Source organism: Manis pentadactyla, chromosome 9, assembly GCF_030020395.1.
Source record: "Manis pentadactyla isolate mManPen7 chromosome 9, mManPen7.hap1, whole genome shotgun sequence".
Classification (NCBI taxonomy): domain Eukaryota; kingdom Metazoa; phylum Chordata; class Mammalia; order Pholidota; family Manidae; genus Manis; species Manis pentadactyla.
The window spans coordinates 22,710,301-22,850,191 of NC_080027.1; the positions used below are offsets into that span (position 1 = coordinate 22,710,301).

General features: G+C 39.0%; 4 protein-coding genes across 11 annotated transcripts; 2 read left to right on the plus strand and 2 right to left on the minus strand.

Annotated features, from left to right (window-relative positions):
• Positions 1-3,621: 3,621 nt before the first annotated feature.
• On the minus strand, positions 3,622-16,190 carry C9H11orf97 (chromosome 9 C11orf97 homolog). The gene is made up of 4 exons (XM_036923318.2): positions 15,743-16,190; positions 11,791-11,895; positions 6,228-6,353; positions 3,622-4,157 (listed from the first exon to the last, which is right to left on the minus strand). Exons 1-4 carry the CDS (start codon positions 16,077-16,079, stop codon positions 4,153-4,155), a joined length of 573 nt encoding a protein of 190 aa, XP_036779213.2. The 5' UTR covers positions 16,080-16,190; the 3' UTR covers positions 3,622-4,152.
• A 12,865-nt stretch (positions 16,191-29,055) lies between these two features.
• On the minus strand, positions 29,056-34,568 carry ANKRD49 (ankyrin repeat domain 49). Of its 2 annotated transcripts, none has more exons than XM_036923314.2 (3): positions 34,428-34,568; positions 31,573-31,930; positions 29,056-30,366 (listed from the first exon to the last, which is right to left on the minus strand). In XM_036923314.2, exons 2-3 carry the CDS (start codon positions 31,828-31,830, stop codon positions 29,905-29,907), a joined length of 720 nt encoding a protein of 239 aa, XP_036779209.2. In that variant the 5' UTR covers positions 31,831-31,930; positions 34,428-34,568; the 3' UTR covers positions 29,056-29,904. The 2 variants fall into 2 exon arrangements, with proteins under 2 accessions (XP_036779209.2, XP_036779210.2); XM_036923315.2 differs by lacking the exon at positions 34,428-34,568 and adding an exon at positions 34,158-34,420.
• Positions 34,569-34,608: 40 nt separating this feature from the next.
• On the plus strand, positions 34,609-96,798 carry MRE11 (MRE11 homolog, double strand break repair nuclease). Of its 7 annotated transcripts, none has more exons than XM_057507104.1 (20): positions 34,609-34,629; positions 35,468-35,584; positions 37,357-37,489; positions 42,002-42,162; positions 42,582-42,669; positions 43,636-43,777; positions 47,563-47,677; positions 51,136-51,321; positions 52,587-52,758; positions 54,133-54,213; positions 57,587-57,713; positions 64,858-64,958; positions 66,430-66,603; positions 69,338-69,400; positions 74,621-74,840; positions 75,783-75,866; positions 83,906-83,964; positions 85,925-85,992; positions 90,739-90,820; positions 93,155-96,798. In XM_057507104.1, exons 2-20 carry the CDS (start codon positions 35,565-35,567, stop codon positions 93,209-93,211), a joined length of 2,133 nt encoding a protein of 710 aa, XP_057363087.1. In that variant the 5' UTR covers positions 34,609-34,629; positions 35,468-35,564; the 3' UTR covers positions 93,212-96,798. The 7 variants fall into 7 exon arrangements, with proteins under 7 accessions (XP_057363087.1, XP_036779203.2, XP_036779205.2 ...); XM_036923308.2 differs by having other exon boundaries at positions 34,611-34,715; XM_036923310.2 differs by lacking the exon at positions 34,609-34,629 and adding an exon at positions 35,926-36,074 and having other exon boundaries at positions 34,639-35,584.
• Positions 96,799-107,324: 10,526 nt separating this feature from the next.
• GPR83 (G protein-coupled receptor 83) lies at positions 107,325-119,789 on the plus strand. The gene is made up of 4 exons (XM_036923306.2): positions 107,325-107,874; positions 112,206-112,331; positions 114,437-114,570; positions 117,033-119,789. Exons 1-4 carry the CDS (start codon positions 107,491-107,493, stop codon positions 117,655-117,657), a joined length of 1,269 nt encoding a protein of 422 aa, XP_036779201.2. The 5' UTR covers positions 107,325-107,490; the 3' UTR covers positions 117,658-119,789.
• Positions 119,790-139,891: the final 20,102 nt, after the last annotated feature.

The following is a 139,891-nucleotide window of genomic DNA, read 5'->3' on the forward strand; positions in this document are numbered from 1 at the left end:
AGAAGTGGGTCTCATAGAGACCAAGAGGAGGACTGGGAGGGACGGACCAAAACAGAGCAGAAATCCCTGTCAGACATCAGAATTCTCTTTCATTTTCCTCTTCTCTGCCAATCCTCAGACCCCCTAGATAAGCTTTCTGTGTTTCTCCGGTTCAGTTGGCAGCATATAGTTCTCCCTAGAGCCAAAGTTCTCCAACAGCACAGTCTGACCAGCAGATTTTAAATCACAGTTTTAAATATTTGGTAGCAAGACTCCAACTGGGCTATCTTGAGCCTGGTGTCTATCCTAGTAAAATTAGTTATGGCCTTGAACAGTGCCCAGACCGGTGGTGGTCAGTGGATTGGTGGGGGTAGTTCTCCGAGGAATGAATATGTCTGTGAGCTGAACAGTTCTGGGGAGGTGTCTACCTCCTGTGTTTTTTTTCCAGCAGATGACCAAGCAAGGAATTTCCTCAGTCATTCTGTTATTTCTGTAAACAAACATTTCCTTCTATCAAAACTAAAAACTTGACAATAATTTATTATGAAAAACTTTAAACATATACAAAAATAGAAAGAGTGGAGTGATAAACCCCCAATTCTCTTCACCAAGATTCAACAATTATTAAGATTGCCCACCTATGTTTCACCTAACACTTTTTATTTCCGCTGTATTTTAAAGTAAACCCCATATTTTATGCCATTTTTACTCCTATGTCATTCAGTGTGCATTTTACAAATATATTTTCTCACATACCCACAATGTTATTATCAGGCTGCAAATTGACAAAATTGTCCTGAAATTTTCTAAAACACAGTCCAATTTTTTAAATTACATTTTAGAAATTTAATTTTTCTCAATTGTCTCCAAATTACCTTTTCATCAGGGGTTATTTGAATCAGTATGTCAATAGGTCTATACATTTTGTTGTTATATCTTTATGTCTCTTTCTCTCAAGTAGTCCCCCACATTTAAATTTGTGCAATTGACTTATACAGAAACTGGATCAATTGTTCTGTACAAAGTTCCACATTCTGGACTTGTCCTTTGGTTCCTGGTGGTGTCATTTAACTTACTCCTCTTGTCTCTGTACCTTCTTTAAACAGAAATTTCCTGTGGCTTGATTAGGTTAAACTCTTTTAATTATATTCATAGGTGGCTGCGAGCATGTTGTGTCATAGCAGGGGCACCACTGGCTGATTGTTGCCCTGATGTGATATTAAGATTGTCAAAAAATAGAAATGAAGGCCCCAAATTAGGTTACTTGTGATGAGCCCCCTGTCAACAAACTAAGTCCTAACAATGAATCCAGCTGCAGTTTCAGCCTCTCCCAGAAATATGGCATTTAATCAATCTAGAATTACCTGGGCAGTACTAGGGAGAAATTCTGCCTCATAGACCCCTGCTCTTCCCCTAAAGAAAGGTGACCTTGCCTGAAACATCCACTCTTTATTAGAACTTCCTTTTTCCAACCCCTTCTGCATATAAAAGCCTTCCATTTTGCACAGCTCCTTGGGTCTCCTTTTCTGTTCGCCAGATGTGATGTTGCCCCATTCATGAATTATTACATAAAGCCAATTTGACCCTTAAATTTACAAAGTTGAATTTTGTTTCTTAACAAGATTAATAAATAGACTCTGGTGGTGCTGGCCCAGGCTTCTCCACCAACGCATCATCTCCCATCAAACATTTGTCTCACGGTTTTATCCATGGATGGTAAGAGTCAGTTAATGTTTTGGGGATTGTAAAATGGTGATTTTTACTAATCTATCATTCTTCCCACATTTATTAAGTAAAGCCCTTTTGTAATGAAGACTTCCTTAATCTACTAAGGCTATTTTGGTACATTTTAAATCACAAGTTGTTCAGAAAAGGTAGAATAGTAATTATTTCTTTTCAGCTGCCACCTTTCTAAGTAAAAATTGATGCGTTTGTTATTTCAATGAGGGTTCAGTGAGGCTGGATTTTGTTTTTGCTGTTGCTGTTCGCCTTCATTTTCTCTCATTTTAAAAAATATCCTTGTGAACTTGTGGATTTTATATTCAATGTATATCAATTATTTTATGCTCGAATTTCCCCATCTTGGCCAGAGGATCACCTTCATGTCCTGTGTTCTTTCTTTGGACTATTAGTCTTTGGAAACTTTCTAGTTTTCTGGGTACAACAAGACATCCCAAGCTCATCTTGGAAATTTTCTGCTTCAGATGTGGAATCGGACACACTTCATCCCTTTTGTAGTTAAATTCTGTTCTTCACTGCCCCATTACACAGCTTCCCAACTAGATTCATGTCCTGGGTTTTTCATGCCAGCATTATTTATAATAGTGAATAACTGAAACCATCTAAATGCCAAATGAGGGCTCCAGCATGGAATAAGGACAGAAACCTCAGCCAAGAAATGGTGCCATGAGATCAGTCTTTGGTGGCATTAGCGGCTGGTCAGGAAGGGAGAGGCTGATGCAGAGGATCCCGCCTGGGCAGCAGGGCTGAGAATAAACAGGGAGGAGCTTGTTTACCCGGTAGGAGTAGAGTGGAAGTGGGGAAGGAAATCCTGAGTGTTTGTAAAGTCACAGTGGCAGCTCAAGTGCAAACAGGACATCATTTCCAATGAGTGAGTAAAAGTCAATACTCCCCACTACTCCCCACCTACTGCATCCTAACACACGTGTGGCATCCTAACATATGTGCAAAAATGGTAAGACGTTTCAGAAAGTTAAGATTCTAGATTTGTAAGAATAGTAAATGCTTTCTCCAACTCCAGGTAGTTTCTGGTGTTCTGTCTCTTGACTAATTCAAGGAATAATCTCTCCATCCACAGGACCACAACACTGGTCCTGAAGTAGCCTGTGATGAGGGAGTTCCATAAACTTGGTGGTGGCTGGAAATGACTTACATGTAGGATGTGTTCTAGCATGCAGTAATGAAATGGAAATTTTTATATTAAATCTGGAAAAGTTTGGGTCTTGACTTAAGAGATTATTAACTGTTTCACAGTATAGTTATTTTTAAGTAGGGAAGGGACATAACCAATCAACAAATCTTTTGGCTTGACTTATTACATTAAGAGTGAGAAATGAATTTGAGAACTGAAGTGGAGGAAGTTTTAAGATGAGTTTAGCCTAAAGGAAGGAGAATGAAAGATGTATAACCAGAATACTAGGAAAAAGAACTTTTTAAGGAGGGGCAGGGTAAGTAAGTCATAACAGTTGTGTATAAAATGAAAACTGGAAAAATCCAAATGCCCAAAAAATAAAGAAGTACAAAAATTTAGTACAAGCATATAAAGATGTTTAAAAATAATTATTTAAAGACATACTTAAATGAATGGGAAATTATATGATATGTTAAAATAAGTAATATAATATACAGTGCAGTTTCAGACATTTAAAATAAAATGTACATAGGAAAAAAAGAAAGAAAATATCCAACATGTTGTTAGTGGTTGTTTCTTGCAATTGAATCACAGATGCGTTTTTTTCCTTCTTATTTCTTTATTTTCTAATTTTTCTATACTGCATTCATTACTTTTAACAATTGGTGGGGAAGGGAGGAAAAAAGTTTTGTTTTCTTTCTTTTTTTCTTTCTTCTTTTTAACCTCTTTTTAAGCCAGCAGCATTAGTGAAATCCTTTTTTAGATGTCTATAGATTTCTTTGCTCCTTACTATTTAGTGGACAAATTCTAGAGAAATGATGAGTGCTATCAAGGCAAACATTAAAATGATTGTCTCCCAGTCAGAGGCTTTTCACCTATGTCATTCATTCACTAACAGAAACAAATACCTGTATTTATATCCGTTGTTGTTTTTTAATGGCTGAACATAATTACACTATAGTGATGGATTAAGATTTATAATGTTTACCTTGAAGTAAAGACTCAATAAAATGCCTTGGTTTCATTATGCTTCACATATTTTAATAAAATAGGCTGATTTATAAGCCCAATGTATTCCAACTGGAGCAACTAAAAAATAAGTATAATATTTTCCCTCATTCTTTTCAGATCTTTAATTACCTTGAATTAATTTAGAGATAGGAATTAATACCAATAATAGGAATTACAGACTAATATACATTTCTTTAAAAATAGAAACTGTGAAACAAACTTGGGTTTCTTCTCTGTTTTTCAGACACCAGGAGTAAGAGGTTTCTTCTCCACGGAAATATTTATTCATCTTATCCTGGAATAAAGAAATATGTGAACAAAATATGTAAGTTTTTACTTAGGGGAAATGCTCTTTAATTCCAACCCCGTTTTAATCTAAAAATTTGATTTAATGTTCGCAATAGTTCTTCATTTGGTAAAGCAAAAGCTATACTTTCACATGTGATCCAAGTAACTGCAGAAATCACTGCTCAGTCAGCCAGACCCTCACTGCTCCCAGTACTGTGACTGGACAAGCAGCACGGGCTTCACTTGGGAGCTGCTTAGAAATGCAGAATCTCAGACCCCACCCCAGAGCTACTGTACCAGAATCTGAATTTCAATAAGACACCCAGGTGATCTGTAGGCACCTTAGAGCTTGAGCAGCACCGGGCTAGATAACTTTTGGTTGCTGTTGTTACATGGCACAGAACAGGAAAACTGCAAAGAATAAGATGATGCAAAGCCAATGGATACAATTTGTTAGTATGATGAAAGCAGTAGAGGCTTTGCAGTCCCTTACAGAAACAAGTTTTAGAATTACAATTGGCTGCTCTTCGTTCTAAATTTAAATGTTAAATGTATGTTTTATCAGTGTTTTGGAGGAATCACAACTATAATGAGAAAGAGAAAAAAAAAGTGAATAGCAAGAAGATAACAGTGAGGATTCACTCAATTATCTAATTGAAGTATGCTTTATAGGAGAAGTCCCTGAAAATACTGATCCATGGAAAACCTCCCTTTGAAAGCCTTAGTTCCAAGGTGTATATACTATATATGAACTCTTCATGATTCACATAGTAAAGTCAGTAAGGTCCAATGCTTTTCCCTCTATTGTTTGCATCCTGTTTAATATCGCAGTCTCAAGCAGGGAAAACTATATACTTTTGTGGAAGGGGAGAAATTTGTGGATTAGCAGCAGGAAGATTCTGAACATATAATAGGCATTCAACATATACTCCCTGGTTCCTCATTCTTTGGTCATTTTCGTGACAAAAAGTGATTGAGCTCCTCCTGGACTCGGCACTGTGCTACACGGTGGGTGGAAGGGACATGGTTCCTGACTTCACAGAGCTTCTCATAGTGTATGAATTAGTACTGATCAATTTTTGAAAATTATCCATGGATTTTGTTCATTTCTGACATTTCTGTGGCTTGCATTTTTTTCATTGATAATGAGAAATGTCTCATTCTTAGTTTTCAGTCTGATTTGTACAGATTGATCAGTTATGCTTTGTGTAACATAGTTGCAGACATAGGACAAAATGCAGCTGGTAACTTACAGAGATGAAACTGAGATATATAACTAACAGATACATATTGTAATGTGATCACTGTCAGGGATTGAATGGGCTATAGATAGAGGGCTGGGAGCTGCTAGGAAGGTAGTGGGGATGGGTAAACATGAACAGGAGTCATGAAAATGTCTCTCATAAATTGTTATTTATTCCTGATGTACTTAATGGCTGAAAGTAATACAAATATGGTCAAAATCAAACTTGTTTTTATCATATGTCCCTAGTTGGTGAAGTGGTAAATTTTGGGGCCTTTAGGTCTTCAAATGAAGATAATTTGTTTTTCAAACCAGTCTTATAACATGGCATTTAGAAAATCATTCATCTTTGAAATAAATTTGCTTTGTGAATTTTCTGGGAATGATGGATTTACTCACTATAATTGGGACCTGACAAATTGGGTGGAAAGTTGAAATAAACAGCCCCCAGTGGGCAAGTGGCCCAGACTTGAGTTGAATCAACCATTATTTCAGGACATTGGTATCTTTGTGGATCTTGAGTGTAGTTGCCTTCTGGGTTCCTAACCCTGCATTTCTATAGCCCTGGCATTTGGGCCTGTTTAACCAGGACATGAGTATAACTCAGAGTATGAACTCCTGTTGTATACATGGAGTAATTTGCTTAATGGAACTGCTACTGTTTTAAGTTCCACAACCTGGTAATGTGGCAAAACTAAAAGTAACCTCAGAGAAACAAGTGAAAAGAAGATTCAGTTTTGACTGAGAACTTCAAATAAAGCATACACCACTGGTTTATAAATTGTTCAGGACGCTTGGGGCCTTCAGTGGACGTCAAGGGTATTGGGGTCTTACTTCTCAGCCCTCCATGCCTCGAATAGTACTTGGCTTGTGGCAGTAAACTGTTTCTGCTTGGCAGTCCGGGCTTCAAGCCTCCCACAGGGAGATTCCTTTTAATGCTCCAGATCCCTTCCAGGGCAACTGTCAATATTTTCAAAAGCAAGATGATTATTAGCTTATTCTCTCCATAGCACAAAATGTTTCTAAAGTATTTACTTGGTGATTATTTTTTCAGTCATTTGGGTAGGAGGTTTATTTAGTTGGATTAATCAAACCACCCAAGGTCTTTATCATTTGTTTAAGCTTTCATTCTGGTTCATTCATTCAATTATTTCTGAGGCAATTAAGCCTCTAGGGCTATTAGATCATTTAACTTTGACTACAGAAATACATGAAATGTCAATATAGAAATATACATAACAAAACATAGAAGGATCAGGAATAAATAATAGTTCATACACAGATTTCATTCAGTCAACCTTATCTAATTCTGATTTTATTCCTACAAGTCCAATTATTTCCAAAGATTATATAACCCAAAATTACCACATTAATTCATCCCAAACATCCAACAGTCATCTAAAAGCCATTGAACTAGGTGCTATTTCATCTCCCCTTGAAAGAAACAACAAACTCACTAGAAAACACTGCAGCAAAATATTTGGAAAATGAAATCTATACATTGGCACAAAGCATAGTCTTAAATCCTGGCACCATTCAATAAGTATTGATCTAGTGATAAATTGCACTGGGCTGTCCTCCATATCCTAAAATCACTTATTTAGGTTTTCAGAATCAATTAACAAGTATTTGGTGAAAATTTATTGTGCAGAAAACTGTGACCCACATCAAACAAAGTTATTTAGTTTCATGCCATAAGTTGTTTTTCCCATTTCTGAAGCTGTAAATTTCAGTGCCAATATTGTCCACAGAGCCAAGGCTGCCCACTGGAATCAGCACTGACATTTGACCCCTCCCTACAGGATTCTGTATGATGCCACGATCGGGACACAGCCATGGGGTCAGAGGACACCTGGGTTTCAGTCCCTGCTCCACCACCTACCAGCTCTATGACTTCAGGTAAGTTATTCAAGTTACTGTGTCTCAGTTTCCTTATCTTAAAATAAGGCTAATAACATTTATCTTGAAGGATTATTACAAAATTTGGATGAAATGGATATAAAGTGCTTTGTGTTCAATAAATGGTAGCTATTAATTTGTACAGAACAACAATTTTCCTATCTAAGCATGGACTCTGATTCCCTCTGGAGAGGCACAGTCAACGAGCTGACTCACCAAGTTCAATGTCAATATGTGCCTCTCCCTCCCCACTCCTGAACAAAGTAGCTGAAGCTATTTGTCAAGATTAGTTTCTTCCCTTTTCTTCAAAGACTTTCAAGGAAGACTCCACAGTGTCCTTCTGTTAATACCTTACAAAGTTGCATCTGTTCCTTATATCTAACCTGAATCCTCCCCCTACCCAGTTCCAGCTACTTTCCTCTTTTTCTATCTTGTCCAGAGATAGAAAAAAACTGCTCCCCAACCTCTCATTATACACTTTTAGATTTATGAGGCCACAAACATTTATTAAATACCCCCTGTGCATGACACCTGGTAAGAGACCAAGAAAACAGATTCAGATTTGTTCCACGTTGTGGGAAATTCTGGCAAATGGAAAGCACTTTCAAATTGGGAGGCCGAACTATGTAGAAAACCCACATTCAATTAGAAGAATCATATGTGTCTAATGTCAGATGCAATCAAAGGAATAGCTGGAAGTTTACAACGTAATACAGACAATACCTGCAATGTAAAATCAGATGTTCAGAAATGCATGAAAAATAACTCAAATCTTTATGCATAAGTGTTTACTGTACTCAGGGATAGAGGCTGCTGAAAAAAATAGAACTGCTTTGATTTGATATGAAGTTGGGATGAGGAAGTTACAGAAGCTGGTATGTTCAACTGGAGAGAAAGAGGTCTGGAAAGCAGCACAGATGCCCTTTGAAGCAGCTGCTTCTTTGAAGAGAAATCCATTTCCCCCAGCTCTGGGCATGTGCATTCCAGGAGGAGGAAGGGGGACAAAAGGGAAGCAGGGCCAGAGAGACCTCTGTGTTGGCATGCTTACCCTGGAAAGGCAAAGGGCAGCTAAGAGGAGTTAAATCCTTTCCTGAAGCTCATAATCTCCTACAGATTCTTCTCTCTTCCCTTCTCATGCCCTCAGTCCCCTTATACTCAGAGACCTTTTGAGGTGTATTTTTATCCTGAATTTAAAAGTAACTTAAGGCCATGCCCTTATGCTGGAAATTTCAGCCAGTGTGACCTCGCCTGCTTTTTCAGGGAAGGTAAGCTCACTCTTTACAAATATTTTTGTTCCCTTCAGCTGTCTCTGGACTGTGAAAAAGAACATTAGAGCTTGAGAAGCCAGTATAGAGCCATATCGTTGATGCTTCTTTTGTGTAAATATGGGTAGAGATTTGACCAGAAGAAAAAAAATTTAAGTAATTTCAGTGCATGTTTGGGGACTTCTAAGTGCTGTCATTATCTTGACATGCATTTGGTGCATAGATACATTCCTTGTATTTTATAGGTACACAAAACATTTTTGTTGAATGAATTAATGAATAACAAACATACCCACACTTGCTGAGCAACATTTTACATTTTCTAAATTGGTACTAAACATAATAAATAAGCCGTAATTAATTTTCTGTACAGTAAGGCACAAGTAGACACAAATTAATGGATTTGGCAGGACATTTTTCAAATTCGCTGAGAAAGGAGAATACGTGTAAGCTTCAGAAGTGCAATTTTTCATGATGACTATAATGGTTGAAGGTTTTAGCCAGAAAAACACAAAAGCTCTTGCAATTTTAAAACATTAAATTAAGAAGCATTTCAAATGTAGATTCAGCAGGATTGGCTGATGGACTAGATATGAAGTTTGAGGATTTGACTTCTAGGTGTTTGGCCTAATCAACAGAGTGAATTTAGCAGTACTGCTTCTTGAGATGGGGAAGACCTGTTGAAGAGGAGGATTTTAAAAGCTGGGGTATAGGATGAGTGTTCTGTTCTGGACATATTAAGTTTAAGGGGCACATTAGACATCCAAGTGCAAAGTGAAGCAGGCTTTGGGATTTGAGGGGGCAGACAGAGGCCAGAAGGAGGTAGACTTTGGATTCATTAGCACACAGGTCTAGATGTGATCATCCAAGGAGTGAGCGCAGACAGAGAAGAGGGCTTGTGGCTGAGTTTTCCAAAGTTTAGAGACTAGGAAGAAGGAAAATCAGCAGAGAAAACAGCGAAACCAGGAGACTGACACATGGTGACCTGGAGGCTAAATTGAGAATATGTTATAAAAGGAAGGAGTAAACAATTACATCAGATGCTACAGAGAAATTGAGTTTGATGAGTCTGTGGATTATATTTGACCTTCAAGGTCATTGGCTTTGACCTTGAAGAGGAAGGTCCTTTGCGATCTGAAAAAGAACAGTTTCCCTGGATTCATGGAAGCAAAAGCCGAACTGGAATGGGTGAAGAAGCAAATGACAAAAGAAAGTGGAGACAGTGGGTTAAATGCACTTACTCTTAATATCTGTAAGTGGCTGCTACAGAAGCTAAACAAGTTCTTAAAAGTTGTCTGTAGAATTCTGGGTGTATGTGACAAGCAGAAGTTCCAGGAAGGGAAGTCATGGCTTTCATTATATATTGAACGGAGTTTGTCACTGAAAACCCTGCACTACAAGATCCAGTGGCTGGCCCAGGGCTGCCAACATTCTGAGATGAAGCTGGCAGAGTGGTACCCTCTCTAGGTGCTCGTTCCCTGTTGTGGCCAGACACTGGGCTTGCAGCCATTAAAAAAAGAAGAGGAAGAAAACAAAAGAAAAATAAGATAGTATCTCTGTTTTCCTAAGTAGAGCCCCTTTAAAACGTAAACCGACAAAATCTATTTTCAGCTTTGAAAGATTTTTCTAGGCTAAAACAGCACCTCTGTGCGACCTCTGGTGGACATTATAAATGTCCAGGCATTCTCCATTTTATATCAGGGACATTAGAAAAAACTGCTTGGAAAAATGAATTTTTATAAACCGAATAATATTTCCTAATCACCTAGAGTTTCTTAGATTGTATTCAGGATACTATTTTTTTAGATACCCATAAATCTATATAAATTATAGGGATTCCAAGACATATATCCAAGCATATGCATTGATTGGGTTAGTTTGAGTTTTTACTCAAATTTTGCAAAGTTTTTGCTGTCCCAAGTTACGCTTTAAGTAAGTGCATAATCAGACTATCCTATAATCAGAATACCTAATATTACTGTATTCTTAGAATAATACAACATCCAACTAGTATATAAATTGTGAATTTATAAGTATAAATGAAAGTAAACCCCAAATATAATAGTATAGACTTAACATTTTTTTCCCCAAACACTAGGGAAATAGTACACGTAGGCTGGGTTTTGGAGAAACAGTTCAGTAGGTCATTCTGCATCCATTCACACAGTTCAAACTAGACTTTGAACTTTCCTTCAAGAAACCATATGAACAAAATTGGTCATTTTGCTGGTCTCTCCTTTTGTAAGAATGGACAATACAAGAAGGCTTGAAAGGTGTTTCTATGGCTGGTTTTGAACTATAAAGTGGGAAAATATGTCCTGGAATCTGAAATGATGCACCCTGGGCCTGTAGCATCTGCTTTAGGAATCTTAGAGAATTTGTGTCTTAGCTGCTGGGTGTTCAATGACCCTCCTCAGAAGATGTCCAGTTCCCTGAGTTTAGGAGCCATATCTTACAGTTATTTCTTTTAGCAATGCTGATACCACAGAGGGTTGCAATCAAAAGCTGCTGATTTGAAGAGCATGATTTATGCAGGTGGTCATCATTGAGAAGGAACCATGAAAACGAGGGCTCCACCAGTTTCAAAATAACATCTGTAAGGGATTCAGGGGCTTCTAGAGCACATATCTTTTATCAGATGAACCATCAGTGAGAGCTATCGATGCCCAGACCGTACAACTCATACACTGTGTATGTGCAATAAAATCCTTGGATAATGACCTATTTAATGACCCAGATTCTTATGGGTCAGTGATTTGCAAAGTGGGGTCCCTGGACCATCAGCATAAACATGATCTATGAACCTGATAGACATGTAAATTCTTGGGGACCACCCATACCTACTGAGCCAGTTACTCTAGTGATGGAACCCAGCAATCTGCTTTTAACAGGCTCCCAGGCAATTCTGATGAAATCTATGGGAAACATTACTGACCACACCTATATTGATAAAGATTAAAGAAGAGCTTCTCAAGCACTTGGACAAAAAATTCTGCTTGTCATTAAACAGAAATAACTTGACCAAAAATGTGTGAATAGCTCATTTTTAACCCTAAATATAACAGTTTACTTGGATATGGGTAAAATAATTATAAAATTAGCTCAAGAATTTCCCCAGGACCCATTTTTAACTTTGATAGTTATGGTTTTGTAATAAATAAAACAATCACTATGCCATCAAATAGCAATTTCATATCATTTTCCAAATACCCCTCCTCTGTCACTGAGATTACCTGTAGGTGGATTTTTAATGTGGCATTCATCTCTCTTAATATAAAGCTCTTCTTCCAGTACTTCCTTAATTCTCTTATGTGGCTCACAGTATAAAAACTTCTTCCCTAGAAAGACATTAACAAAATTGGTTACATTATCAGAAATTCTGCCCAATCTTCTAGTCATTATACCTACATGAATAACAATTTAAAAAAGACACAGTATTCCTTACAAATAGCAGGTGACTCGTCCTGCAGACCCTATTTTGGAACAATCTCTTCTGCTGTAACTTTTGGTTCTTTGGGGACTTCACATTTTCATATAATTCTTGACTTCTTAGAGTGTTTCAGATACTTCTTTTAGGTATGAAGAAATAAATGGAGTTTTTCTTCAAGAAAACTTTCATTGATTCCACAAATTCTTATTGTTAAAGACTTAACCCTGGGCCAGGCATTTGGCTAGGGGCAGAGGACACAGCAATAAGACAGATCTGTGCATGGAGCTTAAAATCCAGATGCATACCATAGAATAGCCTCAGCATTATTTAATCTTATTTTTTAGAGATTAAACCTGAATTGTCGTGATCCACGTAAGGACATATGACCTTTTCCTGCCCCCTAAACTTGGCCCTATAGACATCACTGCTATAGTGGAGGACTGGATTATTTGTTTTAAGTACCTTAGCTACATTTCTTCTGCTCAGTGCTATCTGATCCCATCTGTCTCTCCAGTCTCTCCTGTTAGCCCCTCTCTCTTGCTCTCTGAACCTATCATGGCCCTGCTGCCCAATCCTACATCTAAGTGTTTGTACATTATGTTTTCTCTGCCTCCACTGCCTTTCTCCTAGTATTTTTGACAGGGTAACTTCTGCTCAAATTTCAAGTCTAGGCTTCAATGTCAGTTCTTTAGGGAAACTTTACCTGACTCCACAATCTTGAAATGTCCCTGATCCCTTTTTCTCATAGTAGTCTCCTCTTTTCTTTCATTTATTGCAATTTATATATGGCTTAATTTACTTTATATACAATATTTATGTAACTAGTAGTTTAATATATATCTTCCTTACCAGACTGTAAATAATATGAGGGCAGTTCAGTTCATCAGTTCTAGAACAGAACTTGGTGTAATAGATGCTCAACAAGTGTGTGTTCAAAGAGAACCAAGCATTATTAAATTAAACAGAGATCAAAGGCTATTCTGTGTACATGTCTGACAATGTAGCTTTGTGAGTGGCAGGAACCAGCAGTTCAAGTCTTAGTATTCAAAAGCTCAATTCAAGGAACTGTGGAAACCTAAACAACCAAATATTTTAGCTATTTAAGATTTGACTTCAAACTCACAAAGATGTGGCAGGTGCCTCATCTTTTCCAGACTAACCAATAAGGAAAGCAAGTGAATAAATTTGACTTTTGTGCAGACTGGTCCCAAATGGACAAAGGACCTGCTGCTTCTGGCTCTAGCCCTGGGTCATTCCTGGTCACAAAGAACCAAACACACCCTCAGACACAGACAAGGTAGAGTTAGATACTTTCTGGGTCTCATTCTTGTTTCCCAAAAGTGACAAGTCATGTGAATGAGAGATGGGATCAGCATTTCTCAAGCTTAATTTCGGTTTAAACTTTTTTTGGTTAAATCATGATCTTCAGGAAGAACAAGGTTTAAGAAATGTGGCAAAGAAGGAAGAAAATCCTATAACAGGTCAGTAGAGAGGAACAGATCACTGGTTCTAAGTTCAAGTCCCTTGACAGATTTCAGCTCTGCTGCTATGAGAATTTACAGAGGAAATCACTGCAAGTTTTGAGGAACTGTGAAAAATGAGAGTGTAGTAAAGAGGTAGTGTAGGCAAATATTTTCTGCTCCAGAAAATAAAGAAGTGGTGGGGGTGGGGGTGGGGAGGAAGTAAGGAAGGGAGAGAAAAATGAAAATTTCTACAAACTCACATAGCAACTTAATGTTGCTCTTCAAAATTTTGAGTGGATTGGCCAACAGTTGGCTGGTGAGTACAGACAATGAGGAGAAGTGATCGCTAAGTGTTAAAGACTGCTAAAAGCAATCATTCTAGACTAAATTGCTTTCCTTTATTAAGAGCTAATAACAAATGCAACAATTTATTGAGGGCTACCATGCCCCTAGGCATCTTACGTATATTATCTCTCTTTCCCCATAACCCTATGGGCAGGTATATTATTCTTATTTACAATGTTCGGATCAAGGAAGGTTATAATCTCACCACACTATACTCAGCTGATTGTACTTAGAATACTGGATTCAGTGCTTAATAGGCTGGAGAATGTTGGAAGAGGTTCAGCCAGCATAGCGAAAAAGTGCTGCAAAATATTTTAAAGTAACACTGAAGTCTATGAAAGATATAATGGGTGCTCAGATAGCTACCTTTATACAATTCAAGGATGTTTTAGTGGGAAAGGACCATACTCTATATTTGAGAGCAAATATGTGATTAGGGAATACAAGGTGTAGAGAGACTGAAGACCTTACCACAAAACATTTGAAAATTGAATGGATACTTAGTGTTGGTGGGAACAGTCTGTCTCTATTCAGGCTGAGGCCCTAATAGGATGCTCTCAGGGAGGCTGAGACAGGAACTCTACATCAGGAACCCCAACCTGACTTTGTGAGTTCCTGAAAGTTTGCAAAGCTGCCTTAATTCATTTCTCATGTCCCTGAAACTTGCCCAATGCCTGGCATAGAGTAAGGATGCAATATTTGTTGAAATGATGAATGATAAATTCCACCTTTAGTCCTTTAGCCACAAGAATAAAAAACCTTTAATGCTTAGCATCTTTAATGGGGAAATTTTCAGATAGAATTTTAAGTCGGAGTAAGGAAATTACTTAAATATACTGAATAGTTAGACTGAATTTAGTTGCTCTAAGACCTCTGCATGTTGTTGATAATAAGAAAAAGAATGAGAAATGATAATCAATCATTGGGGTTGATGCTCAGGGAAGAGGCTCTTTCGCCAGGAGGCAGCCGTTCTGCCACTCCTTGATGAGGTCTGGAGGGAGCAGGGGCGGGAGCTGAGCTCTTCACCGCAACCCTACCTCCGGGGAGCCTGGAGAAGCCGAGGCTGCTCTCCAGAGAGGCAATCAACGAGGCGCTCTGCAGAAGGGCTGCAAAACCGCTCTAGGTCCTCTTTGGCCTATTATTTTCAGCAGCATCATTCCTTAGCACCTCCTGCAGACCTGTGGGGAGCAGGGACTGTGAAATACTTACACTGTAAATTCGTGGAACAATATGGATGAACGCTGCAACCTGGCGCAGACTCAAATTTCAACTGAGTCGGTTGTGACTGCGAACCCGAACTGTATTTACTTACTGTAATATTGTTTGTGCGTTTGGCAGGACAGGGCAGAAACAGTAGTGTGTTAAAATGTAGCCCATAGTGTTAAATTCTAAAAGGATCAGGTAATAATTTATGGATTGAGGGACCATAATGGAAATGGGAGTTGAAGTGTTTTAGGAATTTCTCCAGCACTGAGTGGCCACAGACAAGTCACTTCCTTTACTCTAGTTAAGACGTCAGTTTCCTGGTCTGTGAAATGAAGGAATTGGCAAAAATGATCTACATATTTTCGTATGTGTGTGTGTATAAAATATATTTATATATCTTATCAATTTATGTTATTATATAAATTTTAAATTTCTATATTACATGTAACATATTTTGTAATTATATATTTTTATAAATTTATATATACACACATACAAATTTTTTTCAGTACCTTCCCGGGCAATGCAGTTAGAGGCTCCCTGGGCCCAGGTACCTGTTTGAAGGACGGCTTGTCTGCTATTTTGCCACAGTGCGGTCGCCGTCGCCGCCAAGCACAGCAGCTCCACCCGCTCCCTCCGGCCCGCGCGGCAACAGCCGGTCCCTCCGCCCCGACCCGGCTTCCCCGTTCCCGCATCACCCGCTCTCCACGGCGCGCGGTCGGCGGCCGGAGGGGAACTCACGCTGTTGGCGGGAATCCTGCGGGCCGCCGCCGCCGGGCTCCCCTCGCGCCCCGCACCCCTGCCCCGCGGGCGGCCGAGGCTGCTCCCCGCCGCAGCCCGTCTCAGGCGCCGGGCCCGCGGTCGCCACCACCGAGTCTTCCAGCCTCATGCAGCCTCCTCCGCTCTGCCGCAAGCGGCCCGGATCGCGAGGCGTCCCCGGTTGCCACGGTGACTGCGGACGCTCCCGCCCGCGGACGCGCTCCGCGCGCAGCTCCCAGGCCAATGCAAAGGCCTTCCGCTTCATCCCTCGTTTGTGTCTCCTGCCAGCTTCGCTGGAGAGCCTTTGCTGCGCCCACATAGGGAACCTGAGATCCAGAAAAGGCTCCGGAAATTGTCTGAGGTCGTACGGCTAGGAAGTGCACAGCTGGAGTCTGAAATCAGAAAAGCTGGGTCCCAAAGCCCAAAGAGTTGTTCACACCTGCAATAGGGCGGGAGCAGGCACTGCACAGGTGAGTCCAAGATCAGGTCGCTGCCTCACGCAAGCTTGTCGTGTCCCGCCCCCTCCTTCCACACACACAACTCAATCTAGAAACGAAGGTCCTTCATCCTAGAGAATTTTACTGGAATTATTTTATTGCAGCTTCTTTTCTCTGTTCTTTCTGGCACACCTGTTATTTGTTTGAGCTCATTTGTCCCCTAATTTTCTGAACTATTTTATAGCTCTATATTATTTCCTGGGAAATTTCCTCAACATTATTTTCTAAACATTCCATTTTTCACTTCTGCCATCATGCTTTTAATTTTCCAGAGCTCTCTGGTTACTTTTTGTTTAACATCTTGGCCTTATATCATGGACTCAATATATTCTCGCTGGGGATATTAAGGATATAGTTCATTTCCAGTGTTATTTTCTTGTTGTGTAATTGCTGCCTCCTCCTACTGACCCATTCCTGCTTCCTTTGGTCTCTTTCCTCAGTCTTCAGGTGATCCTTCACTGTCTTGCCCTATTGAGTAGTGGAGAATATGAGTATCACATACTGTGGGGCTCATAGGCGATTTGTCTGCACTGTTTAGTTGCGGAACCCCTGACATCAGTATTTTGAGTTCTTATTTCTTGAATGACTCTTCGTGGGGTGACTCCCCCAGTCTCCCTGTGGGAGAGGATCAGTCTATACCCTAGGAAGCCAGAGGTAGGAGAGACCTGAGGGCTCAATGTGAGGTATGTAAATATTCATGAAATCCACCTACTGAGGATGGTGGCCCTGCCCTCAGTTGTGCTTTATACCTTCCAGTCCAGAGGGGCTTTGTTTGGCTTCCTCCAGAGAATTACCTCCAGTCTTCTACTGGGGTGGGAGTCATCCATCTAGCTGCTCAGAATGGAGGAAGAGGGGATTTAATTGCTTTATTGTTGTTGTGGTAAGATATATATAACATAAAATATGCCCTTTTAACCATTTTTAATATACAGTTCAAGGGCATTAAATTCATTCACAACATCTTATAACTAACACCACTCTCCATTTCCAGAACTTTTTTACTATCCCACATAGAAGCTCTGTACCCATTAAACAGTAACTTCCAATTCTCTTCCTCCTGCCCCACGCTTCTAGCCCCTGGTAACCTGTATTCTACTTTCTGTCTCTATGAATGTGGCTACTTTAGGCATCTCATATAAGTAGAATCAATGCAGTATCTTTCCTTTTGTGTTAGGCTGATTTCACTTAGTATAATGTTCTTAAAGTTCATCCATGTTGTAGCACATATCAGAATTGCCTTCTCTTTTAAAGTTGAGTATTATTCCATTGTATGTAAATACCACCTTTTCTGTGTCTGTTCTTCTGTTGATGGGCACTGAGTTTTTTCTACCTTTTGCCAGTTGCCAATAATGTTGCAGTGAAGGTTGGTGTACAAATTATCTATTTGAGTTCCTCATCCCAACTTTTGAAAATATTCCTAGAAATGGAATCACTGGATCACATGGTAATTCTATGTTTAACTCTTTCCATCACATTTTTTTCAAGTGGTTGCACCATTTTATGTTCCCACCAGCAACGCATATGGGTTCCAGATTTCTCTACATCCTTACCAACACTATTTTCCTTTAGCTGCCTAATTAGTGTACATTTTTCTAATGATTTGCATTTTTCTAATGATTAATGATGCTGAGCATCTTTGGATGTGCTTATAAGCTACTTGTGTATCTCCTATGGAGAAATGTCTTAAGTATTTTGTCTTTTTTAATTGGGTTCTTTGTTGTTGTTAAGTTGTAGGGGTTCTTTATATATTTTGGATATTGATCTCTTTTCAGATATATGACTTGTATGTTCTCCCATTCCATGGGTTGCCTTTTTACTTAGTTGATAGTGTCGAGTTTAAAAGTTTTAATTTTGATGTAGTACCATTTATTTTGTTTTATGCCTATGATTTTGGTGTCATATCCAAGAAATCATTGCTAAATCCAAATCATTAAGATTTTCCCCTCTATGATTTCTTCTAAGAGTTTTATAGTTTAAACTTTTACATTTAGGTCCTTAACCATTTTTAGTTAATTTTTGTCCTAACATTATAGCATGACATAGAAGTCCAACTTCATTCTTTGTAATGTGGAGATCCAGTTTTCCCAGCACCATTTGGTAAAAATACTATTTTTCCTCCATTGAATTATCTTGACACCCTTGTCAAAAGTCAGTGGTTAATAAATGTCAGGGTTTATTTCTGGACTCTCAATTCTATTCTATTCATCTATGTGTCTATCCTCATATCAGTACCACAATGTCTTGATTAACATAGTTTTCTAGTAATTTTTGAAGTCAGAAAGTGTAAGGTCTCCAACTTTGTTCTTTTCTCAAAATTGTTTTTGGTTCTTGTGTGTTCCTTGCATTTCTATATGAATTTTAGGATCAGTTTGTCAGTTTTTATAAAGAAGTTACAGGAATTTTGATCATGATTGCATTGAATTTATAGATCAATGTGGCGAGTATGGCCATCTTAACAATAATAAGTGTTTTGATCCATGAGCATGAGACATCTTTTCATTTATTTAGTACTTCCAACAATGTTTTGTAGTTCTAAGAGTAAGTTTTGTACTTCCTGTTAAATTTATTCTAAAATATTTTATTCTTTTTGATGGTATTATAAGTGAAATTGTTTTCTTAGTTTTCAGTTAAATCTCTATTAAAAATATACTATATTCTTCCCTTTGTCATGCTAACTATCCCAAGCTTATATTATTCTCTTTTCCTTTGTGACCTGTTTTCTTGACAAAATATTTCACATTTGTTCTACATCCAGTTCACTTTTTAAGTTCCTATAGTCTGTTTCCACTCTCACCACTTTATTGAATTTAACTCTTGAAGGTCACCAAGTACCTCTTACTCTCCAAGCTATGCTTTCTCATGTCTCTTAGCCTCTCTAATAGCATTTATAATGTTTTATACCCCACTTTTCTTGAAAGTTTCCTCTTGGTTTCCAAACTGTGCATTTTCCTGGTTTCCAGCTGGCTCTCCAGTGGTCATGTCCCCATTGCTGTTGCCATGCTTCTCCGAATTTCAAACTCATCAATATAGACAGTCCTTTAAGTTCTCTTCCTGCTCCTTTCTCTCCTTTTGCTGTTTCTTTCAATTCTAGTACTTTAATTATCATCCTAAGGTGCTATGCCTTTTACATTCTCCAGATTCAGTATTTATCCTGATTCAAATCCTATTTCTAACTGCTGGTTGAACATCATGACAATAAAACGTTGCGGCAGCGAGAAGCCAAGAAGAGATCATCTAGTTCAATAGATTTCAGGCTATTCCCCAGTACCCAAGGGATTTCCTGAAGATGAAGCAGGTGCTTCTTTATCTTGAACAGCTCCACTTTTTTTCTCCATTGTTTATTCAGTTAATACATACTTATTCAATGACTCCTTAATGTCTTATAGATATAAAAAAGATAATATTATGAATAATTTGATGGTAGTAAAATTGACAATTTAGATGAAGTGGACAAATTACTGAGAAAAACAGAACTTTCCAAAATGGACATAAGAAGAAATAGGACCTTAATAGAAGTGGTTATAGAAATATAAATATTAAAGATATTTAATTCAAAATTAAAACTTAGCCCACAAAGTAAAGCTAAATCCTTTCTGTTGAATTCTTCCAAACTTTTAAGAATGATATAATACCAGTCTTATCCAAACTTTCAGCAGTTGAAAAAAATGTTAACTCATTTTTATACTAAAATATGAAAGAAAATTACAGTAAAGGGAAAGAATAGGTCAATCTCCTTCATGAATATATTCAATATTAAATATTAGAAATATAACCCAACATGTTAAAAAAAGGATGACATATAATAAAGTGATTGTTCTAGGACTGCAAGGTTGGTTTAACACTTGAAAATCAAGTAATGTAATTTACTGCATTAAGAAAACAAAAAAGGAAGAAATTAAACTATTATCTGTCAACATGGTTATGCACATAGAAAATGCAAATGGATGTACAGATAAACTATTATTGCTAATAAATTTATTAAGGTCACTGGGTACATAGTCAATAAAGAAAGATATTTTTTTTCTTCTACATACAGCAACAAAGAAATAGAAAATGAAATGTAAAAAGAATATCATTTACAATTACAGTGCCTCAGAAGCTACCACATATATGAAAATAAGTCTAAAAGAAAGAACACCAGAATACATTTTCAATAAAAATTTGTGAATACCTAAATAAATGGAGGAATATGTTATACTCAAGAATTGTAACACAAAATTGTAACAGTGTTAATTCCCCTCAAACTGATCTATAAGGTTAACTCCAATCTAAATCTCAGCAGGCTTGTTTTAAAATAGAAATTGATGAAGGACTCTAAAATTGAAGTATAAATGAAAAGGGTCAAGAATGGCAGAAACAACCTTGAAGCTTAAAAACGAAGTTGGAAGCAAGACCCAAGTAGCAAGACTTACTATCAAGCTCCAATATTAAAACTGTGGTACTGAAAGAAAGATAGATCAATGGAACAAAACAGCTAGAAACACACCTGACCATATATGGTCACCAGATATACGACAAAGGTGTTAATGCAATGCAGTGGGTGTGTGTTTGTATGTGTGTGGTGTGGGGTGGGAAGGAATCTTTTTAATAAGCGGTACTGGATAAATTGGATATTCATATGGGAAAAAATGAGCCTTGACTCCTACCACACATCAAATACAAATATCAACTCAAAATGGACTATAGCACTAAAGTTAAAACACTAAATCTTCTAGTGGATAATAGTGAAAAACAGTATGTTTGTAATTTTGGGGTGGGCAAGTATTTCTTAAAACAGGAAACAAAAAGCACTAACCATGAAAATAAACAATTGATAAATTAGAGGTCATTAAAATTAAGTTATTCTCTTAATTAAAATCAACATTATGAGAGTGAAAAGGCAAACCACAGAATTTGTAATCTATATAGCCAACAAATGACTAGTATCCAGAATGTGTAAAGATATAAAATACTCATACAAATGAACAAGAAAAGGGCATATAACCCAATAAGAAAATGTAGAGATGAGCAAGCACTTCATGAAAGAGGAGATCCAGATGGCCTATCAGCATATAAAAAATTGCTCCACTTTATTAGTCACCAGGATAAGGCAAATTAGAAGTACAGTGAGAGTATTACATACCCACTAGAATGGCTATTTCAAGAAAACAGCAAACAAGGTGACAGTAACAAGGACTGGGAAGATATGGAGCAATTGGAACTTACTGCTTGTTGCTAAGAGTATAAATTGGTATGACATTGGAGACCTGTTTTGGCAACTTCTACTAAAGCTGAATGTAAGTATACCTAAGGCCTAGGAGTCCTAACACTAGATAAATACAAAAAATGTGTAATACACCAAAACCAAATGCTAGAATGGTCATGCTAGCACTATTCATAAAAGCTGAAAACTGGAAATAATTCACAGGCCTTTCAAAAACCAATAAAATGTATATATAAATTATTGCACGTTCATACAATACTGTGCAATGAAAATATGGATGAATCTCACTGATATAATGTTGAAAGGAGCAAACATAAAAAATATACACAATAAATAATTCCACTTATGTTGGCAAAATGAAATGATAGAATAGCAGTTTGAAGGAGCATTGAGAGGAAGCACTTTGGGGTGCTGGTTATGTTTTTTATCTTAATCTGCATGGTAGTTATACATGGGTGTGTTCACTTTGTAGAATTCATCAAGATTTCTGAACTTTAATGTGTTTTCTATACCTCTACAAAATTATTAAAAAATTAAGGGTATTTTGGTTAGAAAAGTTAGTCTGGAAATGTTTTTATTCATACAAAAATAATTTGGGTTATTTTGATCAAATAATAAGGACTTATGCATTTAATTGTTTTTCTTTTTGTCTCATATATTAAAAAGATTGATGATAATTTGTCAATTACAGTAACTATATTAATTTAGGTGGTTCACTTCTTTCTCCTTCCAAATGGCTTTTGATTTTCTATTTCCAATTATTGTATGTATGTTTTCAATTATATGCAACCTCAGATCTTCTTGGGGATAAATTATTGACAAAAATAAGTATAACATACCTGTTTCATCTAAGAATTGTGATTATCATCTTTATTTTATTCCAAAAATTCCCAAAATGAACAAAAACAGGATGGTTTATCTTTTTCATTTTAATTATAGAGAAGACCAGTATGTCCACTAGATGGAGGCAAAACCCAAGATTAAATATGTATTGGAAAAAGTTAAAAATTATATTTGACGTAAATACATGAAGTCATTATCAAGGAAACAAAAACCTAATTATCAGAATTAATATATTACTTTGTATTACTTAACAGTCTATTTCTTCAAACTAGGCAGATTAAGTTTTACATTCTATGTTTAATTCAACAGATTTTGAGTGTTATCTCCAGAAGTCATCTCAGTCTTTCTTCTTTTTATAATACAGGGCTGTTGAATTAGCAATGGATGTTGAATGCTATTGTTTTTTCTTCAGGGAAGTACATGTTACAATCACTTTAGTTTCCTAGCTTCTAGTAGCCCTGTTCTAAATTACTTAAAAAGCCAACAAAATCCTTCTTAGAGTAACTAAGCCATCTTTTCAAATTTGCTGAACGCTGTCAAATGGACTAATTAATTATTTAATGGCAATTATCTTGTTTCCTACTTTATCATTTAATGGGGAAACTGCTCCTTCCAATTACAAAGGGCTTTTTGCCTGTGATTTTAGCATTATAATGAATTGGTGAAATCTATTATATTATTTTTGATAACTCATAGGACTCTGTGGTCCACAGGAAGAGATATTCCCTAGAATTTGGTAAAGAGGTCCTCATATGTTCCTGCTTGCCATGGTAGATAATAAGAGGATGAAATTAGTCATCTCTAGATTCCTACTTTTAAAAATTGAATTTACTGAAGTATAAATTATGTACAAAAAACTGTATTCCATTTAAACTATAGAATTTAAGGACTTAGACAGTTGTATATTCCTGCCAAACTACCAGTCAAGATACAGAACATTTCCACCACCTCCAAAAGTTTATTTCTGCCCTTTTGCAGTCCAGCTTCTGTCCCTATCACCAGGCAATCACTATACTCTGCTGTCTGTGAGTCCATTTTTTCCCCTAGTGGATTTTTTCCAGCGCTTTCTTTGAAAGAAATTTCCATTGAAATCTTTGGCACTTTCGTCAAAAATCAACTGAGTATATCTGGATGTAGTTCTAGACTCCATTCCATTCTACTGATTTACATGCCTATCAACCCATACTGTTGCTGGGCAGCTGCATCTGGGGTGGTCTCTCCCTGAGCAGTAGGTGAAGTACTAGAAGAAACCGCAACCTGGATGGGGGAGGGTTATTGACTGAACAAGAAAGAAGTCTTGAGCAGGTCAGAACAGTGTAGGTAAGGAAGGAATTCATTAAAGCAAGAGTAGCAGTGAATAGCAGCTGCTGTGCAGGCAGCAGAGAGCAAGGAAGAACGGGGGGCGGGGGGGGGAGGAAGTTCATTGAACTCCTGCTCGGCACAGGCCAAATCCCTTGCCAACTCCTAAAGCCAGGGTCACCTGGTGTCTGCTTGAATCTGCGTGGTGTGGGAACTAAGCCCCTACCACCCCAGGATTTGGGGGAGCTGCAGAGTACTGGATGGAGTGAGATTATTGAAGAGTCCTGACTAAAGAGTCTTGACATAAGCTACTCCATTTTATAAGTGACTTCATTTTGTAAAAGACAGGTCACATCAAGAAGTTAGAAGAGTTAACAAAAATTTAACCAACACAGATGCTCCCGGCCAGTGAAAGGTGGACGGCTCACCCACCCTGTGGTCAGGAGTGTCACTCCACCTAGAAGGAACCGGTCCAAATGGTTGGTGAACAAGTTGGTTGCAGTGAAGGTCAGGTCATATCTAGGCCCTTTCTGCACACGGCCCGCTCTGCGCATGGCCCGGTCTGCGCATGGCCCGCTCTGCACACGACCCCATTCCTGTGTATAAAAGAAGAATGAACTTGTACTTTGGGGTCTCCACTTGTGAGTGTGAGACCCCAGCATGCTGGCTACCCAATAAATGCTCTTACTTTTGCATCCACGCGCTCCTGGTTATTTGGAGGTCGATTGCATGGACCCAACAGTTATATTCTGAGAACTTCCTAAAAGCAAAGAAAGGAGATTTTGGGGCAGGCTACTAAAGAGCATGATTGTACAGCTGCAATCCTGTCCTTGTTACCCAGACAATGGGAACTTGCAAAGAGCTCTCAGTAGCCCCTCCCTACTTGTCTGAAGTAGGACAAGGAGAGGGAAGACTTGTGCTTAAGTAGAGAAAATAGAATGAAATAGCAAAGTAACAAAGGTGCTTACCATTGGAAGAGTAGAGACAAAAAGCAATAATTTGAGCAGAGAGAAGTCTTTAAGGCAAAAAAGTACACTCTTGAGAAAAGCAGAGAGCAAGGAAGAACAGGGGGAAGGAAGGAAGTTCATTGAACTCCTGCTCGGCACAGGGCAAATCCCTTGCTGACTCCTAAAGCTCGGCAACCTCAGAGAGGAGGCACACCTAAGGGTTTAGGATTCTGTCTTTTAAAGCTTTCGAGAATGGGGCAAAGGGCAGTGTGTGGGAAATGGGTGTAGGCTTGATGTGTGGTCTCATGATGTCTTTCTCCCGGTGAGAGACATTATGTCACTATTCACAGTCAGTCCTCTAGATAATTCTGTAAGATAAACTTAACACAGAGAATTTATTGATCCTGTTCTTCTCTAAGATGGTGGCTTCTTGCCCGGCCTGAGACAGCATGGATTATTGTCTGATTACAGAAGAATGTTAGGAATCTTCCTCCTAACTCCCTGGTTTTTAAAATGGAATCTTAGCCTAAAGACGGAGTCCCTCCTATTCTTACCATACTGTTTATATCTTGGCATTTTTCATCATTGGCAGGAAAAGTTAATCATGATGCTTGTCCCATGTCCCTGTCCTACTTCAATACCACAGTCTTGATACTGCTGTTTGTTTTGAAACCAGGTTGTAAAACCTCCCCAACTTTAAATTGCTTAGGCTCTTATGACTTAGTGAAATTTTTGCTTGTTTAAGTTTTATGCCATAAAATGCAATCTGTTTCTAATAATGGTAACATATATACTCAAAACACTACCATAAATAAACTACATAAAAATGTTAAAGAAAATATAATTTTTACCATTATGATTATTTGAGAGACAAGCCTGTGGTATATGGATATTCACATGAGATGGTGAAAAGCTGTAATGTTTGAACATGAGCTTTCTTGCTTAGTTCATGACTGTGCAATTTGACCCCCATAAGCCCATTTTCCTTCTGTGAGGCTTGCAATGCAGCAGATAACATGTGAGCGCCTCCAGCACAGTGGGCACACAGTAAGCACTTGTTACCTATTAATATGATCACAGTGGCTTAGCGTATTACATCTTGGATATCTAAGAACTTTCATAAGCAAGATCAGGTGTGACTATTTCCTTTGGGCATTACAAAAGTGACATTTGGGGAAGGCTGACACAGATGTAGGATTCTTTTTTTACATTAGAATTTTGATATAGTTCATCTTGTAATTAATTTTAAAGTGGAAATAATTGCCAAAATAAATCACACGTTATTTTTCTATTTAAATAACAAACTAAAGAATTTTAGATCTGTAATGACATGAAGAGATTATCTTCCATTTCCCAGTTGTTTACACATGGCATCTGCTACCTCCCTCCCCATCTCATTCTTCTCACAGGTTGTTGGTGTCTTACCTTTTCTCTTTTCTCTTCTAGAAGTAAAAAGCCTGTGTATCAACTTAATAGCATTTTCTTCAGCAATGCAGTACAACATTTACATTTTGTAATGGTGAAACCTGTTAAAAATCAGGATCTGATTATCATCTCCATTGATGCTCACAAGTTAGAATTTCTCTTAAAATAAACTCATCTGATCTAAGGGGTAAATTTCCTAGAGGCCAAACCTGGGTATAGATAGAGAATGAGTTTTTCTTACAAGTGATACTCAGTATTGAAATTTTCTTTAGTTAATTGTATGTTTTAGCCTAATTTTTGAATGTGTTTAAATGATCTCTTTAATAAATTCTAAGTTTAAGATAGAATCAGTGAATATCTAATTTTTGCATGTACACTGATGAATATCTCAAATCTAAGGAAACCATGTGCTTTAAATAAAATCTAATTGCATGGAAATAAAATAACTTTGAGGCTAGCCAAATTATGAAATCGCCTGCCTTAAGACTTTGATGACATTGAGCAGGAAACATTTGGCAATGTCTGGACACATTTTCTGTTCTCACAACGAGGGAGAGGAAAATGGGAGGTGCTGCAAACATCTAGTGAGCAGAGGCCAAGAATGCTGCTAAGCAGCCTACAGCACTCAGCATGCCTCCCCCTTCGCCCACCCCCACCGCAGACTTAGTTGGCTTCAATCTCAGTAGTGTGAAGAAGCCTGACGTACAATTACTTACCTTTCTAGGCAGACTCCGAAACCTTCTCATTGTCCAAGGGTGCAGTCTAAAATCAAAAATACAGATGAAAGGACCCTGATACCTTTTTCCTTCTTTTGGTTCTTTTGATTAGCTTTGCCTATCAGCAAGTAAGAAGTGTTCAGAAACACATGAAAGTCAGTCTGAACTCTAGTGCTTTTTTCTGGTACGTGCCCTAAAGGATCTGACTCTTGAAGCAGGTCTTAATATGATGCTCACAACAGAGCTATATCTTGGTCCTAGAGTTGTTCCCTTCAATCAGGATATGTTTTCTTCATGAGTTATTAAATTGGGGAATGGAAAAACCTGACAGGCGCCTGAGTTCTCAAATGATGGCAGGCTCACTTCTTGTTTCTTTGCTAAAAACTGCCTGTTTAAGGCAGCTGTGTCTGAAAATGGAACTCCAGTGACTGCTCAGGAGATGGTGCCCCTTGTGAACTCATCTTCATTCTCCAATCATGTTTTCCTCATCTTCAAATATGGTACATCTAGTATAGATGAAAGGCTGAACATATTATAATAGAAAGGGAAGAAAGAAAACAAATTAAGTAGCAGTTTGGTTTTAAGATTTTATAAACAATTAATTCATTAAGCACATTTTCAGGCCTACAAATCCTGCTACTCTGAGATCCACTGGCAGATGGGTCCATGTCATTCAATTCATAATGAGGACTGTTACAGGTACCTGAGTTTCAATTAGATAATTAAAGTGATGAACCAAATATGGATGTTTTGTAATTTTATCCCATCTGCTCAGCATTAGCAAGATGCATTCTGAAAGAGGAAAAAAATTAAATATGAATTTAGAGTACTCATTTGATAGGCACCAAGAAGCACTTAGAATGAACAATAAGGCATCTTTGTTTCAAGGCCCTGATCCACTCTAGAGACACATTTTTCTCTCAGAATCTCATTTCCTTTCAGTCCTTATAATTATTTGCTGAAATTGTTTTGCCTTTTTTTGGCTATTTCTTGAGTTTTTCCTTCTGTTGGAGACCTTTGACACCTGGATGGGACCTTCGAAAATAAGACAGGTAGTTTTTCCAGCACTGCAGGTGTTTGAATTCTTGCTATTATTAATAGATGCCAACAAATAGAAATAAATGTTTTCACATCCATGGTATTAAGACTCTAAATCCCATCACTGTGGTAGGTATGGGCCAAAAAGCTCTCTGGAGAAGCATACTCAAGATTTATAAAAGCAAACCCAATTTCACTGTGGGCCTATGAATTGATGTGTCCCTTGAACAATGACAGAAAACCACCTTTTCCTCAAGCATATAACTTTATCAAGATTAAGCCCATAGTTGTGAGGAACATAGGTTTTATTTTTAAAATGGTTGGATAAACTCCCCAAGATTAGAAAATTTTGTTTCCAAACTGAGCTATCAAGCCTTCTTAAAGCAAACTGGAAAGTACAGGTATACATACAGTCAGAAGCACGACTAGTGAACACCTTCTATGGATATAAAAGACTAGTAAATAACTAAGGAAAGTTTAACGGAAGCTCACTACAAATTCTGCTCACAGGGATGGAATGGATTTCTCCCAGGCACTGGTTGAATGTTGAGACCTAACAGCAAGGGAGTAGTTACAGGTAAGTTCCTTATTGGAAATAAGGCATCTTCTTTGCCCCATACTGAGGAAGGCTTACGTGAAGCCACAGATGTAGCTCATTCCCAAGGAAGAAAGGAGCCACGGGCTCTGTGACCTTCAGGTAACTAGGCAGTCTCATTTGGTAGTCTAATGGGACAGATGGCTCTTATCCTACAGTCACTGTATCAGCTGTATTTGTCATTTGTCGTCACTACACTGGGTCAAATGAAACAGAAAGCAACCTCTCATGTTCTACCCAAATCCTTGTATCACAGATATTGGGGCTCTGAAACCAAGGCATCTCCTAGCCAGAGACCACAAATAACTGAGGTTTTCCTAACTCCTGAGATCCTGTTTGTCATACAGATTCAGTTCATATATTATCTTTAACTTTTCTGAGACGATCCAATTTTGTTCTATCCTAAAAACCACCACATATTTGATTAAGTGATGACATTACTTAATCTAGGTTATTGGGTCCTGTGGGTTGGCTCGTAAGACAAACCTTGGTAGACATTTAAAATAGACAACTGAAGAAAAGGGCCATTGGTTTAGTTTCCTTCCCTTAAAGTGTCAGTTCTTGTGAGAAGAGGAAACCCTTTGGGCATAGTCACAGAGGAGCTAGACAGTCAATGGGAATCTCCTAACAGAGAGACTGAGACCGTAGATACTAAATAAATGCATGCTGAATGAACAATATGTTATCGATCCAAGGATGATATGCACAGGTTAAAAAAAAGAATTTGTGCCATTTTTGTCATTCAAAACTTTTATTTATTTTTAATATTTATATTTATGCTTTTGTCACTAATCCCACTGTGGCTTTTTGAAAAAGTCTGAGCCACTTTTGGGTTTCAGCCCCCAAGATACTAATCATTCCTCAGTCTTAAAATTCCTTTTCCATTGTTACTTTGCCTTTTAGGATCATGTAGGTGGACCAGGGTGAGGTAGGACTGTCCATAGGGTTGTGTGAATTGTGGTAGGGGAGGCAGTATAGAACATTCATGGATTTAACACTAGCTACTCTCCTAGAAACGGTCTATATACTAAAAGACAAAGATTGTGGGGTTTTTTTGCTTTTTTAACCCATGAGAATTCAAGTCACTAATAATTTAGTTCTTACAGTTTAAATGAAAGCAAATGGCTATGGTAATATAGAGAAGACAGCTAAACTGCACCAGTATATTTAAGACTTTTAAATTAAATTCTGAGTTACCTCACCTTATAAAAATACACGTATTACTAAATACTCAACAAAGATCCAAGATGGGAGATATTTAAAAATACATTTTTCTCAGATCAGCACCAAAAATATCATTAGTTTTTTGTACAACCTATGCCAAGTTTTTAAGTATAGGTAAGTTAAAATTACTTCTGATAAAAATCACAAACTCCACAGAAATCATTAGAGATATATCCAGACAACTTACAAATACATTTTGACATCAAGGTCAAGCAATTCACTTGGAAGGACTTTATAAAGTACCACTGAATTTCTGCCTTGAAACTTTTGATGTCAACTTTGTGCCATAGGGGTATTTCACAGCTCACACAAAGGAGGCACTGATAACTTAGAAACTTAAGAAAACGATTAGAACCATTAAGACTGAGGCAAAGAGTTTGTGCAGCCTTCCACAATTTCAAAGAGGTAGTGATAGATACTCGTCCTCCTGGCGATATCAAATGCAGTCTCTTCCAAGTTGTTTTTCAGACCTGGTTTGATGTAGCGGTTCATCAGGAGGAGTTCTAGGGTATCTTTGCTGTCTTGGTGCCCAGCGGCAAGATGCAAGGGGGTCAAGAGGCCTTTTGTTTGGGCATTAATATCCGCATCGTGCTGAAGTAGGAAAGAAGCTACTCCGGCATTGTTCCACTTACAGGCACTGTGAAGGGGTGTCCAGCCATCCACAGTCACCGCATGAACATTGGCCCCGTGGGCAATCAGCTCACGGACAACATCCAAGTGCCCACTGTAGGCTGCCCGATGAAGAGGGGTGTACTCATCTTCATCCCTAGTGTTCACATGAGTGGCCTTTTCAGAAAGTAGCCTCCGTACTGTAGTAAGCTGAGAAGAAAAACAGAGAGCTTTTAAAAACCAGTATCAAACCAAAACAATCAACAAAATTAAACTTGCTAGTGGTGTTAGATTTAGTTAAGTTAAAAAAAAATTCTTTGTTAGCAGATGACTTTAAGATGAAAATATTTCTTTTGGGGGTAGAGAGGGCAACTGATTTAAGAATGCATTAGGTTAGTGTTAACGACACTCTGTAGCTTCTAAGAATATGATTCTCTAGATATCAAACCATGCATTTTTGGTCCAATTAAGCCTTGTTTGCACAAAAGCTTTAGTTCTAGATGAATAATATGAAAATAATTAATTGTATTTAACATTTTATATTTCATCTGTGAAAATAAACTGATTTTTTAGTGGGATTATCGCATCAATATATATGGTGTATAAAACCTTAAAAAGTAAACTTCTTTTATCAGAGGAATATAATGGTAAAGACATCTAGAGATTAAAGAGCTCAATACCTTCTAACTAAAACAACTTTAGAAACATGTTTTCAGGAAGTGGTTTTCAGTTTGGTTTTTGGACCTCAGGTGGGATGAATTGTACTCATGGGTTGAAGTTATCCAAAAATGCAAGACCTTTTTAGTTATTAGTTTACTAACACAAATATGGGGGAACATAGTAAAATGAGGTAGAAGTGGCTGAGTGGGAAAATACTTTTGCGGTTAAGTAGGATCATCCTACTTGGATGATACTGAGCAGATGAACATTCCCGAATCTCAATTTCTTTATCGGTAAAAAGGAAGACTACCACCTATCTTGTAGGGATACACAAGGATTAAATCAAGTAATAGTAAGGCACATGGTAAAGTTGTGATGTAATAAATGTTACTTCCTATCTTCCTTTTGTAATGATACTTGTAAATGATACTTGTCTCTAGGGTGGTCCTGATGACTTAATATAAATGATTTAAAAATACAGATGATTGCTTGATATCTTTACACCCCCAAATAATACCTAGTGATCATTTGGTACTTATGATGTACTTTTATGTACATTGTCTCATTTGATACTCAAATCCCTGTATGAGAGGCAGGTATTGATAGCCATTTTAACAGATAAAAAAATAGAGGTTCAGAAATGGTAGGACTGGCCCAGCATTATAAACCAAATAGAGGGTCAGGAACAGGTCTTCTGGCTCTGAATAAAATACTTTTCTACTATATTATGGTTTCCTCTTTAACTTTTTTCTTTACCCGATTTTTTTCAGCAGCCCAAAGAAGCAATTTGCTTGGATCTTTTTCCATTTTTTTTTCTTGCAGTTGATACCATTCTTCGTTTTTTTCATCTTGCTCCTCATCTTCATCAGAGTCCCCTCCCCAGAGACTTTGAGTACCAGTGGGAATAAGGTGTCCATGTGTTTCCAACAATTCAAGTTGGTTAGAGTGTTCAGAAAAGTCCAAGGAATTTTCTGGGTCTGGTTTCCCAACATCATTTACTTTTTCTTTTTCCATTTTTACTGCTACTCTATATAATACAAAGCATTTCAAATGTCAGGGTAAAAATTATCTTTCTAGTGATCAGTTATGTCTGCTTAATTTTGTTCATCAAGATCTAAAAACACAAACACAAAAATTATTAGCAAAACAGTAATTGAGACTTTAGCAACAGCACAGGTAAGTCTTGTAACCATATACAAATAAACTCAGTCTAAACTTTTTGGTGTTTATTGGTACCCTTTACATTCACTAAATAACACAGGTGATAGATTTCAGTTATTTATGTCTTTAATGGCCTAATACTCCTTATTTTTTGTTTTCTTTTACTAAGTCAATGGTTATATTTTTTTCAATCTATTGGTTTAGATGCTATTGTATTATGCTAAGAGTGATGGTATTTGAAGCTTTTAAATTATAATAAAATGAAGGTGTTTGTAATTTCTATAAACTAGACACACAGATGATACAGAGCAGAAACAAAAACTTTTAGTTCCTAAAAAACTACTTCAAAGAATTCAGCATTCTTAGAGATGGAACAGCCCCCATAGGACATCTGTTCCAATTTCTCATCAATACAGGTATCTTTATTATGACATCTATAATAATTATCTTATTTCTACTTGAGTAACTCTGGGCTTGGGAAAATTTGCTGCTTTAAAAAGGAGTCCTATTCATTGATAGACAATGATAGTTCTTAATTGGCTTCTTGTCTGGAACTGAATTTTGGCTGTAACACACTCCTTCACTCAAGAAATATGAATAGATTGTCTGATATGTGCTAGTTTCTGGGACTGGGATTCAGTAACAAACAAGATCCATCTTAATCTCAAGAGCTTACTGTCTAATGGGGGGAACTGGAAAAGACAGTGTGGTCAGTGCTATGACAGGACCATGTCCCCATACAATGAGTACACAGGAGGGTCATAATTAGCCCAGTCCTGAGGGATTAGAGAAGGCTTCCTGAAGGAAGTGAGGTTTATTCTGCTAGGTGACTTTATAAATGTATAAACTGCTATCAGCTCAAAGAGTTACACAGCTTATTAAACCTCCGCCAGTTAAAAAAAACGAGAATAACTAATAAATATTTTAAAAATACTATTTCTCAGCCTCCCAACTGTATTTGTTGAAATCTTACCACTTACAAAGCTCTTTCAGATATTAACTTTTATTGTCTTTCTTGATCCTGCAAATTAGATTTCTAGTATCTACTTTTTTTGTGCTACAAATTGCCTTAGTTTGCCACTTTTTTTCATTTTAGCCCCTTCAAAAATTATAAGCTTAAGGATGGGGACTGTAACTTATATTTATGTAGCACTTGCATACAGCAGGCATTAAGAAATATTTGTAGAAATAAATTTAATTAAAGTCCTACCAATTGATTTTGCTTGGCATGGATTCTGTGAAGTTCCAGAGTTAGTCATACTTCTAAGATACTGATTTCTAATTTCACAAGTTTAATAGTATACAATCCTCATGTAGCATTAGACTTTATTACTAGCACTAAACTTAAGTTTAAACTCTTATTCATGACTAGTGACTTCTCTGGGTCTGTTACTTCATCGTAAGATGCAGTGATTGTACGAAAGGATTTCCAAATCCCATCCAGCTTTTCAGAGTCCCAGGACTGTTTTGTTTTATTAGTTCTCTTAGAACTCTCACTTTTGTCTATATTTTCAAACTATTCCCTGAACCTTGCAACACAAAAGTAATCATACATCAATTCATTAAACACTTAATAGACAGCAATAAATGATGTAAAGTTCACTTGTTTATTATATCAAAAATAGTACCATTATAGCACAGACCTTAGGCTCCCGTTTCTATAAAAACTTCTCTTCTGAATTTACTGCTCCATACACAGTAAGTTACATGTAAAAATAAAAAAAATTTTAAGGTAGATTTAATTTAAAGAGTTGAACCCAGGTGCATCTCCCTAATCAAGGATTTTTAAAAAATCGATCAAGATTCTTACTTGCTATTTTCCACCAGTAAGAAATGGGGTATGCTTCCTAACTTAAAAGGACACAATTCATTGTGAGAAAGATCTAAACTATGTCAGCACCTCACAAACTCTGTGACAGGTGGGGACATAAACCCCAATTTACAGACGAAGGCGCTAAGGTTCGTATAAGTAAAAACAACTTGCCCTCGATTAAGGACCTTTCAGTGGAACCGAAAAGCCAGATTTTCTAATTCAAAAGTTTCACATTATTTCTCACTGCACTGCATTTTACAGCTGTCAGTACAAAGTAATATAGATGGGCTGAACCCGGGATCCAGGGGCGACAATAAGGGGAAGCTGGGAATAAAGGTTTGTACACTGGAAAGTCCGAGCGCTTTACCTCCGGGACGTGGGAGTGAGGGACAAGGACCAGCACCGAGCCCCCCTGGCACCAGCTGGTCACTTGCCCGGCCCAGGAGTCGTGCCTGCGGCCTTGCAAACAACCAAGAACCAACAAGCCGCTTCGGCCCTTCTCAAGACCCACGATGCGGCCGGATCTGCCCGGCTCAGCCGGGGTAAACAAGTGACCCGCCCCCATGGACCCAGGAGTTTTTAGGCGGCGCAAGACGACCGCGAAGCGTGGTACGGAGCTCGGAAAAGGCTCACCCACCTTCGAGAGGGGAAAACCGCCGCCGCGAACCTGGCTTCCGGGATCGTCCCCTGGCTTCTCGGGATTGGTTCCTGCGCGGGGGCGGGGCATCGCCGCTATACCCCTGCACTCGGCAGCCAATGAGAGCCAAAGAGAAGTTGTAGCTCCTGCGTCGTCAATGGGGTATCGCGAGAGTAAGCGCTGCATTTCCTTCCCGCCTAAGGTGGGTTTGTGGCCCCGCTGGTTCTCAGGCGCTAGTTTGGGCTGAGCTGTTCTTTTCTTCTCAGGAAGTCCGCTCCTTCTTCCCGGGTAAAAGACAGCCTCGGGGCCCGGTGGTGGGGCTTTGGAGAGTGCGGGATTTGGGTCATTTAGGAGTAGTCCTCTCCTCCTAGTTTTGCGGGGCCCCGTGTGGAAGCCCACAGTGGACTGACTCGTCTGGGAGCAATGGGCTGAGTTGACTAGGTCTCGGGGGGTTCAGTGTCCTGGCCGGGGGCAGGTTGAGACTTGGAATTCCTACGCAACCAGCACTCGGAGTGGGAGGGGTAGTTCCCTGCGGCAGCTATTCGCCTACATCTTGGCCATTTTTCTTTGTCTTGCTGGTGCCTGAAGGTGTTTCTCCGCAAACCACGTGCCTCTGTTTATTTACACTAGTTTAAAACGTGAGACGCTTCTTTTCAAAACAAGCTATTTCAGAAGATCTAGTGTTTGAGTAGGAACTAACGGAGTCATCGCCGTGCTCTAGAGTAACCTATGCATGCAACGTGAAGATTTTTGCACGTCCAGAGTTCGTGTGCAAAACCAGAACTACTGTATGTGACCCTTTTTTTGCCCATTCATTTAACAAACGTTAGTTTCCTGTAGAGTAAGTGGAAAGGGAAATAGATGAGTTTAATAATAATGGTGAAACTAGAATTGCACTGGTGATGGTTAGTTTCTATTCTTGGCTCTTAAAAATTAAAAGTATAGCAAGCAGGTGCTTAGATGAAAAGGAAATTTTCCCCAAACTGGCAGTCTGCTTTTTAAAAATGTGTGTTTTATAATAATGTTAATTTTGCTTTTAGAAATTGCAATTTAGTGAGTTTTCCGGCACTTTTGAACACAAGACCCAGGGGTACTTGGCGAGAAACTGGTCCTCGAGGAGCTGGATAAACTGTAGAAATGAGTCCCACAGATGCCCTGTAAGCATTTTTCCTCTGGAATCTTCTTTGTTGCTTGGGATTTCTAAAAGCTCATTGGCTATGGTCACCATAAAATAAAACTTATTTCATAAATTAGCAATAACTACGATGAACAGAAATGTTCATCATCAGAAAGAATATTTGAAATGCTTAAAAATTCATATTTTATGTTCATTAATTGGAGGATAATATGTAGCTATAGAGTGGGGACTTGCAGGAGTTTGGTATAATACTATAGTATGTAAGTTTATGTTAGGTTTTGTCTTAAATTATTGAAGCTATAAATATTCTTGAACTTTGATGAGGAAATCTTACTGGTAAATGCAAGCCTATTTAAGCAGATTTCAAGAGCAGTGCGTTGCTCTAGCATTGACTAAATTGGAAGTGAACTTGAGTAAAAAAAGACTGGAAAAAGTTATGTGGAAAAATCTTCAGACTTGGAGTCTTTCATCCTGGTTTCAGTTCCTTGGTTAATAATGTGTGTCCTTGGGTAAGTTAGCAGTTCTCTGAATCTTGCCTCAATGTCTTCATTTTTGTGTAATGGTAATAAAAATAGTTTTCTCACGTTAATTTCGTTGTTTAAGTGAGAATTCATGTGAAAATAACTTTATAAACTGCCACAGAAGCGCCAGGTAGTAATATGTCTGGTTGTGTTCTGACCTCCCTGTGTGTATATAGCAATCAGAACTATGTGCATATCGTTTTTGAAGTTTCCTAAAAGATTGGTCTTTGTAATTTTGATACATAATATGGTAGCAAGAAGGGTTTAAACGAAGGAAGTAGCATTCAACTTGGGCTTTGAAGGATGAGTAGGCTTTTGATGGGTGAAAAGCATCAAGAATGTACATTTCCAGACTTAACCTGGAAAAATCTCCTGTATATAAAGATTTGAATTTTGGAGATAATATGTAAAAGTTTTTTTAAGTTCATTATGGGTTAGTAAAAATAGCCTGATTTTTACTGGGTTTTAGTTCTGTTTCTGCTACTTAGTTGTGCAATAAATAAATCAGTTAATTTCTCTGTGTTTAGCCTTCTCATTTTTCAGAGATAATGATACCTACCTCTTTATATGTGGAAGTTAAGGTGAGATCATAGATACAAAAATATATTTTTTTAAAGTTACATTAAGTTTAAGGGTGTATTTATAACTATCACATTGCTGCTTCACATGAAAGAACCTTTGAATACTACCAGATTTAAATGGAATTGTAATAACTCTGGTTTTTTGCTTGGCCAGATTTATAAATGAAAAACTAGCTTTGTGTAGAGAATAGAGTCAAGCAAGTGTCTTCGAGGGCCTAAATGTAAGTTACTAGCTTATTAGGATAAAAATATACTTTAAAGTAAGAGGAGGGACTTTTAAAGTTAACCACTAAACTCTAATTTTTCTGGAAGAGTGCAAAATAGATTAATAGCAACTTTAAATAAGGGTTCAAATCCTCTTGGGGTTTTGCTGTGGAACAGAAGGGGAAAGCAACCACACTTTCAGGTCCCAGGTACAAATGAATGTTGAAAATGGTGTAACAAGGTTTTATACATTTTTCAAGCAGTCACAGAGCCTTTTAAAAATCCATGTACATTCGTTCTTTATTAAATTAGTGGTAGGCAACCTATGTGATGTTAAAGATCTATTGAATACTTGAGATTTTCAGACCTAGTTTAAGGCTAGAAAAGTGAATTTACTCTGTAACTGCTGTTACTTATTTTATAAATTTAGGTTGTAATTTGCTCGACTGTTGTTTTGACTACTTCTATCTTCTTTTTAAATCCAGTGATGATGAAAACACGTTTAAGATCCTAGTTGCAACAGATATTCACCTGGGATTTATGGAGAAAGATGCAGTCAGAGGAAATGATACATTTATAACGCTTGATGAAATTTTGAGACTTGCCCAGGAAAATGAAGTGAGTGTGGCTTACATTTTTGCAGTCTCTACTGTGTTCTCTTACTCAGCAGACTCCTTTTCCTTTCTTAAAAGTAGAGGTTTATTTTATACGCTCGTGTGCTCACATTGCCTGCTTAAATATGAATATACTAAAAACCCCAACGCAGTTTGTGTGTGCTCTGTACCTTTAGTTAAAGTAGGAGGTACTTTTGTAAAGTCTAAAAGTTTACAAATACTTATGGAACGTTTACTGAGTGCAGCATCCTGTGGTAGTTTCTCTTTGAAATATAAAGATGACTGCCATAATTTCTACTTTCACAGTACATTCAGCAAGCCAGTGCCAAAGATAGGCCAGATGTCCAGAATGCTGAGATGCTAGGTCAGAGACATAACATTATGAACAGGCTGTCCTGGGAGTTTAGAAATAGAGATCATGTTTAGAAGAGTATAGCAAGATGTGTTTAATAAAGGATGTGGCATTCATATTGGGTTTTGAAAGACGAGCAGGCTCTTGGTGGGTGAAGAGCATAGAGAATGTACATTTCATGAGAAGCAGGAGGAAGGGCACAGAGGTGAGACAACATGAGGTGTATCAGCAGTATAGCAGGTCAGTTTGACTCATCGGTAGGTCATGTCTTAGAAAGCATGTTGGAAGACTAGAAACGTGATTTGAGCTGCATTCAAGGAGGATTTCAAATGCCAGATTGAGGAGTTTGTACCCAATTCTGGCAACAGGGAATAGCATGAATAAGAGACCAGTTTGAAGCTTTTTTAAAGTGTCTTGAGGGTAGAAAAAAAGGAAGTGAATGCAAGAGGTATTAGGAAGGTAGGATTTGCCTACTTTGAATGGTTACTTGTAGGGAGTGGGGCTGAGGGAAAAGAGGATGACAGTAACTCCGAAGTGTGTTTGGGTGAAAGGTGGTACCAATAATAGAAACAGCTTTTGAATAAGGCAGAAGTACTTCTTTATGTGGGAAGATGATGAATTCTGATTTAGACCATCTGACTTGGAGAGTCCAATAGGAACTGAGGTCAACATTGCAGCAGGCAGTTGAACTGTCGGTATAGAGCCCAGGAGAGAGCGAGGGAAAAAATACAAATGCTGCTGACTTGCAAGTCAGTATCTCCAACCCTGACTTTCCTCAGAGCTGTGTTCAGTTTATTTCCAAGTCCTTTGGTTCTTCCTCCTTAATATATATGGAACCCTCCTGTACTCTCTATTTTCATGCCTATATTCTTACCCCAAAACGTTTTTCATACTTTGCTAGACTACAGCAGCTCCCACTGGTCTTTCTGCTTCCATTCTTCTCCCCTACATCTTTTCAGTATAGTAGCCAAAGTGAACTTTTAAAATGTGAATCACATCATATCACTCTGGTGCTTAAAATCTTCCAAGTGACCTTCCGCCGAAACTAGAGTAAAATTCAAAGAACAGGGCTCAACTTGAGCTGGCCCCTGCCAGGGGACTTTGTCTCTTTCGTTTATCTGCCTTGTTTACTGTGTTCCATCCGCTCCAGTATGCTGTACCCTGGGACCTTTGCATGTCTGGTTCTTTCTGCTTGGAGCACCCTATCTTGGCAGGGTTGACTTCTCAGTGCTGAGTTCAAATTTTACCTTTTTGAAGAGTTCTTCCCTTACACCTCCAAACACTCTTTTATCACAATACTCCAATAATTTTTTTTTTCATAACACTGTCTGAACTAATTTGTTGAACTGCTCACTTGTTTACTATCTGTTATTTCCATTGGAAGGTAAACTCTGTAAGAGAGAAATCTCTTCTGCTTCGTCATGCCGTATCCTAGTGACTAGAAAGGATCTAGCAAGCAGTAGGTACTCTTATAAATTTAAGGAATGAGGCAGTGTCTAGTAATAACTCCATTTAAGACAGATTTCCTCTTTCCCTGAGCACACAGAAGCTTGCAGCCAAAGGAAATCAGTTGACTACCAGAGGATCCTTTGTTCTTTCTTTTCTAACTCTTAGGTGCCAAAATACTTCTTTTCCTGAGAGTCAGCTTCTTTCTCCACTTGCTGTTGCTTCTCTTCCGTTTGCATTTGTTTCCTTTCCCTGCATCTCTCACCCACTCCCAACCACCAGGGCCCCATGCTGATATTCCCAGGTGGGTATTACACTTATGCTTTCCCTATTGAAATCTAAATTCTTCCTGACTTTTAAGTCCTCTATATTGTGGACCTATACCCAGCCTTATTTCTACTCCCTAGAAACTTGGGAGTTTTTTTCTTTTTTTTTAACTTAATTTTGAAAAAATATCAGTCTTACAGAAATGTAAGAATAGTACAAATAATTCCTTACCCTTCACCACAGATTTTCCTATATTTTACCACATTTGCCTTATCCTCACTCAACACACACATACACACACACACACACATTTTCTTTTCTGAGCTATTTGAGGGCATATATATATATATAAAAGAAAGGGGAGGAACACACACACACACACACACACATCTCCTGCATATGTAGCTACAGTGCACTTAGGAAAACCAGAAAATTAATATTGATTCGTACTGTTATGTAATTTTAGGATGTTGCCAATGGTCTCAGTAATGTCTGTTACAGCAGTTCGGGGGCAGGTGGGTGGTGTCAGGTCCCAGTCTAGGATCACATTTTGCATTTAGTTGTCATGTCTCTTTGGTGTCTTGTAAGCTGCTACATTTCCTCAGTCTGCCTTTATCTTTCATGACCTTGACATTTTTGAAGAGTACAGTCTAGATGTTTTATGACGTATTCCTCAGTGGATCTGTCTGACATTTCTTCATGATTAGATTCATTTTGGCAGAATAACAAGAGACAAATTACATCCTTTTCAAGGTTCCCTGGAGCCTCATGGTTCCCTGGAGTTACCAGCAAGTTAAAAAAAACTTTTTTTTTTAAATTTTTACATCTGGTAAAATACACAAAACATAAAATTTACTCTCCTAGCCATTTTTAAGTGTATACTTTTGCGTTGTTGAGCACATTCACGTTGTGTAATCAAGCTCTAAAACACTTTGCATCTTACAAAACTGAAACTGTACCATTTAAACAACTAATCCCCCCTCCTCCTTCCCATTATGAATGTTTTTTATTTGATTGCTTTGTTGTTTTTGTTTTGTTTCTTCTATGCCTTTATGATCATTTTCTTCCTGTGTTCAAATTATGTTCATTTTTGAAGACCTAGCTTTAACGCCACACTTTTATTAAATCTTCTCTGACTACTATATGTGTGGAAAACTTTCTTTCTTCCCTTTTGTGTTCTTTGAGTGGTCTAATAATTAAATTGATATAGAGAGATTAACAGGAGGAAAACTAATTTTGTGTTTATGGAAGCCCCATGGAAGGTAAAACTCTCTGGCAGTCAGGTAATTGAGGCTTGTATGTCATCCTCAAGTAAGAAGGGATAGGGGCCTGAGATGCCTGAGGGGAGGAATAGAGCTCAAGGAAGACGGGGAAGAGCAGTTAGTACACGGATGTTTGCCTTGCCATGCACATGAATCTTCCTGACAGGGAGCTTTCTCTGGTAATAGCTCTGTTCCTGGGATAAGCCCCTGTCTAAATTGTTTTAGGCAATTAAAGGAGAAGTAAAAGGCTCCTCCTGAGTCTGCTGGGTCTTCAGCTCCCAATAACCCACATGCCATGGTTGCTGCCTCCACTACTGCAGCCCACGGTGGTCTGTGCTGCTGGGTTCTTTCTGCGTAATGAAGTACTTAATGGACTTTCTTTAGGCAGATTGTACACTTCTTGAAAGCATGTGTTGGACTTTTTTTCTGTGTGATTTCCATCTTCTCTGGTTGTTCCTAGAATGCTGTTCCTCAAAAGCTCATTTATCCTTTACAGTGCAACTCAAATGCCACCACATTAGCACATCCTTCCCAGACTCCCTGTCCCCGGATGAATTTCCCCCCTCAGAATTAATTGTAATGCCGTCTCTGCTCCTTGTTTGTTTACATATCCATTTGAGTGCATGTCAGAGTCTGGCTTGTGTTTAGATGCGTACTAGCTTGTCTCTTCCATTAGATTTTGGACATGTTTAGGATAGGGATGGTATTTTATTCATTAGTGTATCCTTATGGCCCACTACAGGGTATTGCAAGTTGCTAGTGTATAATGAGGACAAGGATCTATTTTATAGACTGCTAGTTCCTTAACTGCCAGCACCTATAGAAAGTCTAAATAATTACTGAATTACTTGAATGAATAATTTGGGTTGAATTGGCTGTCTTTTCCATAGGTATTCTTACAAGTGCTAAATTTATGTTTGGATGGAATAATAAAAAAATAGCACTTGCGTGAGTCAGAGACTTGGTGGAGTAATTTGAAAATGGTCTTTTTTTTAAGTTAGGCTAGAAATCTAAGTTGGAGTCAGGTTAATCACCACACTGGAAGGCCCTTTGAATAAATGAAATATTAAATTTTAAATCTCCATACATGATAGTATCTTTTATGAGTTTTTTCTACCTTTTTCATCTATAGTCTTAAATTTTTTACCTATAAAACCTACTAATTTTTGCACTATTTTCTGTGGATTAGGTGGATTTTATTTTGTTAGGTGGTGATCTTTTTCATGAAAATAAGCCCTCAAGAAAAACATTACATACCTGCCTCGAGTTATTAAGAAAATACTGCATGGGTGATCGTCCTGTACAGTTTGAAATTATCAGCGATCAGTCAGTCAACTTTGGTTTTAGTAAGTAAGTATATTTAAGTACTTACGTGAATGTAGTGAGTGAGAGCTGGGATTTTAAATCATTTGGATCCCAAAGGGAATATGTTTTACCCCTCCCCCTTCTACAAATAAAAGCCTTACAAAAGCCTTTTAAAAATTTGAAAGCTTATTAACTTCCCATTAATGAGATACACCACTCATAATTCTCAGGGTTCACATATTGCAGTGTTTTCTTTAAAGTGTGGTACTTTGAGATAATTTCAGCTTGAATTGAAATGAATTGTTGCCTATGCTTTTAATGTTTTAAAGCTCCCAACTAGTAGAAGTTTGTTAGCTTAGATCACCCAGTTTGCCTATAACTGCATTAATTTTTTGGAAATAGATATTGGGGAAAACAACTTTCATCTTTTACAGAAACTTTGATAAACTTTTTTTTTTTTTAAGGTTTCCATGGGTGAACTACCAGGATGGCAATCTCAACATTTCGATTCCGGTGTTTAGTATTCATGGCAATCATGATGATCCCACAGGGGTAATTGCTGGATTCCTACATTTTGTTGAAATTTTAGAGATGATCAGTTTAGTTTATCAGTGGAAAGCATTCTTCTCTTCCTTTCCAGCAACTTTTAGCCAAACTGAGTCAAAAACTCAAACTGACTTTTTATCACTCTTATAAGCTTTTATACTGCTTTTTAGATAATTTTTTAAAAGTATGGAGGAATAGTTGGTATGTGAGTAACCAGGAGTAGTAATAAACATATAACATTTGTATCATGCTTTACAGTTAACCATGTGATTTTGTATCTCTTATTTCTTAAAATCTCACCTGTAGGAAATGATTGTTTCATGAACAGTTTTAAATATAAATTAGATCATCTTATTACTTTATTTGTTTTATATGGACATAATAATAGAGGTCTTAAACTCAAAATGTCTTTTTATCTGGTCACTAATACTATAAATCACTAGTTATCCTTTTTTTCAATGTCTTAACAGTTCTCCTTGATATTACAAGGCACTTATTTCATGGCTGGTTTTTTTCAGTGGCCAAGACATGATAAGTTTTTTGTTTTTTTTTAACAATGTTTTTTATTAAGTTATTATTGATATACACTCTTATGAAGGTTTCACATGAGAAACAATGTGGTTACTACATTCACCCATATTATTGAGTCCTCCCCGTGCCCCATTGCAGTCACTGTCCATCGCTGTAGTAAGATGCCACAGAGTCACTACTTGTCTTCTCTGTGCTACACTAAGACATGTTAAGTTTTGATGAAACATGTATTTTGCTTTTAGCATTTGGTTCCTGTTGAGTAGGTCATTTTTAATTGAAAAAAGGTAGCAAATACTTTTACTATTGTAATTTTGTTTTGACTATCCTAATGTATATTTTTGTAACTAGTATATGGGATATACTTTTAATAGGTAATAATATGAAATGCAGATGATGTACTTTTATATACACATTAATATTTTTTGGAAATATTTTGCACAGGCAGATGCACTCTGTGCCCTGGATATTTTAAGTTGTGCTGGATTTGTAAATCACTTTGGACGTTCAATGTCTGTGGAGAAGATAGACATAAGTCCTGTTTTGCTCCAAAAAGGAAGCACAAAAATGGCTCTATATGGCTTAGGTAAGATGGTTTTATTTTACTATTCATGTCAATAAATATTTAATTGTTTAAGCAATTGTGAAATCACATTCTGGAGTTATTTTTCTTGCTTTGGAAAAGGCAAATCTAATTATTCCTTATAGGTGGTTATAAAAAATGGTAGAAGATTCTGGTAAAAATTTTTTAGTATTTAATAAGGACCAACAACCTTTCATACTTATTTTTAATAGCAGTTTTGGTGAAAAAATATTTTCCTTTAGTATCTGTTCGTTGTTTGTTTTTTCTTTCTTTTTGACTCAGGTACAGAATCCTGAGCATTAGAATTACAGAATAATTTGTAGAACTGCATTTTGATAGCTTGGAAGTCTTTGAAAGGTCCAAAGTTTCACTGCCCAGTATGGTAACCACTAGCCTCATGTAGATATTCAACACTTGAAATGTGGCTAATCTGAATTGAGAAATGTATTCCATGAGTATAAAATACACCTTGGATTTCAAAGATTTATAAAAAACTATAAAATACCTTATTAATATGTTGGGCTAAATAAAATTAATTTCACCTGTTTCTTCTTTTTACTTGTTTTAATGAGGCTACAAGAAAATTTTAGATAATATATTTGGCCTGCTTTAGTGGTTCAGTTATATTTCCATTAGACAGTATTAGTCTAGAGCTGTCATCTGTAATGCTAAAAAAATTTGTCTATCAGTTTCACTATCTTTAATTTATTTAGTGTCCAATAGGTAAAAGTCCATTTGCTGTGCCTTATTCCATATGGATGAAAGATCAGAGACTATTTTTAGAGTGCATTAAAAGTCTGTTTCTTGTGTTTTCTTGGATTGAGTGCAGCTTGGTATTTGTTTTATGAATGTAATAGCAGTATTGTTTCTGTTGTGTATAGAGTATTACAAAAATTACATTCCATGTTAAATCAGCCTTGAAGTACCATGAGAAAAATTGGAAAAAATATTTAACACTGTAGCCTCAACATCACTTTTATTATTCTTTGACTAATGCAATATAATAGAAGCCATAGAAAATCTTATTTACATAAATTTTCTTTGTCTATGTTTTTAAGAGAATAATTATGATGGATGGTTTATTTAAATACTTTGTCTAGGGAGCTTATAGTCTTTGTCCAGTTTTCATAATTTATCTAACAAATAGAGATCATAATTATATTTTATAGATGTGGAAAATGGAATCAAGATACTGTGTTTAATTTTGCAGGTGATAGAGCAGGAAGTAAAACAGGTTTTTTGTTTTTTTTTAATTTTGGTATCATTAATGTACAATTACATGAGCAACATTATGGTTACTAGACTCCCCCATTATCAAGTCTCCACCACATACCCCATTACAGTCACTGTCCATCAGTGTAGTAAGATGCTGTAGAATCATTACTTGTCTTCTCTGTGTTATATTGCCTTCCCTATGCCCCCCCCCACTACATTATGTGTGCTAATTGTAATGCCCCTTTTTTCCCCTTATCCCTCCCTTCCCACCCATCCTCCCCAGTCCCTTTCCCTTTGGTAACTCATAGTCCATTCTTGGGTTCTGTGAGTCTGCTGCTGTTTTGTTCCTTCAGTTTTTTCTTTGTTCTTATACTCCACAGGTGAGTGAAATCATTTGCTACTTAGCCTTCTCTGCCTGGCTTATTTCACTGGGCATAATACCCTCTAGCTCCATCCATGTTGTTGCAAATGGTAGAATTTGTTTTCATCTTATGGCTGAATAATAATCCATTGTGTATATGTACCACATCTTCTTTATCCATTCATCTACTGATGGACACTTAGGTTGCCTCCATTTCTTGGCTATTGTAAATAGTGCTGCGGTAAACATAGGGGTGCATCTATCTTTTTGAAACTGGGCTCCTGCATTCTTAGGGTAAATTCCTAGGAGTGAATTCCTGGGTCAAATGGTATTTCTATTTTTAGTTTTTTGAGGAACCTCCATACTGCTTTCCACAATGGTTGAACTAATTTACATTCCCATGAGCAGTGTAGGAGGGTTCCCCTTTCTCCACATCCTTGCCAACATTTGTTGTTTGTCTTTTGGATTGTGGTCATCCTAACTGGTGTGAGGTGATATCTCATTGTGGTTTTAATTTGCATTTCTCTGATGATTAGCGATGTGGAGCAACTTTTCATGTGCCTGTTGGCCACCTGAATTTCTTTTTTGGAGAAGTGTCTGTTCAGATCCTCTGCCCATTTTTAAATTGGCTTATTTGCTTTTTGTTTTTTGAGGTGTGTAAGCTTTTATATATTTTGGGTGTCAACTCCTTATCAGATATGTCATTTATGAATATATTCTCCCATATTGTAGGTAGGATGCCTTTTTGTTCTACTGATGGTATCCTTTGCTGTATGGAACCTTTTTTAGTTTGATATAGTCTAAAACACGTTTTTTAAAAAAGCTACTAAAAGGCATTTTAATCACTCTAATGTTAGGGGTCATAACTGATAATGCTTCCTTTAGTCACCGCCAGACACACACCACTTCTGTCTCCAGTTTCTCCCAAACTCTCACCTCACCTTGTTCTCCTTTCCTTAACTGGACTCTTACCTCTTCCATCCAGCCCCGCTCGCCCCAGCCCTTCTCTGTACACTCTAGAACTCTTTTATAGTTAGCATATCCTCTCCTATCATCAGTTTCTTCTCTGAATGGTGACTCTTCTGTCTGACCTTCAGTAAAACCAGCTGGCCCCTGAGGTGGCTGTGTCCTGCACAGCTCCCTCGTGGCCTCTTAGGGGCTTAAGGGCAGGAGGGGTGACAGCTGCCCTGTTCTCCTTGCTCTCTGCTGCCACTTCCTTTCCTGCCTGCAAACACTGTAGCCTTTGGAGCTACTTGCCAGCTGGCTAAACTGCCCTCTCCTCCCTCAAATATTGTATCTATCTACTTTTAATTTATGTCAGTGTTCTCAGTGCTTCAACACTGAAGCAGAGCAGTCGTCCAAGTCCCTGGACTTTGTGTGCTTTGACTTTGTTGTGCCCAGTTATATGTTCTGCATTCCACCATCTAGTCCGCTGGCCACGTTCAAGGAGTTCTCTGTAGAAGCTAGACCTCTGCCAGCTCTCATACTCCTGCATTGTTGGCTTTTCTTCCAAGGGGTTCCCCAGTCACTACATGAAGCAGCAACCTTTTCCCCCACTGATGTCCCCATCTTAGAATGCTGACTTTTTCCCCTTTTATGGTATTTAAATTTTTAATATGTTTTTGTTGGCCTCCTCCACTAGACTTAAGTGATCCTTTTGGGTGTGGAAAGAATTATTTAAAAGTCATTAAGTTATTAAAAAGCACAGTGTTTTTATTTTTTAAAATATGTGAGATTATTTTTAAATACATTTATTTTTCATCTCATCCTTTTAATATCTTTCTGTGTATTTTATAACACATACAATATGTTAGATACAAATTACATATATACTTATAATAAAAGGATAATGAAAACATTATTAGAAATTTTAATAAGAATTTAAACATAGAAAAAAACTCAAGTGTTTATTCAACATTTCCCAGATTTTGAAAGTATATATGCTTGATATGATCAACATTCTTTGGGTGCAGCAGCTGCTCAGCAGCTGTCATGCAAGAACCTGGAACATACTCATTTGTAAATAATGATTCCAGATTTCAAATATATCTCTAACAGGGTGTAGAGAAGTACCTATATCTGTTGGCCGTTTTGTATTTCTTCTTTGGAAATATGAAATACTCAGAGAAGCACATAATTTAGAAGTAAAACCTAAACATTTTTTAAAATGAAGTAAGAAAACAGGTTTAAAATAATATAATGTCCATTTCAGGGTCCATTCCAGATGAGAGGCTCTATCGAATGTTTGTCAATAAAAAAGTATCAATGTTGAGGCCAAAAGAAGATGAGAACTCTTGGTTTAACCTGTTTGTGATTCATCAGAACAGGTAAAAGTATTCTCTGAAAATTTTTGAGTCACGTATTGAGGTTCCCCAAATCTCTTTCCAAACTTAAGTATTTCATTCATATGTTCCTCTTTGAAAGTTGTCAGTGCAGGATCAGATAGAACTTAGATATGCTTTGTGTCACTGCATTTTGAAACTGTTTTCAATGTACATTCATACTATTAAAAGAAAATTTACAGCGTATGGATAAGATATAAGAATAACCATAAGATGAACACTCCTAAATTCAGCAAAGAAGTGGTACATAACCAGTACATTACCCCATGCCCTTCCCAGAGCCCATCTCTTTCCACACACCCCAGAGAGCAGCACTGTCTTCAGTTTTTATTTCATCAGTCCATTGCTTTTCTTTATTGTTTAATCACATATATATCCATAATGAGTATTTTATTTAGTTTTGGTTTAACTGGAACCATGCTGTATGTTTGGCAGCTGGCTTATTATATAAGTTCAATGTTATATTACTAAGATTCATCCATTTTGATGCTTGTAAGTGTAATTCATTTTCACTGATGTATACAGTTAGACTTTTCTCCTGTTGGTTTTTTATTTTCAGATTTGCTTTTTTAAACATTTTTGTTATGAACATTCTTATACACATCTCCTGATGCATATATGAATATTTAATATAGCTGGATCAGCTCTCAGTTGTTTGTATCTTTAGGAAGTTTAATCTATAGGTAGGCTGCAGGATTGATTGAAAGGAAGACTTGAAGATGCAAGATTTATTAGGGGATCACCACAGGAAAAAGGTGTGAGCTGATGACAGTGATGGCAGTGACAATGGTAGGGAAGAGACAAACCTGAGAAGTTATTAAGGAAGAATCCAAAGGGATTTGAGCCTGATTACCTAATTTATTATTTATTGAACAGATTTTTTGAATGCAGAATAGTCTGGTTTCTCCACTGTAAAGGTTCCATTTTCTACTTTATAATTAATAATTACTTGGGAACAATGCTTTGAGACTATGTGAATATCCTGTTTCACCTTAAACTTTTCTCACTAATGTTAGACATCAGTAAATTTTGTTTTCAACAATTAACACTTGTGTTTTAACTGTGATTTTTTTGTTTGTTTCCCTTATTCTTTCTGCATTTATTAATTGAAATTCTACTGTAAGGGAGATATGTCCTTACAAATTATTTATTCATCCATTTATTTATTTAGGTTATTATGGACTCAAGAATATTTACTTTATTCTTTTAAGTTATAATTCAGTACTATCAGTTTTTTTTGTTGTTGCTCAATTGTTCCAGCTTTGGCCATGGGAGCTTTTTTATATTGGCTTCTGTGTCCTTTCAATGTACCCTTTTATTTTTTGGTTCTGAGCATGTCCTTAACTTGCTAGTACCACAAGATGCTCCAGGCCCATCTTATATTTATCTGCATCAGCGCTGGAATCCAGCACTTCTCCAAGGAGCCCTGATTACTTTTCTTGGAAACCCAGATATGGCCACTAGATGTGCTTGTTGCTACTGGGACTCTCTTAGCCCTCCATGATCAGAGTTTACAAAATATATGTGTATACATACATTCTAACATATGCATTCACATTTCTGTATCTGTACATGTGTTAAAAAAAACTAACAAACAAGCATGAGCTCATAGTGATTCCAATCCAGCCCTCCAGGTTTGTTTTTGTTTCTCCCTTTCCTTAATTGTGACTTCTTTCTCTAACCTGGATCATATTATCTAACAATGTATTTACTTGTACAGAGTAATTTTTAAATTGCTGACCAGTACCCCTGTGTGAAGCAAATTTGCCAACTAGTGTACAGTGTTTGTTTAAGCTATATTAGTCTTCAGCCTTATCATATCCAGTTAAAACACCATTTTCCAAACTTAGGTCAGCCCCCTTTCCCCTCCACCCTCTCCACTGATTGTGTAATTATTTTGTAATACTGTTAGTTCATTTATACCCTCTGCATCCTTCCCTTTGTTACTGCTTACAGGGACTTATGAAAGACAGGTTTTCTCATTTTGAATGAGAATTCTTGAGCCTTTTACTTTATTTCCTGTTGGTTCTGTGAAAGACAAGTTTCTTTCTCTTGCTTCAGAAAAAGTAGACTCTGAAGCAGAAGAGGACTTTGTCATGTAAAATATTCCCATAAGGATGTTTTGATAACTTCTAGGTCACAAGTCAGCATCATCCTATCAGCATAATCTTCCCTCTTCCATCAAAGAGTCAGTGTACCATGAAGGCACAATGGCAACACGTATTCGAGTTACTCTTGTGTTTCTTCAGTGATTGTGATAATATCATATCCTAGAAACATGTCTTTTACATAAAAATATTCCTAGATACATGAACCAGCTGCTTCTCTGATTTCACTTCCTGCTCTTCCCTGCATTTATCCTTCTCAGCCATCCTGACCTTGCTGGTCTTGAACTTACTGAACACCTTTGCTATCTGCTCATTCCTTATCTATTTTCTTCCTGTGCATGCTTCATCTCTTATCTCTGTTCTGTGCTCATTTGTCATCTGTCAGAGAGGCCTTTCCTGACCACACTGTGTATAGTAGCACCTCCATCCATGTCATTTTTTGCTTTTCTTTACTGCACTTATCAGTACACATACATAAACATACACATGTTGTATTATTGCTTGTTTACCTCACTAGAGCAAGGACTTTGTTCACTGTTGTGTTTTCAGTATCCAGAAAAAGACTGGGACACTTGGCACATAGACGGTAAATGTTTACTGAATGAATGAGTATCAATTTACCTTAAGGGGTGGTAGATTGAAGTATTTGAATACTTACTTAAATTCTCATGAATGTTAAGTCAGTGTTAAGGAAAGATTTTCCTCCTTGTCTTTCCTGCCTTTGGGTTTTCACATATCTTTTAATAATTACAAGTAATTGAGGTAAAAGCCAGAGTTTGCAAGTCATTTATTCATACAATACAATATTTTATTTAATATTAAATACTCTTTTATGTAAGACTGACGTTCTTATTCCTGTTATAATCAGTAAACAGAATAGATGTTAAAAAATGACCAGACGTATTTAGAAATTTGTTTTTATTCTACAAAATTTAGACTTAACTCACTTTAATTTTCTGTATTCTTTTTGGGGATTAACTAATCAGACCAGTATACAGGCTTTTACTATTTGATAGAGGTCATGCTTTTCTGACTTTGCCATAGGGGGAGTCACTCCTCTGTAAAGTTTTTTGTGATCTGTCTCTAAAGGTAGAATTGATTGCTTTCTCTTTTGGTGCTCCTATTTGTCTGTGGTCTGCAAGTTTGCAAACCCTTTAAAGGGCAGAAATTAGATACTATGTTTGCATCCCCAATCCCTTGAGTAACTTCTGGCACATAGAAGGGATGTAATAAATCTTCAATGAGTGGAGGAAGATCTGCACTGACTTACTTAATATGAATTTTTTTTCTCTCTCTGGATATTTATGCGATTTATTTTTTTAAATCTTGGTATAGGAGTAAACATGGAAATACTAACTTCATTCCAGAACAATTTTTGGATGACTTCATTGATCTTGTAATCTGGGGCCATGAACATGAATGTAAAATAGCTCCAACCAAAAATGAGCAGCAACTCTTTTATGTATCACAACCTGGAAGTTCAGTGGTCACTTCTCTTTCCCCAGGAGAATCTGTAAAGAAGTGAGTAGTTGGTATATTTTCCAAAACAATTTTTTAAAAAGTTGTTATAATAATCTAATCATCCCATAGGTTCAAGGTACAGACGGTATTGTTGTTTATATGATAGATTTATTTATGAAGATTGATCATTCTATATTGTCTTACTATTTTCTCAGATTTTAAGCTTTTTCAACAGGAGCATCCCAGTGGTGTTAATGATTTTGCTGCTATTAGGCAAATTCAAAGCTAACATTTTTACTATAATTAAATTTCAAGTTAGAGTACTATGGATTATGATTACCAAATTCACAAAGTCCATTTATAAACAGATTTAACTAAAGACATTTAATTAAGATTGTTCTGGTTATAAATGCAATATTACAACATATCTCATTTCTTTTAATTCTTTAGGGGAATTATGTGATGTAATAATACTGATGAAACTCAGTTTTTATAATGGGTTTTGTCCTTTGAGCCACTCAGATTCTAATTGTTACGATGATAATAATAGGTTTAAAAAATATGGTAGTAGGATTTCAGTTTGTTGGTTTTGTCTTCCTAGTTCTACTGCTACTTTATTTCATGTATGTGTGTGTATATATATATATATATATACACGTGTTAAAAAAAACTAACAACTTGTGTTTTAATTGAACCTTGAACAACAATTGAGAACTCTTCGATAATTCATACAGTTAGGGGCACTGACCACCCCCATGCCTTTGATAACCATGTATGACTTTTGACACCCCAAAAATTTAACTACTAATAACCTACTGTTGACCAGAAGCCTTACTCATAACATATACAGTTGATTAAAACATACTTTGTAAGTTATATGTATTTATATACATGTATTCTTAATAAAATATCTAGAGAAAGAAAATGTTTTTTCAAACTCACAAATCTCCAAAAACTTTTTGAATATATTTATTGAAAAAATCTGGATATGAGGACCCACAGTTTAAACCTATGTTCAAGGATCAGCTGTACTATGTATACAATCATAGTCCTGATAACATTTTTATGCTTATCATACATCTGTCTTCCCTCACTAAACTATATTTGTTCAGAAAGAAAAAGTGATGGATGAGTGGATTTTATTCTGGGGAAAAAGAATGTTTCTTTTTTCCTGTGATATAGCATTAAGATTAAATTGCTTAAAATATTTCTTAAGAGTATGATTTTATGAAGAAATGCTTTGTGGAAAATGAAAATTGTTCTGATGCATTTTCCTGGAGAAATCAACAGTGTAACTAAGTTTTATGTTTCCCTCCCCACTCCAGACATGTTGGTTTGCTGCGTATCAAAGGAAGGAAGATGAATATGCAGAAAATTCCTCTTCACACGGTGCGGCAGTTCTTTATGGAAGATATTGTTCTGGCTGATCATCCAGACATTTTTAACCCAGATAACCCTAAAGTAACCCAAGCCATTCAAAGCTTCTGTTTGGAGAAGGTGATTCTTCTAGATCAAGGTCAATGAGATTTGCCTAGTTGAGAGGTTCTTTACGTTGAATTAAATACTTCAGTAGAGCAGAGGGAAGTCAGATCTGTCACGTTCTCATGAGGCCTGTAAGGAACCTCTGTTGTTCATTGAATGAGTTTAGTTGTATCAAAGTTTGTTTGTTTTTTAAATCTTGGAGATGGAGAAATGTTATATGTAGTAGAAACTTTGCTTAATTAAGCCCTTCTCCCAGTTCCTTTCTTCCTTCTGAAAAACATATACATAATCTTTTCTCTCTTTTTATCCTGATTGGATAATTTGTTCATTCTATTTATGAAAGCAGATGGTAAGATTGCTTTGACTAGGGGATTGGAGGGTACTCTGGTGGATGAGGAGAATCTCCATCAGGCATCCCTTCCATCCTAAAAGCTACCCCAAATTAAATCTTAAAATGTTTTTGCCATACACCTCTTAGTGTTAGCCTAAGTCCCATACCTGCCCTTGCATGCAAATTGCCACCCCTAAACCTCTGCAGAAATTATAGAGCCATTACTGAAGTTGGGGAAATGCATTAAAAATTTGTAAGTTGACAGCTTAATAACATCAGTTGTGGGCATTTGCTCAGTTCTGACTGTGCTAGCACTTCTGCTTTGCATTTTATTCTTATAAAAAAATCGTATGAGGCAGGAATAATGAAAGTTATTATCACTGATGTTTATTGACTGCTTGTATATTCTGGGTACCATTGATACCATTTTGCATTTAATCCTCTCAATGCTGTAACATTGGTGAATAGATTCTACCATCCACATTTTGTAGAACGAACAGCTGAACCTTAGATTAAATAACATGCCTAGTGTCACATCTTTACTAGCAACATGTAACTCATATAACTGAAAAGCTTTTATGAGTGTGCTGGGTTCAAGATGACTAGATCCAGAGACTCAATTAAGACTGCAGGTCTCTTGTCTGTTTTTGTGTCTAGTCCCATGTCACCTGCTCTGATGGTTCTGTCTTAAGCATCGCTATGAGGAAGGAAGGCATTTTTCTATGGTGGCCCACAAACTTAGGTTTTCCTTTTAGCTGAGAGAATCATTTTCCCCAGGGGTTCCAGATAAACCCCTAGCACTTTCACTGAACCGAGTCATGTACTTTCCCTAAACCCAGTCTCCAAAACCAGGGAGCTGGGAAATGAACTGATGGGCAGACCTGGGTCAGGAGCCAAGGGTCTGTCCACCTTGGCACAATTATTTTAGCCTGTGTAGTTCTTTGTTGTGCAAGGTTGTTCTGTGCATTGTAGTATTTTAATGATATCCTCTACATCCAGTACCCACTAGGGGTCAGTAGTTCCTTTCCCCCAAGTCATGATAGTATTTTTGTTTTGAGATTGAAGAAATGCTTGAAAATGCTGAACGGGAACGTCTGGGAAATACTCGACAGCCAGAGAAGCCTCTTATACGACTGCGAGTAAGTCCTATTTAGATACATTAGACTCTATAGGTTTTCAGAGGATAGTATTATACAGTTTACGTGAATTTTTTTTGAAAAGTAGTAAGAGTACAAGAGCAACTACTACTGGGGGCAAGAATACTAAACCTGTAAGGACTTGATCTAACCATGGTTGGATTCTGATGGGTGTAATATTTTTCCTTATTTTTCTTCTTTTCTAAACAGTGTGTTGTTACATTTAATAGGTTGGCTCTCTGACTATGACTTTCCCTGCTCGCTCTCCTCTCGCTCCGTTCCAGTGACCTGCGTTCATGCAGTTCCTCAGACATATCAGAGGCACTCACCTCCTTCTTGCACACATACTCACCTCCTACTGTGAAGCCCCGCCCTAAGGAAGATTGCGGCCCCATATCTTCTCTCCAACAAGCCTGATTTCATTTACCCGCCTCTACTTGTCCTTTTTTTTTTTCCCCAGGGACACATCCTCTTAACCTACTATATATAATTTCTTTTGTTTATTATTTATCCTCAGCTACAAAACTAAGTTCCATGAAAGCATGGAACTTTGTGAATTTTGTTTACTAATGTTTCCAAAGATCCCAGAACAGTTCCTGGCATATAGCAAATGCTTGATAAATATGTTGAAAGAATTAATAAGTATTTGAGAGTATTAATCCAAGAAGTGGAAGTAGTTCCTCTGCCTATAAACTGGCTTATATTTTCCATCATGATTATAAATACACAAGTAACAGGAGACCTCTTTTGCCCCCGTTTCCTTTCCTTCTCCTAGCTCTTACTCTGTCTTTCTTATTTTCATCCAAACCACTCAATATATGTATCCTGTCCTGCTCATCTGTCATTCTGTCCCTCAGTCCACTATGATGAAGGCTCTCTGACCCCATGATCTCAGGTGGAAAAGATGGCCTTCAGTTGTCAAGTCCAGCAGACTTTTTTCATCCTACTGAATCACTCGTTGGCATTCTCTCCCTCAAGTTATGTTTGTCCCCTCTCCTATCTCTTAGTTAGCCCCCTTTGCAGTCTAGACATATAGCTTTAATGATCACCTGTGGAGTGATGACTCCCAAATTTTTATGTCCACCTCAAGCCGCCTTGTTTAGGTCCAAGAGACCTCCCGAAGCCTGGTACTCAAGAAGTGTGGTCCTCAAGCCATCAGCTTTGGCATCGTCTGGGAAATTCTTTAAAATGCAGAATCTCAGGCCCTACATCAAACCCTCTGATGTGCATTGGAACAAGATCCCAGAAGATTTGTATGCACATTAAAATTGAGAAGCCCTAGAGTGTGGTAAAGAGTACAGCATAGAGCCACAGTGCCTGGGTTTGGTTCTGGCTCTGCCACTAGCTGTATGACCTTGAGCAACTTGGTCTCTTGTCCTTTGGTCTGCAGTGCATAAATTTACATTTCAATGAATTAAATAGGACCTGGTGCACAGTAAATATTCTAATAGTAAGTTTCTCTTTATCCCACTGCCATTGCTATAGTTGAACCTTAATTATCTTACCTGGGCTATAGATGCAACTTCCTACCTGACTCTACCTCCCGTTTTCCCCTCTCCCCACCTCTAGCCTATCCACTGATGCCAAAATCATCTTTGTAAAACACAATCTTACATGCGTTTTTTTAATGGTCCCTTAGCACTAATAGGAACAAGTCTAAACTCTTCCATGCCATTCAGAGGTTTATGTGACCTGGTCTAAACCAATCTCTTTGGCTTCTACCTCCTGTTTCTGTCAGGACCTCCTAGGCTCTAGTGGTATTGGACTAAAAGTTAAGTTCCCTGGGCCCAGTGGAGTTTATTTCATTCTTTTGCATCGTTGCCCAGGCTGATCTGCTCTGTGGAGTTTATTTCTCTTTGCATCCACTTACAGCTTCCCCTCCTCAAAGAAGCCTTTCTTGACTTCCCTTCAGAGTCAAGCTTCTTTTGTGTCCTCAGTCTGCTTGGAGCAACATACTTTTCATAGCACCATTCGCATTCTGCTGGCAATTGTCTATTAACATGTTTGTTTTCCCAGTCAGCTTATGAATTTCTTGAAAGCCAAGATTATGTTTTATTTGTGATTGTTGGCCCTTAGCAGAGTACCTAACACATTGTGGATGCTCAATAAAGTTTGCTTAATGAATGAGTTTTGTGACCCTTAGGAGCAGAAAATTACATACTAAGCTAGACTGGAGTATAATTGTTAAAACATCTAAAGAGTTTTGAGAAGACCCTATAGCTTGAGCATTTAGCATTTCCTAACAGAGCAGCTGTAGAGATGGCTTAGCGAATACATAGTTGCTTTGAGGGAACCATCTCATTCTCTTTATCAGTGCAGAAGATCCCATGTTTTCATATATGTCTGCCTAATCTCACTAGAACCAACCAGATATAAATAAATTGTTAAGAGAATTGGCATTCTTTTTCCTAGACACAGTAAATTTCAAAGGAAAGAACAGATATTTTCATGTAAGTAATATTCCAAAAAAACATTGTATCAAGTAGAGGACACTCAGTAATTTTTTGATCAGGTGAAAGAACATTCATTGAGTACCTTCTGTTCTGCACGCAGGGAGATACAATGGTGATAAATCAGATGAGGTTTTGAACTTGAGCTTACGAGAGGTGAAGGTGAGAGGAGAGACCTAAAAAACAGCTAATAATTGAACAAAATGCAAGCCAGTGCTGAGTGTGATGATAAAGAGTATGAGTTGGGTGGTTAGGGAATAGTCTGTATCAGCCAGTGCCATGGTATGATGTTTGTTCCCAAAGCACACTTGAGAACAGCTAGTTTAAGAAAACTATTATGTCTCTTAAAAAGAAACACAGTATTTTTCTTTGTTAAAGTCTTTGTAGCACTATAGTCTTCTTTAGAAAAGAGCATGTCTTAAGAGTGATTGTTAGTACTGTGCTTATAAGGTAATCATTAATCAAATCTCACAGATTTGATTATTTTCCTACATGGATTTCCTGGCATTTTTTTCTTTTCCACTGTGAAAGCTTATTCCTAAGATGGTAGATCAGTGAACTAATGCATCCAGGGCTGGCACTTTATTATGGTGTAAAATTTTCTTTGTTTTGAAAGTTAAAAAATTTGTTTAGGAATTCTACCCCCTCTTCAGATGGTATTCCTGGTGCCTAGATTATTAGTTATCATGGGGGAGATATAATCATTCTGACCTTGGGGAAGTTTTTGCTGTATCTTGATTCCATCAAATGTTTCACAAAGTATTTATAAACCTTTGAAGCTTTACATTCTCAGAATAAATGGTATAACACCATCATGATCTACAGCACAAATTGTGGAACATAATTTTCTTAAAGGTTTTGTGCATAAATACTGAAATTGGTAAACGGTTGTTTCTCAGACTTCACAGTTTATTTTTTATTTCCAGGTGGACTATAGTGGAGGTTTTGAACCTTTCAACATTCATCGTTTCAGCCAGAAATTTGTGGATCGGGTAGCTAATCCAAAAGATGTCATCTATTTTTTCAGGCATAGAGAACAGAAGGAAAGCACGGGTAAGTTATTTTTACAAATTAAAAAATGATCTTATAGGGTTTACTAAAAAAAATTATAATGAAAATGTTTTAGTATGATTCTAGTATCTTAGACAAATAAACTGACAGTTGGAATAATTGAATCTCTTCTAAAAATAAGATAAATCATTTGTGTGTGTGTGTGTGTGTGTGTGTGTGTGTTTTTTGAGAGGGCATATCTTATATTTATTGATCAAATGGTTGTTAACAACAATAAAATTCTGTATAGGGGACTCAATGCACAATCATTAATCAACCCCAAGCCTAATTCTCAACAGTCTCCAATCTTCTAAAGTACAACGAACAAGTTCTTACATGGTGAACAAATTCTTACATAGTGAATAAGTTGTTACATGGTGAACAGTGCAAGGGCAGTCATCACAGAAACTTTCGGTTTTGATCACGCATTATGAACTATAAACAGTCAGGTCAAATATGAATATTCGTTTGATTTTTATACTTGATTTATATGTGGATCCCACATTTCTCCCTTTATTATTATTATTTTTTTTAATAAAATGCTGAAGTGGTAGGTAGATGTAAGGTAAAGGTAGAAAACTTAGTTTAGTGTTGTAAGAGAGCAAATGTAGATGATCAGGTGTGTGCCTGTGGACTATGTGTTAATCCAAGCTATACAAAGGCAATAAAACATCCACGGATGCAGAAGATTTCTCTCAAAACAGGTGGGGAGAGGTTCTAAGCCTCACCTCTGTTGATCCCCAATTTCTCACCTGATGGCCCCCCTGCGACTGTGCCTGTCTTAGGTTGTTCCTCCCTTGAGGAATCTTACCCGTCTCTGGCTAACCAGTCATCTTCCGGGGCCATACAGGGAGATGTGAAGTTGGTAAGTGAGAGAGAAGCCATATTGTTTGAAAAGGTTAGTTTTTTACTTCTTTGCAGATTTATGCCCTGTGGCTTCTATGCCCAGCATTTGTCTTGAGGTATCTTTAGCACTTGGAGGAATTATGATACTCGGTAAATTCGATATGAGGCACGAATTCTATTTAAGGATTGTAATTAGGAAGGAAGAAGAAAAGCTATAGAGGTAGCAGACGGAAGAAAACATGGGAAGATTGATTATTTCTTTGATATATCTTCTTGTAGAGTAATTTAAGCATGTATAGGTTTTAAACTACTAATTAAATTGCACACACACATTAACATAATAGAAATACAGTTACATAACCAAAGCAGATCTATAATTACCAGCCATCTCCAGTGAGGCCAAGAAAACCAGTTAGGCACCCTAGGCATTTGTGAAAATTTGTCTATGATATGATGGATATTGTCCAACTGTACTTGAACAATCTGAGAGAAATGAGACAAATTAAAACAGCCCATTCCTGGGAACTGTTCACATCTCATATGTTCTTTTAACAGTAGATAGTCTGTAGTTGTAAGATTTTGGAGCGCTAGAACTTGCACTTCTCCTAATTCTTGGTTGAGTTCCAACAGTGTAGATCCAGTCAAATTTGTTGTTTTACTGTATGCACAGGCCAGCTTAGATATCTCCTTCTTCATTCCAATGGCAAGTCCAGGAACCAGTGGGATGAATGCAGCTACAACTGCAGCATCGCCTGGATGTTTGTTAAGGTTTTTTGATGATCATCTTCTGGCATGAGTCTTCCAGAGAGTGCTGATGTTGGAAGTTCTTCTTCATATCGCATCTTAGTTCATTTTCTGGGTAGCCAAATTAGGCTTTGATCCTCTGTATAAACACAAACAGACCCTTTGCCCACACTTTGATCTGCCCTTTATACCATTGTGTAGAACTCATTGGAGGTCACCACACAGGAACTGCTTTTTTTTTTTTTTTTTTAAGATGAAGGAATATTATCAGAAAAGTGTACCTCCATAGCCGATCATCTGACACCCTTTCAGTGATCAAAATTAAGGATATTTAAAGCATGCATTAATTGTTGATTTAAAGTTAGTTTTATCCTATCATGGAGTAATCCCCCTTTTCTTTCTTTTTTTTTTTTTTTTTTTGTTATCTTTAGTCTATACTTATATGAAGAATATTATGTTTACTAGGCTCTCCCCTATACCAGGTCCCCGCTATAAATCCCTTTAGAGTCACTGTCCATCAGCATAGCTAAATGTTGTAGAATCACTACTTGTCTTCTCTGTGTTGTACAGCCCTCCCTTTTCTCCTACCCCCCCATGCATGCTAATCTTAATACCCCCCTACTTCTCCCCCCCCTTATCCCTCCCTACCCACCCATCCTCCCCAGTCCCTTTCCCTTTGGTACCTGTTAGTCCATTCTTGGGTCCTGTGATTCCGCTGCTGTTTTGTTCCTTCAGTTTTTCCTTTGTTCTTATACTCCACAGATAAGTGAAATAAATCATTTGGTATTTCTCTTTCTCCGCTTGGCTTATTTCACTAAGCATAATACCCTCCAGCTCCATCCATGTTGCTGCAAATGGTAGGATTTGCCCTCTTCTTATGGCTGAGTAGTATTCCATTGTGTATATGTACCACATCTTTATGCATTCATCTACCGATGGACATTTAGGTTGTTTCCAATTCTTGGCTATTGTAAATAGTGCTGCGGTAAACATAGGGGTGCATTTGTCTTTCTCAAACTTGGTTGCTGTGTTCTTAGGGTAAATTCCTAGTAGTGCAATTCCTGGGTCAAATGGTAAGTCTGTTTTGAGCATTTTGATGAACCTCCATACTGCTTTCCACAATGGTTGAACTAGTTTACATTCCCACCAGCAGTGTAGGAGGGTTCCCCTTTCTCCACAGCCTCGCCAACATTTGCTGTTTGTCTTTTGGATGGTAGCCATCCTTACTGGTGTGAAGTGATACCTCATTGTAGTTTTAATTTGCATTTCTCTGATAATTAGTGATGTGGAGCATCTTTTCATGTATCTGTTGGCCATCTGTATTTCTTTTTTGGAGAACTGTCTGTTCAGTTCCTCTGCCCATTTTTTAATTGGATTATTTGACTTTTGTTTGTTGAGGCGTGTGAGCTCTTTATATATTTTGGACGTCAAGCCTTTATCGGATGTGTCATTTTCAAATATATTCTCCCATACTGTAGGGTTCCTTTTTGTTCTATTGATGGTGTCTTTTGCTGTACAGAAGCTTTTCAGCTTAATATAGTCCCACTTATTCATTTTTGCTGTTGTTTTCCTTGCCCGGGGAGATATGTTCAAGAAGAGGTCACTCATGTTTATGTCTAAGAGGTTTTTGCCTATGTTTTCTTCCAAGAGTTTAATGGTTTCATGACTTACATTCAGGTCTTTGATCCATTTTGAGTTTACTTTTGTGTATGGGGTTAGACAATGGTCCAGTTTCATTCTCCTACATGTAGCTGTCCAGTTTTGCCAGCACCATCTGTTGAAGAGACTCTCATTTTGCCATTGTATGTCCATGGCTCCTTTATCAAATATTAATTGACCATATATGTTTGGGTTAATGTCTGGAGTCTCTAGTCTGTTCTACTGGTCTGTGGCTCTGTTCTTGTGCCAGTACCAAACTGTCTTGATTACTATGGCTTTATAGTAGAGCTTGAAGTTGGGGAGTGAGATCCCCCCTACTTTATTCTTCTTTCTCAGGATTGCTTTGGCTATTCGGGGTCTTTGGTGTTTCCATATGAATTTTTGAATTATTTGTTCCAGTTCATTGAAGAATGTTGCTGGTAATTTGATAGGGATTACATCAAATCTGTATATTGCTTTGGGCAGGATGGCCATTTTGATGATATTAATTCTTCCTAGCCACGAGCATGGGATGAGTTTCCATTTGTTAGTGTCCCCTTTAATTTCTCTTAAGAGTGACTTGTAGTTTTCAGAGTATAGGTCATTCACTTCTTTGGTTAGATTTATTCCTAGGTATTTTATTCTTTTTGATGCTATTGTGAATGGAATTGTTTTCCTGATTTCTCTTTCTATTGGTTCATTGTTAGTGTATAGGAAAGCTACAGATTTCTGTGTGTTAATTTTGTATCCTGCAACTTTGCTGTATTCCAGTATCAGTTCTAGTAGTTTTGGGGTGGAGTCTTTAGGATTTTTTATGTACAATATCATGTCATCTGCGAATAGTGACAGTTTAACTTCTTCTTTACCAATCTGGATTCCTTGTGTTTCTTTGTTTTGTCTGATTGCCGTGGCTAGGACCTCCAGTACTATGGTAAATAGCAGTGGGGAGAGTGGGCATCCCTGTCTAGTTCCCGATCTCTGAGGAAAAGCTTTCAGCTTCTCGCTGTTCAGTATAATGTTGGCTGTGGGTTTATGATATATGGCCTTTATTATGTTGAGGTACTTGCCCTCTATTCCCATTTTGCTGAGAGTTTTTATCATGAATGGATGTTGAATTTTGTCAAATGCTTTTTCAGCATCTATGGAGATGATCAGTGGTTTTTGTCTTTCTTTTTGTTGATGTGGTGGATGATGTTGATGGATTTTCGAATGTTGTACCATCCTTGCATCCCTGGGATGAATCCCACTTGGTCATGGTGTATGATCCTTTTGATATACTTTTGTATTCGGTTTGCTAATATTTTATTAAGTATTTTTGCATCTACATTCATCAGGGATATTGGTCTGTAATTTTCTTTTTTGGTGGGGTCTTTGCCTGCTTTTGGTATTAGGGTGATGTTGGCTTCATAGAATGAGTTTGGGAGTATTCCCTCCTCTTCTATTTTTTGGAAAACTTTAAGGAGAATGGATATTATGTCTTCTCTGTGTGTCTGATAAAATTCCGAGGTAAATCCGTCCCGTCCGGGTGTTTTGTTCTTGGGTAGTTTTTTGATTACCGTTTCAATTTCTTTGCTCGTAATTGGTTTGTTTAACTTTTGTGTTTCTTCCTTGGTCAGTCTTGGAAGGTTATATTTTTCTAGGAAGTTGTCCATTTCTTCTAGGTTTTCCAGATAAATCATTTTTAAACCTGTGGATAGCAATAAGGAAATGGAAGTCTTTCTCTGCAGATGTAAATTTTTTAAACAGTGCTGCTGAATGACACACACAGACCTTAGAGATTTATTGCTCAAAATGAAATTATTATTTACTATACATTATTAATGATCAGGAAAATAAACTTTCAAATTTTGCCTTATTAAGTATTTCAGCTTAGAATGTACAGTGATTTAGGAAGACTCCAGTCTTTTCAAATAAGAGGTGCCTCACAGTTTGATGTTTTTGATGATCGGGTAATTGATCTCCAATTAAATTTCATAAAAACTAATTGCACTTATTTTCGCATTTATCAAAGCAGGTCATCTGACTGGAATAGTGCTTCTTTATAAGAAAAGCTGGTCGTGTTAAATATAGAGGCTATTGTCTTTGAAGTTATTGAGTTAGAGAATTTTCATCGAAATATATGGTCCTTGTTTACAAGTAAGCTGCCTAGGTTTTTATTAACCCGGAGTTAATGGGCTTTTGTTTTCAATGTCAAATTGTGATCAGAATCACATTGTGTATGCTGTAAATTCAGCCTGAAACAGTCATTCAGATGTTCAAATGGAGTTCATAGAATACGGTTGTAAGGGGGAAAAAAAGCCCATGTTAGAAAATTACTTTTCCATGCTATAAATTTTATTATTACTTAATTGATAGTGGTTTACTTTAATCGTCCATCCTTATCAATTGCTTGAAATTGTATGGGTGTAGCAGTCATAAGAATACAGGATACAGAACTCTACCTTATATTACAACAGTAGTCAGTTTTGTTCTAATGATTCCTTGTTTGTTTAAACATAAATTACTAAGTAGAAACAATGGCCTTCTTGTGTGTTTAATTGAAAGCATTTTTGTTGTTTTGGCCAGCTCTGCTTCTTAACTACATATGTGACGCTGTGCTGTTTAGTTTTCTTGTGTGTCAAATGAGGCTAATAACTATGCCTCCCTCCTAGGATTGTTGTGAGGATTAAATAATGTGCCGTGTGTAAATGGTCTTGACAGTGTCTGGCACAGTAAAATGTAGTAATCATTTTATGAAGTCATATGAATTCTACTGTCTTAAAATGCGAAAAAGAATTCTGTTCACTTGTCCTGACCGCTTTGCAACAGGCACGCCAAACTTTGTGCTTCTTTACACTCTAAACTGTTGCATATACCTAAAATATTTTTATTTTTCCCCTTTTGCTTAGTGAATCGTATTCCTTCTACAAGTCTTGATTCAAATAATAGCTGCATGTGGTATCGCAACATTATTTTCAACCTTCATTGAGAATTTGTATATTTCCTCTCTGTGTGTCCTATTCTCTATTCTGGCTTCTGTTGGAGCACTTACCATCTTATATTGTAATTGTTCTCATGGGCAAGGATCCTATCTTTTTATCATTGTGTTTTCAAATACCAGCCAGGTCCAACATGTGCTACCCAGTTAATATTTGTGATAACATAATACATAATAATAAATAACCTGGCACAAAAAAAAACCTGACAAAGGTTATTAGCAGAGCAGACCCTATGCTTCTTGACTTTCAACCCAGGATTTTTTTTATTCTTTAGCTACTGTATTTGAGACAACCATTCCACTTAGGAGTGCAGCAGAAGTGCATTCAGCAGACATTCCATCTGTCTCATAGAATGTTAAAAAGACACGAACTTAAGGGCTGAGATTTAATTAACACTTTATAGTGTTTTGCCAAGGACATCTTATGTGAAACTGGCTTTTTTGGGTTTTCTTTGAACTGTGAATATGTGTTGGTCACTATTAGTAGAGTTCTGAGCCACTGCCTTGACTCATCGTGAGGCACCGGCAGCTTTACCCATGATTGCTTTTGTATCATCAGTGCAAATGCCAATATAGTGGAAAAGGTGAATAATATCTTTGTATTGTTATGGAATTGTCTTGTTATGAAACTTAATGACCTTGAGCACCCCCTGAAATAGTCTCGGGGTCCCCCCGAGGTCTGTGGACCACTCTGTGGTGCAGGAGACACACTACTTGGAGATACAAAAAAATATATATATATATATATACAGACTTTGGAGAAAAGACTGTGGCTGCTGGCAAAAAAGTCATGTTTTTGCCTCAAAATTTACCACATTAAGCAAGTTGGCAGTGGATAAAGTTTGGCCATATCTCCTCCACCGACAGCAACCTGCTGTAAATTTGGTCACTTTAACATTATAGTAGAAGCTCCTACATATTTCATGGACTTCCTTTTTCTAGGAGAAGAAATCAACTTTGGGAAATTCATCATAAAACCTTCAGAAGGAACAACTCTCAGGGTAGAAGACCTTGTAAAACAGTATTTTCAAACTGCAGAGAAGGTAATTTCTTAATTACAGTCCACATTTGAATAGTTGCTATCGTATAATAACAGGTTTTAATTATAATTGATAGTATAAACAAAAGGAAAATGTTTTTGTAAAGTAAGTAGAGTGACAGTTACATTCGTTTATAGTTGTAGTACATCAAGAAAAATAAGTGCTTAGTGTAACTCCGGGGGAAAACCCCGGGGCAAAATACCTTTGAAACCGAAATCAGTTAAAGGGAGAAACAAAGTTTAAGAAACTCGTTTATTGCTTACAAGCAGTTGTCTGGAGTCTCTGTCGACCCGCTGCCGAGCCAAAAACTCCACCCCACCTCTCTAGTCCTTCACTGGCCCTTGTAGTTACTTATTGATATGGAGATGGCTACCACTCTTCACCCCCTGGAAACACCTATTGATATGGCGATGCACTAAAGCCAGGCAAGGGATTCTGGAAATACTGCAATTTTACCCACACTTAGTTAATATTAGTTATTAATATTATTATTATCCTATTATTGTTGATGTTGTTAATCCTCTTTGTTTTTATCTCTAATGCATAAGTCTGATTCCAGGATATACTTATTTTGTATGTGTACGTAATTTCAGAATTACTTTATAAATATAGCCATAGGATAGTGAGTATACTGTCATGAGTATTTGCCACTTTAAGATCTGGTTTAATTAGTTTCTTATTGTTACTGAAATGAATCTCCACAAACTTGGTGGTGTAAAACAGTACGCATTTATTATCTTACAGTTCTGTAGGTCAGAACTCTGACCCCAGTCTCACTTGATGAAAGTCAAGGTGTCAGCAGAGGCGTTATGTTCCTTCCTGGAGGCTCTAGGGGTGAATCGATGACGTTATCTTTTCCAGCTTCTAGAGCTGCCCACATTTCTTGGCTCATGGCCCCTTTTCCACCTTCAAAGCCAGCAATGTTATGTCTCTCTGGCCATTTTCCCCCAGTTACATCTCCCTCTGACTCTTCTTCTGCTCCCTTTTCCACTTGTAAGGATGCTCTGGTTATCCTGGGCCCACTGGATAGTCTCTGATAATCTGATTTTACAGCCAGCTTCATTCTGTCTGTAGCCTCCATTCTCCTTTGCCATGTAACATACTCATAGACCGCAGAGATTAGGATGTGGATATATGTTCGGGGCCATGTTCTGCCTACCACACTGGCTAACCTAATCTCTTAATTATCAGCTGCCATTTCTAATTCTGTATCCCAGCCAGGTAGGCCTCTGCATTTTCACCTGTCTTATGCTCTACTCCTATTTCTTGTCTTTGCTTTTTCTGACCCTTAACATTTATCTGTAGGCTTAATCACTGCCCAGTGTTTCATTTTGTTTTGTTTTCCTTTCAATAACTAGATAACATTTTTGTCTTTTCCGTGGTACTGGTTCTCTAATATCCCTGGCTGATAAAAAATTATTTTAGAAAGAGTAGATACTATTTTCTGCCATCCAGTGATTCGTATCTCTTGCAGAATGTGCAGCTCTCACTTCTAACAGAAAAGGGAATGGGTGAAGCAGTACAAGAATTTGTGGACAAGGAAGAAAAAGATGCCATAGAGGAATTAGTGAAATACCAGTTGGAAAAAACACAGCGGTTTCTTAAAGAACGCCATATCGATGCCCAGGAAGATAAAATTGATGAAGAGGTAACTAATTCAGGGTGGATAAGTCTGTTTAGGTACTCTGTCCTGAAGAGTAGCTCTGACTTACTTTCTGATAAACCACTGTTTAACTTGCCTGATTTGTTTAGTTTCCTCATCTGTAAAATTAGGATGATAAAATGAGGATTAAATTAGAAAAGGTCTAATAAGTCTTAAAAAGGCCTAGAACAGTCTTAAACATGATTGATATCCAATAAGTGTTAGTTTTGTGCCCCATATCTTCTCTTGAAGATAATGAAGTGCTCCAAAATGAACCTTGTAGGATGAAAATTTCTGCTCATTTCAATTTTTTAGTAAATTTTGGTTGAGATTTTGGATTTCATCTAGAAACTACATTCTAAGCATAAAAGCAGTGGAAGAGTCACAGAGGAATATACTTTAGATTTGACTATATAGAAATTTTAAATGTTTGCATGTCATATTGTCAAAAAAGTTAAATGGTATTGACTTTTTTTGGAAATACTGGAAAAAATATTTGTGCGCAGAAGAAAAGGTAAATAAATACTCATAATATCAAAGCACTCTTATAAATCTTAAGACAAATACTAAACATTTCAATAGAATAATGAACAAAGACATGAATAAGTGGTTCACAAAAGAAATACAAATGGATAATAAGCATATGAAAGTGGTGTTTAGCCTATGAAAATCAAACTCAAATTAAATTTATTTTTATTTGTCAAAGTGGCAGCAATAAGAGAAAAGTATTTTGTATGCTGCTGGTAGGAGTATCAAGGTTAAACAGCCTTGCTGAAAAGCAGTTTGGAGTGTATATCAAGAGGCTTAAGATTTGCCCTTTAACTCAGCCCTGGGAAATTTTCCTAAGACGATAGTGAGGTAGCGATTTGTATATGGTATAATTCCTTTGAAGTGTTATCTGCAGTGGGGGCAAATTTAGAAATGTTTTGGTAAAATAGTTGTTGATACATATACACTATTAAAATACTATGCACCCACCAAATACACCTTTGAAGAACACGGAAAAATATTTCCAATATTAAGTGGGAAAAGAATTCCAAGATAAAAAACTATATACAATTTGATCTCACTGATTTTTTTATTTTATATGCTAGTGTTTATGTGCATGCAGAGAACGGAAGAAAATATTCCAAACATTATCAGTGATTATGTTCAGGTAATGGGATTATAGGTGATCATTTTCTGTATTTTCCAGATTCCCTCTTAAGTGGAAGAACAAAACAGCATTCTTTTTTTTTAAACCTTCTTTCAAGGTCCCTTTTTTTTAAAAATTAAAATATCACTGATACACAATCTTATGATGGTTTCACATACATGACACAGTGGTTCAGCATTCACCCATACTATCAAGACCTCACCCCCTCCATTGCGGTCACTGTCTTTCAGCGTAGTTAGGTGTTATATAGAGTCATTAATTGTCTTCTCTGTGCTGTACTACTGTCCCAGTGACCTGCCTGTATTGTGATTGTGAATTATAGTGCCTCTAATCCCCTTCTCCCTCCCCACCCACCCTCCCAACTCCTCCCTTTTGGTAACCACTAATCCCTTCTCCATGTCTATGAGTCTACTGCTTTTTTGTTCCTTCTGTTTTGCTTTGAATAACATTCTTTTTTAAAAACCATTCTCGTTGACTTTGATTTTAGTGCTTTAGTTAACATAGTTCTCTTAAAACCTTACGGTATCATTGTACACCTAGTAATATTCAATGCCAAGTACTTTTCACAGTTAGGGTAGGTAAACTACACTCTAAAACCACTCACTCTGTGACTCTGGATGTACTGGGTTCATAAATTTTAGTAGAGATGGATTTCTCAGTTAAGTACCAGAAATAAAACATGACTATCCCATCTAACTGTAAAGTGCAAAACTATAAAACTCCTAAGAGACAACATAAGAGAAAACCTAGGTGATCTTGGGTATTGCAGTAACTTTCTAGATATAACCACAAAGGCATGATCTGAGAAAGAAATAATTAATTAGCTAGACTTTATTAATATAAAAAACTCAGCAAAAGATGATGTCAAGATAATGAGAAAATCCATGGACTGGAAGGAAATACTTACAAAAGACACATCTGGTAAAGGACTGTTACCCCAAATTTACAAAGAACTCATAAAACTGAGCAGTGAGAAAACAAACCACCTAATTTACAGTTGGACCAAAGACCTTAATTAACAGAGACCTCCCCAAAGAAGATATGCAGATGACAAGTGAGCATATGAAAAGATGCTCCACATTATGTGTCATCAGGGAAATGCAAATTAAAACAATGAGATGTAATGCTACATACCTACTAGAATGGCCAAAATCTAGAACACTGACAATACCAAATGCTGGTGAGGATGGATGTCTTGCAGCCTAGTGCGTAAGAATGATTTGAGCAATGTAATCCTTTTAAAAGAGAGATTTTTGTTTTCACCTATTTTACTGAAGCATAACACCCATAGGATATTAGAATTTTTTCCTCTGCAGTCTGACAGGTTATTTTTCAGTGACATGAAACATTTTGGCCACAGGTAATACAATTTTGCTTAGGGCACATAGATAAATTTTAGAGTGCATTTCTTAAATTTTAATGTAAGTCACTGGGAAGATAATCACTTGTAAGACAAAACTATACTTAAATTTCCAAGTTGTATTTTGTAATGGAAAGCATTTCTTAATCAGCTGTAGTCTCTTATTTTATATTTACGTAACAGGAATAAGCCACATGCTTTTGATATACTCTGTTTTAATACAGGTACGTCGTTTCAGAGAAAGCAGACAAAAAAATACTAATGAAGAAGATGATGAAGTTCGAGAGGTAATTTTTGCTGTAAATTCCTATGCTTATATGTCAGTTTGTTAAACCAAATAAATAGGTTTTTTTAGTCAGTCCACAGGGCTTAGGTTTAGTGGGTAGGACTGAGCACAGAATGGCTGAAGATAGCTGCCTTTGATTTATTCCAGTTCAGCCTACAAATAATTTTGCCTGCTGTTACTCTCTTTTTTCTTTTACTCTTGTCTAAAACTTAATTATGTGTTGGATGATGGCGGGGGGACGTATACAGTAAGAGCCATTACTAATCAAAGTAATACACAATAACTTTTCAGAGCATCTTACTACTATAAAATAAAATCTTACCTTACTAAGCTGATACTATTTTTGGGCAAAAAGGAAGAAACTTCGTTTTTGGTTAGCAATATTACCGTAGGTAAATATACAGCATCTGCTGGTCTTTCTCAAATGTTGAAGTTAGCTTGATCACTATAGTCTCTCTGTTCTCCATCTCTGCAGTTTGGGAACTTTGGTTAGCAACTATTTACTTAAATCCTGGGCCTCTTTCTGGTACTTGATGAATTCATGATTGAAATATGTTTTCCTATTTTCTAATTTTCCTTAGTTAAAACACTAGTTTCCTAGTTAAAACTAGATTGCCATCTAGTATTTAAAAGTTACCAATTATTTACTGTTGGGATTTTGTCTTGATTGCTTCATTCATCAGACACTGTACTTCTGTTACTGTCTGGCCATTTTGCTTTTAATTCTTAGGAATGCAAATATGAAAAAGGTATGATCCATGTCCATCAGAGATTCTCAATTTAGTAGGTGAGACCGGACATATGTAGAAAGAAAATATTAAATCTTATCATGTCCTGAAGTTTCAGTCTCACTAAATTAATACAAGTATCCTACTAGTCCATTATCATTATCCTAAATAACTCAGAACTGTAGCTCACAGGTGGTGAATTGGAACGAGTTGAAGCACTTGACATAGACTTCCAACTAACTTTTACAAGTTCCACTGTTTTCTCTGCTACCCGCAAAAAAGAATAGGATCCCTCCCCCACTGCTCCTACTGTAGTTATTTTTTGCCTTGTTTTAAGCACACCCCTTAGGTAAAAGTCAGTACCTGAGACATTACAAAAAAGGAAAAGAATGGTGCTTAAGGAGACGGGGACCCTCAATCTGCTTTTTTTTCTCCCTGAACTCTTCTAAAGGAATCCTTGTTTAGTAGTTGATCTATTCATGATTCCTAGGTAATACCACAGGCTTTAATGGCAAGCTTTAGACCCTGACATAGGAAAAACTCTATTGTCAAATAGTTCTGCTGTACCGTCTCTAGGGGTCATGAGCCAGACTGAAAGGCTTTTTTTTTTTAAATAAAACTTTCCACGTGTCCATCTGATTTACTTCATCATGTTTCATTCCATACAGGCTACTTAGGATCCAATGATTCCACTTAACTGTAATTTAAAGGAAGAGAAAAGTGGTATTTTTAGTGTTATGTTTTTCCTTTCCCCTGTTTTGATAAGAGTTTAATGTTCTGTGTTTATTGTGGGGGAAGTCACCTCCCAAAAGTTGTACCCTTGTTCATTAGAATATGTAGAAATATGAATAGTATAGTAACTCAATTAATAACCTTCCTTTAAAAAGAATATGCTTACACAATCTTCTGAATGTCTCATGTTGTCATTTCACTGCTTTCTTCCATTTGAACTACTTATACTACCTCCAGAGAGTAAGATAGGAAATTTTTGCAACATAAACTAACATTACTAGTAATAGTGCCTGTATTAGCTACAGTTTTTTCCCACACCATGCCTTTCATTAATAGTCTAAAGTAATTACAAGACTAAAAGCTACCACTATCCACTGAATTTCACTCTCAACATTCCTGATAACAGTCGTCCTCCTAAATAAATGTAGTGGAAAAAAAAGAACTGACTACCTACCTGGCTCCGTTCATTACTGTTTTCAGGTGGAAAGGTAAATGGTAATTACTGAATTTTTGCTACATGCATGACTTACACTATTTGAGTTTCCATTTTACAAATGAGGAGCCTGAGATCAGACTAAAGGCCATGTGGTGGGGCTGGAGTTTGAACCTAATTATTTCTACCTCCAAGTATAGATGTTTCCACCATTCCAAGTCCTGTCAGAACTTTCCTCCTTTGTTCTGTTAATATGGTGAATTAAAATATATTCTATTATCAACCCATCCTGGGTATCACTTTGTAAACCCCCTGGTAATGCGCATACTGGTTTTTCCATATGCTCCTGGATTCTCTTTGTTGGCTTTAATATTCATAAGTAGGGTGGTAATTTTATTTTTGTACATGCTGTCCTTTGTCAGTTTCCTGTACCATGTTATGCTAGCTTTCTAAGAAATTGGAAGATTGCTTTCCTTATGGTCTGGTACTGTTGAACTAGCAGTGGAATTATCTGTTCTTTGAGGATTTCATAGATTTTATCTGTGAAACCTCCTGGTGGTTTTCTTCAGGGGTGTAGTTCTAAGAATTTTCTCTAACTTTTCTTTGATAATTAGTCTTTTGAGACTGTCTGTCTAGTCTGTTGAGACTGTCTTTTCTTGGACCAGTGTAGGTAATTTATTTTCCAAATTTCTTAGAATTGAGCAGAGTATTTTGTCACGATTATTTTAATTTTCCTTGGATCTTTTTTCCCTCCATTTTCATTTCTAATGGCATATATTTGTCTTTCCATCCTTTTTATTAAGTTATTTAGTGATTTTTTTATCAGTGTGGTTTTGTCCCAAAGTGCCAGTTCTTAGATTTACTGATACCAATGGATGTTTGTTTAAAATTATAAATTTACAGTTTAATCTTTATTGATTTCTTTTTCAATACTTTCCTTGGGTAGGTTTTATTTTTTTCTAACTTTTTGAATACTAAATTCACCTAATCATTTATTCTTATATAGCAGGTTGTAGGCTTTCTTTATAAGCACTGCTTTGTTTTATATATTTTGATATGTAGTATTTTTATTATTATTTTCTAGATATTCTATATTTTCGTTTTGTTTTGCAGTTTGGAAGCACAGGTTTTTGCTTTATTATTAATTCCTAATTTTACTGCATGGTGATCAGGCAGTATGATAATTCGCTTTTTACTACTTAGAATTTATTGGTATTTTTCTTAGCACTCCATTATCAGCTAAAACGTTTCATGGGGTCTTGAAAATAAGTATATTGTTTATTTTCACAGTGTAAAGTCCAACATACATTGATTAGGTGTATCTTACTACATAATTTAGGTTTCCTTTTTTCTTTTAAATCTACTTTTTAAAAAATAGGCACCCTGGTTCTTGTTATTCATGGCAGTTAAATTCTATAAAGTCACTGCAAACACTAAATTAGTGAATCCTGAACCATATTGCTCCCAGGGGAAATACAGCATTAGGTCCCTACCAGCTACTGGTTATAGAATTTTGTCAGCTAATCAGTACATTCTCTTTTTCATTTGATTTTCTGTTTAAAGACAACTTATTTAATATCTACTGTGGATTCATTTGCATTGAACTCATGGCCAGCAGCCCTGTAACTCATGCCTGAATGAAGCTTATCTAACACATGTATTACCTCCAAAGGCACCTACAGCCCTCACAGCCTTCCTGCACTTAGGAGCTCTCAGTGGCACTTCAGCGCTACACGGGGGGGTATTAGAAACAATAAAATCACCAACCAAAAGCACAAAAATGTGAAAAACATGGCTCTAAATTACTAAAAAAAGGACACTTGTTTCATGTACAAGAGCAGAAACAAAGAGGCAGAGTGTCACATTATTCAGTTTCATCTGAATAATGTGTGTCTGACAACTCAGAATTTTTGCCGCTCTGCACATGTCCGCAAATGACACGAGGGTATCAGGAGCATTGTTCTTGTAATTACAAATAAATTTTGGCACATAGGTGAATTTGCAATTACAGAAACCATGAATAATGAGGATTGGCCGTACTTCATCTGGAACAAGAAAGATGAGTTGAAATCCTTTCTGCTCTTTTTCTTTACATCTGTTGTGGTATTCCCTAAAGTTTTTTTCTTGTAATAATGAGTGCCATGTTGAGCCCTTCATGTAGTGTTTTAGCTGTTGGTTCGTTCGCTTAAGCTAAGGTGATCACGAGGCTGGATCACCTCCCACCTTCCACCTCCCACTTCACACCTACCAGTACCCTGCCTGCTTTGTTCTCATCTCCTCATTTTGCCTCTCCTTCAACTGCTGGTGTTATGGAGAGCTTAAAAAGGCTCTACCCATGTCTTAGACCCAGAACTTTTCATTCCAAGCAAGAGAGACTGTTGTCATGGCCCTTGGGAAGTATAGATCAGTTTTGGAGAGCTCTACACTGCCTGGAACTCTTCTCAACCTTGTCCCTTAGCCAAGTCAAATATTTGTTATATCCATTAAACTCTTCATAGATTTTGTGTTTTGAGGCTGGAACTATTTTCTAATTTTATTGAAAATGTATTTTCTCTTATTCTCAATTTTATTTTAGTCTTACTTTTTATTCTCTTGTTACTTTTTAATTGGTTTAAGGGAAGAAGAGATCAGGACCACCCCTTCAATTTTATTTTTAATTGGAAAGCCTGGACTCATTTCAGAGTTAAAATATTTCATTAAGTCTCAAACTTGTTTTCTCTAGACAGTGTCTTATGTTAAAATTTATGGCATATTCTTAGTCCTAAGGCTTTTATTCTTTTCCAGGCCTATAATTTATATATTCAACTTAATTCTTTTTGTCATATATTTGTAGTAGATTACTACTCATGTTTTTATGATTACAAAAGTAGTATTTTAGAAAGAGTATATTGTAGAAAATTAATAATGTTCAAAAAGAAAAAAAAAAACATCCTAGTATTTCATCACCCAGAGCTAGCAGCTCTTGTAAGTTTTTTTTATTAAGAGCCCCATTTGCATGGAGTAGCTCAAATGATGGCAGTCTCTTACAAACGGTGTTGAGTTAAGGGTGATTGCTAATATTCCCCCAAGTTCCGAAAGTTTATCTTCCTTAGCAAACCTTTTCAAGAGGTCTCACTTTTAGGTAGTGTTGTAAGTTGATCTTACAAATCATAGCAATTGGATTTGATGGGTGCAGGAAGGTAATTCTCCTGTTCTACATTTTTGTAGCATGATTAAAGAAAAATAATACTGTGGACAGTTTGATAATCGTTCATCTGAATGACCAGATTCATGACTTAGGATGCTGCATTACCTACCAGTGTGTTTTTCTCCTCCTCATCCCTCTCAGGCCATGACCAGGGCCAGAGCCCTCAGATCTCAGTCTGAGGACTCCGCTTTCGCCTTCAGTGCTGACGACCTTATGAGTATAGATCTGGCAGAACACATGGCTGATGACTCGAACGATAGCTTCGCCGCCACAGCCAACAAAGGAAGAGGCCGAGGAAGAGGTCGAAGAGGAGGCCGAGGACAGAATTCTGCTTCAAGAGGAGAGTCTCAGAGAGGAAGAGGTTAACACTGAGTCCTGCCTTTCACACAGATTCAGACTTGGCAATTGAGTAGGAAATACAGAATTGTATTGCTGTTTTCAGAATTGAGTTACACCATCCTTTATATTTTTGTTTTTATAATGTATAAAGCTGATCTTTAAAGTATTTAAATAAATTTTGAACGGCCACATGCACATAGGGTTTTAATTGCTCTTAACACTTATTTTTTACTTCATTGTCTCTCACACAGTAACTTTTGGGCAGGTTTAATGTCATAGTTACTTTACATGTACAAAGTAATAGGGAAAAATATGAGCTGCTGAGGAAAATGGCTAGCTAATGGCTGTGGGCAGCAGGAAGGAAACTCTAGATCATAAAAATAATCATTTTTGTTACTGTCCTAAGATACAAATGCCCACCGTCTTAGAAAGTGGCTTCATAAAATCCGTTAAAAAAAAAACTACCCCAAAACAATGTGAGTTCTTGAAGTAATTATTATGTGCTTTCATTGTATTTAAAATGACACTATTGTCATTGAATTGTCCAAGTAGTAGAAAATTGGTCTTCCTGATGCATTATATATAAATCCATACCCTCGGAATATTTTTTAAATTGTTTTTATTAAGTTCTGTATCCATAGGAGTGTTAAGCTGATAAAATAATTAGTATTTTAATTAAAAACTTGCAGGGAGAGAAATCCTTATTTTCTGGTGAGAATTATTTTCATTATCCTTAAATTTATAAACTGTTTCCTTCAACTTCACTTGAAACAATATGAACTAAATGTGACCTAAGTGTAGTCTTCGAAAATTGATCAGACTAGATGTTTCTTGCTATAGATATCTTTTCACAGGTAAACTTATGTTTCGACATAACTTTATTTACATTTCATGTTGGTGTTTTTTTAAAGCAAAACCTTAGCTACTGCTGGGACTGCATGTTGACCATTCTTTATTCTGACAGGAGGCACTGGTCTGGAGACTTCTACTCGAAGCAGAAATTCAAAGGCCAGTACATCGACATCTAGATATATGTCTATTATAGATGGTGAGTATAGGCAGCAAATGATTTTTAACTGTGTAAATTCTAACATAGGAAGGCCTAGGAAATCGCCGTTAGGAAACCTCATTGGTTGGTACTGCCATTTGGGGGGTCCAAAAGGTTATTAGGATCACAGGGTAAATTATTCTTTAAAAGATCTTTGCTGTTCATCAGATCCATTGAAGAGGGTGAGCTTTAAAGTTATTTTTTCCACTCCCTTACTTTTAGACAGATTTGATTATCCTTTTTATAGAGGAATCACTAAGACATAGACATAGAAAAGTGCATCAGTTGGTCAGTGTATCGCTAATGATTAAGAGAGAAGGACCTGCTTCTTAATGTACCATTTACCTTCCTCACGCTGCTTTTGTCTGTCTCTGCTGTTAGTATAGAGGAGTCAGGTGAGCTGTACTTAAGGGAAGTTACAGTTAGGATTCTCTGAATGAATTTTTGTATGTTTAATTGTCTAAAAATTGTCCTCAAATAAAGAGGGCCTATTTTTATAAACTATTTAATCATAAGTTAATAAACTTTATAATATTATGGCTTTGAGATCATTGTAAGTTGTTAGTAAGATTTATGAAAATACATGTTAAAATAGGTGGTATGGTAATATTTTTTCTACGTAGCATTAAGTATATCCTTATGTATTTTGTTTGCATTATCTTGCCTATTATTTGAGGTAAATTATTGTCTAACTTTTATAGCAAGAATTAATGTTGACAGATTGGAAAGTTGGACTAAATTTCACAAGATGAAATTTATCAAGGGCAAAATATAAAGGGCACTTACATCCAAAAGGGCAGCTGTAAAAAGAGTTGTGAAAGGTGTGTGACTTTAGCAGCAACCCAAGTAAAAAAGACTCAGATCAGTAAGAGTTGTGCAGGTCAACCCAGCTGTCCAAATCTAGTAACATCTTAAGCAATATTAACAGCAGTAGTGCATCTATATAGCAAGAATGCTCTCCTTCTGTACTGAATTCAATGCATCATGCCCAGAGTACTGTGCTCCTCTTTGGGACTATATTTCAAGAAGGAAATCAACTATGTATGATCCTTGAAAAGAGAAACCATACAATGTAAAAAATGATAGACTAAACTTGGGGTGTCTAACCTGGGAAAAATTCAGGTCTTCACGTAAACTTTCTATTGTGAAAGATGGCCTACGTTTGATTTGTACAGTCCGAAAAGTCGTGGTTTTAAATCTGTTTTGAGTTCTGGATTCTTAAGAATCTGAAGAAAGCTATGTCTCCTCTTAATTAGGTCCTCAGATGCAGTTGTACTGAATTTCAAAGGATTCAGGGATCTCCATGATGCCCATCTATGGGCTCTAGATTAAGAACTACTAGCCCAATAAGGATAGATGGGAAAAGCTAGAAGCATAGAGATTTACGTTTAATAGAAGATAAAATGGACTTGGAAGATTTAAGAACAGCTTTGCCTACTCATTGTATTAATGAGGGAGCTGAGCTAAGGAATTTGCCCTAGGTTGATAAAACCACTGAAAGTACTAATAGTAGCTAATATTTATGAAAAAGTTACGTCATGCTTCTCAACAGCAATATGGGATGGTGCTTATATCATCCCTGTTTCCAGAACAGAACTGAAACTTCAAAAGGACAGGCAAATTACCCAAGGTCTCACAACTATAAATTCTAGAGCTTAGATTGATCCTACTTTCTGTAGACTCCGGAAGCAGTGGTTAACCACTATACTAGTTTCCAGAGTGAGATAATATTAGAGACCCAGCTGCTGCTGCTCAGTAGGGGAGACTGCATTATACAGAATAACCTATCTAGTTAATATGAAGGGAGAGTAAACCACCTCAGAAGGGAGTTGTGACCCCATGAAAGGAAGTTTTAGACATTTACTGGATGACAACTGACACTGGAGAAAGGATACACACATCAGATTAATTAAATGAATTCCTATCCAAAGTTCTGTTGCTACATGTTTGCACAAGGATGTTCAGTACTTGAGGAGAGCCAGCTGAGATTCTTAACTTTTGACTTCAAAAGCCTGTTGTCTTTGTTGCCATTTAGGAAATGGCGTTCAGGAAAGTTTGTTCCATTCTTGGCAGGACTAAGATAAAAGCAAAGGAGGAAAAAAAGAGAAAAGGTATCATGGTAAAGGATCAAGTGTGAATTCAACATGAAAAAACTTAACATTCAACTGTGTGTCTCTGGACATGTCACTCACTCTCCTACTTTGTTTACATGTAAACAATCTCTACCATATGGGTTATTTAAATTAAATGTTAGTTATTGCTATTACTTTTTTTTTTTTAAGGACAAAATAGGGAGATAGAAGAGGGAAGTGAATAAAATATGTACACTTACATGTTAAAACCACCAAAAGTTGGTTAGTATGCAACACAGAAGCAAAGATTACCCACCTTTATCCTGGCTTGTTTCATGTGAAGCTTTCCTTGACACCAGGAGAACTAATCCTTTAAAGTGAGTCTTTGTGTTTCCATTGTTATTGCTAAGAAATCAGGTATTAGTGAAGCTTGTTGGTTTATTTATTTATTTGTTTTTAAGTAGTCTATTTTCCATCCAGCAAGCTGTCTTTGGTGTTCTGGCAGTTTCACTATGGTGAATCAGGATATGGGATTCTTTTCTAATCCTTAGGATTTACTGGGCTTTATGAAACTGAATTGGTGTCTTTCATCATTTCTAGAAAATCCTTAGCTGTTAATCCCTCAGATACTACCTCTATACTCTTCTTTGTTATCCTCTCTTCTGGGTCTTCAATTAAATAAATACAAGATCTTTTCATTCTGTTCTCCCATGACTATTAACTCCTCTTGTATTTTCTGTTTTATCTTCCTGTGCTACATTCTGAGTAGTTCTTTCTGATCAATCTTCCAATCACTCATGTGTTCTTAACACTGTGTATTGAATTTTTAATTTTTATGTTTTGTGGGGGAAAGGAGTAGAAATTCTACTTGGTTCTTTTAAAATATACTATGTCATTTTTGATAGTTTTTACAGTTCCCCACAGATATTTTTAAGGCTGTCTTTGATTTTTTGTCTGTGCATAGTGAGGACATTTGTTTCATATTGTGCATCCAATAACTGTGTCTGAATGTCTTTGGCCTTTACATTTCTTTTTCTGTTGGTTCTCACTTTTGTGACTCATTTCCTTGCATGCGTTGTTATATATTGTCTTTAAAAAATTACCAACAGGAATAATTTGAGATCAAACGAGAAGATGTCTTCCTTCAGAAAGTTTCATATTTGTTTTTGTATGCTTCTAGGAACACCACAAATCTCAGACCACTTTAAACTACATTTAAGTGTATGACTTGAAGATTAGCCAGGTGACATATACTTGTAAAATCCTGTTTACATCTGCTTCTCTTCTTAACCATTGGGGTCCCAGCTTAAGGTAGGGAGGAAATGCTTTAGGTTCCCCACCTCGAGCAGGCCTTGACCTGTGGCAGCTCTTTCCCTTTCCCTACAGAACTGTCAGAACCAGTGTTGACGTTTCCCCAGATCAGCAGGTGTCCTCAGGGAACAGGACTCTGCTCGCCTCTCTGAGTTCTAATTTTTCTTCAGTTTTGTTGTGATAATTCTTTACTATGTGATCAGCTCTTTAATGACATTAAGATTGTTTTTTAGCGTTTGATGTAGCTGTTTGTTTTCAGCAGAGATGTTTGTCTGAATAACCTAGCTTATAGTGAACAGATGCAGAAATTTTTTTTAAATTTTTTATTAAGGTATGATTGATATACACTCTTATGAAGGTTTCACATGAAAAAACAATGTGGTCACTACATTTACCCATATTATCAAGTCCCCACCCATACCCCTACGCAGTCACTGTCCATCAGTGCAGCAAGTTGCCAGAGATACACTATGTGCCTTCTCTGTGCTACACTGTTCTCCCCGTGACCCCCAACACCATGTGTACTAAACATAATACCCGCCAATCCCCTTCCCCCTCCATCCCCACCTGCCCTCCCACACACCTCCCCTTTGGTAACCAGTAGTTCATTCTTGGAGTCTCTAAGTCTGCTGCTATTTTGTTCCTTCAGTTTTACTTCATTGTTATACTCCACAAATGAGGGAAATCATTTGGCATTTGTCTTTCTCCACCTGGCTAATTTCACAGAGTATAATGTCCTCCAGCTCCATCCATGTTGTTGCAAGTGGTGGGATTTGTTTCTTTCTTATGGCTGAATAGTATCCCATTGTGTATATGTACCACATCTTCTTAATCCATTCATCTACAGATGGACACTTAGGTTGCTTCCATAACTTCGCTATTGTAAAAAGTGCTGTGATGAACATAGGGGTGCATATGTCTTTTTGAATCTGAAAAGTTGTATTCTTTGGGTATATTCCAAGGAGTGGGATTCCGGAGTCAAACAGATACAGAAATTTTATCTTTGTTTTCTTTCTTTAAAACTCACATATGGCTGCCCCCTTTGCACCCAGAACTCTGTGTGTGCCTCTTGGGGGTTTTTGTGAGCATTTTTCCACTTTCCCACTTTAGCTCCTTTCAGAACCACTATGCCAGTGAAGCTTTCAGACATTCTTTAATGACTCTTGCTCTATTACTCATTGATAATATAGAGTAAAGCTTCTGTTTGAGTAGAGAAGACAAGGGACCAGTTAACGGTGCTTTAAAATGCTCACAAACTAGCATGACTAATCATTTTTTTAAAGGTAATATTCATTTGTAAAAGAAGCTATGTAAGTAAGCCAGATAACTATGAAACTTAACCATTAGAAGCATAGAGAAACAAATATAAAACTTTTCTGAAGGAAGACATCTTCATGCTTGATCTCAAATTATTCCTGAACTGCGCTTAGGAAGAAGTCTTATTGTAGTGCCTTTTGCAGCAGATGGTTGTGGTGAGGAACCCAGGCTCTAGAGTCAGGCCTGCTGTGGTCAGCCAGCTCATCACCAGCTGGCTTGGGGCCCTCACACTGGAAGCCCTGGGAGAACAGAGACTGCAGCATTCTCGTTCAACATTGTATCTTTAGTGCCTGGCACATAGTAGGTGCTCACTGAATATGGACAGTGACAGAATGAAGATTACTTAGAGGTTGTATAGCGTAGAGGTTAAAACATGGTTCTAAAATCAGAAAGCCATTGGTTTGAGTTTGACTTCTTGATTTATTACCTGTGTCGACCAGCAGACTTTCCATCTCTCAGCTTGGGTGGCCTCATCTGTGAGATGGGGTGACAACTGCATTTATCTCATTGAGTTATTTTGAGGATTAATGAGAAAATAAATGTGAAATACTCAGGACAGTATCTATACATATTAGACTTCTACTAAGTATAGACTGTTATTATTCTATAAGCTTCAGGTCCCTTAGCTATAAAACTGGGAGTGTGGTACTGATTTTACAGAATCATTCTAAGTATTAAGTGAACTTATGCATAGACATTGCTGAGCACAGCACTTAGACTCCAATAAATGATTTCTGCTGAGTATGAGTGGCAGTGTTAACAATAAACCCATGAAGATGGATGTTTTATAAATTAGTCTAAATTTGTCTTTTATGATTTTGTAATTGAATTGCTTCCTTCTAACATTGGGCCTTCTTTTTTTATTTTCTTTTGAAAAACAAAACTGACCTTTTAATACTTTTGTGTAAAATACTTTTATCAAGTTAGATTTGGTATTAAGTCTCTGACAAAATACCTAATGGGGTACTATCCATAATTAACTATAAATTTGGGACAGAAACTTCTGGACTATAATTTCTAGATCCCTATTATAAGTGGAGGACTGAGGAGATAAATAAAGGTTAAATTCTAGCATAACAAGCTTTGTGGAATGTAGAGATTTGTTATTCTACTGGAAGTTTATTGGGAAAGGTAGACATTACACTCACAGTCAGCAGCAGTTGTAAATGAGAGTTGACAAACCCCGATTTTTCTGTTGAAGTTTGTTTGCAGAGGATGGTGACCACGTTGAATAGAAGGTGACTTGGAAGCTTCTGCCTCTGCATTTAATTTAGCACTGTGGCTACCATTGCTACTATGTCTTCTTCCACTGCTGGCTGCATCATTTGAATACCTATTGCCTCTAGGTGCTTGCCTAAACAATTTCCACTATTACCTACCTCTTTTTATCCTTTCAGCATTTTCCTGCACGAGATATTATTAATACCATTGTTACGGGTTGTTTGTTCTCCTCTGTTCCTGTTCCTGTCACAGCAAAGAACTAAAAGGCAGAGGCACAGTAGTGAAGCAGAATGAAAGTTTTATTTGAATTTACTCCAAGGAAGGAGCAGGCTAGAGTCAAAGGAGACAAAGGCAGACCGCTTACTGTGAGGCTTCTTCTGTGGGGTTTTGGCAGGGCAGAGACGTCCTTGATGGATGGTCTTTGGCCTTGGAGGCCTGGCCTAACTGGTGAAATGGAGACATGGGCTGTGCTCTGATGGTTTCTGTGCCTGTCTTCTGATATTTTCATCTGGGGAATGTCTGTGCTTGGAAACATCATCTGGAAAGTTGTTTATTATCTGAGGAGTGTCTGGACATTCTAAGTCACTCCTGGTCCTTGAAAACTTCAACTAAATCACCTCTGTGAGTCTTTTCTGGCTCCCTGGTTTTACCTGGTTAACTCTTCAGTCCCTGTTAGTGAGCTTTACTGGCTTTATTCTCCCTGCACCTGTTCATATCTGTCCTTCTGCCTAACACTGTTTCATAATTGGGGAAACTGAGACTTACAGAAGCCAAGGAACTTGGCCATAGTCACCCAGCTCAGTAAGTCAAATTGAATGTTACTCTAAAACCAGAGCTTTTAATGGCTGTACTGTATTGCCTTAAATAAGAGCTTAGTGCTTATTTATCTTAACAAACATTTATTGCAGATAAAAAGAAAGGAGGGCTCTTGTTTTCAAGGATCTGAGAGTTTGAGGAATCAATTAGTGATTAACTATTGAGCAGAGGTATTTTTGAATGAGTCATGATTGCTGGCTTTCTTATTCAGTTGCAGTATTTATTAGCCTTTTGAGTAGTTAGGATTCCAGGATGATAATTGGGTAGGGTGCATAAGGAGCTCTGCTTCTGCCCTTCATCTCACCTCTCAGGTAGGTTTCACAAGATTGCAGGTACAAATTGGAATAGGAAAAATGAGCAAATCATAAATTTAGGCTAGGTTAGAGATCCCTGAGTTTTGTGACCAGGAGAATTTTGGATTTCGTGGGGTTCTTTTGAGCATTTGGCTTTTTCAAGTCCTCTGTCTTTTTTTTCTCCTCTTTACCTGTTGCTTGGTTTGGGAGTGAGACTGAAAGTCCGGACCCTCTGTTCCTGGCTGGTTCCCCTGGCAACCAGCCCCCAACTTTACTTGGAGGCCAGTAGTCATTCATTAACATAACAAAAGACACCTTTATGGCTCTCATTAGTTAGGAAATTCCTGGGGTTTTATAAGTTCTGCCATTGAAATGGGATGAAGACCAAATAAATAGATATTTCTTACTGTAAAGTCATAATATCATAGTTTTGGTCTTGAGGAAGAATATAGGGCAGACTAAACTTAATGTTTCTAACCAAGTTTATAAAGGTAAAAAAGTAAGGATTCAAGGGAAAGTTTTATGTAATAAAAGATACACTGTTTTCTAGACTTCCACTCTGGACTGTTTCTCAGGTACTGAACATGGCTAGGAAAGTAGAGGAGAATCAGGTCTTACTGGCACCATGGGCCTCAGGGAAGGGTATTGCCAGCTATGAGAAGTCAGTCAGAGGGTTACCTTTAGTGTATTTGGAGTTTAACCATTTAGGTGATCCAATTTTGTTCTTCAGCTGTTTTTCTATGCAATATTTTTAGTAGAGGAGCATTTATGAACACAGCTTATACTTGAATAAGCCAGGAAATCATATGAGACTGGCAGCTAGCATTGATTTATTTGAACATATAATTCCATCTCCCTTCATATTTCATAAAATATAGATGATTTCAAAATTAGTCATTGTGGGTTTTTGCAGATAGAGCATAGAAAATCTTAAATTAAAGAAATATGCAAACGTTTCTAAGTTATTTTAAGAATAATGTAATGGATATTTCATCTGCTCTCATTTTAGCCTTTAAATCTGCAAGACAGCAGCCCTCCCAAAATGTTGCTACTAAGAATTATTCAGAGGTAAGATAAAAAGTTTCACAGTTGTGTTGTAATAAATTGTTTCCTGCATTATGAATTGTTAATTCCTTGATCTACAAAGTAAATAAAAGAAGAAAAAGTGTGGAACATTAAATCTGGAGAGAAATTTATTGATTATCTAGACTGAGAGCTCCAAGGATTTTTTTTGTGTGTGTGTCTTCCTTCTTTTAAAATAATGGATCACGTGATTAGAAATCCATAAATGTTATGTATCCAGTAATTCTTTGAAGGTTAACAGTGTTGAACCAAGAGGGTTGATGCATAAAATATTAATATTGAAGATGGGAGTTCAGTGTATGTAGAGGTCTTATTTATACCAGACTTTCTTTTGTCATTTACACTCTCATAATATTCTGGCTTGTGCCTTAATGGCTGAAGCTAGACTCAAGACAAACTAAAAGGTTGGAGTCTAAGGACCTAAGTGGTCAGCTCTAGAGTTAAATAGGCCTTCTGCTCTTCTTTTGGGTTCCAGAAAGAGTCCAGTATGGGCTTGACTGTCCTATTAACCTCAGTTTCTAAACCCCTGTGTCTTAAATCTTCCCTGGACATCAGGGTTTCTTGGTAGCAGCACTACTGACATTTTGGACCAGCTGAGTCTTCGTTGTGAGGGTCTGCCGTGTGCCTGTAAGGTGTCAGCAGCATCTTGGCCTCACCCTTGAGACGCCAGGACTACCCCCTAATTATAACAATCAAAAATGTCTCTAGACATTCCACGTATCCCTGGGATGGGAGTGAGAGTTAAAAACCACCCCCAGATAAGAATCATTATCATACTACCCCAGTAGCATTTTCTCAAATTTGGTTCTTCCTGATCTCTTAAACATGTGACCCAACTGACCACCCTCTTTCCCAAAAAAACTTCTATGTCCTGATTCTAATCTTGTTCTTTTATCTCTCTCAACTACATCTTTCTCTTTTTCCCTTCCACCTCATTGCCCACTTACATGTACACCAGCGCTAGCTTTTATCCTGAGCTCTGTTTTTGTTTAACTGTTGCATGTTACCACTTCAGGGTCATCATGTGTGAAAACAAAATTATTGTCATGTTTTCAAGGTAAATTCCCTTCTAGATTTTTCTGTTATAAGGCAGGAACATGAATGGGAAAAGAACAAGTTGTGCCACACTAACTTTTTTTTTTTCCATTTTTTGATCATGGTTACACAGTGGTAGATTAAACAATGTTGAATGCATTTGACTCCTTCAAGCACATAAGATAATCCCCTGATAGTTGTGTGGACAAAATGCAGAAAATTGGATTCATAGCTTCTTAGACAACTGCATTTAGTGGCTTTTGATTAATAGTCAATGCCAGCCTTGGAGGGGGAGGTCTCAGGTGCTGCCTTTTCACGGTGTTGCCCCTTGGCTTCATCAGTTAGCTGAAGGCATAGCAAATTGTGTATTAAGTGTCAAGATAACAACAAATGTAGAGGAATAGGAGGTATTTTGGATGATAGAATCAAGAATCACAAATACCTTTACTGGGGCTTAAAACCAACAAATGGTATTTAACACAGGTAAATGTAACAGAAACAAAAATACCCAGAATTTCTCACATAGTCTTGTATATACCTCATTTAAAATTGGAAATGTAACACCAGTGGTCTAACACCTCATGAGAACTCAAGAAATCAGAAGGCACTGTCTGCACTTGACACTGTGAGCCATTTGCCACCTAACTGCCTGTTCTGTGCGGTCCCCAGGCTGCCGTGCTGTCAGGAGAGACGTGAGCGCACACATGTTGTACAGGGTACCATTTGTGATTGAAGGGTGATACTGGAGGGGGGGGTCAAGCTAAGCTCTAGCTTTAATGGTTGCTCCTTAATGTGGTTTCTGCCTCCTTTTTTTGCGACTTTCTTTGAAACTCTGTGGTTCAATAATTCATTTTTACTCAAATGTTCCGTTCCCACAAGAGCTGTTTGCTGTTTTATTTTCCCCCCTTAGGTGATTGAGGTGGATGAGTCAGATGTGGAAGAAGACATTTTTCCTACCACTTCAAAAACAGATCAAAAGTAGGTGCTGTGACTTCCTGCAAAAAGAAACATCTGAAAAATTAAAAATTATTACAAGCATTTTCATAAAAAATGTAACCTGTAATTTGATTCCTTTTGCCTTTATTACCCATTGATTTTCTTGATGGAGGACTATGTTCTCTCCATTAACAGAAAATAGTTTTGTTATTTTGTTAATAGTTGGGATTTCAGCTTCTCTTCATTACCATATTTTCATATCCTAAGTTACACATGCTGCTGTGCTAAAAATACCAAAAAGATCATGTTGACTTTCTCTGCCTTCAGAGGATTTACATGCTTTCCCTGTCCTTTTGGCTTTTGCCTGTTACTCTAAAGCTTAACTTGACTTACTATCCCCAGGGTTTCTTCTGTGTGATAATATTTTGGGTAAAGACTGTGTAACTGAAGCTCAGTTAATGAAAATTTCTATATAAGAAAATAACAGGTTTTTTAAGTACTTAAATTCTGTGTGAGCAGTATGTTAGGTCTGATGAGGGACATAGTAAATGTCTTAATGTGGTTACTGCCTCCAGGGAACACAGAGATGAACACATTTCAATCCATTAAAGGATAATTAAGTTATTACATAATTATGTGTGGAATTTTATGATACAGACTCGGTATGATGCTTATAAGCCCCCAGAAAAAGGAGCAAGCAGTGTGGGCTATCATAGAAGAGACAGCTTTATGGACAGAGTAAAATATTTACCTGAGATTTTAAAGATAGGAGTTATTTGGATCAAGGGGATAGAAAAAATGATAGCTGAGAGTAGTAACGTGAGCAGGAATTATAGAAGTAAGAGGGAGATTGGGGAGATTGGGAGAAACTACCTCAGTGTTTCTCACACTTCTCATGATCTCAACCCTTTTTCCATTACCTGAGGATAAAAAAATATATTAATTATATTAACTAAAATAAATATAATTTCTTCCTAACAAGAGAAGTTAAATACTAAGGAGTGAAATTTTGTTCGGTAGGATTGAGCTTGGGAGGGCCCAAAGCCACTGTAAATCTAGATTTCTCACCCACTCCATCTCCTAGAACCAATTTTCATTCCTTAGGTATATTGACCCCATTCAAAATATATGCTTTTGTAAATTAAGGATCCATGTTGCAAAACACTTACTTATTCAGTTAAACATTATGCTAGAGGCTGGGAATAGAAACAGGAAAGAAATGTCTCCTTCCTTCCAGGATTTATACTTCAGTGCTATGCTAGTAACAGGGCACTAATAATCCACCAAGATAAATGTTTTATTCAAGTGTAACGAAACCTCGGGGACGTGCCAGTGTCTTCCTAGGCTAGGTCACTAAAGGTTTTACAGAGATGGCAGTTAACACTGGGGCTGATGGTCCACAACACATCGTGTGAGAATGTGTAAGGGTGCTTGCGGGAAATCCTGGCGTGGCAGTACAGAACAGTGTCACAGCTGCTCGCCCCCCCCCAGGAGAGTGGTCAGGGAAGGTCTTTGAGCAGGTTACATGCACTTTGAAATTTTCCAAGAGAGGCTCTTGGCCTCGTGGAAAGCAGAGGGAAATGAACATGCAAAGTCTCTAAGAAGAAGAAAGAAGCTTAATGTAATTTTGGAGCCAGTGACTAATGCATGGGGGAAAGGAAGTGGTCTGAGAGGAGCACAGAAAGGAGAGGCAGGAGTACATCTGAGGCGGAACAGGTGAGCAGGGCAAGGGGCTTGGGCTTTATTACAGACGCTGGGGGACTTCAGGGGAGGTTCTGAGAGAGTAGTGGCACCATCTGATTTACATTTCTGAAGGATCTGTGTGGTGCCGGCTGACAGGAGCACAGGCACTGTAGGTAGTCCGGGTAGGAAAGGGGACGGAGGCCTGCACCAGACAAATAAACAATGGGGCCCAGATATCTATGCCAGACAGTGGCTTAAGATACACTGTGAGGATCATGGTTGATTTCTAGTCCATCAAAGGAAGAGAATCCCTTTCTAAGTCCGTGTTTGGCTGTTCTTGTCTTTGTCAGGCACACCACACACAAACTGGTCTAGCTTTGTGGTGTCTTGTTTTCTTTTTCTTCAGTAGTGAATCAGTAGTTGAGAGGAATATAGAAGTTTAGCTTGCACGGAGTCCTTATCTTTCATTTTGGGAACTAATGAAAATACTATTTCAGTATGTTGGGCATATGTTTAGGGGTTTGAGAAGAATCTTTTTGTTATTATTTTGGGCTTGTCTGCTTTTCCGTAGAGAAAGTGTCTGTAAACTTATTTACCCACAAGATAATAATCATCATCATAACTGAATTATTTATCAGTTCCTGTGGGTCAGGCACTGTTTCCCAAGCTTTATAGAATAACTCACTCTTTGGTGCTCATAACCACCCCAGGATGTAAATATAGTTATAACTATATTGTGCTCATTTTATTTTTGAAGAAAGGGAGGCACCACAGGTGAGTGACCTACCTAAGGCCTCCCAACTAGTCACATAGCCAAGCAATCTGCTCCAGAATTTGGCTGTGCTGCTGCTTCCTAATGTAATAGGTTAACCTCCATACCATTGTGCAAGTAATAAGAATCATTTAAGTGATGAGAGGCAATTTAGAAATTAACATTTTGGCACAAAATCTGAAATCAGCCTTGGCAGATGGTGGTTCTGGTGACAGCAACTGAATGGCACGATTGAGGCAGTTTTCGAATAATTACCTAGTAATGGCACGGTTTTTATGATTATTTCAGTTACAATTTAAACTATTTAAACTCAGTCACTTACTAGTAGAGTTTGTAAAAATTTTCTTTTTATTCTCTGTGCCTCTGTCCTTATTTATAAATGAATATAATAATATTACCTCATAGGGTTGATATGAAGCTTAAGTAAGTTGATATTTGTAAAGTGCTAAGTAAAGTTCCTGGCATATAGGAACAGTGCTGTGTTTCTTAAATAAATTAAATAACGGGCTAGGGAATAGAACAAGAGTAATAGGAAGAATGGAAGGCAATAAAAGCACTAATATTCCTGGAAGTTAATTTACAGAGGGAAGTAACTTCCAGTGGTAAAACACTCTTCTGCCAGATGGGCAATGGGAAGCCTGCTTTTCCCTGGAAAAGTTGTTCAAACTCTATCCTTGTTGTATTGGGAAGAAGAGGAACCTTCCAGATTTGTTAGAACTGGCAGATAATAAATACCCTCAACTTAAAGAAGCAAGAGAAGACCCAGCCCAGCTCTATCAGGCCAGGTAGAGAAGGAGAGAGTGAGAGGATTCATTAAACCTTGCAGTGGTGGGGACTAACATTTTGAGGGTACCTGTTATCCGTCACGGGTGAGATTTGTAGGCTTGCAGAATTAAAGCTCTTGATACGTTCAGACAAGCCACTGCCTGGCGTAGATATATGGGCCCTATTGTTTATTTGTCTGGGAAGGCATCGAAAGCAGAGTCAGGTCTCAGTGGGTGTTGCCTCCCATAAACAGCCCCTTTTCCTAGCCCCCCAGCAGCACATTAACCTAACTTTGCCACCTCAGTGCTGTGGCTTTGTGCTCTCACAGATGGAAACCAGTCAGCAACTGACCGGTCCCTGCCTAGGTCAAGTGCAGAGAGAGGGTGTCTCCCCAGATGGGTGGATTGATAAATCTCCTTGGTCCTTTACCTCTAAAGCTGTGTTGCTCTTTAAGTTTACTTGACAAATCCTATCTTTTTGTGCCTAAGAACCTGCAGATTTTTGTTTCCTTCTGACATAAGACCTGATTATCAACCTAGTTGTTTAGACAAGACCTTCAGACATCTTTCTTTTGCTATAATAACATCGCAAAGGAGGATAAAAAATTGTTGGCTTAAGAGTTCATTGACACTGCTTTCATTTAAGATAGCAAACTTTTTCTTAGATGATCAGATAGTAAGTATTTTAGGCTTTGCAAACCAAGAGGCAAAGTCAAGGATATTATGTAGGTACTTACATAACCTTTTAAATGTACTCATTTCAAAATGTGAAAACCATTTCTTAGCTCAGGCCATAAAAAGCAGGCAGGCTGGGCATGGCCCTCTGGCCATAATTAGCTGGCCCTGATCTAAGATGACTTAAAATCCTTAGTAAGAAGACAGAGGAATATGAGTTTCATTACCACAAGTGAAGTTTCATAAGGATGGGGTCATGATTTTCTTGTTCACTGGTGTTGCCCGGGGCCTATCATGGTCCCTGGCAGAGAATAAGACTCAGCAAATATTTACTATTTGATTTGGATCAAACACGAATAATACAGATAATGAGGCAACCCTAGAAAGTCATGAGCCTTTCCTAAGGTCCCTTTTTCTTGTTACAGAAACATAACTGAGGTTTGAATTTAAAAAGTCAGTGTTGCCACTCTTTTCAGAAATGGGCAGTAGTAGTCAGTACATACTCATATATATATATGTGAAGAACTATAATATTAAGTAAGCATTGGTGTAGTGCTTAATATGTGTCAGGCACTGATCTAAGTGTTTAAGTACATGAACAGAATAAATCTTGAAGTAACTATTGTCATCCTCATTGTTACAGATGAGGAAGTTGAGGCACAGAGGAGCAGAGGAGCTAAGTAACTTTCATAAAGCCAGAAGGCAAAACTGGAATTCAGACCCCCAAGAGCCCTTTTCCTCATCATTAAGTTTTGACTTCCTCTAATACAGATTGAAGGGAATTTATTAGTTTTTATTCATGGCTGCTAACTCAAATGAAAAACTTAGCTAAAAAAGAACTTTGGATGAATTATCTGGTTCATTTTCTGTTTTTCTCCGTGTTTTTTGCCTCAGGTGGTCAAGCCCGTCATCCTCATTGAGCAAACGCGTGTCCCAGGGCCAAAGAACCAAGGGGGTGGATTTTGAATCAGATGAGGTAAGAAAGTATAGTGTTCAATCTTAGTTTTTAGCTGTTGATAAAATTTAAGCTAGTTGCTGGAAATTATTTTTTAAAATAGTTTCATTGATAACCTTCCATTGAACTATAATTAATGTTAGGCACCAGTAAGTAGCATCTGCTGAGTGTCTATCAATGCAAAAACTTCAGATACGAAAGGCCTGCAGATTTTTAAAGTGTGACATTCTCTCTGCTGTTACTCAATTTGTTCCATTAACAGTGGGATCTAGATAGTTTTTTTAGCCTGTCATTTAAATTTGGAGAAATGATGAGGATCATAAAAGCCTTTAACGTTACTTTAATAGAACATTTGTTAAGTAACTCTAGATGCACCACACGTTAGACATAGGATGGTACATGGTGGTGATATTCATGTCACAGAGGTGTTCAGATTTTGACTGAAATGCCACAGGGCAGGATATGAAAGAAACTCCAATTTAAGACTGTTATCTGGACCAGAAAACAATGAAATCTCTTCTAACTTGAATGAGAAGGTATAGAAAAATGTAAATCAGGATTTGCCTCTTGCCTTTATTAATTTGTTACTTCAGCTAAGTTGAATTAAAGCCAAGCTTTCCTTTTCCTCAGTAACTGCCGTTTGAGTGACCATTCCTAGGTTTGTTGGATTGCTTTAGTGTGTTTCTCTAAACCTCAGCCCTTTCATTTATCTACCTTTATTTAAACAAATTTTTAATTGTGGTGAAAATATCTAAAAGTTACCATTTTTAAGTGTGCAGTTCACTAGTGTTAGGTACACCCACACTGTTGTGCAACAGACCTCCAGAACCGTTTCAGCTTCCATAGCTGAAATTCTACACCCATTGGTCGGCTCCTCCTCGGCGCCTGGTAACCATCGTTTCTGCTTTCTTCCTGTTTCTTTGAGTTTGGCTACTTCAGATACTTGCTGTCAGTGGAATCATACAGCATTTGTCCGTCTGTGATGGGTGTAGTTCACTTAGCCCAATGTGCTCAATGTTCATGCCTTTGTGGCAGGTGACTCATTCCTTCCATTTGGAACGTCTGCTGCTGCTCTCATGTTCCCAGCTGTGGTTTTGACACAGCTTGAGCAGAGGACTCACCAGAATTTAGGCTGCAGGGAAATTGGCAGCATGAGCACAATCTGTCTATTAAATATTAACGTCTTATCTCTGGGAGGCTAGCAAGCAGTTGTTGACTCTTTCCAAAGCATCTAAATATGCATGTGGTTATGTTTTATTACAGTTAAACACTTTTATGTAGTTCCTGTTAACTACAGAGAAGAACTAATAGCAAATTATTATCCTTCAATTTGGATTTATCTCTGATTTATTAACAAGTTCTGCCTTTGGTAGTAGCAGAAAATGAATCAATAAATGAAAATGAATTTGTATTTCTCCAGGCATCCATTTCTCACCAGAGATGGCTTATGCAGCTAACATTTGAATGTGTTAATACCACCAACAAAGCCTAACACCAAATAATTATCCCTTTTTATTAATGTCTTAAAAGCATAAATAAAAACTTTACAAGCAGTTGTCTTCTGAATATTTAGTTGTAGAATACATAAGAATCAATTTTGTGTTACCTTCATCAAATTATGTAACTTGGGCTTATCTGAGTTTTGCTAGTTTTCATTTTCTTTCAATTCTTAGTTAATATCTGATGCTTACTATGCATATAATCTAGAGCCCAGCAGAGGGGAACTCTTTGAAACTGAAATACCCCATCTACTTCTTTTCCAAAAAAGTATTTGAAAGATTGCTTTGCTAGGTGGTTTCTTGCATCAGTCTGAGAGTAACTGTCTGTTTCTAGCATTGAATGGGTAACAGGAAATAAAAATTATAGCTATTTCTGAGGTAGGTCATTAGGCTTCATTATTTTCTGGGGCGAGTTTCCAGAACATTAGATATACCAGAAATAAAGTATAAATGAAAAACTATTCAAAAACCAAATAGAAATGACAGGAAAAGTATTAATTTTTCTGACTTATCCATACCTTATTTGCTTTTATTAAGTTAATAATTGAGATAAATATGGTACATATTATAGATATATAATCATACACATATATATCAGGATAAATTCTTTTAATGTTTGCTAAGAATTTAATTGGACTTAACTTATTTCAGCAGTGAAATAGCTACTGAGGAAGGGAGGAAGAAAAAAGATAAATTGAGAGACTTCATATTTATAAAGGAAATAGGGAAATGAAAGCCTACCTCATGTGAATGGCAACAATGGCTCTTACTGGTATTGTTTTGCCTATAAGAACTTCTGTCTTGTCCCAGTGATGCATGGAACAATCATTAACATAACATTTGTATGTCATTTCAGGATGATGATGATGACCCTTTTATGAACATTAGTTCTTTAAGAAGAAACAGAAGATAATATCTCTCATGGCACTAGGAGTTTTTGAGATTCTGAAAAAATCAAAACATCGCAGGCTAATAGTTTACAGTTGAAGACTTTTTGAGTATTGCTGTCAGCTGAAGAATTTGAAAGAGACTTACTTAACAGAGAAACTAATGGATAAGCATTTATATTTTTGAGTATCATTTCCTGAACATGACTCCTTTACTTGAGAAACTTCCCAGTTCAAGGACGTGCAGAATAGCATTGGCTCTCGTTATTCTTTAAATTTGGTGGTTAACATTACCTGGGAATGCTTTGTAAAGTTTGGAATTGTATTTTCCTGATATATATTAGCATATGTCTTAGTGAGGGCTTTGCTTAAATATCATTCTTGAGTAAGGATTAAAAGAAATTTATTGTATGTTTCTGCTTCACAAAGACTCTCAGTATTTTAATGTGGTTACATTCAGCCACAGGTGAAGAAGAAAACTTCTAAAATGTAATCTCTTCATAATTTAATAATTGCTACAGATTATGCATTTCCTGAAGGTAAAACAATCTATGTGAAACTGTGCCTAAATTTGCTGTTTGTTAGTAAGTATGCATTTTTTTCTGATGTTTGTAATAGTATCACGCACTGAGACAGAATGATTACATGTACCTTATACTTTTAATAGTCAGATGTAAGTTTGTATTTAAAAAAATAGAACATTGTATCAGAATTACTGCATTTTTTATTCCAGTTGTAGCAGACTTTAAAAGATGATCCTTGCATTGAGTGGTAGTACTTTTTCTTCATTATTCTCCATTTTTCATGGTTGTTTCTCTCTTTCTATGTCTCTCTCATCTATGTCTACTAGGAAAAAGGTTAAACAAATATTTTAACTATATATTTAAAAATACTGAAGATTTTTTTTTTTAGATAGAGTGGTTAAACCTTATGGTTCTATTAGATTAAAATACCAAAATAGAACATCTGTAGCATATCGATGCCAAGATTTCTCCTTAATAATATTTTATCTTATTATTAGGCACGGGCAGTTCCAGAAATCTTAGTGAAGGAGCTCTTGTTAAGTTTATATTTTCTTTCTTGTGCTAAAAGGGACATAGAATTTGACCTCTTCAGATTTAAGTTCAGTAGTCCCATTCTCTGTTTAAGAGTCTGTTAGAAGACCTCCAGAGTATTATTTCCTTTCTTCTCTGAAGTAGCTATATTTAAAGACTCCTTAAGAAAGTTTTAGATCTCAGTGGTACAACAGCCTGATATTTCTTCAGACATAGAAACAAACACTTGATAGAATGATATTTATGATTATCGGCACAGTCCTACCTAGGATATGTCAAGTTATAAAAGACCATTTGTATAGTGGCTACCTCTGTATTATAGCCTTTTGTCATGACCTGAGTCAAAATTGCAATGTAACATTCTAATGAGTTCCTTTAAAAATATTGTCTATACCTAACTTGTGCACCAGAATTGTTTCAGCAGGTAGCATCAGCTCTGCAGAAGGCATGGTCCTGTGAAGTACTCTTGGGCCCATGTGCCCACATATTTCATAATCACAGTATTTGACTGAGGCTGAGAGGAAATCAGGGGTGCAAGTCGCTTTCCGTGATGGAATGGGAGCTAGTTTGGGTGGCTGTCTCTGGGCCAGGCAGTGGTATCCTGCACAGGGCAGCATGAGCTGCTGGCTCTTTGCACCTGCACTGAGATGTGCTTGGGTGAGGGACCTAAAGCATCCTGACAAGGTCCAGAGAAAAAGGAATAAGGCTTTCTCCCTTTCTAAAAATGGGAGGCATTCCATAGGGTGAAAGGGGTACTAAATGTGATGCAGTTAGTGCCTAAGTGTTTCCACGGAGTTCCTAGGAAAAGTGATTTCACAGCAGATGGAGAAGTGGAATTCTGTTCAACTAATGCAAGTCATTTTGTAAATGGTGTGTGTCACTTCTTGGAAATATGGTAAAGAAAACATGAAAGAAAAATCTTTCCGTTTGATTATTGTTGCCCAGTTAAGTATGCCATATAGCCTTGATATTCTGTGTTGATACAGTAAGATCTATGGTTTTTTGGACAGTTTTCTGTTAGTACAGGTGTGTAGAGGTGATTCCAGATAATCACAGAGCACCTACAGTTGCTCTTAGAGGGTGAGAGCGATGGACACATTCTGAGGGAAAAAAATCTTCCCATCATTTGCCAAAGAATATATCTCTTTCTGGTGTTTTGTTTCCTATCATAAAAACACAGTATGCATTACAAGGTCAAAAATGCATTGTAGTTCTAAGAAAGTTGAGGAAATATAATGGTGCTTAGAAAATTCAAGCATTTAGGCACATGGCTTACAATTCAGGTACATATAAAACCCTTTTTTAACCTCGACTTTTAAAATTGTGAAATACAGTAACAGAAAAGTCATGTGGTTTAACAAATAACTATAAATCAGGGCATCTCTGTGCAGGTCAGGAAATAGAATATCTCTAGGCCCTGGAAGCCACTAAGTGTTCTCTCCTCTCTGGGTAACCAGTCTTGACTTCTGTTATTTAGTCACCTTTCCCGCAAGGTGGTGGGTGCTTCCACCAATTGACAGGATGGTGTAACTGCAAATCTAAAATTAAGAAAGTGTAGCTTTGCAATAACTTTGGAACCTATGCAACAATACTAAACCTATGCAGTAAGACTAAAATTAGCCTTCTAGTTGTGTATGTAGATTGCTTTACATATTTCACCTGGCTTAGCCTGTTACTAAGGAAATTGCCAGTTTGATCAATTTTACATGTAAGTTTCAAGAAGAAAATATTTTGTTTTAATAAACAAAGAGAAAAACCCTTTATTAGAAAAATTGAATTAAAAACTCTCCCATCATAAAACTTTTCTGTTGAAATTTACTAAATGTACAATATTTAAAAATAACTTTCCTCCACTGTAATCTGATATCTTTTTTGTATCATATATTTAATTCATTTTGTGGCGCTTTAAAACTAACTACCCTTAAGATTTTTATAAAAGTCCCATAGAATAAAGATTTGGTTTTTTAGTCCAAAGAGCTTCCATATTCTTGAATGAAAGACATCCACATTTTTTACCACTTAACTCATTTCCTTGTAATATTTTTGAATTTAACGTTTATTAGGTCTGAAAATACTAGAATTTTAGTTTGATCTCTGCAAAGCTAGTTGACAAAGCTTGCTATTGCCACGCACATCTACCATGACTGATCTGACTTTTAGCTGTTTTTAAATTGTAAAGGAAGTACACATTTATTCTTCAAAATTGAAACATTGAACCATGTATCAAAATGTGTTTATTTCCCTGTAATCCTCTCCCCAGACATAACCTAGCAACAATTAGGTATGTTTTATCAATTATGTTTGGCATCACCACCAACAAAAATTGTTGAATTAGAACCCCCTTTGTATAGTCATGTATTTTAGTCCCCATATCAAAGTCTATGTTCACCTTGGTACTTAGTTGACATCCTGCTTTTTCCACAACTGTTTTGTCAGCCTCTTTTCATTAAGCCTTCATTATCTGTTTTGAGGGATAACTGCACTGCTTTCCAATGTGTAATTTAAATGTTATCACTCAATTTGGGTCAAATAAAAAAGTATTTAATATTTTGCCTTGACATCCAAAGTAGTAAAGCGATTTTCAAAGGGTGCTTGGCCAGTGACTGCACATAACAGTTGATAAGCTGAAAGAAGCACAATGGATATTAGGCTGGTCAGCCCAGGCCACACTCTCTTCTGCCTCAGAGCCACTATTCAGTCTTGATCCATAAGCAGATACCCACCCTAGTGTGTTAAGTATCCTTGATCACACTGCCTGTTTAGTTTCAAGGTGTTTTCATGTTTGTTATACTTAAAAGTCAGTGGTCTCCAGTGTAAGCTTAGAAATGTAGCTCCAGTCCTCCTATTAGTGCATTTGAACTAATTGCAGAGTGTATCTGGACTTTGCACAAATTTCTAGAGGAAAAAAACCATTGCTTAATAGAATGAGGGATGCAACTGCATTTCTGTTGGTCCCTTAATAGTCTGAAAATAGGGCTCCTGAAATAAAGGCATCCATTTTACAGTCATTAAAGTGTCTTACTATAAAAGCTGAAATCAGTCAATTTATCCATCCATTACAGACATACCGGAAAGCCCCCAGTGGTTTATCATACCCAGCTTGATTTCTGTGTTTTTAGTAGAGCTTTAAAACCACATAATGTTATTTAAACTTTTGATTTTAAAATAATATTAATGGAAAATTTTCAAAGATAATAGAATTTTTTACCTTTTACTCAGATACAGTAATTTTTTACATTTTGTCCTTTAAAAAATTATTCTCTATATATGGGTGTACGTTGAATACATACATATCCATATGCAAACGTGAATATGCATACTTATGTCTGATTTTTTTCAACCTTTTGAGAGTAGTTTGCAATGGGTCATTCTCCTGACCCCTTACTTCTTCATGTACATTCCCTAGGGAAAAGGATATTTTATATGACAGCAGTCCCGTTACCAATTTCAAAAAATTTGACATTGATGTAATACTTTAATCCACAGTCCATATTCCAATTTTGTTACTTGTTCTAATGACTTACTTGCACAGCATTTTTAACCCCCTCTAGTCCAGGGTTTAATTTTTTTTTTGAGTATGTAAAACATTAACATGTTTCCAAAAGTCTAAACCATTCAAAATATATACTCAAATCTTATCCCTTCCCTATCTCTTCCATTCCTTTCTGATTGACTCATTGTAGGTAAACCAGTTCCATTCTTGTTTATTCTTAACTGCACGTCTTTTTGCTAAAATAAACCCTGAACAACATGTCCAGGAAGTTGCTTCATTTAATTTTATAAAGATCTTCCTCTTTTTCAAAGTCACATAACACTCCATTGAGTTTAAATGCCACAGTTTATTCAATCATTCTCCTGCTTATGGGTATTTGAGTAGTTCCAATGTTTACAATTATATAAATAATATGATACCTTGTGTATTAGTATTTTCTTTATTTTGGGAAGAGAATCTTCAGAGTAAATTTCTAGAAGTTGGGCTTTCTAGGTAAAATAAGTAAATGAATATATAGTTTTGTTAACTATTGTCAAATTCCCTTCCACAGAGGTCGCACCATTCTGTATTTTCACCAACTGTGTGAGACTGCCTATTTTTCCATAGTGTCACCATCAGAACTCGTCAAGCTTTTGATTTTTGGCCAGTCTAACAGATGAGTATCTCAGTGTGTTTTTTTTAAAAAACATTATTTGCATATCTGTTATGCATGAACATCTGTTCAAGGGCCCTTTTTGCATCCATTTTTAGTGAACTGCTTATTTATGCATTTTGTCCATTTTTCTAGAATTTTCAGTTCTTTTTCCCCCTTAAAAAATTTTTTTAGTATTAAGGATACTAGCCCTTTGTCTATAATATATTGCAAAATTTTTAAAAATCTGTTACTTGTATTTTGATTTTCTTATGGTGTTTTTTGCAGCACCCTAGTTTATTTCTAATGTCAAATTTATCCCTTTTCTTGCTTGTGGGAGCATCTGGACTTAAATAGTGTGAAAGCCTTCATACCCAGGTTATAGAGGAATTTATCTACTGTTTCTTTTTGTCCTTTTATAGTTCTTATTACTTTATATTTAGATCTCTGATCATTAGAGTTTACTCATATGTAAGGTTGTGAGACATGGACTTAACTTTATCCTTTATGAATGGCTGTCCAGTTGTCTATACATCATTTATTAAAGGGTTTTTTTTTGCCCTATTGATTCATACACAGCGAGGTCTATTTCTGGACTTTATTCTGTTCCATTGGTCTCTGTCTCTCCTGCACCAGTAGAGTAAGGGTTAAATATAGAGGCTGTGTCATATTTTATTATCTGACAGGGCTAATCACCCCTCATAGCTTTTCATGTTCAGTGTTTTCCTAGCTGTTCATTTATATTTGTTTTTCCAAATAAACTTTATCCATTTCCTAGTATAGCAACAAAAAGGCTTTTTGGTATTTTTATAGGAATTGCATTAAATTTATAAATCAGGAGGAACTGACTTCTTGTAAGGATGTCCTATCCAAGAACAAAGATGTCTTTACATTTGTTTAAGTCTATTTTGTGTGTTCAGAAATGTTTTAAGTGTTCTTCACAAAGGTTTGGAACACTTCCAAATTTTATCTTAATCATTTTGTCTTTTGTGTTGCTGTTGGCATTGATTTTTCTCTTCCATTTATCTTTTTACTGGTTATTGTTTTTATATATGAAAGCCATTTATTTTTGCACATTAATTTCATATCCTGTTAACTATGCTGAAGTCTATCATTAGATTTGTTTTATCTTTGATGCTCTAGGATCTTCCAAGTATAATTTTTATGAGATCCACCAGTAGAGAGATTTTTACTTCTTCTTTTCAGTTCTTACAACTAATTTTTTTCTATCATCTAGGTACGTTGGCCTCCACTATCATGTTTATATATGAAGAACTGGCAAAGTGCTGACAGGGAACATGCAATTTTTTTGATGTTGGTAATGTTGGTAATGTTAATGGAAGTCAAAAAGTTGTTACTAAACATCACTCTGAAAGTTCTGCTTCTCCAGGCAGGCTTTGTAAATTTAACCAAAGAGAAACCTCATTTAAATGGAATCTGACAATGTGTATGTGTGTATATTTCTGTGTGTGACTTCTTTCACACACCATTATGTCTGAGATGCATCCACGTTGCAGCATGTATCTGTAGTGGGTACTTTTTCACGGCTATAGCAATCTACACTTCATGCAATATAGAAGGGTGCTAGGTGCTCCATATATTTTCAACTGGGATTGTCAGTCTGTTTAATTTTAGTCATGGTGATGGAGATATCAGAGTATCTCATTGTGGTTTTCCTTTTCATTTATCTGATGATAAATGATGCTGAGGTACATTTCAAAGGTTTTTTTTGACAGTTTTGATATCCTCTGTTAAGTGTGTTCAAATCCTGCCCATTTTTTAATGGTTTGTCTGCCTTTCTCTTTGTTAATATAGGTATTGCGGAATCTCCAGTCTGTGGCTTGCCTTTTCGTTCTGAATATGGTGTCTTATTGAACAGAAGTTCTTAGTAGTAATGAAATCCAACTTATCAATGATTCATGTTTTTGAGTCCTGTTTGAGAAAACCATTCCCTATCCTAAGATTATACAGAGATTCTTCTGTGTTATTTTCCAGAAGCTTATCCTACTTGCCTTTCACATTTAACTCTGTAGTCCTGCAGGAAATTGGGTTTTATGTGTGATGTGAGATAGGAATCATGTTTCATTCTTTCCATATGGAGATGCACCCATTTGTTGAAATGACTTTCCTTTCCCCCAGTTCTGCAGTCTTTAGTCGTTAATTGAGAGACCATGTATATACAGATCTGTTTCTGAACTTTTTATTCTGTTCCATTGCTCTATTTGGAATTAATTGCTGTACTTTTATAATGAGCCTTTTTATCCACTAGAACAAATTTTCCTTCTTTTTCTTTTTTCAAGAGTGTCTTGGTAATTCTTGGCTCTACAATTTTTTAAGCAGATTTTATAATTATCTATACTGCTTGTGACCTAGTACAAGGTTTTAACAAAATAACTCTCTAATTTCAGTTTGATTATAATTCATAACTATTGTCACTTATAGTTGGTTTAATTTAAACCTTGATTTTATTCGCAGGCTTGACGGGACATTTCCTTTGTCAGAGAAACTGATTTTGGTTGCCAGAGCTGATGTGTCTATGTGAGATTAGGAAGCTATCCTATCCTTGATAGATTTTTCTGTTTCCTACCTGAAATGTTATCAACCCACTTACCTAGCTTACTGCTCCTTTGTCCATTTGTGGCACAGCCCAATCGAGAGAGGGTAATAATGTTTTGTGGGCTTGCACATCACACCCACCTTCCCTTCATCCGGTAAACTGCATGCTCTCCTTCACTGCTCTCCTGAGACCCTGTCTATATTTACAAAGCCAGTCCAGGCTTTCTTCTAGTTCTGATCTTCTGTGCCCACCCTCTCTGTCCCACGACCCCTAGTTTCCTCCCGTCTTCACTTCCAGCTTTCTGACAGCGCCATCTTCTCATATCCTGCAGGAGTCTCTTCTCATCAAGCAGATGCTGTGGAGGAAAGGAGGAAAATGGGGGAGAGAACTGTTTGTTGAGTTGCTATTTCATGCCAGGCCCAGGTGTTTTGGATATTATCATTTATTCTTTTAACAACACTATAAAGTAGGCATTATTGCCCTTTTTTATAGGTAACAGTAAAGACATAAGCATAAGGTCACACTTCTAACAAATGGCAGAGCTGAGATTTAAATCTTATACTCTGTCTGAATCCAAATCTTATTCTTTCCATGTGACCATACGGCCTCCCATTACTGAGGTATGTCCTGACCTAATACTGATATGTTAGCCTCAAATACTGATGCGTATTTGAACAAGGATTCTACAGAAATAAGGGCAAAGTCCTTTTGAGACTGTGAGTTGGGTCTCAAGTTGGTGACTGACCCTGGCAGGGTGAGCCCCAGGAGGAGGCCTTTCCTTGGTCAGAGATGTTTCAGATGGCTACAGGGATTCATATTTAACAGTGGTGAATAAATTCATATACACAATGACCCATTGATCAATTTCTTGTGAATATTGAAAATGTAAGTGGCTTCTAGTTGGCTTAGATAAAATCGATAATAGATGATAGACTGAGAATGGACTTCCACCGGGATTCCTAGGATTGTTCAAGTAAATTTACTCTGTCCATCAACTAAAAACCTATTTAGTAGTGCTTTCCCACAAGAAGTGTTTCTATTTTTTGTTTTTTTCCCCCCAAATCACAATTTATTAGGATTTTTTCTAATTACTTAAAAAGAAATTTAAAGAAAAAGTATATATATATATATATATATAATACACACACATGCATCCACACATATTTGTGAATATAGCTGTTTTGTTCCTTTAAATGAATTCTTAGATGTGAACTTTTTGGACATAGAACATGTTCATAGTGAAAGACTTGGTAAAAACTGACAAATTCCCTTGTTGCAAAGGCAAAAGATATAAATTTTAAAATGACATACTAGAAATGCAAATAATTAATAAGCCCAAGGCTTTACTAGTAACCAAATTAATAAATGACATCATTTCAACTATCAAAATAAAATTTCTTCATTTAGTACAGAGTGCCAGCTATGTACTGGACACTTAACAAATGCTCAAAACAAAAGCAAACCCAAGATGAACATGATAAGCATGACCTTATGGAACTTCTAGCCTAAAAGAAATAACCCCATTTATTCAACTCTTTTTGTGTGTCAGGGCTGTGCTATAAGCGCTTACAAACATTACTGCTTCTAATTACTGAATGGTGAGGCAGATGCTCAGAGGCTGATGTATAAGTCACATGGCCATACGGGCTGAGGACTGAAGCCCAGTTATAGGCAATTTCAAAGTTCTCACCGTTACCTTCTGGGTGAAGAAGATTTTTAAACCTAAAAATCAATGGAAGAAACTTTTTACATGAATTTCAAAGTTAAATAAATGACCAGGTGTTGGTTAGAGTGTGGTGAAAAAGGTGCTCTCATGTTGCTAGTCAGAGTGCAAATTGATGCATCCTTTATGCAAAGCAGTCTGGCAAAATTATTATAAGCCTTAAAACATTTTTCTCTCTTACCTGGAATTCTATTTTTTGGATGCCACCCTAAGGACAATCAGAAAAGTGGTCAAAGATTTATGTACAACTGATGGGCTATTTGATTTTCAAAAAGTATACACATGCATATACACACATAAGAATGAAACGTGGAATTTGCTTCAAAGTAGTCTGTACTTGGGCAGGGGAAATGGATTGAAGCTGGATGATGGATACATGTAAAGTTTATTTAATCATATTTCTATATGAAAAGTCAAGATACTTATGTAAAAAGATGATTCCACCAGCATTATTTATTATATTGAAAAGTAGGTTATGCTGTGGTATTCCCTGAGACAAAATATGCAGCCCTTAAAAAGGAAGATTTTAAGAAACATTTAGTAACATGGAAAATGCTCTCAGGATAACATACATAGGGCACAGAACTGATAAAAATTTCATTTCAATTATGTAAAAAGATTTCAAGGAAACACACCAAATTGTTAATAGGAATGTAGTGTTCTTCATTTTCTTATTTATGTTCTTGTTTTTTTTTTTTTTTTTTTCAGAAATACCACTTATTCCAGAGGAGAACAGGCAATCTCCCTGTAACAGGTCCTTATTGTGACTGTCAGAGGTGGGCCACAGGTCTGATCAGCCACCTGAGCCTATGTGACCCAGGTGAGTTTTGGGTTATATTTAAAGACATGATTGGCAGAAAGGAAATCAAACTGCAGGCTTTATAATTTAGACGGTATACCTCTACTGCAGGCCATAACCCGTTGTGTCTATGAGAGAGATTTACATAAGGAAGGATGGTGATATAAACAGCTTTGATATTTTTTGTCTTTCAAAAAAACAATTTACATATTCACATATCCACGCATTATTTAATAAGGGCCTGCTCTGTGCCAGGTACCATGCTAAGCTTGGTTTGAAGATGAAAACAGCAAAATGTCTACACTCAGGAAAGATTGGTTTAACAGGAGAATCCAGAGGTGGAAATAATGGTTGCTACATTGTGTAAAAAGAAGGCTGTGATAGAGATAAGCTCAGAGGAACCATCAAACTCGGGCTATGGATCTGCAGCTTTCAAGAAGTTGCTTGCTGCTAAGATGTTTTATTTATCAATTAAATTTCTAGGTATAGTATAAATGGTGCAGTCATTTTCCTCACACAATTTAAATTAGATTTTATTACTCTGCCCTTAATTACTCTTCCTTAAAAAGCCTCTTTCAGGCTTTTATGATATCCTCTGTGATGTTTTTGGAATAGTCTAACTGGTTGGTCAAGGTCTGGATTTTTACATTCAGTTCCTATTTGTTTGCTTCATTGTGTAGTTTTTTCCTCGGAGGTTTGATCATATTTCAAACACCACAGACTTTCATGCCTTCCCTGTGTGCAAGCAGAATTTTCAAGTGTAATTGCTAGAATTTGTCTTTATCATAGCATGAACTTTATAAAATAGAAGTCAGTAAAAAATTGATATAAGAAAATACAACTTTTTTTTCTGGTGCTCAAAACTGACGGCCTCATGTGGTAATTGAAGAAAAAAAAGTCTTGTTAAACCATTTTTCAAAAGCATGTAGATCAATGATAGCTATTGCTTATATCCTGTGAAAATGAGTTGCAGATCCAGTGATACTTTCTAGAAATATCTTTAACAAAATTATTGGTACTATAAAAAAAATGTGGTATTAGTCAAATGGCTTAAATATCGTTCTTAATTACCCTCTTTCACTTTCTGAGGATCTGAGTTGAAACAAAGCACACAGCAGAAATGAAAAAGAAGTAGAAAAAAAGCTCAGTAGCAATTAAGAGCCTAGAATTAGAGCTGGTGCTAGAAAATATGACTCAACTTGCAGGATTACAGAAAGTCTTCCTGAAACATTAATTCCATGGCTCTGCCCATTAGAGGAACTATATCTTCTTTTCTTTGCCGCCTCAAAGATCTAATGAAGAAATCCTCGTTTAAAGTGTTTAAACAGCAACAGAGCCAGAAAATACAATTATTTTCACAGAAGGTAGGTTTTCCACTGAGTTTAGAAGACAGAGGATGACATAATTTTTAATGACTGAAGCTTAGATTTGTCCCAGAATCCCACTAGATAGAAGGAATATTCAGAAAATTAAGACTTGTGTCATGGGTTGTCTGAATCCAGGTCCAGTGTCTTTCTTAGAGTATGTACTGCCATTTCCCCTGCCTGGGTACTGTGCTTGGCTCTAGGAGGGAACTAGGAATAAGGGCATTGCAGGCCTGGAAGAGCTGACAGCTTAGTTGAAGACATGAGTCACACACAGGGTAGAAGATGAATGCAGCACCAGAGAATGGATCACATGCTTTGGGAGCACTTTTACCTGAGTAGATTCAGGGATACTGACTCTGCTTGGGCTGGGACTGTGGCAGTCAAAGGGGTCAGTGAGTCTTCACAAGAAAGAACATTTGAGCTGGGTCTTAAAGAATAGAAGTTTTTCTGGCCCTGGGGGAAGAGAGGATGAGTCTAGATGGAGAAAAAGCATCTTCCAATACCTTGCATTGTGAATTCGGGGAGCTGTAAGATGACCCCAAAATTCTAACCATGGTAAACAAGGAATGAGAAAAGAAGCAAGTGTAGGAAAGTAAGGGAAGGATGGGATACAGAGTTTAGTTTGGAGCTTGTTGAACTATGTGTGTATGGGTATTCCAGGGGAAATGGCCAATCAGCAGTTGAATATATAATAATGATCTGGAGCTTTCAAGAGAGGTGTTAAGGTTACAGACACAGATCTTGGAATCTGGTGAGTGATGGTTCAATCAGTGGAGGTGACTGAGACCACCCAGGGCATGATTCATTCAAGAGATGCAGTAATGGAGACAGGTAGGCTCAAAGCTTTAGGAGGGATTGAGGTCAAAGAAGGATCACTTGTGTTATTTGACTTCAAATAAACTGAAAACTTGGCAGTCGTCCTTGCTTCCTCCCTCCCATCTCTGTCAGCCTTGCTCCTTCCCTTTCTAGCACCTTGATTCCCATCTCAGCTGCACGCCTGGATTGCTTGAACAGCCTTCAAACCTCCTGCCTAAGCCACAGCCCCTCTATTTTCCATTAAATTGCTAGAGTGTTCTTTCCACAATGCAAACATGATCTTGTCATCCTCTACTTAACAGCCCTTCTGTGAATTCCTGTTGCCCTCAGGAAATCATTTACATCTTCATGGGGACTTCCAAAAACCCTCTCCCCTGCCTACCTCTCCAGCACTCTAATCTCCACTCACCTTGCATAACACACTCTGGCTGCCTTACACACCTGCAGTTGTTCCCTGTGCCACGCTCACCATCACCTCCACGTCTTCACAGGTACTGTGATTCCTCCTAATGCAATGCACCATCATCTTCCGTCTATCACCTCTGTGACCTATGTCTTGCTGATCTCTTAGGACTGAGCCAGTGTCACTTTCTCTGGGAAGATGTCCCTGACTCCCTCCCACCTGGATAAATGCCTGGATAAATGCACCTTGTATTTTACTGTGATAACTCCTAAACCATTTTCTAGTTGCTTATTAACGGGAAAGCTTGACCTGTTTCCCTGGAGTTTGAGGGGGTACAGAAGCTGATGTCTAACGTTCCTGGAAAAGTTCCAAAGTGAGAGATGGCTGGGGCTTCTCATGGGCTAGTGAGAAAGGAGGACTTTGGTGGGAGGGGCCATTCTTTAGGGTTTAGGTGGGACAAAGATGTAGGCTGTCCTTCGGGCTAAGTGTACATCTTAGAAGGTTCCTTGGCTTGAGTCATTTGGGAGTCCCAGCCCAAGGATACAGCTCAGCAGGGTGAGGTGACAATAGCAAGAGTCCACATGGGTTTTGCCATTTGAACGAGGGTGGAGGCACAGATATAACTAGTCAAACAAATATCGCTCCTCTAGCACCAGAGAGTAATGTGGTTGTAGATCCATACGGGAGTCTCAGAAAACCCCACATACAGGAAAAGGAAAGCTTTTCAGAAGGCCAGGAAAGTTAACTTGCCCAGATTTAATAGCTAGGGAGTGGCAAAGCTGGGATTTGACCCGGGTTCAATAGGAACTAAGCCACTAACTGGCTGGGCAGGGGGTGACTTCGTAGCCTTCACAATGGGAGTGAAAATGGGCTGCAAGTACTAAGTTTTCCTGGAAAAGGAGATGGGACACAGGAAACAATACGGGTAATACGCCTTACTACAGCATCAAAAACTTGCATGGCAGAAAAGTCAGTTACCCAAGAAGTGGGCACTTAGATCCTCTGATTCTTTGATCCCGTCCAAGAGTTTCCTTGAAAAACAAAGCCCCCCATAGGGTCCTGACAAACGGAAGGAAACAAAACCTAGGAAGCCCTCTGGAACGTCTTTAAGTCTGGTCACTAACGGGCCTTGGAGAAACCCTAGTATCCATCTCACTGCGCAGCCAGTGTCCGGAGCCGCCGAGCCTCAGGGATTCGCTCAGTTCCCAGGTGCCAGGGCTGAGGTCCCCAGGCGGCGCCCGCTCACGATCCCCAGGCTTACGCAGAACCCGGCGGGCAAGCGGGCTTTGGGGAAGCCCGGCCAGGTTGGTTCCCGGAGGGGACGGGGTGCGGCGCGCGAGCGCGTCACGGCGGCGGGGGGACGCGCGCCGCCCACCGGGCAGAGGCGCTCGCCGGCCGCGCGGAGCAGCGCGGGCAGAGCAGCGGGAGAGCAGCCGGCGCCCGCGCAGCGGCTCCTGCAGGATGGGCCCCCACCTGGCGCTGCTGTGCCTCCTCCCCGCCGTGCGGGCCGCCGAGCGCCCCGAGGGCCGGGCGGACGCGCCGGGCGCAGAGGCGGCCCTGGCCGTGCCCAACGCCTCGCACTTCTTCTGGACTAACTACAGCTTCTCCGACTGGCAGAACTTCGTGGGCCGGCGGCGCTACGGCGCCGAGAACCAGAACCCCACGGCGAAAGCCCTGCTCGTCGTGGCTTACTCCTTCATCATCGTCTTCTCGCTCTTCGGCAACGTCCTGGTCTGTCATGTCATCTTCAAGAACCAGCGAATGCATTCGGCCACCAGCCTCTTCATCGTCAACCTGGCGGTGGCGGACATCCTCATCACGCTCCTCAACACCCCCTTCACTTTGGTGAGGTTTCCCGCGCCGCCCCGCGCCCCCTGCCGCCCGCTGCGCCCCGCGCCGCCCCGCGTCCCCTGCCGCCCGCTGCGCCCCGCACCGCCCCGCGCCCCCTGCCTCCGCGGCGCCCCCGCCTGCCTTCCAACCTCCCCTTCCCTCGGCTCTTCTCGCCCCTGCGCCCTCATCTGTTTCTCAGCCCAGCTCTCTCCTCGGAGTTTCTGTCTCCAGGCTTTCTACCAGCCGTCCTGTCTGTCGTTATCTCTCTTTCCGTGGCTTGTTTCTTCTCTGTGACTGTCTCTCTTTGCCTCGGTCTGCCCATCCCTGTCTCCATTCTCACCTTCCCCTCTCACTTTCTCTTCTTGGCCATCTCTCTGTGGTTTTGTTTGTCCTCTGTCTCTCCTCTGCCTCTGTCTCTCCTCTGTCTCTGTTTCCTCTCTATTTCTGACTCTCTCTCCTCTGTTTGTGTCTCTGTCTCTGCCTCACCACCTTCTAAGCCAGAGCTTCTGCAGCTGCTGGCCTCGGGGGTCAATGACTGAAGTGTCTGCCCTCAGCTGTGAACAAATGCCTGTTTCCTGTTTAGTGTCACCGGGCTCGGGCCTGTTGGATAATCAAGCAGTGAAATCGAAATCCCTTAAATGTTAGCAGAGATTATTAGGTTACCCCCTCCCTCCAGTACAGCCCATTAAGTGTCCCTCCCATCCCCACTCTGCATGGGGTGCTGCTTTGCGTCACAGCTAAAGATCAAACAACTGCTAATTGTTCATGGAACTGTAAGTGCATTTTCCTGACCACTTAAGTTGCATTTCTCTTCTGTGGTTTGCCAGTGAGGGTGTGTGAAGTTCGCGTTGGGAAGGGGATGAGGATGAGGTGGGCCCAAGCCCCAGGGGAGGCTTGGGGGCATTTGCACATCAGTGGCAGATGAACCTCCTCCACAAGTCCTGGCTGCTCAGCATTAGGAGCGTCATTTCTTTCCCTCTGGGACTGGGGAGTGTGGTCCTCGCAGATGATGTAGGACTGTGAGGGCTGTGACTGAGTAATCATAATGACAGTTACACCTTATGTCTCTTAGCATGAGTTACACTTTTTTCAATTTATGGAATAGCCTTATTTTTATTTGAGTTATTACCAGAGCAGTATTTGTTAGTCTCTCTCTCTCTTTTTCACACACATGCGCACACACACACACACACACACACACACACACACACACACACTCAACAGCAATAACACAGGCAAAAAGAAGGTGAATGCCCACAAGTCCATCCACCTGTTAGAACATCCTTCCATACCTTACACTTTAAAATTACATTTTCTCCCTTGATCTCTTATGAGAACATTCCTCACATTTTGCTGATGAGGAAACTAAGGCACAGGGAGGTTCACTCTCTGTCCAAGGTCACTCGGCTAGTAATTGGTAGAGCCAGGATGAAAATAACTTCCCTGACTCAAGTCCAGAGATCTGTCCACTAAACCACTCAACCAGGGGGTCGCAGGGGGGCACTCTTGGACCATGTGAAGCTTCCACTCCTCCAAATCTGATTCCTGACTGCTCAGGATACTCTGAGTACAAACCAAGGACAAATGAGCTCCCAAATACTGCTCCCCCATCCCCCCACCGTTCCTCCCAGCTGCCTCAGGGCACAAGAGAGGGCATCTCTGGCTCCCCGTGGTTTCTGACCTGATGATCTGCAGTGCAGGGGGTGGGCTGGGTCACCCAGGATGGGAACTGGAGGCCCCAGGGCATGGCTCTTGTGCTGCTGCCCAGAGCAGGATGCACACTTAGATCTGCAGCAGACACAAAGCTTGTGGAGAGAGAGGCCAGGGACCTCAGGCCACACTGCAGCTAAAAGCTGACCTCTCTTGTCCTGGAGGATCTCCTGGAGGAGAGTGGATGTCAAGGTCCTAACAAGCGAGCACCCCTCCAGGGTGACCCAAAGATTCTGAATGAAGCATGGCTTTGAACCTGACCCATTTAATTGCCCCAGTTCAAACTCCTGCCAGAGCTTACAAGGTGCTGCAGCCAGGGAGAGTTAAAGGGTTGCTGGGAGAATCTTCTAAACCCTCAGCCAAGCTTCTTAACTAGATAAGGAGTCCTGCCTTTGGGCTGGTTGGTCACAATGTCCTTCCTCCCTGGTCTCCCTTCCTGTCCACTGTACACATGACAAGTCAGCATGATGTCCAGATCTGGTCATTGAGAGAAAAAGCAAGCAATTTACTTGCCCTTCGCATGGTAGAGACATGCACAGAATAGTGAAGCCTTGGAGGAGGGAATAATTCATTCTGACCTGCCAGTGTCACAAGAGGATCAAAGAAGACTGTACAAAAAAACGTGACATTTCAGAGGGGTCTGGATGACTAGGAACTTTCCAGGTCAAGATGAACACCGAGTGCAGACAGAGAGACCTAGGAGAACAGAGACACGGGGCATCAGAGTTCACGGTGTTTGGGGGGATGTTGAGTGGCTCAGGGCAGCTGGAGAAGTGGAGGCAGGAGGCACTGCGGGGACTCGTGAGGGAGGAGAAGCAGAGGTGGGCCAGAAAGGAAGGCTGGGGCCAGGTTGTAAATGGGTGTGAATATTCCTAAAGGCTTTTGGCTCTGTCCTGAGGTCCATGATGATTCTAAGCAGAAAGGTGATAATAATGTGGTTTTGGTTAAGAAAAATACTGTCAGCAGTGTGAAGGTTGAATTACAAGTGGGCCAGCCTGGAGGACAAGAAAGCCCTTAGGAGGCGGTAATGGTCCAGGCGAGAGATGATGGGGACTCTGTGAGGGCCATGGACTTGGGACTGAAGAAGTAGATATGAGACCCATTTAGAGGTAGCTCTGGGTGCCTTCGGTAATGAATGTGGAGGTGAGAAGTAGGAGCCTCTGAAGATTTCTAGCTCAGTCAGGATACTGGATGCTCAAAGGCCGCATGGCCTGCCTACCCCAAAAAGAGTAAAGTGCGCGGCCTGCTCTCTGAGCCTTATCATCTGGCCAGACTTGTCCCTCATGACTCACGTTCACATACTCCAGCCAAACCATTCCACTCTTCATTCCCCAAACAGGTCCTGGAATTTCTGAGGCCATGCCAAGGCCTTTGTTCTTACTGTCACATGTGCAAATCCTCCCTGTTCTTTAAAGCTCATCTCAAACGTCTCAGATGTTGTAACAGCGACAGTTAATAGTGTTAAGTACTTGCTGGGTGCCGTGTGCTGTTGCGCCTCCAGTACCTGCATTTTCATAATAACTGAGTGGAAAGCGTTAGCCCCACTTGACAGGGAAGGAAAGTGAAGCTCATAGGGCCTCAGTGCCTTGCCCAAAGTGACAGATGTGAGGCAGACAGGCTGCCGTTAATCACTCCACGGTAGATACTCTCTCTGTTGGGCAGACCTGCTCTATTTATCATCTCTCTCCGTGCCTCAGGCCTCTCGCACCCCACTGATGCCCTTTGTCTGACCCTTCTGTGGGGCACTAAGTATCTTCTGTCTTGTATCCAAGAGAGCTGGGTCCTCCTCCGCCCAGGCTGGAGGTTCCTTGATCAGAATCAAAGCTTGATCTTCCTCGGGCTTGAGACACCACTCACAGGGACTGGCGGAGCGAGCACACGGGCATGACTCATGTGGGACGAGGCCTGGGCCTGCTCGCAGGGCCCCATGCTGCCCCGGAGCTTGTCTTCCCTTCCCACAAAACCCGTTCACCCCTGCCCACATCTCCCCAGGCTTCTGTGTCTCCTTCCCAGGTGATGTGTTACAAGGCCTGCTTAGCCAACATTCAAGAACACGGCCCACATGCCATGCACACACTTTTCAGATGTGTCTCCCCCACTAGCCTAAACTAAGAGGCTAAGCATGTATTTTGTTATTACCATAAAAATAGCTACTATTTATTTCTAACAATGCATTTCTATCATTTGCCAGCCGTTGTGTTCTACCCTTTATTGACTGTAAAAAAACTTAATCCTTATAATAAGCCCACAAGATAGAGATTTTTTAAGCCTTCTTTTACAAATGAGGAAACTGAGGTTCAGAGAGGTTACATGCCTTGCCCAAGGTCGCACAGCTAGAAATGACTATAGGTGGGAAGTCTGACTCCAAAATGCATGTCATTCCCACACTTTCCTGGCCCCAGGAAACTGGGCCTGGCCCCAGAAGCAGGATTAGGGTTTGTTGAACTGAATGATTAAGAATGAGTCACACCAGCTGTCTTTAAGCAAAATTGTGTGTGACCCACAATTAAGCAGTGTAGAGTGGAGGAAAGGAGCAGCTAGAAGAGGCCCCCTGAGGGATGCTGCTCAGAGACCATGGTGGGTGGTGTCAGGGTCAAGGCCTGTCTGTCTTCTGACCTCTATGGGCTCACCTCTAGGTCCGCTTTGTGAACAGCACATGGGTGTTCGGGAAAGGAATGTGCCACGTCAGCCGCTTTGCCCAGTACTGCTCCCTGCACGTCTCAGCACTGACGCTGACTGCCATTGCTGTGGACCGTCACCAGGTGAGGGCAGCTACCCCCAACGGCCATTTTTTCCCTCTAGCTTGCTTTCCAGGGACTGCAGGGACTCTCAAGATAGTTTTTAAGTAAATTTTTCAGTGGCTGTCTCTGTCTTCTTATCGACTAACATTGGCACTTAGATTAAACATATTAACCCCTCTGATGTTGCAAAAAAATCATTCCCAGCTTATTGTTCCAACGAAGAGTCACTGCTAGCATTTTGTTTCTCAGAAATTAATGAGCTTCTTTTGGGGATAGAAGCAAACCTGGAAAACCACAGATGAAAAGAAGGTGGTAAATAATTGCAGGTCAGAGACAAGGCTCCTGACTGGGAGGTGGATATTTCCTGGCTCAAGCTGTTGAGGAAGAAGACAAGCTAGGGTGTCCAGGTGGCAGGAGCAGGCACTGGGGGGGCAGGCAGGCCCTGCTCACTGTCCTGCCCCATCAGACACACATGGGAGGATATGGTGCAGGAACCGAAGGGGACCTGAGTGTACTCATCCTGGAGGAGGATGACTCCATGGCAGGTGCCTCAAGGACACTAACTCAGCGAACCCACGTGGTATACTTAGGTCTATGCTGAATCAAGGCATGGAAGCTCAGAAAAGTGCGCATGTACCTTTCCCAAGATCACATACCTGGTGAACGATGCAGCTAGAATTAGGACCGAGGTCTGTCTGGTTCCAAGCGCATTCTCTTATCACTAGACCACCCTACTCTGAGAAGCCTACAAGGCCAATATCAAAAGCGCCACTGGAACAAAGAGAGAGAATTTATTCTGAGTAGCTCTAAGAGGTGCAACAAGGACAAGAGGATAGGAAGCTTCAAAGATGCGGATTCAAAGATACAGCTTGATACGAGGAAGAATTTTCTAACTGAAGTGTCCAAAGGTAGGCAAAACAGCCTGGGGAAAGACGGAGTTTCATGTCGCCAGCTGTCTTTAAGCAAACTGGATGGTCACTGGATAGGGATGTTTTAGAGGAGATGCTTGCATCTGATCTGGAATTGGACTTGGCAAACTCTGAGATCTGTTTATCCCTGAAATGCCATCATTTTGGCATTTATATTGCAGACGCTTTGGTGCAAAGTGTGAAAAGATGGCATACAATATTTTTTGCCTTTTCTTAACATTCTCCCCTAATTTAATAAGAGAGACTCTATGGTTACCTTTACATGGCCTATGCTTACTTCCACTTAACACAGCTGAGTTGACCCTTGGGCCACGGTGCATCTGAAGAACAAGACTATAAGTCTTGCCTATACTGACCACATTGCTGTGACATACACCCAAACACAGGCCCTGTCCCCATGCCAGTGGAGTCTTTGAGTGACATCTAGAGCCTCTGACTTTCTTCAGCAACCTGAACAATGGAAGAATAGAAGAGGCAAAGATAGCCAAGTCCAGAATGGAGATGAGCTGGGCAGCTTCTAAAGCCTAGTCACTTCCTCCTATAAAACCTTGAAAAAATTGGGAGAAAAATTTGGGAGGACACAGCTAGAATGTCCAGTGTATCCTGGGAAGACATCCTGAGGCAGTGGCAGCTCTTTATGTCCTCTACCCCGACCCTGGACTCACCCATCCCCAAAATGCCTTTTTCAAGAAATAATTCTAATCTTAAAATGAGGATGCTGTTAAATTCCCAAGGCTTTATTTAAACTTTTAGGAGAATTGATGAGATGCTTTTTAGCCTGAGGCCTTTACGGTAGACATGGGAAAGCCTGGGGCCCATTGCTATTTTAGAAATAGCTTTCATAAATGGTGTTGTGAACTCCCAAATAAATGCAGTTCCACTCCCCATGATAAGTGGTGAGCGTCTCCTCGCCATGTCTGTCACCCTCAGACCCTCTCACTGCCCTCTGGTCTTGCCACATATGACCTGCAAAAGGCATTTGAATTGCCTGGAGTCTAAATCTGGATGACACCCTCTTTCTACCCCTGGAGGTGGGGTGTGGGGTGGTGCACCTGAGGGGCTCAATAATGAATGACAGGGTGCTGAACTTTATAAATAGGACCTGCCTGACTTACTGTGACAAGTGAGCTGTGTTGCCTGGATCACCCATTAGCTTCAAAACTTCTTCAGCCTGTGATGCATTTGCTTCTTTTCCAGGTCATTATGCATCCGTTAAAACCCCGGATCTCCATCACGAAAGGCGTCGTCTACATAGCAGTCATTTGGGCCATGGCAACGTCCTTCTCGCTACCACACGCCATCTGCCAGAAGCTATTTACCTTCAAGTACAGGTGAGATTAACTAGTAGCGGGCAGCCGGGGACTCCGTGGACCTCGCCCGAGGGAAATCTGGGACCCCCTGAATCTGCTACCAGTACCTGCTCTGCTGGGCCATTCCTCCTGCCTCTCTCCCATCCTCTTCTTCCAGGACTGTACCTATCCTCTGCATTTTCTCTGCTTTTCTTCATCTCTTCTTCTCAACAAGGGTCGCTCTCTCCTTATTCTCTCTCCAGTTTGTCTGCAAGGTAAAAGCAATGGCAATCAGCTTCTGTCCCTGGAGATGTGAGAGAATCTCACACAAAGATTCAAAATCACCCAGGCCTCATTTAAAATGGTGATGTTTAAATCCTCTCACTCGACCTGCAGACCAAGCGTGAATCTATCTCTGGGCCTGAGGCAGGATGCTCTACCTCCCTCCCCCTCCCATTCAAGTTTCTTTGTTGTATGCTGTCGCAGAATGAGAATTTCTTTCCAAACATTCAGTTTTTTTAAATATAAATGCTCATGTGTGCTACTAGTTCATTCAAGGCGATCTCCCCACTAGACTGTAAGCTTGGGGAGCGCTGGCCCGATTTCTGCTGCCCTGGTGTCCAGGCACCTAACTTCCTGTCTTCACATAACAAGCCCTTGGTACATGTTTACTGCATGAATGAATGAATGAGCTTAGAGTGATTTTCATCTGATTGTAGTTGTTTTAGATGAGGCTCTTTAGGACCAGACCCTGAGATCAAGGAAGGTAATGTAATCCCATGATCTTTTCAGGAGTGTTTCCAGGAGTGATGGGTAAAGGAGTGGGGCAGCAGGACAGCAAATGGGGATAGACCAAGGAGGGTGCGATTTCAGGGCTTGGGGTTGGGGGCCACTGGAAGCCTGTTCCACAGGGGGCTCTGGAACAAACTGGTAACACAGGGTTTGCCCCACCTTGAGGCACGGTAGTTGGGTTTTCATATTCCAGGCTGTCCAGGGACAGTGGAAAGTCCCAGCCTCTCTGGCCCTTAGCAGATCTGGGGAAGTGTCTTCAGTGGCCTGAGGGTAATTTTAGGCACCTAGATCACAGATGCCAACTATTTCTTGCAGGGCTGGCAGGAGCTGGGAGCCTGGTGCTCTGACCAGTAAAGGGGATCTGAGGGAACCTGGGGGTGCACTGCTGGCATGTCCTGCAGTAGCCATTCGCTGCCCTGCCTAAAACATATGCTTACACTCGTATGCATAAGCAGTGGCAAGGAAATAAGCTCTGGAGTCCGATTTCAACCAATTTATAAAGGCTCCCTGCCTGAATTCTAGGATATCAGAATGAATCCCATACCCACCCACCCCACCTCCCATCTGCCTTCACACATGGAGGGTTACTTTTTTTTTACACTAAGGAAAGAGTTTTCTCCTTCACTAGTGATGGCCACCAGCACGTATAACAAGAGCCACAAGCCACACGGTGTGATGAGAAAACAGCCATTGTGAGTTACTGCCGAGGCATTTTACAGTGTGACGGCCCTGTTCACACCGGATCCAGATGAGGACCTGAGCTTAGGATTCCCGCCTCAAGTCCCTCCCTGGCTTTTCCTCCAGCACCTTTTAAAACCACTCAGGCCGAGCCCATGAAAAGCCAGTGACCATCACCCCAACCACCTTCTCAGTCAGAGAAGGGCTTGCTGCCCCGCTCTCCGTCTCCTGCAATCTTGTGACCTGGGGTGGAGGAATGCCCTCCCTGGGCTCATTGCACCCCTGCTCTGGGATCTGTAAGTGATAAATCTTGGGACCTGACCTCCTTTGTGTGAATGTATTGAAACTGCGCCTTCAACCCAAACAGCCCCAGGACTGTCATTGCCTCAGAGTGGGGTTTGAATGCCATGGGTGCTGCCTGCCAACCCTGTGTGGGTGGCCTGTGCACCCTCATTCAGGTCATAATCTGCGTATCCTCAACTCACCAGCTCTGGGTTTTCCAACACACAAGGATGTCCCTAAAAAGCTTTAAGAGGACCAGGTACATTCCGTAGAAAAGAAATACTTGTTACAGGAGTGGCTGAAGGTATGTTAGTTCAGGCATTGCCAGCCAAGTTCTCAAGTCCCGTCATTTCACTGCCCCTTTCTTGGTCCGCCTCCCTTATGGGAGTAGGTAGTACAATGGCAAATTCTAAGATTTCCTGAACACGCTGTACTCCCAGGATGAGTTAGTGCTAAGACTAGGAACATCACTGTTGAATTCATTCACTGAACAAATATTAGGGGCTAGGAGTAAGCCAAGGTTGGTAGGACAGAGAGAGATCCAGGTCTATTCTTTATCTTCACAGGACTCCCAGCCTGGTGGGAGAGGCAGAAATGTGATCAGGGAGTTAGGCTGCGGCCACCGTCTAACAGGCGGGTCTAAGCCCAGGGCAGAGAGACGAGGCCTTCCCACAGCAACTGCACACCCTCCTTTCCTCTCTCAATCTCCCTCTCCCTCTCTCTTTCTCTCCCTGTCCCCTTCCTGCCCCCAGTGAGGACATTGTCCGCTCCCTGTGCCTGCCTGACTTCCCCGAGCCAGCCGACCTCTTCTGGAAGTACCTGGATCTGGCCACCTTCATCCTGCTTTACATCCTGCCCCTCCTCATCATCTCTGTGGCCTATGCCCGTGTGGCCAAGAAGCTGTGGCTGTGCAACACAATCGGTGACGTGACCACGGAGCAGTACCTGGCTCTGCGGCGCAAGAAGAAAAAGACCATCAAGATGCTGATGCTGGTGGTGGTCCTATTTGCCCTCTGCTGGTTCCCCCTCAACTGCTATGTCCTCCTCCTGTCCAGCAAGGTCATCCGCACCAACAATGCCCTCTACTTCGCCTTCCACTGGTTTGCCATGAGCAGCACTTGCTACAATCCCTTCATCTACTGCTGGCTCAACGAGAACTTCAGAGTGGAGTTCAAAGCGCTACTGGGCATGTGCCAAAGGCCAACCAAGCCTCAGGAGGAGCGGCTGCCCTCCCCAGTACCTTCCTTCAGGGTGGCTTGGACAGAAAAGAGCAATGGCCGGAGGGCTCCTCTAGCCAACCACCTCCTGCCCTCCTCCCAAGTCCCGTCTGGCAAGACAGACCTGTCGTCCGTGGAGCCCACTGTGGCAATGAGTTAGAGGAGGGTGGACGAGGCAGAGGAGGAATGCGTCTCCAACTGAGCTGGGAAGGGGCCTGAGGACAGAGCCTGGCAAAAAGCCTATCTTCTCACACATGAACCTTCACAGTACTGGAAACAAGTTGTTACGGAAGCTGTAGGACTCTTGAGTTCCTAGGAAGTCTCTGCTTAGCCTCCTACCCCACGTGATGTGAGACGCATATTGATGAAATCGTGTCTTAAGAAATGCTGTGAGGTGTATCACCCTGGTTCCCCAAGCCAGAGAGCCCAGGACAACTTCCACCCACTCGGGCTGAGTCAGTCAACTGCCTCAACTATCAAGAAGTTGCCTTACAACCTCCCTGTGGCTGAGCATCTGTAAGGGACACCTGAGTCATACCTAGGGTGTGCCCAACCCAGATGCACCGAGCTCTGCTTTAGAAAGGCTCACTGGCCAGTGAGAGGTTAGCAAGCCAGAGCTGGCCCAGAGGTTACTCCTGAAGTTGTTGGATCAGGATGAATCGATTCTGTGGTAGCTTGGCTCGGTACCTGACAAGAAACGACCACCTGGGCTCCTTAAAACAAAGAGGAATTACTGAGCTTCCTTTAAAACAAAGAAAAAGCATTAAAACTGGAAAATTCAGAATAGCACAAAGAAGAAGAAAATAAAAACCACCACATCTCCCCCCAATGTATGATAAGTTCTGCTAGCATATTGCAGATTTATTTGCAGCCCTTTCCCGTGTGTGGGTGTTTCTGATTTCATTCTGAATTGCACTTTTCCATTTAGAGATAAGCAAGATATAGGAATAAAGCAGAAAACTTCCAAGCCCCTCTCCATGGAATAATGTCTACCAGAAGAGTTGGCAGAAGAGGTGGGAGAGGACTCCAAGGACGAGACTGGCACAGAGCTGGCAGACTGTCTTCCTGTAGCCAGTAATGGGCTGAAGTACCTCTTGTCAGCTGGAGGTGTTGTGATGAGATGGGAACAAAACTCATTCAGGAGGCATAAATCCTTCTCTCCTGCAATCGCACAGAACAAGAAGTAGTAAAACACTGCCCTCCTTTCCCAGGAGATGAGGGGAGCAGGCTTTCCAACATGCTGGAAATAACTGTGCTCAGATACCTCATCCCTCCAACCTGTCCAGATGGGCTGTTTCTCTGTTTTGTCTTGATGCTAAGGCTTCTTCATGCCGGTTCCCAAAAGACGACTCGCTGTCAACATCACCCTGATGGCTCACTTGTCGCTTGCAGAAACCTTTGGCATCATGATAGTCCTTAAGGACTCAACTTGCCAGAGAAATCCCATTGCAGAGACTAAGTGTTTTCACCCCCTTCCTTCTGGTACTGACTCACTGTGGCACCCAGGAGAGACATGTAGCAACGAACAGAGCTTAATTCACCAGCCCCAAACAGTTACCACTCTCACCCTGGCTTCAGGTTTCTTTCTGGCACCAGATAAATCCTGAAAGCAAAGCGTGGCTATGGGGCTAAGTGGAAAACTGAGGTTCGGGGAGAAGGGGTTTGACCAAGATTCCTGCAGCCCTCTCCACTATTAATGAAACTGAATTTAGTCATATAATCTGCCCCCCTCTGATGAAGCAAGGGACTTCATTATGCTGTTTTGTTTATGAGGATGTTTGAAAATCTTCAAGATGACAAGTTTAAAACATCATCTTCTAAACAGTGGGTAAAAAATTGACTTTCAAGGGGCAGAGGGAGCCTTTTAAGCCCGTAGGGATTCCCAGGTGGATTTTTTGGGCCAAATGGCTCCCATGCCTATGCCTATTTTATGGTGTCAGCAAGTAGCTGAAGGTTTCCTCTTAAGGCTGCTGTAGAAATTAAATTCTTTGAACCCAAAAGAGACCAGGCAGCAGGGCTACAGAAAGTTTGTCCTGCTCTATACTCATGGGGAGAGCTTCATGTGGCTTCTGAGGGCATCTAGGAGGGTCTTCTCTGGAGGGGAGCCCCCAGAGGGCCCATGAGGTCTTGTGTCCTGTCAGTGTACTGTCTGCCCCCTTCCCCCTGTTCTGTGTCTCAGAGCAAAAAGTGACTTATATTTGTGAGTGTGAACTCTGTAACACTTGAGTCTTTCCGATGTGTTGTAATGAGTGATTTACTGTAAATGTTGCAGTCTCAATAAAGTGTATTTTGGGTGTATGGACTGTGCCTATTGGGCTTGAGATTATGCAGCAGTTGGTGACCTTTAAAGTGGGGAGAATCATGGATTAGATGAAGAGCATGTGGAGATCATCTGTCCACACCCCTGCTCGTTACAGCTGAGGGAAGTGCAAACACTGAGAGGGTAAACAGCCCATGGAAATTCTCTTGACTCCGGGTCTAGTGCTTTTTCCACTGAGCTGGCTGCCAAGCCTCTTCTCTTGTGATTATGAATCTGTCTTGTGTGTTTTAACCCACAACTCCATCTGGTCCTTGGTGCTTCAGGAGGAGGCAAAGCCGCCATTCAAGGCTTGGGATGGGTCTTCCCACTCGGCACTGTGTGGCGGGTACCATGTTCCTGTGTTTACTGGGGTTTCTCTCCCAGTGGACCTGGGGTCCCTCTGTCCTACTAGGTAACTGGGTAGGAGACTTCATTGCATACATAATTACACGGATGGCATCTGGAGACCAAGAAATCTGTTTCAAGTAATTTCACAGAAATTTGTGCCCGGGGTAATTTACTGAGTCTAAGGAAAATATGAAAGAAAAATGAAAAGCGTAGGAGGAGAAGGGAACTAAGATTTGTTGAGACCTCCCATGTGAGATGCTGTGCTAAATGCCTCTGAACTCATGATCTCATTTGGCCTCACAGCAATTCTCCAAGGCAGACATTATTATTTCTATATTGCAAATGAAGAAACTGAGGCTCAGCTGAAGCTCACATAGCAAAATTGGGAAAAATGCTACCTTCTTGGAGATTAGGTTCTGAGAAGACTTGTAGAAAAGATTTTTAATTTGTTTTTAATCCATGTTTTACAAATTTCCTCGATTATGAGACTCTTTTTGGTAAAATCTGTTAACTATCCTAAAAACCAGAACTTTTGTTATGTGCTTTGGGAAATGCTTGAGCAGGTGGGCATCAAGGCCCTTTGCAGCTCTGTGGCCAGTGACTCCGTGGTTCTGGTACAGGCAGGCTCTCTTGCTGCCCTGTGAGCTCAGCTCTGGTTAGAAGCATCTTCCACAAGCCCGAAGTGACTCCCACACTGTGAGTGCTCTGCTTGACTGACTGTGGCAGGTTGCCAAGGTGAACAGCTGTCTCAGAGCCAGCTCAGGCTTCAGGGTCCTCAGCACAGGCAGAACTCGGCTAAATCCTCTGCTCCAGGCTGGTTGTGATAGTACCTCCAGGGCCTCTGTGCTGCTGTGCAAGCTGCAGACTCCAAGGTAATGAGGACCACGCAGAGTGTCTGGGGCCAGGGACAATTCTGGGAACACTGAGGATCTCAGAGCATCCTGAGGAAACATGCTTGCCTTAGAATGTCACCTGAAGATGGTAAAGATGGTCCTAGTGCCGTAGGATCAGGTTGTCAGCACCTTGCTTCAGCATCTCTGTGTGTCCTGCCCCTACCCCTGCTCCCCGCCAATTCTCTCATTTCTAGAGGTAGTTGGGGAAGGAACAAATGAGATACATGTAATCCTGGATGCATTTTGGAAAACTAAGTAAGCATGCCTTCTGTGCCAGTAGGGATGAGTGCTGCTTCCCCAGAATCCAATCCCATTGACCTCACTGGAATTAGGAAACCTGTTTCAAACGTAGCATCTTCATACTCATTTTTGATGCATAGAGGAGATCCTCACTAGCACTTTTACATATTACATTTCCCTCAGCAGTGTGTTTCTCTATGCCATGGAAATGTCTAGGCTCTCTCCGGGGGCACATTTAGGGGGTGAATGCATGGGTCACACCTAATAAATCTACTCTGGAATTCCCATCTCTCAAAGTCTTGCCTCGGTCCTAGAATTAGCTACTTCTCTAAGGATCCTGGCCCCTTTTATTTGAGAATGTATTAGAAAACAAGATCTGGGTGTTAGGGGGGCCCACTGTTACTGGGGTGTTTTCTAGGACTTTCTAAGACATTCCAGAACCTCTCAGCTGGAAGACTGAGGAAACATATTCATGTATTCTAACCTTGTATATGTACACATATCTATAAATATTTCTATACATAACCATCTATACCTGCATTAAGGTAAACATGAATTCATACTGATATCTCCAACTCTGATCCATTGCCAAATGGATCATTTTAGCCTGCTCCCCATGCATATTTCCTCTAGCCTTGTAAACTCCTCCTCCAGCAGTAAAACCTGGCTCTCACCATCTGCCATCCATTTATTTAATTGTTCAGTTCCAATATACATGCATGGTGATGAGGAGAGACAAGAGCTCTACCTTGATGGGTGACTTCATCTTCTCTGGTGTGGGCAGGTGGCTAGAGCCTGCTTTGTCTTGTGGGTGCTTTTGGGCTCTGCAGACACTTCCCAAGGCCCCCCGTCAGCCATAATCTTCAAAACACAGGAGATGCATTTGATTCCCTGGAATACTCTGCTGTCTGCCTCTGGTTCATATGCTGTAGCCTATGCCTGCCCCAGTAGCTCTGGCTCTGCTCTCTCAGGTGATTAGTGTTTTGCTCCCAGAAAACACCCAGACATCCTATTTCTAGACACATTAAGGCAGTACAGGGTCTTCGAGCACAGCAGCCTTCTCTTGGTTACACCACCAAAGCCATGAGCCCTTATCCTACCTTCTGTCATCCCTTGGACCCAAAATAGACACCTGTCTACAGCGTCGCCAGATTCCAGGGCACACATCAGGCTTTCCAGGAAGCCCCTTTTGTTAGGTTTGAGATGAAGAAGGTAGAATCTCACATTGCTCATCTGAAGCAGGGGCAGGGGCTGGGGGGTGCTAATAGGCAACAGCTCTCTCCAGAGAATGTTTCCATAAATTTCTCTCCTTCTCCAAATCCAAGCTCTTTCTTTAGCCTTGATTTAACTGAGGGATTCAAGAAAATAAGGTATGGTTCAAGAACTGTCTCACATTCACTTCGGTGTTTGTTGGAGAGCCACAGAATTGGTCCCTCAGTGAAAATGAAATCAGAAGAGTCCAACTTTACCATCTTCTTAGGTAACGTTCCTAGATGCTGGGGAGCAGAGGCTTCTATCCCTGACAAAGTACAGGTAGTCAGCCCAGACACTGTCACAGCAAAGGAATCGCTACCTAGCACTGCACCTCAGAAACTCTGTATGCATTTTTAGATCTTAGGTACTTAAAGCAATTCTATCAGAGGTTTGGTTTTCTTCCTGGGAGAACTGGAATCTCTTCTTTCCCTTACTATACAAAGTTTTGCTGAAGCACTTTTTCTCACACAAATTTCTAGTTTATTGACATTCCTTACCTCTGGTAGGCCCTAAGGGTATTTGTTAGGCTATTATTGATGGGACTTCTCATTCCTTCTTGCAGATCCAAGAAAACAAATTTTTTTTTATGTTGAACTCTTATCCCACAATTATGCTTAATCAGAAATTCATTCTAGTAGATGTTTTTTGTAGATTCTTTAGGATTGTCTGTGTCATCTGCATGATTATGTTATCTGCAACTAAAGAGTTTTTCCTTTCAAATATCTATGACTTCTATATCTTTTCCTGTTTTATTGTACTAACTAAATTTTTCTGTACAGTAGTGAATAGAATTGGTGAACATGGACTTCAGATGTTATATTTTTCAATTAAAAATTTTTCAGCTGGTTGAAGATTTGGCTGTTCTAATAGGTGTGTATTGGTAACTCACTGTTTGAGTCTGCATTTCCCTGGTGACAAATGATGTGGAGCATCTCTTCATATGCTTATTTTCCATCTGCATATCTTCTTTGGTGAGGTGTCTGTTAAGGTCTTTGGCCCATTTTTTAATCAGGTTGTTTTTTTTCTTGCTGTTAAGTTTTAAGAGTTCTTTGTAACTAACTCCTTTATCAGATGTGTCTTTTTAAAATAGTTTCTCCCAGTCTGTGACTTGTCTTTTCATTCTCTTGACATTATCTTTCACAGAACAGAAGTTGCTTTACATAATTTTGTCCCATTTTTATAATTTTATCTTCAAAAGCAGTTGCCTGAACTTTTTATGCCACCATTACAAAAGCCCCCTCCTTCCTCTGTTTGATTTCTTTTTATCATTTCGATTTCTTTGCTGAGGTTATCAATCTGTTTATTTACTTTATTTTCCTATAAAATACTACAATAGTTATAATAGTGGTTGCTTTAAAGTTCCTTGTCTGCTACAATGCAACAGATAGGTCATCTTAGAAATGATTTATACTGCCTGATTTTTCTCCAGAGTATGGGTCACATTCTCTTGTTCCTTAGAAAGTCTAGTGATTTTGATTGATTGCACACTGGATATTATGATACATTGAAGAGTCTCTATAGAGTTCATGTTTCTCCGAAGGGTTTTGTTAACCTTGATATGCCCTGTGGTGGGCAGGAGCTGAAATCTCTCTACAACTTCTTCAACTTCTGTCTGCTGATTATCATGTGGGCTCTCAAGGCCTCCCCATCTCATGCATAGTTTAGTGGCCTGCCAAAGATTTTGGCTCAGTTTGTATTAAGATTTTGTGGTTCACCCTTTCTGCAGCTCCTTCTGTTTCCACAGTTTCCCCTCTAAACTTTATAGATACTCCACAAGCCCTGAACTTCCTTATGCTGTCTCAAGGGGTGAGGCTCTGGGCTTTCCGCCTCTCTGAGTTTCATGTGTATTTGACAATGTCTGTAGACCAAAAGCCTCAAGCTCCTAAATTACACCGATTATAATTGTATTTTAAGAGTGCATTTTTATCCAATTTCTAAATACTTTCTGTCCTTCTCCAGTGCTTTTAAATACAGTTGTTTTAAAATATTTTTTCCAGGTTTTTAGTTGATACTACAAAAAGGTTAATCTGACCAAGCTTTTCTGACATTACCACCATGAATGACTTGCTAAGGTTGTTTCTCAGCTTAGACTTTCCATACCCCAAGTATGATTTTGGCCTCACATTCCTCTATAGAGCTGGCTTAGATTTCCACTTTCTTGTGGAGAACTCTACTTGTCACTCATGGTCCAGGGTAAGTACGAAGCTTCCACATCACTTCCCTTGGCCAGTCAGTGTTCTGGCTCTACTTCCACCATTCGATGTGACAGCGCAACTATTTGTAGGCTTCCAGCTTTAGGCAGAAAGTTTCAGCCCTGACCCCCATTCACCCCCACACCGCGAACATGGCCTTCATATCCACAGTGGTAATATAAACTGTATATTCAGCATCTAAACTGTATATTCACGCCTGAAATCCCCATGCAAAATGCTGATATCAACTTCTACTCACCAGTGTAGCTGTTAGCTTACTCCTTGTGTATGGAATTTGGATTTTTCCATTTCTTTGTTTTAAACAACATTTCTATGTGGTTTTAGTAGGCATGGAACATCCTGCATCAGCCCAATCATGCATTTTGAAAAGTCCAGTAATTTACCTTAAATGAGGTTTTCTTAAAGTATTTTTTTAAAACCAGCTTCTATTAATGCACTAATGACTTGATAGATGGTATGCGAGGCAGTCAACTTAAAAGCTTAAGAGTCACCATAAACTGAAAATGATGTGCACATTTTAGACATTATGAGAGTGCAAAGGCAAATTGTAATTTTATAGATAATGAAAATGTTCAGAAATTATCCAACAAATGTTTGTTGATACAGGCATTCTAAGTGCTACAAGTATAGTAGTGAGTTCTCGCTGCAAACACTGTACTAGGAAGTGTTGCCATCTCTGTTTTCTAAGTGAGGAAACTGAGATTCAGAAAAGTGAGGCTGGAGTGACTTGTCCAAGTTCACACAATCAGTAAGAAGTTTGTTCTGAATGTGGGACCCGAGTCTTTCTAACTCCAATGGTCATGTTTTTGATCCCTGCTCTGTGCCGCTGTAGGTCTTGGCAAGCATTATCCAGTAACCATCTTTAAGGCCTGTGGTAGACAGTTCAAGGAAGAAGCTGACCTAAAGAGTGGCTTAAATACCTCGCTATGGGATTCTGGGGATCCAGATGACTCTGAATCCTCCCTGGCCTGCACCAGGAAAATCCACATTAAGTAGATTCTTAGCGGTCATTGACTGAAATGTGCAGCTTCAACAGTTCACTAGAACGCCAGAGCTTTATGACATGTGGCAGTTTACACACCTGAGGCATGCATGTTCTTTTATCCTTCTAAGTTTTTCAGTATTATATTTCAAGTTTTAAAAATTATTGTACTTGGAAATAAAAAGTTAAAGTCTCTGGATTAACTATCCTTATCCATTACCTCACACTTCAGAGGCAGCTACTTTTAACCATTTCAGTGACAGATATGTAGGTAGGGTTAACATAATGCCATTCCTAATCCCCTTCTCCCTGCAGCTATGGGGGATATTGTTACAGTTCTGACCAAAAATATAACTTAATCTGCTGGTGCTATCCTCTCCCCCTTATTTGTATTCCTGTCTGGAATGAGGACTTAATGGCTGGAGCTGCAGCAGCCAACATGTGACCACAAAGAAAAGCCACAAGTACTGTAGTGCTGTTGGCCCTGACAGTGGCTGTTTCTGAACCAATGCCAGCAGCTGCTTACCCCTGCAATCTGTGTATGGTTGGGAGCTGGGAGCTGGAAACAACTCAATTTATTTAATCCACAACAGTCAGATGCTCTATTAATTGAAGCCAAAGAATTCCTAAATGGTTCACCTATCTAACTTTAAATAATATATTTAAAATTCCCTTTTCTTGAATGATCAATTCTCTCTAATATCTATTGATTCCCTGCAATAAAACATGAATATTAACTTGCTTTCAATCCCCTATTTCCTCACTTTTCCTAAACTCTGTCCCAGACCCTCACCACTTCCTAGTTTTGTTGGTTAAATAATCATTTTAAATCCATCTAGTGATAATTGTATTAGTCTGCAAGGGCTGCCATAAAAAAATATCACAGACTGGGTGGGCTAAACAACAGAAGGTTATTTTCTGACAGTTCTCAGACCCACAAATCCAAGATCAAGATGCCATGAGGGTGGGTTTCTAGTGAGGCCTCTCTTCTTGGCTGTCTTCCCACTATGTCCTTACATAGCTATTCTTCTGAATGCACAAGGGGAGGGGAAGGTGGGAAAGACCTAACCCTATTGGATCAGGGTCACATCCTTAGGACCCCATTTAACCTTAATTACCTCCCTAAATGCCCTCTCTCTGAATAGAGCAACACTGGCTCTTAGGGCTTCAACACATGGATTTGGGGGTTCACAATTCAGTCCTTAACAAGTAGCATCTTAAATAATTCTTAAACTCCCCTTTTTTGTTCTATTATATTTATACCAAACATTTTGATTACTCCCCATCAAAAATGACCAAGGTAGCTTCCTACACTTACTTCTAAGAGGAAGTAATTGTGATTGCCCAGAGATTAGTAGAAAGTTCAGGTTACTTTTAAAGAGGGACCTGTTCAGATGGACTCAGGTCTTTAATGTGAGCAGGACTAATCCATACAGAAAAAATGGTAAAAGTGGATTTTATGGCACTTTCAGTGAGTGTCCAGTCAGCCCCAAATTGTTTATTAAGTAGAAAATGAAACTTGTGTGAAAAATGAGAACTGATTGTGTGGTAGTATATAGGAAATGTGTAACTTTAGACTAAAATGCAATTTGAAAGGCAATTAGATGCCAGTGTAAATATTTTCACAAAAGTCATTCTCAGGTTTGTTGAAGTCTTGGGACTACACCCTTGTCAAAGATCTGCTGTCTTGTGTCAGCGAGACCTTGAACAACTAGTATTTTTCTTCTTTTGAAGGTAAAATAGTGAAATTTTCAGTATATTCTTTGGTGAATATTTGTCTTCGGAGCCATCTGGTGCTAGAAACAGACATATCTGAGAATACGTAGGATGTGAGATTGCTCTCAAACTTCAGCATGTGAAAAAAAAGTACAGCAGTTAGAAAAAAAAAGGGCAAAGAAGAGGGAACCAGTAATTTGGAAAACATGCTAGATCTTTTTTTTTTTTTTAATGTATTCTCTTTAAGGAAAAATGATTTTTGAGCCTCAGTCCTTTGGAAATGAATAATTTTATTTGTGCCTCTTAAACCCCCTCACCTATCTGCCTCATCTGCCCCCATCCTCAACTCTTTACCCCCCTGGCAACCAACAATTTGTTTCTTATATCTGTGAGTCTGTTTCTGTTTTATTTTGTTTGTTTGTTTTGTTTTTGGATTCCACATATAAATGAAATCAGGTGGTATTTGTGTTTTTCTGTCTGGCTTATTTAACTTAGTATAATACTTTATAGGTCCATCCATGTTGTCACAAATGGCAAGACCTCATTATTTTTTCTGGATGAGTAATATTCCATTCTGCTTATGTACCTCATCTTCTTTATCCATTCATCTGTTGATGGACACTTAGTTTGCTTCCATATCTTGGCTGTTGTAAATAATGCTTCAATAACATAAGGGTGCATATATCTCCCCAAATTGGTGTTTTCATTTTCTTCAGATAAATACCTAGAAGTAGAATTGCTAGATTATATGGCATTTCTATTATAATTTTTTTAGGAACCTCCATACTGTTTCAATAGTGGACTATACCAGTGTACATTCCTGCTAACAGTGTACAAGGGTTTCCTTTCTCCACATCCTCATCAATACTTGTTATTTTATGTCCTTTTGATGATAGGCAATCTGACAGATATGAGATGATATCTCCTTGTGGTTTTGAAATGCATTTTCCTGATGGTTAGTGATGTTGAGCATCTTTTCATGTGCCTGTTGGCCATCTGGAAAAATGACTATTCAAATCCTCTACCCAATTTTAATTAAGTTACTTGTTTTTTTGACATTAAGTTGTGTGAGTTCTTTATATATTCTGTAATTAACCCTTTATCAGGTGTGTGAATTTTAAACATCTTCTCTTTTTCAGTAGGTTGCCTTTTTGTCTGGCTGATTGTTGCCTTCACTGTGCAAAAGCTTTTTATTTTGATATAATCCCATTTGCTTATTTAGCTTTTGTTGCCCTTGCCTGAGGGCAAAAAAATGTTGCTAAGAGTGATGTCATAGAGTTCAATGCCTATGTTTTCTTCTAGGAGTTTTATGGTTTCAGACTTTAATCTATTTTGAAATTATTTTGTGTACAGTGTAAGATAGTGGTCCAGTTTCTTTCTTTTGCAGGAGCTGCCCATTTTTTTCCTACTCTTGTCCAGAAAGTAGGGCTCACTGAGGAGTCCTTAGTTGGGTATATGTCTCATCCTGTGACTCTGAAGCCAGGAGGGGCAGGAGGGTGTAATGGTTAATGTTGTGTCTCTGCTAGGGCTGGACAAATGAGGCTTAACTCCATCTCAGCCATGTGTGTGCTCTTGGCAACTAAATTAACTTCTCCGAGCCTCAATTTCATAATCTTTGAAACAGGTCAGTTGTAAGGATTTAATAATGCATGTAAAGTGCCTACTCTTTTATAATTTTTCAATGAATCCAGTTCTTGTTATTATTTACAAGATTCCTACATAGCTCAGAAAGGAAAGATAAAATGAATTAACATCATGGAACAAAGACTGGCTGTACTGTGGGTGCTACCAGGACTTCCCATTCACTCACTTAATTTTACAACTATCTTGCATGGGTTTATTCTCCCCGTTTTTCATCCCTGTTTATTCCCATTCTTGAGGCTTTTGTTTTGGTTTGTGATTGGTTTGTTTACGGGGCATCTGACTAAATATCTGACAGCCAGCCGTTGTCTTTGAGCTCATTGTGCGGATCAAGCACCTCTGTTCTGAGGCTGTCTGGGGCACAGATGGGTGCTGCCCTCCTCAGCAGCACCTTATCTCTTCAAATGTATCTGCCCCCACACTGAGGAACCACCATCTTTGTTTATAAATTTGCTCCCACATCAGAAGAAAAAACATCTTTCTCTGCTCCATTGTTTAACCCTCTCCTGAGAGCCTCATCATGAGCAGTCAAAGGCACTTGGTTGGCCACAGAAGAAAGAAATGGAACCCTTTTTGTCACCCTCATAGGCATGTTTATGTTGCTATTGTGTGTTAGGTGCATTAGAATTCAATAGGGTCTCATTTTTAGTAATTACTCCTCTAGTTCAAGGATCCTTTTTACAAAAGCAAAGAGCTCAATGAACATGTAAATGATCAGTTGTCAATGCATGAGCTCATATTCTCAGCCAGGGATTGCACGAGGGTGAGGAAAGCTGAGGCCACAGGTTTAAGGGGGCACTTAAATAACCCTGCGAGTGAGCGCCTTCTAGAATTTTGCCCCCTTAGCACCTCATTTGGCCCACCCTAGGTAAACCAATGGTCTCCAGCTGGCCTCCAAGTGTTATTTCACCCGCTCCAGTGAATTCTGCATGCCGTGGGTTAAGTGATTCAAAGCCAAGCCTGCCATCTCCTGATTAAAACTCTTTAATAGGCCCCCACTGCCTACAAAAGCCTACTTTCCCACATAGGTTTCCTGCCTCAGCTCCTCTCTTCCTGCCTCCTGTTAAGCTGAATTACTGACTTGAAGCTCCTTCAATGTTCTGGACCTTTGCACAGACAGAACCTCCTGCTCAAGGGGTCGTTCTACCCCTTATTTATTGAAGGTTTCTTCTTTAACTCCTATCTGTCTTTCAAGTATCAGCACAGGGTCATGCCCCCCACATCGTGACCCCCAAGTCTCCCTGAGAGGAGCCCCTCTTCAGTGAAAGCACAGAACCCGATCTCCCTTCAGTTCTTTGTCCTGTAATTGCTCCTGTGCTTCTCTGTGTCTTCCAATAACGTGGTGCTGCCTATGGGAGGGTTGGGTCTTATGTTTCCGTCAGACCTCTCTTGAGTGCCTAGCACAGAGTAAGTGGGAATAAATGTTGGCTAAATGTCCATGTAACATAGATAATATTTTACAAGCACTTCTTCTGTGTTTCTCCTCTTCGAGATTTCTCCTGCCCCACCCCCAGTGACCCTCAAGACATTAAGATTAGGAGACTTACTGCCTCAAAGAGGCTTGTAAACACTACTGGGAAGAAGGAAGTCCAAGAGTAAAGAAGAAGGAAAAGAAAAAAGAAAAAAAAAAAGAAAACCCTTATAATGCCAGGAAGATGGAAGGGGGAGAGAGAAGAGCAAGAGTCCCCCCAACCCCTGTTTCTTTCCCAGACCTTGAAGAGGCAGAAGTCAGGGATAGGCAGACAGGGCTGGGAAGGGATTGGTGAATACCTAGGCCGGAGGCCTGCTTCCTGAGATGTGAGCTGAGGAGACGTGGAGCTCATAGGGAGGTAAAGGAACAAGTTCAGGATGGTGGTGATCACCGGGAAGTCCAACTACAGATGAGAGGGTTAGAACTTCAGTCCGGCCTGATTTCCAGGTGGGGGAAAAGGGGGCTGGAGATCAAGTTCAACCACATGGTCAATGATGTTATCAATCGTGCCCGTATACCTCAACCTGGCAAAGGAGTCAAACATGGCAAGGGAGCAGAGGATGGAGTGAGGGGGGTCTGTGTGTGATTAGGATGTAATTGCTTAATTATTTTTCCTTGCACCAGATGTTTCATTGTTGGCATTTACCTCCTATGGTGCCCGACATTGTTACTCCATTTTCTGGGGGAAGGGAGCGACCCAGGAAAAACTGTGCCCCTGGGAACAGTGTCTGAGAGATGCTCAGTACCTGTGAACTCATTTAGCTCTTCAGCTAGCCATGCCTTAGCGATCATTTGTCAGTAGGGTACAGGGCTCAGAGACACAAACAAATCAAATTCCTGTGCAGGAGACAGCCTCTGTTTGTCAGCAGAAAACAAAGAGCAGCAATGGTGGAGTGATGCCTTGTGAAGCAATTACCCTGGTCTGTGCAAAATCCTTGAAGCAGAAGGAAGGCATGAGGTTCAAAACAAGGGCAGAGAGATGGGACTGGTCAATAGAGGGGGTCATGCGCTCACCTGTTTACCCATTAGTTCATTAAACAAACTGAGCACCTGTATTTGCTAAGCACTGTGGAAACACATATAAATGATAAGATAGAATATTTCCCTTCTAGGAAGTTAGAGGAGTTGAAAATGTATATAAATACACAGTAAATATATAAATATCCAGTGTGACAAATACAGTGTGTTTTAAGGTAGTGTTACAGGTTGTGTTTTTTCTTCTCCATCCTGTCCTCACAACAAAGAATCGCAAGTCAGAGACACAGCAGCGAAGCAGAGAGGAAATTTTCTCTGAATACCCTCCAAGGAAGGAGTGGGGCCAGAATCGAGCCGACAAAGGCTTTGATCCATCTGGAGGGAGGCTTATCTATTGCATTCTGGTTAGGAGGTGCCTCTTTGACTGACACGGTGGGGGTATGTGATTTACAGTCTCCCTGTATAGTCCTCCCTCTCAGCGAGCATGACCTTTCCCATGCTAAGGTGTGGTTTGGGCAGTTCTTAGTTCCCTTTGATTGCGCCCCCATTGGGATCCGGCTGGGGAGGAAGTTATCTCCCTGCAAAGCCTTTGTTGTCTTCACGTGGGACCCCTTACCTGGGCGGAGTTTGGGCTGCTTTTTTTTAAACCTTATATGGGGGGCTTTCTCTTTGAACCTTATCTTCCCTCTTCTGGATACTCACGTCTATATTTCTACCTAACAGTAGCACAGAAAAGGGAGATGTATTCTATTTGGAGAGGGGAAAGCATCCAAGACGGGATGAATCTGAGCTGGTATTTCAGTACAGCACAGTTGGGTTTAGAAGGTTGATTACAAGTTCATATATGGACATCCCAAGTGAGTTATCAATTTTCTATAGGCCTGAGGAGACACCGCCAACTCTGGCCTCTGAACCATCTCTCCTCTTTCTGCATGAGGCAAGAACTACAATTTTTCCACCATTATGACCACTAGTTTGGTGTAAGTCATTGAAAGCTCAGGTTTGAGTATAAATAAATCTATTAACCTGGTGAGGAGGTAGATGATCAAAGAGCAGGATCCCACAAAGATCAGTTCTTAGAAGTAGAAAAGGCCCATGGGTATGGGAGTTTGGCTTTAAACCTGAGCTTGGCCACTTAACTCGGGCAAATCACTTAACTTCTCTGGGATGCAATTTCTTATCTGTAGAATGAAGGTTTGGGACCAGATGCTGTCTAAAGGCCTATGGCCAGTATGCATGTTAGCTAACCCAATACTCATTCTGAAAGGTCAAGAGAATCCCAGAGATACAGGCTTAATCCACCAAGCCTAAACCAGCCACCTACCTCCATGTGAGCAAACATGTTCTGTGAGAAAAACAAGCCCTTACTTTTCTGAGTCCTTGTTAGCTGGCAGAATGTTGCAGAAGGTTCTGTCCTAATGAGAAGGGCCTGATAACCACAATTTTTGTGAAAGTTCACTTGTTGGAGATGGTGAGACTTTGTAAAGCCTGTTCCTACATAGTTTGTGACCACCTGGGAAATAGGAAATTTAAGATTCTATAAATCCAACACAATATTCACTTCTCCAGTTTCCATTTCTGCAGATAAAAAACTGAAGGCCCCCCAAACTGGCAAGTGTGTGAGTTGCTTAGCCTGCAGTCTATAAATTATTTATAAATAATAGTAATTCAGTGACACAGTGAATACCAAGTGGCTCCTGGGTAGGGAGAAGCAACTTGAGTTCAAGGCCCCAGGAGTGGAAGGGATGGTAGAGAGTGGGGAGTGGGGGATAGGACGGTGTGGGACCAGATGGAGCTCAAGAACTCCATGAGATCGCAGGGAGAAAGCATTCAGGACACCCTGATGCCTACCGGTGCTCAGTAAACATGGTCTCCTCTCATCGCTCCTTTCCTCTCCCTTCTTCCTCCTCATCCTGCCTGAGGCAGCCCAAAACTGAGTGAGGGACTAGGGTGCAGAGGCAAAGCAGGGCTGTTGGCCTTCATGGAAGCAGCCCCAGGTGGGCAGCAGAGGTGGAAGGGCCCACGGTGAATGCGATCTGAACGCCATCATCTCGGAAAGCAGGGAAGGTTAAGAAACACCCTCATGCTCTGCGTTCTGGGAAATGGCTTTCTACAGAGAGCCACGCTTTCCTCTCTGACTTAGATAAGGCTCAGGGTACCCCCTTTGTTATCCTATACCAAGGCCAGACATAGATCTTCCAAATACCCATCCTTGGCCTCATAAATGCTCAGATGAACTGTTTCATCCTCACTGATCAATAGGAGCAAAATGCTGTTAATTGAACTTTGGATAAAATTCTGTCATTTCCTCAGGTTCCTGAACTTTGGCCCACCCTCAGCTTGAGTTAACATATAGCCCTTCCTTAAGGGTCCTTTTGTAAAAGAGGCTGGCCTCAGGGTTGAATGTTCTCTGAATTACTACGTGATCATATAGCTTTTTATACTCTGCTATAAAAAAAGCTCCTTTTTCCTAAACTCTTGATATGCTTGCTGATCTGGTCAGTGTTTTTGCAATAGTTCCTCTCCCTCCTTGCAAGAATTCCTTCTGATAAAGTCTCTTACTAAGTCTGGACCTGATTTTAATTTGACAGGCTTTTCTGATTGACAGCTTCCAACAAGGCCACCAGGGATCCCCACTTCTGGTTTTCACTTGCTTGTATAATGCCCAACCGGGGCCTAGTACTTTGCTTCTGTGTAAAGTGAAATAAAATGGAGTCATTTATGTCAAAGGGTTTTGTTAATGGAACTGAAGGCTGTTAGAGACATTATACATATCCTCATGGGTTGGAACCATCAACTTTTGAACTGGACCAAACAGCAGATATTTCAGGGACTCAGCAAGAAGACCTGCAGCTACTACAGTAACAGCCCTTTGCTTACTGATAGCTTGGCAACCAATCATGTTCAGCCAAGGTTAGTTTTCTGTTGTCAACATCAATCAAGATTTCTTTGATTGTAACAACTTGTACAAGCATTTCTCTTTCACCTTTAAAACCCCTGACGTTTGCTTGCTACTGGGACACTAGTTGGGTTGCTCCCCAAATGTGTGTGTCCTGAATTGCAATTCTTTGATCCCACATAAACTGTTTCACTTATTATTGCCTCCTGAGAATTTTAGATTGACAGTTCTAATGGGTAGAATATATGGCAAAAGCAATTGGATGTTGCTTCTGAGACTAGGGTGCAAAAGTCTCTGATTTCTGTCTTACTTGCATTCTCTTTCTCTGGTTGTTCTTGGTTTGCTGGCTCTGATGAAACATACAAATGTTCTTGTGGGCTATGGAGACCTGTGAGGAAAAACAACGGGCAAGGAACAGATGGTGGCTTCTGGCTAACAGCCAGCGAGGTGCTGAGGTCCTCAGTCCAATAGGCTTCAAAAAACTTACCCTTGTCAACAGCCATGTGATCAGGGCAATTGTGACTGAGCTCGGAAGTGGATCCTCCCCAGCTGAGTCTTACAATGATGACAGAACTGTGTTGCTATGGACTGAATATTTGTATCCCCACCCCCAGATTTATATGTTGAAACCCTAACCTCCAAGGTGATGGTATTAGGAGGTGGGGCCTTTGGGAAGTAATTAGGTCATGAGGGTGGAGCCTTTGTGGATGGAATTAGTGCCCTTATAAAAGAGACTCTGAAACAATCCTTCACCACTTCCTCCATATGAAGTTACATCAAAAGGACTGAAGTCTGTGAACCAGGAAGTGGATTCTTACCAGACATGAAATGTGCTTCCCAGTCTCCAGAACTACAAAAAATAAAGTTCAGTTGTTTATAAGCTACGCAGTCTATGGTATGTTGTTATAGCAGCCAGAATGGTCTAAGACATGAACGATACCTGATTGCCTCCTTGTAAGAGACCCGAGCCTATACCTGATTTCTGACCCACAGAGACTGATAGTAAATGTTTTAAGCCACTAAATTTCGGGGTAGGAGGGATTAATTTGTTGCACAGTATAGATAATTAATGCAAAGTTGAAGATGGGAGAACTCCATGAAGGTCCAGGACCTGGAGATACAAAGTCTGCCTCCTCTGGGTAGCCCTAGTCCCTGCAGTACTCAGCACGGAGGACTGAATACCTACACAGACAAGGGCCAGAGCATGTATCACAATGGGATGCTGGTAACTGGTCCAGGAAGTTAAACCACAACCTTTTGTTAACCACAGCAGTTGTCCCAGAATGATCAGGTTGGTCCTTGACTGCCAGCTTCCTGATTTTTTTGTCCCTACTTTCAACTCAGGACCCAGCATAAAAAGCCACACATGCTCCCCAAACAATTATATAAGATGTTCCACTTTTAATTATCTGGCCTCCAGCTTCTCCATGCCAACTAACTCCATTCAGATCAGAAGCTACTCCTATGTTTTTTCACCCCTATAAAGCTTTTCTACTTCCTGTTTGCCTTTGAATCTCCACCAGTTGGAAGGTGATGGTGGCCGACTCCATCGTTATAGCAAGCTCTGGATAAATAGCCTCTGCTCTCTTTTGGCTGGTCTTTTACTTCCACGCACCCTCTCGCTCCATTCCCATGTGTTCCACTTCCTACTACTGGGTGCTTGTAGGGCTAAGCTGGTATGGGTGTCCCTACAGAAACAGCAGGACCAGTAACCCAGGTAGCTAATAACCAGTTATCTACTCTTTTCTTCTCTACTGTGTATCGCTGTGTATCGTCGCATGTGGGTTATCTTGTGATTAATTGCTTGTTGACTGAGTTTCATTTACCCAAATTGGGTCAGGTGGGAGGGCATTGGTACAATGAACTACAATTCCTCCTTCTTCCTCATTCCAGTGCTCAAAAGAGGAACATGGGTTCAGAATCAAGTTATGGAACGCTCATTGACAATCAGAGAAAGCTCTCAATTATAACCAGGATGGAAGAAGGATGGTCTCTATCCATAGCATGGGTTTCTGTTTTCTAAGAAATAGGCCAAAACAAGGAATATGAACTTCTCTAATTTTCCATACGGGGGATAAGAAAGTCTAGAGAAGGAAATGACTCCTCCTGGTGGTAAAATACATTTCATTTCAAATGCCTTTGGCGGGAGAAACCAGCTGCAGCTAGAGTGGAAAACTCACTCTTCCTCTATTGTTTCCATCCTGCTGACAATCCACTGCCCGAAGCTCCCTCTCCCCGTTCCCTTACTTCCTAGGAAAAGGTAGAAAATGGCATATTTTTGAAGCACCAGACAATAAGCCTGTATTACATTGTTCAAAGATGGATCCGGGCAAGACAATTGAGTTTTTCATTATTCCTCTCCAACCCCATGTAGCTGTTCAGCAGTAAAGGTTGGCATAGCTCCTCACCGGAATCCAGTGAAAAAGTGGGAAAATAGGAACGGAGTGACGATCACCAGAGCTGGTCCACTAGGCGGAGGAAACAACTTCATTGCGGACTACAAAGTGATGAGGGTGTATCCAGAGAAAGATGGCCCCAGGGGAGGCACAGTGAGATGGATTCCCCTCCTTCCTGTTCCTCGCTTTCCGGAAGGTAATTAGAGACACGATTTGTGGAGGAGAAATGTGGAGGGACCTGCCGCATGTGTTACGCCAGTGGGTGAATCTGACCTGAATCTTCTCACGGTTTATTTGCCTTCCTTATCTCATCTCCTGCCTCTCCTGGCTGGTGAATGAAACTTGGTGCCTGGACAGGGGTATCCTCTTCTTGATGGTGTTTCTGAAACAGAGGATGATTGTACAGATGGAAGTAAATATGACTTGTGGGTATTTCCAGCACAGAACTCAGCATATGGATCATCCCCAGTAGATGGGAGTAGGCTCTGATGGAGAATGAAACACTGCTATTAGCTACAAACTTTACTCCAGTAGTGCACTGGAAATATTAATACAACTTCAGTGAAACATAGAAATACGTTTCTTGCCACTGGGTTGTTGAGAACACCTGCAGGGAGAGTAGCTCTCCCCTAAAAGCAACCTCTGTGTCAGGGGCCTTTGCCTATGATCTATTCCTTATTCCTCCTGCATCAAAATCAACTTTTTTTCACTGTTTCTTCAGAGCTCTGTTAACTCCAGGTATTTGTTATGTGTCAATGAAAAGGTAGTGATTAAAACTATACCATGAAATATTATTAAGTTTAAAAATGGATGTGTTTAAAAATGGATGTGTTTCAAAATATTCGTTCAAATTTCTGAGTTTCTGTAGAATTGGTATTATTTCTCCTTCAAATATTTGGTGTAATTTGGACCTAGAGTTTTCTTTGTTGGAATGTTTTTTATCTATGAATTTATTGAATAGATATAGGGCTATTCAGATTATTTTTTTCTTCTTGAATTTTCATAGTGTGCCTTTCAAAGAATTTGTCCATTTCATCTAAGTTGTTGAATTTATTGGCATAAGGTTGTTTATAATGTTCCTTTACTATCCTTTTAATACTTGTAAAATCTGAAGTGATGTTGCTTCTCTCATTCCTGATATTGGCAGTTTTTGTCTTCTTTTTTTTTCTGATCAGTCTGGCTAGAGAGTTATCAATTTTATTGATCATCTGAAATAACCAGCTTTCAATTTTATTGATTTTCTCTATTACTTTACTGTTTTCTATTTCATTGATCTCTGCTCTGCTTTTTATTATTTCCTTTTATGTTTTGCTTACTTTGAATTCAGTTTGATCTTTTTAAAAATATAATTTCTTAGAGTGAAAACTGAAGTCAGTGATTTGAGACTTTTATTTTTTTTCTAATGTAGATATTTTTGTTGTTAATATGCCCCTAGGTATTGCTTTAGCAGAATCTCATTAATTTCTGATATGTGATCTTTTTCTTTTCACTCAGTTTAAAATAATATCTAATTTCCCTTTTAATTTCTTCTTTGGTCCATTATTTAAAATGCACTGTTAAGTTTTCAAATATTTGGTGTTTTTCCAGATAGCTCATTATTATTGATTTCCAGTTTAATTCTTATGGTCTAAGGATAAATCTGGTATGACTTGAATCCTTTTAAATATACTGAGACTTGACTTGTGGCCCAGAATATGGTCTATAATGATAAATATTCTGTGTGCATTTGAAAAATAAATATTCCTTTATTGCATGGGGTATTCTAGAAATGTCAAATAGGTCAAATTGTTTGATTGTTGTTCAAATCTTCTATATCTTTATTGATTTTCTATTTTCTATCAACACGTTGAGATGGAGTATTGACAACTCTCACTAAGATTATGAATTTGTCTACTTCTTGCAGTTCTATCAGTTTTTGCTTAACATGTTTTATGGCTCCGTTATTTGGTATGTAAGCATTTAGGATTATTATGTCCTCCTGATAAAATACCTTTATAATTATGAAATGAACTTCTCTGTCTCTGGTAATACTCTGCTGAGAAATCAACTTCATCTGATATTAATATAGCCTATTCAGATTTCTTTTGCTCAGTGTTAACACTATACATCTCTTTTACTTTTTATTTATTTGTGTATTTACATTTAAAGTACAATTCTTGTAGGCAGGATATAACTGGATCTTTCTTTTTTGAAAATCAAAACTGACAATCTCTGCTTTTTAATTTGAGTGTTTGATCATTTATATTTAGTGTGATTAGTGATCTGGTGAGATTTAAGTATGTCATCTTGCAAAGTGTTTTCCATTTGTCCCATCTGTACTTCATTCCTTTTTCCCTCTTTATGTGTCTTCTTTTGGATTATTTTTTATGATTCCACATTTGATATACTTTGTAAATAGCTATAACTATTTTACAGTAATATTTTTATAGTTATATATATATTTTTTATAGCTACAATTGTGTTACTTTAGTGGTTGTTTCAATATTTATTTATATTATATATATTTAACTTATCAAGGTCTATCTTCAAGTGTATCATACTGTGATTTATAGTAGGAAATACACCGTTGGTCTTTATCCCCATTTCTGGCACAGAGCTCCTAAAATCTTTGGAATTTATTAAGTGATGAGAGCAATAAAGGTGTCTTATGTTACACTTATTAGGTGACTTTTGGAAAGTCACCAGTTGTGTCAACCATGTAATTAGAGGGTTGGAACTTTGAGTCCCACCTCCCAAAAAAAGGGGCTGGAGATTGAATTAAGATACCAATGACCAATGATTTTATCAATCACACATATGTAATAAAACCTCCATAAAAAAATCCCAAAAGGACAAAGTTGGGAGAGCTTCTAGATTAGTGAACATGTAGATTTCAGAGAGAGTGGTGTGCCTAGAGAAGGCATAGAAGCTCTATGCCCTTTCACCATACCTTACCCTATGCATCTTTTCCCTCTGGCTGTTTCTGAGTTATATCCTTTTAAAACAAACTGGCAATCTAGTAAGTAAATGTTTCCCTGAGTCCTGTGAGCCACTCTAGCAAATTATTCAAACCTACAGCCAGTCAGTC

Excerpts from the sequence above, each read along its gene's own strand:
- MRE11 (XM_057507104.1), top strand. The coding sequence starts at position 35,565 with ATGAGTCCCACAGATGCCCT. Across the intron at positions 43,778-47,562 it reads AATGGCTCTATATGGCTTAG|GGTCCATTCCAGATGAGAGG; the intron begins GTAAGATGGTTT and ends TGTCCATTTCAG. Across the intron at positions 54,214-57,586 it reads AGCCTCTTATACGACTGCGA|GTGGACTATAGTGGAGGTTT; the intron begins GTAAGTCCTATT and ends TTTTATTTCCAG.
- C9H11orf97 (XM_036923318.2), bottom strand. The coding sequence starts at position 16,079 with ATGTGGGCGCAGCAAAGGCTCTCCAGCGAAGCTGGCAGGAGACACAAA. Across the intron at positions 11,896-15,742 it reads GCAGGATTCCCGCCAACAGC|GGAAGAAGTTTTTATACTGT; the intron begins GTGAGTTCCCCT and ends ATGTCTTTCTAG. Across the intron at positions 6,354-11,790 it reads CATTAAAAATCCACCTACAG|TTGCCCTGGAAGGGATCTGG; the intron begins GTAATCTCAGTG and ends AAATATTGACAG.
- GPR83 (XM_036923306.2), top strand. The coding sequence starts at position 107,491 with ATGGGCCCCCACCTGGCGCTGCTGTGCCTCCTCCCCGCCGTGCGGGCC. Across the intron at positions 112,332-114,436 it reads TTGCTGTGGACCGTCACCAG|GTCATTATGCATCCGTTAAA; the intron begins GTGAGGGCAGCT and ends CTTCTTTTCCAG. Across the intron at positions 114,571-117,032 it reads CTATTTACCTTCAAGTACAG|TGAGGACATTGTCCGCTCCC; the intron begins GTGAGATTAACT and ends TCCTGCCCCCAG.
- ANKRD49 (XM_036923314.2), bottom strand. The coding sequence starts at position 31,830 with ATGGAAAAAGAAAAAGTAAATGATGTTGGGAAACCAGACCCAGAAAAT. Across the intron at positions 30,367-31,572 it reads GGGCTGCTGAAAAAAATCGG|CTTACTACAGTACGGAGGCT; the intron begins GTAAAGAAAAAA and ends TTTTCTTCTCAG.